This window comes from Pecten maximus, chromosome 6, assembly GCF_902652985.1.
Source record: "Pecten maximus chromosome 6, xPecMax1.1, whole genome shotgun sequence".
Classification (NCBI taxonomy): Eukaryota; Metazoa; Mollusca; class Bivalvia; order Pectinida; family Pectinidae; genus Pecten; species Pecten maximus.
The window spans coordinates 32,732,987-32,877,165 of NC_047020.1; the positions used below are offsets into that span (position 1 = coordinate 32,732,987).

General features: G+C 34.2%; 5 protein-coding genes across 7 annotated transcripts; 3 read left to right on the forward strand and 2 right to left on the reverse strand.

The window, feature by feature from the left end:
- Nucleotides 1-17,118: 17,118 nt before the first annotated feature.
- On the forward strand, nucleotides 17,119-43,874 carry LOC117329564. The gene is given in 4 exon segments (XM_033887561.1): nucleotides 17,119-17,187; nucleotides 27,224-27,325; nucleotides 38,751-41,297; nucleotides 41,299-43,874. Coding segments are annotated over 2 exon segments (3,084 nt in total). The 5' UTR covers nucleotides 17,119-17,187; nucleotides 27,224-27,325; nucleotides 38,751-38,780; the 3' UTR covers nucleotides 41,866-43,874.
- An 8,930-nt stretch (nucleotides 43,875-52,804) lies between these two features.
- Nucleotides 52,805-90,293, reverse strand: LOC117330146 (serine/threonine-protein kinase Nek1-like). Its single transcript, XM_033888365.1, is given in 41 exon segments — nucleotides 52,805-57,987; nucleotides 60,612-60,629; nucleotides 61,621-61,753; nucleotides 62,304-62,440; nucleotides 62,900-63,312; nucleotides 64,653-64,720; nucleotides 65,483-65,602; nucleotides 66,167-66,233; nucleotides 66,887-67,037; nucleotides 67,651-67,890; nucleotides 68,672-68,806; nucleotides 69,478-69,648; nucleotides 71,437-71,596; nucleotides 72,255-72,306; nucleotides 72,817-73,094; nucleotides 75,220-75,270; nucleotides 75,468-75,542; nucleotides 76,179-76,304; nucleotides 76,742-76,847; nucleotides 77,112-77,182; nucleotides 77,184-77,257; nucleotides 77,633-77,747; nucleotides 78,518-78,577; nucleotides 79,107-79,181; nucleotides 79,336-79,380; nucleotides 80,022-80,087; nucleotides 80,982-81,120; nucleotides 81,723-81,828; nucleotides 82,269-82,362; nucleotides 82,977-83,052; nucleotides 83,289-83,369; nucleotides 83,698-83,741; nucleotides 84,055-84,109; nucleotides 84,673-84,759; nucleotides 85,075-85,142; nucleotides 86,206-86,289; nucleotides 86,520-86,575; nucleotides 86,951-86,992; nucleotides 88,238-88,298; nucleotides 88,711-88,746; nucleotides 89,888-90,293. Coding segments are annotated over 41 exon segments (4,161 nt in total). The 5' UTR covers nucleotides 90,005-90,293; the 3' UTR covers nucleotides 52,805-57,979.
- Nucleotides 90,294-90,510: 217 nt separating this feature from the next.
- Nucleotides 90,511-94,470, forward strand: LOC117329567 (NADH dehydrogenase [ubiquinone] 1 alpha subcomplex subunit 2-like). The gene is made up of 3 exons (XM_033887565.1): nucleotides 90,511-90,617; nucleotides 93,549-93,655; nucleotides 94,245-94,470. Exons 1-3 carry the CDS (start codon nucleotides 90,526-90,528, stop codon nucleotides 94,334-94,336), a joined length of 291 nt encoding a protein of 96 aa, XP_033743456.1. The 5' UTR covers nucleotides 90,511-90,525; the 3' UTR covers nucleotides 94,337-94,470.
- A 605-nt stretch (nucleotides 94,471-95,075) lies between these two features.
- LOC117329566 (exocyst complex component 1-like) lies at nucleotides 95,076-119,875 on the reverse strand. 3 transcript variants are annotated; one of them, XM_033887562.1, is made up of 25 exons: nucleotides 119,767-119,875; nucleotides 116,267-116,400; nucleotides 115,218-115,354; nucleotides 114,849-114,944; nucleotides 113,993-114,056; nucleotides 113,132-113,328; nucleotides 112,418-112,543; nucleotides 111,799-111,900; nucleotides 111,115-111,247; nucleotides 110,462-110,571; nucleotides 109,937-110,086; nucleotides 109,687-109,795; nucleotides 109,285-109,457; nucleotides 108,531-108,638; nucleotides 107,932-107,990; nucleotides 106,429-106,488; nucleotides 102,076-102,180; nucleotides 101,368-101,494; nucleotides 100,898-100,981; nucleotides 100,235-100,391; nucleotides 99,799-99,819; nucleotides 98,655-98,779; nucleotides 98,301-98,423; nucleotides 97,407-97,478; nucleotides 95,076-97,112 (listed from the first exon to the last, which is right to left on the reverse strand). In XM_033887562.1, the coding sequence occupies exons 2-25, from the start codon at nucleotides 116,388-116,390 to the stop codon at nucleotides 96,960-96,962; spliced, it is 2,715 nt and encodes a 904-aa protein (XP_033743453.1). In that variant the 5' UTR covers nucleotides 116,391-116,400; nucleotides 119,767-119,875; the 3' UTR covers nucleotides 95,076-96,959. The 3 variants fall into 3 exon arrangements, with proteins under 3 accessions (XP_033743453.1, XP_033743454.1, XP_033743455.1); XM_033887563.1 differs by lacking the exon at nucleotides 106,429-106,488; XM_033887564.1 differs by lacking the exons at nucleotides 95,076-97,112; nucleotides 97,407-97,478; nucleotides 98,301-98,423 and having other exon boundaries at nucleotides 98,719-98,820.
- A 3,562-nt stretch (nucleotides 119,876-123,437) lies between these two features.
- On the forward strand, nucleotides 123,438-136,414 carry LOC117329568 (START domain-containing protein 10-like). The gene is made up of 6 exons (XM_033887567.1): nucleotides 123,438-123,664; nucleotides 128,068-128,215; nucleotides 131,682-131,785; nucleotides 131,913-132,030; nucleotides 132,987-133,039; nucleotides 135,226-136,414. Exons 1-6 carry the CDS (start codon nucleotides 123,509-123,511, stop codon nucleotides 135,433-135,435), a joined length of 789 nt encoding a protein of 262 aa, XP_033743458.1. The 5' UTR covers nucleotides 123,438-123,508; the 3' UTR covers nucleotides 135,436-136,414.
- The last annotated feature ends 7,765 nt before the right edge of the window (nucleotides 136,415-144,179 follow it).

The window sequence follows — 144,179 nt, forward strand, 5'->3', positions numbered from 1 at the left end:
GTATTGTGTGATATACTAGACTACATTGTATAGTGTGGTATACTAGACTACATTGTATAGTGTGGTATACTAGACTACATTGTATAGTGTGGTATACTAGACTACATTGTACAGTGTGGTATACTAGACTACATTGTACAGTGTGGTATACTTGACTACATTGTACAGTGTGGTATACTAGACTACATTGTATAGTGTGGTATACTAGACTACATTGTATAGTGTGGTATACTAGACTACATTGTACAGTGTGGTATACTAGACTACCTTGTATAGTGTGGTATACTAGACTACCTTGTATATTGTGGTATACTAGACTACATTGTACAGTGTGGTATACTATACTACATTGTACAGTGTGGTATACTTGACTACATTGTACAGTGTGGTATACTAGACTACATTGTATAGTGTGGTATACTAGACTACATTGTATAGTGTGGTATACTAGACTACATTGTACAGTGTGGTATACTAGACTACACTGTACAGTGTGGTATACTAGACTACATTTTATAGTGTGTTATACTAGACTACATTGTATAGTGTGGTATACTAGACTACATTGTATAGTGTGGTATACTAGACTACATTGTAGAGTGTGGTATACTAGACTACATTGTATAGTGTGGTATACTAGACTACATTGTGTAGTGTGGTATACTAGACTACATTGTGTAGTGTGGTATAGTAGACTACATTGTATAGTGTGGTATACTAGACTACACTGTATAGTGTGATATACTAGACTACACTGTATAGTGTGATATACTAGACTACATTGTGTAGTGTGATATACTAGACTACATTGTGTAGTGTGATATACTAGACTACATTGTATAGTGTGGTATACTAGACTACATTGTATAGTGTGATATACTAGACTACATTGTGTAGTGTGGTATAGTAGACTACATTGTATAGTGTGGTATACTAGACTACATTGTATAGTGTGGTATACTAGACTACACTGTATAGTGTGATATACTAGACTACATTGTATAGTGTGGTATACTAGACTACATTGTATAGTGTGGTATACTAGACTACATTGTATAGTGTGGTATACTATATATAATACATGCATCACGTAGCACGAGTGATATACTGTGTAATACTGTAATAGTATCATTTTAGGACTGTACCGTAAGACGGGTACCAACGTGCTAACTGAGTGAATGTATTGTTATGTATCACACCAACGTAATAGCATTGTAAAATGTAATACAGTAACTGTATATCACTTTAGGATGATTGTTTTAATTTGAACAGTGTATGGATATTGGCTATGTATAGTGAAATGTCGCGTCTACCGTTGTACGAGGAGTTGAGGAGTGTAGAAGATGGAGATGTGTGCTTTACTGTCAATCCTATCATTGTATTATAGTATTTCATATTGACCTCTTGTCGCGCACAATATAAAGTGCGCCTGAGTGAAATAAATAAATTGAAATAAATTGAAAAATTGAAAATTGCTGTCGCCCCACGGGTAGTCTAAGGTGAGATTTGCAGATTAGTATTAGCTGGATTTGTATCCGTGAATTTATCTTATTTATCTATTTATTTGTTTATTTATTTATTTTAAATTCCATCTGTCAAGTTACTGAACCGCTTTTAAAAAGTAAAGTATGAAATGAAATACTGAAGTTCATCCAACTAGTTATAAAAGACGTAATACAAGTGTTTCTATCGAAATTTTCTCAAAAATACTGACACATGATCAAACAACTCCGCCTAGATGCATTATATACCGTCAAATCCCAGCTGGTCTCCAGAGTTTCTTAGGACAACTATGTGAGAGTTGTCTCCCTTCTATCATTTAAATTAAATAAAGAAATCAACAAATAATGATAATTAAACGTCCTAAAATAACCACTTATCAGATTGAAAGTTTCGTACAAAATAAGGCGGGGCGAGATAGAATTTTCACCAGGATGCAATTCTTACATAATAATTTATTAAAAATTTGATAATAAAATAACAAACGTTTGTAGGATGGTACCTTATAGTGTAATCTATTAACCTCTGGGTATTGTATAAAATAAACAACAGGCTATTGTTGTTTTCAATCAATCATTATTGCTCTTCGTCGGAGCCGTTTCATATTTAATTTAATGATCCTTTTTGTTTTATTTTCCAGGGATATTAAATCAGTCTTATCTACAGAACATCAGTCTTTATCTACTTCAGTACTCGTAATGGAACATAGTCATGCTGTGGCTGGTCTATAACTAATTCTATATTATCCTCTGAACAACTATTGAAACACGGAAATGGGTGCAGACAATATAATGTTTATAGCGTCTTTTGATATGAATAGATTAGGTTTGTTTTCGAGAACATACACAAGCTGTTGGGCATTCGAAATAATATTAAATGTGGGAGTCTGTACCAGGAACAGATAGTCGAAGCGTACCTTAAACCATTGATTTGGCAAAAGATATAGTTTTTGCCGAAAACATTAATAAAAACAGCATTAGATTTTTTGGCTGTAATAAAAATCTTTTTTTTTCACAAACCAATTTCTAAGATGTGATGATAACAGACGACTTGCTTTTGCGAAATTACTTTCAGTAATGCCAAATTGAATTGGTTTCTGTGTTTCCGGGCGGTACGGCGTTGAAACAGGTAAAGACAATATGGGCGAACTTTGTTTCCCAGTGTAAGATCACACGACATCGCCTGTGGAAGTCTGTACGTTCTAATAGATGTAAATTTGTGATCTTCTCTCAGCAGTGACCACGGAATACGTCCATAAATAGCCCATCTTGTTGACATAATTTGCATTTTAATTATTTCCTCCCACGCTTTAAATTAGAAATAAGATTTATATGCTCACATTCACCTTGCTATAAATTATTTGACCGAAAACAACACTCATCGCGTTTGGTTTAATGTCATATCCTCTAACGTAATTCCGCTCACAAGACGGACGCTAAAGATCTGTTTAAGGAAAAAGGAAATGTCAACATAAATACATGCTCAAGAGCGCTATTAGCACACGTGCTGGTATGCAACAGTACAATGTTTTATGGAAAATATATATTTTGAATTAAATATGAAATTCAATAAGACCTTTTGAAAAGATTATGATTAGGTTCCATTTAAATGTTCAACCCAACCTATCACAAATACATAACTTTCAATAGAGTATAGGTTGAAATATTTTGCAGATCTGAAAGGTCTTCAAGTGATATTCATAATTAATATTAATGATAATAACACGAACAACACGACATCTATATTAGAATAACGACGGAACAACGTCTATATTAGAATAACGACTTAACACCATCTATGTTAGAATAACGACTGAACATCGTCTTTATTGTAATAATGCATGACCAAACTGTAAAACAAACTATATTGGCGGACGATTTATTTTCTCAATGTGCGCTTGTTATATCGCCGATAAATAGTCCGAAAACGAAATTGTGAAAATAATCGCCACGAGAGAAAATGTATTAGTTGGCATTTTTTGAATCAGGCCATTTTATATACACTGTATATTGAAGAAATAGCTGTTCAGTATGTACCAAAGTATATAATAATCTTGGTTGAATAACACCTATATTAGAATCTTGACTGAGCAAGATATATAAGAATCAGCTGTGAACATCATTCGTATTAAGATATGTATTGAAAATAAATGCAGTATGACCGCAATTAATTTCATAAAAAACTATCCGTTTGCAAACTTGGGTCGCCTGTCAATGTAAAAGAGACATCTTTTCGATATTCCTGAAGCAACAGGGAGAAAGATCTTCAGACAAAAATCGTCCCGTTTTATTGAGAATCAATCTAGACCTGACGTGCTCTTTGAAAGTCTCAATACACATAGAAAATTCCTATATATACCTTGCTGTAGTAATGTTGGAATAAAAACCTTAAAACGGTTACGTCTATAATGTATTTTATTTGAATGACGTATTACAATACGTATGAGACAAAATATAATTGAACAATCAGCAATAAAATTATGTGAATGCCAAATAAAAAATCTTGAAATTTGATCACAAGACCTTAAAAATGATTGAATAATAAGGAGGAAGCATTTAAGTTTTGATATTTGTGTCTTCAAAAGAAGTTTGTTGGTGACATTTGTAGTATTCTCCACCTTTACTTTGTAGATGTCGGAGGGGAGCAGTATTGGAGACTTGTAGTTGACAACTGTGGCTCAGGTGCGTTGTATAGTTTTAATAAAGGGCAGATGAAACGATTTATCACCTGCCGGCTACGTTTGACAAGCTGCCATGCCTATGTTAGTGTATTAACATCGTATGCGTTACGCATTAAAACCTTTTATTTACATGGATGTATAAGTGTGTATCGGACAGATAGTTTTCAAATTTAAACACATAGAAATTAGTGTTAATTGCAGAAGGTCAGTGATTTAACTATCAAGCCTACGGATGGAGATATGAATCAAGCTATGGAGGCTGGATGAATACTTTGAATGGACCTGTTTAAAAGTTGGAAACGTCAGAGGAAATTGTTCCATCTGTGGTGTCTTGAGGGTATGATTTAATTACAATGCCTGTGTTCGGACATTACGCAATTCGCAAAGTTGCATTAATATATATAGGAAATAATTGATGTTCTTCCGGCAGTTGCAGCAATATTGGCAAGTGATACGATTATTCTGTTACAGAGGCCATCCACAAGTGTGCACAGAGACAACCATGGTCATGCTGAACTGGAAATAATGATCATTAAATGTCTGCATGGACAACCAATATACAGAGCGGAAAACGGTGTCCATTTGAAAGTGTCCATTAAAGGCAATTGCTAAAAAGTAAGCAATTATAGTGTACAAATAAAGGTACTAAGGTGGAAAGAAGGAAGATTAAACGATGACCGTTGACATGATGGTAAAGCTGAATTGTTGACCTTGACTATTGGAAGTGCGACTTGACAGCAATTACTATGTCGGTCATGGAACAGTGACCACAGCTTTGGCCCGACAATAAAGTGTCTTGATGTTAAATATTAACTATCTAAAATGCGTTTAGGAGTCTGAACACGACGCAGTGACCATCGCTATCCAGAAATGGTGTCTACTAGTCACGGTACGAAAAGTGACGATCGGTTCACGCTCTACTTGAACTAAGAGTTGAGAGGGTTACCATACGTATACGGGTCAGTGTTGATGACACACGTGTTACCCTATTTAACAGGAATTAGTCTAAAGACAGGTAAGTTTAATTGATATCATTTTCTGTGTATTTGTCAACATGTTCACGGTCAGCTTAGGATATAAACACATCATGGTATACTGAGGCTGTGGAATGAGTTACCTAGCCAATCCTCAATTATGTGGAATGTGATATATACTTTTACTATTTAATTATTTGGTTAACTGGGTTTGGATTTATGCTTTGATTTACCAAATCCTCAATTATATGGAATGTGATATAAACTTTTGCTATTCGATTATTTGCTTAAATGGGATGGGATATATATTTTGATTATCCAAATCCCCAGTTACATGGAATGTGATATATACTCTTGCTATTCAAATATTTGATTAAATGGGATGGGATATATATACATATATATTTATTGACAAAATCCTCAGTTATATGGAGTATGCTATACTTTTACTATTGGTGAGATGGAATGAAACATCCATTAGCTATACAAGCTATACTCAAATAGCGATGTGACCTATATCACCTGCCGCAGTATTAAAATCTGCAGTTATATTGGACGTGATATATATTTGTGTTTCCATTTTTTGTGAAACATGATATGGTATAATTTACCTGTTACGCTCTTTACGTATATGGAAAGTGATATATTTCAGTTTACATGAAAATGAATGTGGAACACTTTTACAATTGATATCTCCAATTACAAGATTTTTCAAGATTTTTATTGATACACTAAGACACATGAAGATGTGTAAGATGAGGACATTTGTGACAAACAATAGAAATAACATTAGATGTACACTATAGTATACTTTTATCCCTCATGTTCAGTTAAAGGGGTCAGCTGATGCCTTTTACTATTCCTGTTTTAAGCGAAATGGGTCGCTGTACATTTTTTTTACTATTGGTATCTTCAATTATATTGGATGTAGCATTATCTTCAAATATTTTACTATTCAAACTTAAAGTGAATTGGGATATAGCGCACATTGACTAATGTATGATAACGTACCTTGTAATAAGACACTATGAACTGCCACCTTTATTCTTTTTTTTTATTAGGTTACAAGTAATTTGTTGTTGTTTTCCAAACATGTTGCAGTACGATAAAATACAATTTAAATCCATGTAACACAAAACTGATTTTTTTCAATCCTTCTATTACACAGGTAGCCATTAAAGGTGACAGAAATCTTCTCGGTTGTTATTTCGAGGCAAAAAGTCGTCATCAAGAACGACTTTTTGTCTCGAATTACAATTTTACTCTCTGTAAATACGGCCTTTTATTCAATTTAATATATATATTTTTTTTTATTTTTTTTTTTTTTCCATTTTTGTTGTAATTTTGATTTTCTTTCTCGTAATAACGACACCAAAGAATCTAAGGGAGTCTTGTTTTCGTTCTCGTAATAACAACACCGAAGAATCAAAGGCGATCTTGTTGAGTAATCGGCTTCCGAAGACAGGGTTTGACATTCTTTATATTCTATTAAAGGAATGGTGTTGTAAAGAAACACATTTCACACCAAACAAAGCAGTAAAACAAAGACAAACAATGGAATCAATCCCATATTACCTTTGTAATGTATAACTACATAGCCTGTCCCCTGTCTGACCTCGCCAGTATCAAAATAAGATACTCAGCATAACTCGGGTATCTATTTAATTTACCTTTGATACTTGAAGTCCACTTTACTAGATTAGACACCCGTTATGATTTTGACAAGCCAAACAGAAACTTGTAACACCTACAGAGTATTAAAGGAAGTCTGGGTGATAGACGAGATCGAGAGGGGATGAAGGCTTAAATTGGGGTCATCGGGTCACGATGATAAGCTATATGTTACACGAGGTGGTTTGTACCGTGAAAAGAAGATATTTCATTGGTCAAACAAATGGAGATGGTATGTACCGTGAAAAGAAAATATTTCATTGGTCAAACAAATATATAACATTAATAACAGTTACTTATATGCTTCTTTTAAATAAGTGATACATATTGCTGAATATCAACTTCCAAGTAGAGACTTGTGAACGAATTTATCAAAATTAAAAACTGTTACTTTTATACTTTATTTTTTTTTATTTATGACAAATATTATGAACACAAACCACATTTTTATTTATGTGTCATTTTAATATTTCGTTGTTCTTTTTTATCGTCGAAAAGAGCCAAATAAGAACGCCTTGAAAACGCCGACTTTTGAAGTGCTGCATGTTTTTATTATATGGCTTTGCTTTATTTAAACAATCAAAGAGTAGCCTGCAATATTGACATTTCCTACCAATGGATAGAAAGAGTAGGTGAAATTAAGGTAAACGTAATTGTTAAGGAAACATTCTCTATTAAAATATAGATTTTATTTGTGTGCTTGTGTGTTTTTATTCATGTGGTTATGGATTTTTAAACACCGACACGAAACACATTCATCACTGTTTTAAGTTCCCGTGGATAGTATATCACAAGTGTGATGATTGATGTGATTGTTATTATGTTGTGAATTTAGTGACATTTTTTGTTATCCTAAACAACACGCCACTCCAACGACATTCCAGATGTGGAGTAGTATCATGGTGCTATTTGTTGATTTCCCCGCGTCTGTTGGTATTACGTTATAATGAACGCCGTGACCTTGACATTTATCTAAAAAAAAAGCTAAAACAAAAACAAAAAACCGTCGTTGAACGATTCAATTAAATTTGGTTTGGTAAGAATTTAGAAACAAGGAAACATAAAATCAAGGAAAACACCCATCAAGTCCAATAAATACCAAGTTTCGAAATCAGTTGTTTTGGAAACCATTTTTGGCCTACAATGTTAGGATGGTCCTATTAAAGTTTGAAAATGCGCTCGATCGACCAAAACAACAAATTGATATACCGACTAGTAAACAAATTTGCAATTCTAAAATCAAGAAAGTGGGAATAACATATGAACACAGCATAGATGTACGTTGGTACCGTTTAAGATATACAAAAATGATAAGAACATGTGTTTCGGAAGGGCAATCGTCTTCTGCTTCATCGACAACACCTGGCAGAGAAAACTAGGCCAAGATCACACGTAGGTCACATCAAGGTCAAATCCAGGTAATGCCATTTCCTCAAACTGATAATCAGGGTAATAGCAATTGAACAACCAGGCATGTCAACGAGTATCGAACATTTCTACTTTCATATCACACATTGGAATATAATGTTTCAAATGAGATCATGATTTCGACCATAACACTTTTCTACGGTCTTTATCAACCTTCATTTCTGGATATTCTCTGTTTGAATTTTTTTTCGTAAACAAATTAATTATATAATTATAACAACAAAGGTCTTGTGAAACATAACCTTTTTACATCATTACCATTGATGATTAATCTAAGCGTTCACACATTGTCCGTAACCTCTAACACCCATCGGTAAGATACACCTGCACTTTGTCACATCGTACGTACAAATACGTTAAGAGGATATATTTAATATGTCAATCCAATATCATTACTGTCACTCGAAAAATGTTATCTTAAGATTCTTGCATAATATTGTTCAAAATACTGTTTTGAAGTGCCAATTCTATTTGACGTTTTTTTAATTCAACGCTGGTTAAATGTAAATGACAATACAACAATGACAATTGCTTGCGACTCAAAAAGAAATAAGCATATGTGCATATGTTCATATAGCAATAAACTATCAATTTAATTCATAAGGCATTATTGTCTATTCATAGCTACTTAAATCTGTATTATCCGTGGTTAAAAACATACTTTTAGATGCCGTATCACACTACATTTGTCACTTTTTTGTGCATATGTCGACGAAATATAAATATGTAAGTATGCCTTGAACATTCAGCTTACTACAGTATCACTGCCCTGCAGGTAGGGCGTAAGAATTGTAACTACTGGCCAATGGCATGATTGTAAAAGGCGACTATTACTGTATAAATTGGAATCTAAACAAAATGTTTTCTTCCTAATATCTCCCTCGACACTGCTTCACTTTGGCCTTTATTTTTAGCGTTCACCCCTGTCGGAAAGGCCATTGAATTTGTCCTCTGACCGAGACTACCAAGGTCTATAATAATGACAGTTGCGCCATTTTGATTGGGTGTGCTGCTGAATGTCTTAGCTAGTATGCTTCAGTGAGATAGCACAATAAAGTGTATAACATACCACAGCCTCCCAAATCACACAAACATATTCACATACGTATGCATCTCGCACACAGGGGAGGCCGTACTAAAATGACCTAAGCTATTGCTAAGATGTTAAATAATCCCAAACCAAACCAAACTACGGCAATACCTTTTTTCGTTCCAAGATGAGGATTTTATAAATGACAAACGATATAAATACCTTAAATACAAATTGACAGTTGGATACGGTAGAACCAAAAATAATTTAACTGGATCATACAGCTGTTTCGTCCTTCTAGGACTCGTCAGTCATACTAGGGATAACATACACCTGTTCAGTCCTTCAAGAATTGGTCAGTAATGCGTAAGGCCTAAAGTGTCGAAAGTTTGAAGGCGATTTGAAAAAACTCAAAACAAGTCGTAAGAAATGTCAAAATCTGGTAGGAGAAGTGTAATGATTCCATGATTCAACATATTTCTAACGTTGTAATGTTCGATTTCAAAAGAACGTCAAGAACACGTGTATATTCTATACCGTTTCAGTATTCAAATGAATAAAAAAAGTGACATACAAGCTACGGCAAATGAAGAGTACACGAAGACACCGAGCAGTATATACTGAACTATCATTTGATTCATCACTGCTACGTCGACGATGATGCTACAAAATCAATGGTATTCTATTGACAATGGTCCCTCAGTTTACCGTACCTCATGAAAAAGTGACTGACAGGGCTCATCACCAAAGGCTATAAATAGTAACACTGGCGGGAATCCATTTATCATTTCGGGGGGTTAGGTGTCGCACGCTTTCTCTGTACCTGTTAACACCTGATGTCTTATTACATGTTCTTTGTACTAATTTGTAGTCTGTTGTCAATGAGTTTATAGTTATTTCTATGTTAACACATGTCTGTAGTACTAATGTATAGTGTATGTATCGTCAATGGATTTCAGCTAGTTAATGAATTCTAATGAGTAGTAGTCCTAAAGGGCTGAACGACATGTATGGTGTCCCTAGCATCACTACGGAATCATGTCTCCATTGTACAAACATGTTATCATTAACGAAATAATGTTTTCTCTATTATTCAATTGTCAAATACAAAATGTAAGGAAACAGATTAATGAAGCATTAAAAAGCAAATTACAATTTTTTCTATCCTTCATTATATTTTTTATTGTCGTTGCTGAAAACAGATTTTCACAAAAAGGATCAGTTTTGTTGTTGTTAGGTAATACTTAAATACCTACAGGTCGGAAGTAATTTTCTGTAGGTATGCTATTGACATTAATTCAAACATGAAACGTAATGTTACGGGGTTGTTAAACCCCTGTAAAAAGAAACATGCCACATGTCACTATTGTAAATAATACAATCAAATGTGCACGGTGTTATTTAAACACATATATCATATGATTGATTATACATATACGCATATTTACAATTGTACATGTATGTTGGTTGTTTATATGGTTTTGCGATATGCGTCATCTCAATTTTCCAAAGTATTAAACATTTATGTAAAAGAACCATAATACATTTTTAAGATTTGCAATAAATCAATTAATCAATAATTAAGCCATAAAAGTCTATCCGTCATATCCAAAACATGTTGTATATCTCGTTATGACATCACACAAACTGCAAACATAGACAAGCGAATAGGTGGCTTTGACTTCACTGATAAAAACACATTATGTTTGATTTTTATAGCGATTTTTAATGAAACAATATATCATATTTATGACTAGCAACTAAAATTGTACGCTATCTGGAAAATGAATCATTATGATAGCTGTTAAACGATATGAGGACTCTAAAAGTCCTGCGTGGGAGTAAATCAGAGCTAGCATTTTATGATATACTTTAAAAAATGTTTTATTTCAAATAATAGTACGCGGATAAACTCAATTTCCCTATCCACTTCAGTTGACCAGTATGCTATATTTTATAAATAGTTGGAAATGCAGAATTACAATCACATATCACTAGTAAGATGTAAAAGAAAACAAAATTGAACATCGTGGAATAAATGAAATCATATATTACTCCAATGCAATCTACTCCTTATGGGCTTTGATTTCCAACAATCCATTCATAGTGCCACATCACTTGTTCTTGTATCAAAGATGTACCCTAAAATAACCAAAGTAGACCATGTTATAATTCAGGTCACAACCAAGTCCTAGCGTCAATTTTAATCGGCCACACACATCCTTGCACTACTGACTGAAAAGAGGAATTTATATTCAAGACGGAACAATAGTATTGAGTCACTTACTTGGACGGAATGAACAATTGCAATTACTATGGCAATCTGATTTAGTAGTTTCCATTTGAAATGAATTAAACATGTTGGTCACTAAACGTCGGAATACTGGTGTAAGAAATTTGACTGTTCAATTTTCTGGCCTCTGGCGTAATACACGAATGCCTCATTGTATCACAATACAAATATGTATCATAAATATAGTGATTTATGTTAAACTTGTGGTTAGATAGAAGCTATATTTAAAGTGTCCATTAGATCATTAATGAATCATATGATTTATGTATCAACAGGTTCGCACTCCTACTGTCGATTTGCCGTTCAATTGTCTTTATTCCCCTGCTTTTGTCGGTATTTTCTTTGAGGCTTGTTCCATCGATAATGTATTGTTCTCACACAAGTCCTGATAACAAACAATTCATCTTTTATATTTCTTTTATTCATATTTGATAGACTAATTCATCATTGCACTAGATTGAGTATACCAGGCATAGTTTTACGTACAGGTACAACCGTAATGTGCCATTGATTATATGCTCTGACACGCAAATATAATATGTCAATGTCAGGGGTCTTAAATATATTGTATGCAATAAGTTGCAATGGTGTTTTCGGTGAATATTCTGTCTAGAATGCAACTTAGTGACATCAATCTTAATGAATTGATCTTCATGTGATTTACACCTTCAATGTGTAATCATCCATAATTTAGAATGTGTTATGTATGAATTACTTTTCATGACGGGGAGATGATGATAGGCGCCACAATTGGTTCCGATATACTTACAGACCACATTAGTGATGTTTTGTTCTTCTCGCGTTTCATTGTTTACTTCCGTTTTCTTTTGGTAACTTCACAGAGTTTTTCTTTGTTTCCTTTTATTTCAGGGTTTCCTGTATTCTGGTGCTGTCTTCAGTTTTATTTGGCGTCTCCTTATTTCAAATTATATTTGTTCAGTTCCTATTGTCTTTCTTTTGATTGTTTTGGCGTCTCCTTAGTTACTGTTGTCTTTTTTTTTTTTTTTTGCGTCTCTTCTGTTCCTCTTGTCATTTGGCGTTTCCATATTTGCTGCGAATGGCACTATTTTCATTTTATGTAAACGCAACCGTTATCATGTAGGGTTATTTAAGCAATGAAATGCATTTTGAAACTTATTGTTGCAATACTACACATTGTTGCACACCACCATGTATGTCCAAATGTGTATCCTTGTTTTCATTATGAAGCACCCACTTATATTGCATCTTCGTTAATGGTTTCAGTTTATTTTACCTTAAACTATTTTGTAATATTCTAGTGTTCTGATGTTGCTATTTGGAATGCATAAATGTTAATCAAAAAGTCTTTCGGGAGTTTTCGGCAAACTTATTTTAACATAAAACATTGAATATTCTCCATGAGAATGAGCACTATACTAAACATAGTGACACATTGAGAAGTTTTCTTATTCTAAAAGCATTTCTGTTTGAACCGTCGTTTTGTTGTGCATTGGGTGCTAATCTATTTCAAGCGCTGATGCCTTTTAGAAGCAGTTTTACAACAGAAAAATATATGTATGTTTATTGGAGCCAGGCAGCGAACTTCTATATATTTTGTCACTACACTAGATCTCAATTTGAAAACATAACACTATCTGAACTTATATTTAAGCTAGCGTTGTCGATGAGCCAGAAGACGCTTATTCCTCTGGAACGTCTATATTACGGATTCATTCATACCTCCGAATGTTTTTGTCTATGATTTCATTCATGAACACGAGACCTCCATTGAGTGATAGCTGAGACATGAATGTATTAAATAAGTGTTTGCATAAAACTTAACTGACAGACGATGAATTGTCGAACAAACATGAACGAAGTTGAATAGATCTTCTCAAACTCATCAATAATAGTGTTTTGTTGTTCTGAATGATGCCATAATGAATGCGTGCGGAGTTGCCGTATGGGATGTTCAATAACGAAGGGATGATGTGGGTGTGATGGCATGTCAAAACTATTCAAGGACCTTTGTACTGGTGTATCATAACTGTTTAAATAAATAATACCTTGACATAAAACGATATGAATTAAACCAGGGTACACCTAGTCTATCTTTGTTCCTAATTCATGTGTGTATTGTGAATTTGTTGACTTACGGGTTTCTTTTACAATATCTATCAAGATATGGTCTAAATGTAAATTGCAGAGTCTGCATGAAATTATCAACTTTATAATTAACTATACGAATCTACTTGAAATCATATTCACAGACAGATTTAATTGACCTGTTTATGCACTAACGATAGTTTAACTATCGTTGAGATTATTTACAATGATAGTATAAGGGGTATTCAGGCTACTTAAAATCACCCCCTGTATTTCAGGCTCAATAGATTACAACAATATTGCCATGCACCTGCACCGAAAATCGCGTTATATCGGTCAATACCACAGGGAGGTTCTTAACTAGTAGCGCCATGTCTCTCTCTCTTATGTAATTCAACGAAAGGTCCCGTTAATGCCATAAACCCATCAACGTGATATTTTCTGTCTTTAACAAACATCCGTTAGCTGTTTCAACTGCAATATATTGTTAGAAATCCTCCAATTTGTAATTGTTATGTCATGACCCGAGGGTGTTTTATTTCGACCCCATTTTCTGCCATAAATATTCTTTTTGTTCAGTCTGCGGTAATAAAATTTGTGAAGAACAAAATAAACATTTGTGAATATGCAATGCAAAGTTTTCTGTATCCTATTGACAAGTCCTCATGTATGGGGGTCATACCGTCTATAGCTCAAAGGTTGATCTCTTTTGCTAACACTGCATTTTTATTCGGCGACATATATGTATATTCAGTGTGTGGTATCTGATCAGCGGAGCCGACGAAGGCAGTGTTAAATTGAAATCACGCCAGAGTTTGCAAATATTGATATTTCTTTTTTAAAGCTAAGGGATATTTTTTTATATAATTAATTTGTTTAGATATCGTTTACGTTTTGTCTTAGCTTTCATCTTATCGTATCAGATTCTTTAATCTGTGGTAGCTATCTAAAGGCTATGGTGAAAGTGTTAGAGACCTGGGTAAACCAGTCTATTACTACCAAGTAAAGGAAAACTAAAATCGCGTCAATGGCTGAAAATTAAAAACCATTTACCCATATACATCCGATCCGAAACTTCACTCCTTCATCTAAAGGCATAATTCCCATCTCCTTTCTCGGACTGTTATAATCAACATCACCATTATTCTCATTATTTTCTCATAACTTATAAAATGACATTATTCAAAAGCCGGATAAGATATAAAAATATCTTTCTTTTTCATTTTTTAATATGGAATGTATCTTTCGTTGTAAATCCAAGCTTATAATTGCCAGTACACATTATCTTGTACTCAAAACCTTTTACTATTGATAAGCGAGGATTATGAACGTGGATGAATCTCTTTCTGTGGTATAAAATACGCATGTTAATTTACACCAAAGTACTCTTCATTATTATATCTTAATGCTATGTTACAAATATTTAAGGAAGGTGTTCTAATATAGATGAATGTTTGATACATATTTAGACAATTATAGGTAATTTTCTGTTAAGTAACTTTAGATGAATTGTCCTTGTCAGCTGGAGTAACCTCGGCACTGTTCTGTCGTTTTTTGTCTCCACAGGAACATCCGCCACATCCGGAAACTAGGTCCCCGTATCCGCCATTTTGTTATATAGATAACAAAATCTTACCGGCATGAGATTGCACTTATAAGTTAAGAATTGTTTTATCTTATCATAACGGCTTGTAAATGCTGACTGTTGACATTAATACCAACCTCCAAATATTTTACGAAGGGAATTGTCGTGCATTATCTATATAGCAATATTTAAAGAGAAAATGTCGGAAGCATCTTGTTAGTCATTCATAAATCTCAAAACTGAAAAAAAAAAAAAAAAAAAAAATCACAAATGTCAATTGTCACCTTTGCATGCTGGGCACTCGAGGGTCTGCTGTCAGTAGACTGGATTATCTGCCGTAGTTTTCCTACTCTCCGCTAGGCTTCGTGTCGACAACAAAACCGTATTCATGAGCGCAGCTTAGCGGAGAGGAATGGTACTAAGGCAGGTAATCCAGTCTATGCTGTCAGAAGTCAAATACTATCATATATATTCAACCAAACTAAAACACAATGTTAAGATGACTGTTCCATCGAAAAGATCAAGTTATCCGTACTCAACAAATTATGTAAGTTAAAATCTAATTAGAAACTAAATGAATAAGGAAACATAAACACAGTTCTTGCATTGCTAGTGCAGAACTGTTATGATTGCTTGTTCTCTGTCATTTATGTAGATCATCTATGTTATATCACACCTATCCCATGTCCTGTTTGTTTTGTCTTCGTGTAGAAATTGTTTACTGAGTATTCTTTGTTCAAAAGATTTAAAGGAGTTAGCTACTTATGATTTATACAAAAATTACTATCCTGAAATGATTTTGGTAAACAATTTCTAAAGTATTCACCACTAATGTCCTGGCCTTGTGCAGTTTTCATAATTGGGTAAGATTAAGTCGTCAGGGCAAAAAAGAAAGTCACATGGTTATATACTAACGGACAGATCAATATCTACTTATCGACATCTGGCGTGAAGAATACATGAATTAGTTAATGGATAAGTAATGAATATATGAATCAAAAACCAATTAAACAGTGAATCAGTGATTTAGTAAGCGAGTTAGTCGATGTAATATTGAAAGAATGAATAGATAAAATATTAATTATATTTAACGTTATCATTGTGGAAGTTCAGCCTGTTTTATCAACAAAGCAAACAACACTCAATTTGGCGTAATAATGATTACAAATATCACACAAAAGTATGAGTAGATGTGAATGCAAACTAGCCAACACTAGTTTTACATAGTTTATATACCGACAGTGGTCAATCATAAGTAAACTAAAGTGTTCTCTTTTACAAACAGTTTTCAGTCTTAACAATGGTGATTGCTATCTTCCCCGCAAACGCGACGACAACAAGACATGGCCAAAGTCTTGCTCATTCACCATACTTAACGCGTGTGTTCGTGCTCGAATATTTCATCTGAAAACCATTACTTCTTGTATAAAGAAAGTATTTTGAATCTTATATAAACATTTTGTAATGAAATAATTAACAAACGTGCGCATATAGGCATACGAACTTAATCAATTTTGCTCTTGTATATATATATAAAATGTAAACAGAAGAAAATGTATGTTCAACTGGCGAGACTGTTGCAAAACATATTGCTACCAATTTTTCAACACTCAACTCTCATCATTTCATCGACATTCATCAATTATCTATCACACATCTTCTGTATGCCTGAGCGTGGTACAATCACGAGTACAAAGGACTTCATGAACTCCCGTTGAGAACTATAGAGGAAATGAAAATAATGTGATTTCAGGCATAACATATCTACATTGCTCAGAATATAAATAGGTAAATTATCGATCGTCAAGGTGATCACAGTAAGAGTTACCGCGCCCCTATATCAGAGGAATGCACACCTCTGATACACACAAAGCCAGTGTCAACTGACAGGTGTGCTAGTGAACATCATTGCCCAGTAATCACTCATTACAATAGGATCTGGGCCAGGTGCTACTGAATGTGAGTGTTTCTTTTCCTAAATTTTCTTATAACAGCTTTTCTAAAAGTGTTGGGACATTTTCTTCTAGAAGTTGGACACGAAAGTTTTGTGTTGATATGGATCTTTGTTTCTTTTTATTTATGGATCGTCAAGTTGTTAAGGTTTACCAAATTAGGATGACTTTGTGATATGTATTTATTTAAGGTGTTAATTTTACTCGTGTTGTACTAAACACTTTGTATAATGGATTGTAACACATAAGGTAAGTTCTTTTAAAGTAAAACTGTTTTATGATTTCGAAACATCAAATAAAATATTAATATGTATTCAGCATGGACATGAATACAATTTGCTATAAATAAAATTCAATATGGACATTTCATTAGTATACATGTCTTAGGCTTTTATTAGATTAAGCATAATGTACAGGGCGTTGCTCTCTCCCACCACCCACACATTTTTTTCACCCCACACCCCTTACAGGCCAATATCCATCCCCGCAATTTTATAAATGAGTTTACCCACGCTTTTAATACTGTACTGATAAGCTACGACATGTCGTCTTCAACTTGAAGTCCTAATCTTCATCTGCACCGGAGAGGTATGTCTTTTTGAACGGGCATAATTCGACCTGTTTTAAAGCGGGGATAAGGGCAGCGATATTGGATGTATGTTTAAAGTGATTTACATTTGTGATAAATTAGGGGTAAGCTGTGTACATTGTGATATAAGGTATTATACTGTACTAGTGGGAACATGGTGACACGAAATTGATTTTGGAGGATGAAGGTGGAATGACCTGTCGGAATGTACAAACAAGATCAACAGACGTGACGGGTATCTCGTAAGGAACAGTTTAACATTGAAGCATGCTTTTAAAGGTCTGCGAAACTAGAAGTTAAGACATTTGATCCCAGGGAAAAAGGTATGATAAGTTTGATATATCAACACTGACCTTCGGCATCCTAAATGTTTGTTTTTGTTTTGTTTTTTTTTCCTTTAAATTATTTGGTAAATGTTAAGTTCAGGAAAACGTAGTTCTTGGAGGTTTGATAATTCTTTATGGCTCCTCGATTTTTGTTTTGTGCAATATTAATTACTTTTTAACGTTATTCTTGTGTATTTACAATGTTTTATTTTTCTACTTTTTGTTGTAGAAATGAAACATTTATCTTTGTTCGTTGATGATGTGATTTAGTTTGTCCTTGTTTGTTAACAAAATGCTATATTATGTCGAAGTATGTTGACAATGCCATATATTTGTCCTTGCTTGTTAACAAAGGGCTATATTTTGTCGATGCTGACATTACCATATATTTGTCCTTTTTTGTCGACAATTTTATATTTTGTCGATGTATGTTGACAATGTAATATATTTGTCCTTGTTAGTCGACAATGTGATATTTTGTCGGTGTATGTTGACAATACAATGTATTTGTCCTTGTTTATCGACAATGTGATATTTTGTCGATGCAAGTTGACAATATAATATATTTGTCTTCTTTTTTGATTAGCTGATTTTTGTTGTGATATCTATTGTTACGTGATAGCTTTTTCATGCGTATCTACAGTATTGTATATAAACCGTGTTTTTGACAGTATTTGGCAATTCTAGTGTAGATTGTCTTTATTTTTTCTTAATTTTTAACATTACCTGCATATGACCAAGTTTGACATGGCGTCTGTCCTGTCGTGGATAAAGCGCAAGCCACTTATCATTACGGAACGCCTGGAAATCAGGGAATCTTTTCAAGGATTTCTTTGTCTTTGTGTTCTGGTTATATTCGCTTACGGTTTCTTTATTCTTATTTTGACTGAAGATTTCGATTAAAAGAGGGGAAAATGAACAAAAATATAGATTGGCATGGTCGCACTTGAAAAATTCTGATGATAGATTTTATTCAAACCTACGTTCGTGTAAAATATATTGTATATGCATCAGGCATGTTTCTATCAGTATAAACAAATATCATTTTCAGTTAAGATAGCATCGCTAGATTTTCTATTTTAAACATGGAATTCAAACTGAAATGTCTCCAATAAGAATCTTATATGATGCTTTTTGTAATTCACCCCCTGTATTTATTTTACAGAAAATATCATAAATGTAATAGACTCTTACGTCTTTAAGTGAAAATGTTTTATAAGATTAAATATTTCAGCATGAATATAATATTTTTCTGGCGCCAGTTTGGCAGGAAAGAGTCATCTTTTGATAAACCACATATGTATAATTTACAAACAAGCCTTAAAACTTAAAGCTGTTATGAAAACTTCATGAATCAATTCATGCTCTGACATTTATAGCATTATGACTGTCTTGTGTAAATTTCGACGTCACGTAGTTAATTTACATAAATTACTAGTTTTCATTGAAACTAAATGCATCTCGCTCTAGAACAATATTTTATCCCTATAATATTTTCTAAGGGAACCCAAATATCTGTTTATGATTACACACCACCCTATCGAAATCCAAATACATCTGTCTGTGGGAATCCCAGTACATGTCGATCTATGGGAATCAAATTATATTTATTTGTCGGAATCCCAGTACATGTCGATCTATGGGAATCAAACGCTATTTATTTGTCGGAATCCCAGTACATGTCGATCTATATATGAATCAAAGGATATTTATTTGTCGGAATCCCAGTACATGTCGATCTATGGGAATCAAATGATATTTATTTGTCGGAATCCCAGTACATGTCGATCTATGGGAATCAAATACATATCTATCGGTTTGAATTCCAGTATATATCAATCTATGGGAATCTAAAAAAATACGTTTGTGGGAATCCCTTTAAATGTCGATTTATTGGAATCCAAATTATTATCTGTGTGGGAATCCTAGTACATATTGATATTTGATGATCTGTAGGTCAATATAAAAGACATTGAATTACTTGTCAATCTGTATTTCATGTTCGAGTCATTGTTTTAAAATGTATTTTATTGTCGCTACTTCAACTATGCATGCCATTTTTATTATCTAGAAAGTTTTATATTGCTTTGGTTGTTTGCTTAAATCAGTACACGGATACTATTCACAAAAGCTGTCCATTCGTCTGCGTATTGTATGATTTTCCAGTGTTCTGGAAGCGTCCCTTTATTTCATTCTGTAATAGAAGTATATACAGTATCCACTGTGAAATGAACGGTCCACAACATTTGCGTTCTCGACATTTTAGAAAGAACGTTATATGTTCATCGTATAAGATATGGGGATTTCTTTGACATATTATAGGCCCACATAGACACACGGGTTGGTACTGCTTATGTATACGTGTGTCATCATTTTGTGCTTATGACACAGTTAGGAGGGGAATGTCCATTGCCATCAACTTGTCCTTTTCCACCAAACGTTTCTCCATTGAATTTGTATCGTGGTACCTCGGAATATGTTGATCCTTACATATCCTTCTTAAAACAAGCATCCATATTGGTTAGTTAGGATATGTCAGCGCTCCATAACATGAGAACGTACTTGTTTGTAACCTCGCTTTTGATTGGCTAGAGATGTGTAGCAATCTCTCAGAGAAAAAAGTCCGACGTAACAAAACAGATCAGTCTATATTAGATGTTAGGAATAAAGTTTAAAGTTATTGCTTTAATTTTATTGGGGAAAAGAAATGCAAAAAGTGCTCTTTCATAAAATGTCATTCGAGTTAATAATTAAATGTTAGAACTAAACAAAAAGATATATTATCATATCATTCTATTGGTGAATCATTTAATGATGGGTTCAAATGAGTTGACACATTTCGTGAAGACTATTATAATGTGATGTTTTAAACATATTAGCATGAAATACCGATAAAAATTTCCTGTAATAAATAAACTGTATCCTGGTAGGTTGATCAATCACTCGTTAACTTACCATAATTTATCGCACAACACATATTCCTAAAGGCAGTAAGGAATATAATACTTGCATGCATTAATTTTAAATTCAACATATCAACACCTTTTGAGTCATCAATGTAATATTCGAAAGCAACTTCGTGTGTAGCAATATATATTATATATCACTTTTATGTGTATACAATAAAACTCGTTCAAAAAGGTACGTGATTATGACGACAGAATCCTGTCAATAAGGCCACCTATATATGACGAGAGCCTGTATATTAGGTCATCGATAGAAGACAAAAACCTCTCTATAATGCCACTTTATATGACAAAAACCTTTTTGTAAGGTCCCCTGTGTATGACAAAAATCTGTATATAAGGTCACCGATTATGACAAAAACCTGTCTGTAACACCTCGTGTATATATCAAAAACCTGTCTTTAATGTCACTTTATATGACAAAACCTGTCTATGAGGTTACCTGTATGTATATGACAAAAACTTGCATATAAGGTCACCTATGTATGACAAAAGTCTGTATATAAGGTCACCGATTATGACAAAAACCTGTCTGTAACACCTCATGTATATATCAAAAACCTGTCTTTAATGTCACTTTATATGACAAAACCTGTCTATGAGGTTACATGTATGTATATGACAAAAACTTGCCGTTAAGACCACAGGTATATATCAAAAACTTTTCTATTAGACCACGTATAAGTCCACTTCATATGACAAAAACCTGTATATAAGGCCACCTGTATGTAACAAAAACCTGTATATGGTCACTTGTATATGCCAAAATCATGTCTATAAGACCGAAAGAATATAACAAAAACCTCTCTTAAAGACCATCTGTTTGATTCCCAGTATTGCATAATTAATTGTTTATTCGCCTTTTTAAGGTCACTTGCTTATATTTGCCCCCTGAGTACATTGACTAGACATTTTCGACTTCACATAATTATATACAATGTAAAATTATAACTTTATCATATGTATACTTTATAGATATGTTTTATGTAAAACAAAAACGGTGTAATCGTTATACACTGAAATGTGTTAATGAACTTCAACTAAACAATCGGAGTATTTTGTGCTATTTAACGTCACGTTTCTAATTTGGGTTTGAGGACAGAGATTAAAATGAAGTCAATGATTATGTGACATCAACCGATATTAATTAGAAACCGTAATATATTTGTTACATGTTTCGTTTAAAATGAGAATATACATATGAAATAACATATAAAATAACTGGAAAAATAAAGAATAATTATGTAGTTTTTAGCCCACCATCATCAGATGGTGGGCTGTTCAAATCGCCCTGCGTCCGTGGTCCGTGGTCCGTCCGTCCCTCCGTCCGTCCGTCCGTCCGTCCGTCCGTCCCTCCGTCCGTAAACAATTTTTGTTATCGCTATTTCTCAGAAAGTACTGAAGGGATCTTTCTCAAATTTCATATGTAGGTTTCCTTTGGTGCCTAGTTATGCATATTGCGTTTTGAGACCAATCGGATAACAAAATGGCCGACAGGCAGCCATCTTGGATTTTGACAATTGAAGTTTGTTATCACTATTTCTGAGAAAGTACTGAAGGGATCTTTCTCAAATTTCATATGAAGGCTCCCCTTGGTGCCTAGTTATGCATATTGCGTTTTGAGACCAATCGGATAACAACATGGCCGACAGCCAGCCATCTTGGATTTTGACAATTGAAGTTTGTTATCGCTATTTCTGAGAAAGTACTGAAGGGATCTTTCTCAAATTTCACATGTAGGTTCCCCTTGGTGCCTAGTTATGCATATTGCGATTTGAGACCAATCAGAAAACAACATGGCCGACAGGCAGCCATCTTGGATTTTGACAATTGAAGTTTGTTATCACTATTTCTGAGAAAGTACTGAAGGGATCTTTCTGAAATTTCATATATAGGTTTCCCTTGGTGCCTAGTTATGCATATTGCGTTTTGAGACCAATCCGAAAACAACATGGCCGACAGGCAGCCATCTTGGATTTTGACAATTGAAGTTTGTTATCGCTATTTCTGAGAATGTACTGAATGGATCTTTCTCAAATTGCATATGTAAGTTTCCCTTGGTGCCTAGTTATGCATGTTGTGTTTTGAGACCAATCTGAAAACAACCTGGCCGACAGGCAGCCATCTTGGATTTTGACAATTGAAGTTTGTTATCACTATTTCTGAGAAAGTACTGAATGGATCTTTCTCAAATTTCATAGGTAGGTTTCCCTTGGTGCCTAGTTATGCATATTGCGTTTTGAGACCAATCAGAAAACAACATGGCCGACAGGCAGCCATCTTGGATTTTGACAATTGAAGTTTGTTATCGCTATTTCTGAGAAAGTACTGAATGGATCTTTCTCAAATTCCATATGGAGGTTCCCCTTGGTGCCTCGTTATGCTAATTGCATTTTGAGATCAATTGGAAAACAATATGGCCGACAGACCGCCATCTTTGATTTTGACAATTGAAGTTTGTTATCTCTATTTCTCAAACTACTGAATGGATCTTTCTCAAATTTCATAAGTAGGTTCCCCTTGGTCCCTTGTATTGCATTTTTGGACCAGTCTGTCCTGAAAACAACCTGGCAAACAAACAGCCATTATCGTTAAATCTCAAATTTCTTATATAGCTAGGATTCCCTTGTTTGAAAAGTACTGGAGGGATGTCTCAATTTGCACAGATTAGTAAAATGAAGGGAAAAGTAGAGAAAAGATCAATCTGACATGGAACCTATGAAGATCATTCAATGGTGGGCGCCAAGATCCCTCTGGGATCTCTTGTTATAACTTATCATCAATCATGTTTATAAGTGGCTTCGAAGGAATACAACACACTATTATATAATTTTACCGTGTGATTGTAACATATCGTTATATAAGCATTGTGTTATTCATTTTGATGACGACAACGATAACGACGACGATGACGAAATAACTAATTACCGATGATGAGGATAATTTGTCATTTTGATAAAGTTTTAAGTTTCACGTGGCTCAATACCTATCATACCACCACATACGTCAGTAAATCGTCACTAACAACAGTACGATATGTAATTATTAAGACAGAATATATCATTTATCATGATATATCTTAACGATTATTCATTCATTCGGATGCATAATGCATCGTGCATATTAATTGCCGTGCATCACGATGCATAGGTAGCCCGAGTTTCCTCTAACCCCTGGTGAACGCCTACACCAGACATGGTGTCAGGGCCAGAGGTGACTCGGGCTAGATACATAGGGTACTGAATATATCCCTTTATGTTAATGAAATCTTAGTGTTCATGTGTGAAATAATAACCCCCCCCCCTCCCTCCCCCCCCTCCCCCCCCCCCCCCCCCCCCCAAAGTACTTTTTCATAAATCTCCGTGTTTGATTTTATTTCGCCTTCCTTTAGTCGATTTTGAGTTTGAACTACGATTTCGTAATTTTGTCGGTATTTTTTGTTGTATATGATCATTGATTTGGTTCATGTACAAATCATCAAACGTCGTAAATGTAAGTAATTTACACATTTTGTACATGAACCATTTACACAACAGAAAGAAACTTTAAAAAGTATGAAAAAAATATATAAAATTCTATGCCGTAGCAGAGATGTATACTTACACTGAAATACTCGGGAAAGGTACAACAGGTGGGAAAGATACAACGTCATTTAAACAGGTGTTCTGATTGACATATATGTCTAAATATATTTTATATTATACTTCCACAAATTCCCGTTAGTAAACAATTCTTTGAATCTTGCAATATCTATCAGCAAAACACCTGGATGTTGAATTTTTCGGGATTTTGAAAAAAAGTATTGTTCTTGAAAACCATTTCAGTTCTGAAAAGACATTAATGTGGATGAATATGGAAAGTTTTTTTTTATCAAAGACAATATCCTAGGTTTTTCATTTTAGATCTTTTATTATATAGAGTATGCCATAATAATGCTAATAATTAGTATTACAGAGCGAAGATAAATCAAATGAAAAAGTAACCATTTTAAAGTGATACTCTTACCTTTTTTTATTATATGTGAACGCTCTGTTCAAAGGACCTTTTCGAACTTATGTATATGCAAAGTCTTTCATTAGATTGAATAGTTTAAAATAATACAATGACCGATGTATGGGTGTCATTTACTATTGCACTAATCCAAAGAACACAGCCTGGCCCTCCGCTGTGAGTTGCACGTTTATTAAAATGGAAATGAGGAAACACAAATGCACATTTAAATTACAATAAATGTTTAGTCATTCAATTGATGAATATTAAAGAACTGTTTAATCTATTTAAAATTTGCTAATCAATAGATTAAACGGTGAGGTGATGTGATGTGTAGCCGCATCCTCATGTGTGTGTATATTCAATCGGTGTCAAGTATACTTTTAGTATTAACCATACTTTTAGTATTAACCATACTTTTAGTATTAACCATACTTTAAGTATTAACCATACTTTAAGTATTAACCGTACTTTTAGTATTAACCATACTTTTAGTATTAACCATACTTTTAGTATTAACCATATTTTTAGTATTAACCATACTTTTAGTATTTATCATACTTTTAGTATTAACCATACTTTTAGTATTTACCATACTTTTAGTATTAACCATACTTTTAGTATTAACCATACTTTAAGTATTAACCATACTTTTAGTATTAACCATACTTTAAGTATTAACCATACTTTTAGTATTAACCATACTTTTAGTATTAACCATACTTTAAGTATTAACCATACTTTTAGTATTAACCATACTTTAAGTATTAACCATACTTTTAGTATTTACCATACTTTTAGTATTAACCATACTTTTAGTATTAACCATACTTTAAGTATTAACCATACTTTTAGTATTAACCATACTTTAAGTATTAACCATACTTTTAGTATTAACCATACTTTAAGTATTAACCATACTTTTAGTATTTACCATACTTTTAGTATTAACCATACTTTTAGTATTAACCATACTTTAAGTATTAACCATACTTTTAGTATTTATCATACTTTTAGTATTAACCATACTTTTAGTATTAACCATACTTTTAGTATTTACCATACTTTAAGTGTTAACCTCCCATGTTGTAGATTTACCCGGCTTTTAGGTATACATCTAGTATTAAGTGACTGCACTTTGACGTTAAAGACCCCCGTGAGGTGTAGAATAAACCGCACATCGGCGTTAGAAACCTCCCGTGTGGTGTAGAATAAACCGCACATCTGCGTTAAAAACCTCCCGTGTGGTGTAGAATAAACCGCACATCGGCGTTAGAAACCTCACGTATGGTGAAGATTAAACCGTACATTGGCGTTAGAAACCTCACGTATGGTGAAGATTAAACCGCACATTGGCGTTAAAGACCTCCCGTATGGTGAAGATTAAACCGTACATTGGCGTTAAAGACATCCCGTATGGTGAAGATTAAACCGCACATTGGCGTTGGAGACCTCGCGTATGGTGAAGATTAAACCGCACATTGGCGTTAGAAACCTCACGTATGATGTAGATTAAACCGCACATTGGCGTTAGAAACCTCACGTATGATGTAGATTAAACCGTACATTGGCGTTAAAGACCTCCCGTATGGTGAAGATTAAACCGTACATTGGCGTTAAAGACATCCCGTATGGTGAAGATTAAACCGCACATTGGCGTTAGAGACCTCCCGTATGGGGTAGATTGAACCACACAATGACGTTAGAGACCTCCCGCTTCTAGGCATTAAGTTGCCACACTTTGACGTTTTAACCGGCTTTAAGTTTGTCTTCTAGTATTAAGCGGCCGCGTGTTGGGGGTTAGAAAACCTTCTGTGTTGTAAAGATTTAACCAGCTTTCAAGTATACTTCTAGTATCATGAGGCTGTACATTGACGTAACAAAACCTGCCATATAAATAGGTGTATGTGAGTGAAGCTCTCTCCAATGATAATATATGTGCAACCAAAAACCAATATCACTGCATACAAGATACACACTAGACCTACGTTCATTTCTTTGTGAACTTTAATCCTGACTTTTAATATTCCTTTTTATCATTCTATAATAATCCTTACAAGGTGAGGAGTCGCGCTACTTACTGTATTCCATGCTATTATTGCACTTCTTAGAGAGGATTTGTTCCGCCAATATTATTATTCATGGGATTATTTTGGAATCTTATTCATTTAGGTTGTCGTTATTGAGAGAAGTAGGATAAGATGCCCCCAGTCACCGCCAACACCAAGGAGGTCCATCCGGGGACTTTATTCTCCATCAACACGTCTCGACAGTGTAAGTTAATTTGTTAAGGTGTGAGAACTTCACTTCACTGGGGAACTTCAAGCCGTCAGTATTTGAATACTTATTGTTGGCTCATTCACCACAAACCATCTATTATAAACCATTTTTATTTTATATCGGGAACAATTTTTATTATCAATTGTTGTGTTCATACAGAATTGTGTTATCATTTGTTGTGTTCATACAGAATTCGTATTAACGGTTGTTTTGTTCATACATAATTTTGTTATCATGTGTTGTGTTCATACAGAATTCGTGTTAACACTTGTTGCTTTCATACAGAATTCGTGTTAACACTTGTTGCGTACCTACAGAATCCGTGTTATCATTGGTTGTTATAAGTAGTTTTAAAATCTTTCGAAAGACATGTATTCAAGACCTTACAGAGGGACTGTTACTGTTGACGATTGCTAGGTATGATTTTAACAATTGAACGTCTGTATCCTCTCTAATAACCAAACTTTAGCCAAAATTGACCAGCGTCGAATTAGTGTGAAATCTTTCCAACAGTTCTTTATGTAAGTAGGATAAACAATTCAAGTATCTTGCTGCTTCAGAGTTAAACAAAAACTGCTCCCGACGCCGGGAATCGGGAGTCCATTGTACGCTTGTTAGTACATCGTGTCCAACTGCTGTGAAATGATCTAGATGTCACGGCTCACCGGGAATGAGGAATTTATTTGGGTCATAATATAAATGTACAGTGTTACTGCTAACATTTAATCAAAGCATCATAATGTCATGAGATATGTTGTTATTTGTATATCTAGAATATATAAGTAATTATTCAGGATGAATGTAACGCACATGTTAAGCCCAGATTCTGTATGTTTAAGATTTGATCATATTTTTATTAGTATAGTAACCGCTTTTAGCCTAATTAGTCCACAAATCAAATATTGAGATTCATAACATGATATATCGACTCATTGTTTGTGCGTTTCAAGTGGAATGTTTATTTAAATTTCCATGTCGTATGCAATAAAATTAATATATAGCCTCTATTTTAGGTTATGTATTAATTTGTGACACCATGAGGTGTCGGTTTTATCATTGATAGTACTCTATTATAGCCTGTAAATGTCATTCTATGTAGGTATAGTATAAACTACTAACCGCAATCAATAAAGCAAATACTATTCATGTACAACATGATAAGTATACTATTTTTGTCAGTACCATTCTAACACTCACATCCAACCATGATAGCATTCTATAAGGAAACGCGGAAGCAATCCGTCGCTCATAAAAAACACACCTTTGATAACATTTATATACATTTTATGTCCTTACGTTGATCATTTACACATTAACTGTGTCACACGGTGTAGTCGAGGGAAGCTGTGGCAATACCGACATCTCTGATGGTCGGTATCCATACACATCACCCTGGACGAGGCGAGGGGTCAATGACACATCAGAGAAGAAGCTTTAAAAGCAATTTTGTTTTCTACCCGAAAAAGTTGAACAATTTCATGTAAGCTTAAACAAGAACTGATTATTTAAATTAAACAAAATCACATCATATCAGAATACTGAGAGAAATATGTTGATGCAAATCAAGAATGCATAGGTCTGAATGAACGAGTCATTTGCATAGAAAATGCTTTATCTAGTATATACTACTGTTTATCGAATTTAAGACATGTCACTCCAAACGTTTTACTGTTATTTCTTTCCATTGAACACTTTCAGAGAAGTAGTTTTACACGAAACCCTCGTTCTTGCTGTCACCGGAGTCTATAACGAATCAGAAAAGAATCTACCATCGACGCCATTTTGGTTTTGTCTGTATCTTATTACGGCATGTTCATACTGACCCTGATCTCTTTAATCCTTCATTCTTTCGATTATCTCCAATTTGTATAAATTAATGTTTTGTATAAACGCTTCCGATGTCTCTTCGGCTCCATTCCTATTAACGTATTTCCTTTTTGTCTCTGCTGGTGTTTCTCGAATTCAGATTTGTCGTATAGACCATGTTAGTGCCTCCCCAACTCAGATTTGTCCTATAGACCATGTTGGTACCCCCATCTACTCAAATTTTTCGTATAGACCATGTTGGTGCCCCTCTACTCAGATTTGTCGTATAGACCATGTTAGTGCCTCCCCAACTCAGATTGTTTGTATAGACCATGTTGGTACCCCATCTACTCAGATTTGTCGTATAGACCATGTTGGTGCTCCCTCTGTCAGATTTGTCGTATAGACCATGTTGGTGCCCCAATCTACTCAGTTTTTCATATATACCATGTTGGTACCCCCATCTACTCAGATTTTTCGTATAGACCATGTTGGTACCCCCATCTACTCAGATTTTTCGTATAGACCATGTTGGTGTCCCCTCTGTCAGATTTGTCGTATAGACCATGTTGGTGCCCCCATCTACTCAGATTTGTCGTATAGACCATGTTGGTGCCCCCATCTACTCAGATTTGTCGTATAGACCATGTTGGTGCCCCCATCTACTCAGATTTGTCGTATAGACCATGTTGGTACCACCATCTACTCAGATTTTTCGTAAAGACCATGTTGGTACCCTTTCTGTCAGATTTGTCGTATATACCATGTTGGTGCCCCCTCTGTCAGATTTGTCGTATAGACCATGTTGGTACCCCCATCTACTCAGATTTGTCCTATAGACCATGTTGGTACCCTTTCTGTCAGATTTGTCGTATATACCATGTTGGTACCCTTTCTGTCAGATTTCTCGTATATACCATGTTGGTGCCCCCTCTGTCAGATTTGTCCTATAGACCATGTTGGTGCCCCCTCTGTCAGATTTTTCGTATAGACCATGTTGGTGCCCCCATCTACTCAGATTTTTCGTATAGACCATGTTGGTGCCCCCATCTACTCAGATTTGTCCTATAGACCATGTTGGTTCCTCCCCAACTCAGATTTGTCCTATAGACCATGTTGGTGCCCCATCTACTCAGATTTGTCCTATAGACCATGTTGGTTCCTCCCCAACTCAGATTTGTCCTATAGACCATGTTGGTACCCCATCTACTCAGATTTGTCGTATAGACCATGTTGGTGCCCCCATCTACTCAGATTTGTCCTATAGACAATGTTGGTTCCTCCCCAACTCAGATTTGTCCTATAGACCATGTTGGTACCCCATCTACTCAGATTTGTCGTATAGACCATGTTGGTGCCCCCATCTACTCAGATTTGTCCTATAGACCATGTTGGTGCCCCCTCTGTCAGATTTTTTGTATAGACCATGTTGGTGCCCCCATCTACTCAGATTTTTCGTATAGACCATGTTGGTGCCCCCATCTACTCAGATTTTTCGTATAGACCATGTTGGTGCCTCCTCTACTCAGATTTTTCGTATAGACCATGTTGGTACCCCCTCTGTCAGATTTGTCGTATAGACCATGTTGATGCCCTCTCTGTCAGATTTGTCGTATAGACCATGTTGGTGCCTCCCCCACTCAGATTTGTCGTACAGACCATGTTGGTACCCCCTCTGTCAGATTTGTCCTATAGACCATGTTGGTGCCCCCTCTGTCAGATTTGTCGTATAGACCATGTTGGTGCCCCCTCTGTCAGATTTTTCGTATAGACCATGTTGGTGCCCCCATCTACTCAGATTTTTCGTATAGACCATGTTGGTGCTCCCTCTGTCAGATTTGTCGTATAGACCATGTTGGTGCCCCCTCTGTCAGATTTTTCGTATAGACCATGTTGGTGCCCCCATCTACTCAGATTTTTCGTATAGACCATGTTGGTACCACCATCTACTAAGATTTTTCGTATAGACCATGTTGGTGCCCCCATCTACTCAGATTTTTCGTATGGACCATGTTGGTGCCTCCCTCTGTCAGATTTGTCGTATAGACCATGTTGGTGCCCCCATCTACTCAGATTTGTCGTATAGACCATGTTGGTTCCTCCCCAACTCAGATTTGTCGTATAGACCATGTTGGTACCCCCATCTACTCAGATTTGTCGTACAGACCATGTTGGTGCCCCCTCTGTCAGATTTTTCGTATAGACCATGTTGGTGCCCCCTCTGTCAGATTTGTCGTATAGACCATGTTGGTGCCCCCTCTGTCAGATTTTTCGTATAGACCATGTTGGTGCCCCCATCTACTCAGATTTGTCGTATAGACCATGTTGGTGCCCCCATCTACTCAGATTTTTCGTATAGACCATGTTGGTGCCACCATCTACTCAGAATTTTCGTATAGACCATGTTGGTGCCTCCCCAACACAGATTTTTCGTATAGACCATGTTGGTGCCTCCCCAACTCAGATTTGTCGTATAGACCATGTTGGTACCCCCATCTACTCAGATTTGTCGTACAGACCATGTTGGTGCCCTCTCTGTCAGATTTGTCGTATAGACCATGTTGGTGCCCCCTCTGTCAGATTTTTCGTATAGACCATGTCGGTGCCTCCCCATCTCAGATTTGTCCTATAGGCCATGTTGGTGCCCCCTCAGTCAGATCTGTTGTATATACCATGTTGGTGCCCCCATCTACTCAGATTTGTCCTATAGACCATGTTGGTGCCCCCTCAGTCAGATCTGTTGTATATACCATGTTGGTGCCCCCATCTACTCAGATTTGTCCTATAGACCATGTTGGTGCCCCCATCTACTCAGATTTGTCCTATATACCATGTTGGTGCCCCCATCTACTCAGATTTGTCCTATAGACCATGTTGGTGCCCCCATCTACTCAGATTTGTCCTATAGACCATGTTGGTGCCCCCTCTGTCAGATTTGTCGTATAGACCATGTTGGTGCCCCCTCTGTCAGATTTGTCGTATAGACCATGTTGGTGCCTCCTCTGTCAGATTTGTCGTATAGACCATGTTGGTGCCCCCTCTGTCAGATTTGTCGTATAGACCATGTTGGTGCCTCCTCTGTCAGATTTGTCGTATAGACCATGTTGGTGCCTCCTCTGTCAGATTTGTCGTATAGACCATGTTGGTGCCCCCATCTACTCAGATTTGTCCTATAGACCATGTTGGTGCCCCCATCTACTCAGATTTTTCGTATAGACCATGTTGGTGCCCCCTCTGTCAGATTTGTCGTATAGACCATGTTGGTGCCCCCTCTGTCAGATTTGTCGTATAGACCATGTTGGTGCCCCCTCTGTCAGATTTGTCCTATAGACCATGTTGGTGCCTCCCCAACTCAGATTTGTCCTATAGACCATGTTGGTGCCTCCCCAACTCAGATTTTTCGTATAGACCATGTTGGTGCCCCCATCTACTCAGATCTGTTGTATAGACCATGTTGGTGCCCCCATCTACTCAGATTTGTCCTATAGACCATGTTGGTGCCCCCTCTGTCAGATCTGTCGTATAGACCATGTTGGTGCCCCCTCTACTCAGATTTTTCGTATATACCATGTTGGTGCCCCCATCTACTCAGATCTGTTGTATATACCATGTTGGTGCCCCCTCTACTCAGATTTTTCGTATAGACCATGTTGGTGCCCCCTCTGTCAGATTTTTCGTATAGACCATGTTGGTGCCCCTCTACTCAGATCTGTTGTATATACCATGTTGGTGCCCCCTCTACTCAGATTTTTCGTATAGACCATGTTGGTGCCCCCTCTGTCAGATTTTTCGTATAGACCATGTTGGTGCCCCCTCTACTCAGATTTTTCGTATAGACCATGTTGGTGCCCCCTCTGTCAGATTTTTCGTATAGACCATGTTGGTGCCCCCTCTACTCAGATTTTTCGTATAGACCATGTTGGTGCCCCCTCTGTCAGATTTTTCGTATAGACCATGTTGGTGCCCCCTCTACTCAGATTTTTCGTATAGACCATGTTGGTGCCCCCTCTGTCAGATTTTTCGTATATACCATGTTGGTGCCCTCTCTGTCAGATTTGTCCTATAGACCATGATGATGCCTCCTCTGTCAGATTTTTCGTATAGACCATGTTGGTGCCCCCTCTACTCAGATTTTTCGTATAGACCATGTTGGTGCCCCCTCTGTCAGATTTGTCCTATAGACCATGTTGGTGCCCCCTCTGTCAGATTTGTCTTATAGACCATGTTGGTGCCCCCTCTGTCAGATTTGTCCTATAGACCATGTTGGTGCCCCCTCTGTCAGATTTGTCCTATAGACCATGTTGGTGCCCCCTCTGTCAGATTTGTCGTATAGACCATGTTGGTGCCTCCCCAACTCAGATTTGTCGTATAGACCATGTTGGTGCCCCCATCTACTCAGATTTGTCGTATAGACCAGGTTGGTGCCCCCCCCCCCCCCCCCCCCCAACTCCGATTGTTTGTATAGACCATGTTTGTGCCCCCCCCCCCCCCCCCCCAACTCAGATTTGTCCTATATACCATGTTGGTGCCTCCTCTACTCAGATTTTTCCTATAGACTCTATTATTGTCTCCCCATCCCATATTTTTCGTATTGACAAATGGTGTCTCCTCATTTCCTGATAACATTTTTCGTACCGATTCCCAATGTGTTTCCTAGTGCTCAGTACATTTGGTATTTACAGCGAGTTTTCAGTGGTTGTTGACACAAAGAATATATCTTTTCAAAGGAATAATGCTGCATTTAATATATTAAATACCATATGAAATCGGCCGTGTCATAAAAAGCTCTACTTTTGAAGTTTGTATAGTATATTTTAATATCATGGTTTTAATTTTTATATATTTTACTATTCAAGAGCTTAAAACGGTACACCCGTATGGCCAGGTGTTGATAAGTAGGAAATATAAATTGATCATAGTAACAAAAAGTCAGAATTACTACGGTCCTTGCATTTAATATGGTATGGTCTTGTTCATTACTTTTTTACTGGTGAACACTTACTATGGAATGTTGTTCTGTATCCTAAATATCCTGTGTCATGTCAGATTTGTAAATCGTTACATATTCCGTGTCATGTCAGATTTGTAAACCGGTAAATATTTCATTACTTATTCGTATTTTTGTATCTCATTCAACAGAGGTTATGTCAATGATGATCAATTAAACTAATGGTAAATGACCCTAGTTTAACTATACATAGTATCAGTGATGATATATAGTTCTCTAGTTCTGTCAAACTCGTCATAAAACCGTCAGCCCCTCACTCTAGATGTAAAGACTAGTCTGCAGCTCAAACATAACCAGGTCACACACGCCGGCCTTCTTTAGTTCAGATGTCGATGTCGCCATTGCTGGTGTTGTAATAATGACACTTGAAAAACTTGTGAAGGAAATTACTTTTGATATTGAATCGGATGTTCATCGCTACAGAAGCAGTTGTGTGCACTGTTTGTGAGTAGCCTGCTATCATAAACTTGTCATTTTATGCATTTTTTATTACTGGTTTTATAGTGTACATATTACATAAGATATTTAAAGATGACAGCCATGTTCACATATTACTACACATGACCTATGACCTATTTGTGATACTTTTTCACGGTTTACTCGCTCGTATGGTATGGGACCTTTTTTTTTTTTTTTTATCTGTGTGTCCAGTGATGTTTAACACCTACCACCGCCATCTTGTCTTTCTTCTATAACTCCATTTGTTAGGTTACATAGATGTTTTTGTAATTGCACCGAGCTTACATAAATAATGAAATACTTCCCTAAATGGATATACATGATGTAGTCACAATCCTGTTGTGTCAGAGGATAATCAAAGTAATTGATAACTAGGGGATATTGTACGGTATTCCGTTGAAAACCATATATTATATTTCAAAAGAATTGTAGAAAAATACCATATACATTTCACGAACAAACCAATATCTCTCAGTCATGCTTCACAATTTATGACAACCATGATGTTTCGACTGTAATAGTCCAAGTGAAATTGACATGGTATTCAGTGGAAATATTTGTTTATTCGTTAAATATTAGGGTATAAACTCGGCATTATCACTGCATTGCAAAAATACTTTAGAACCTCAAAATAAGACTCACTTTAATTATGGCTTCAAGCACGGGGAAAAGACCACTTGATTTGATGATTTGATCCAACTGGACATATCTATTATAAACATATATACTATATAGACTATGCAACAGATTTTTAAGTTGGTTGAATATACAAGCGAGTATGATATACCTCAGATTGTGTACAATACTTTAGTACCGGTACGTAATGAGCTATTTTACAAAGAAAATAAACAATGGATGTTAAAACTTTATTTATTGCGAGTTATATGAGCTTATATTAATCTTGTTGGTCCGGGTGGAAGCACACGTGAGGTCTCTCTGTGGGAGGAAACCAGGGTAGCCGGAGAACCCATGGGGTCGGTCAGGTGAACACCCCCCCCCCCCCCCCCCCCTCTCTCCCCCCCCCCCCCCCCCCCCCTTCCTTTTCGGTAATTGCATATGCTTATATTACAGTGTGCGTCTATCTTGGTTTATGCAATGATGCATTGGTAATGTTCTGGGTTTGCTTTCGTAACATTTAAACACTAGTCAACAACTATCGATAGAACACGTGGGCAGTATACTGGAGTTTTCATATTCTAAACACATATAGGGCGGAACAAGCACACGTGTAGGGCAGTACTAAAGGTATTGTTTACATGAATGCAGAGTATGTATATGGAATTTACATTTGTGTTTATAAGTGGAGTCACGTTTGACGAATCATCTTGTCACGTGATTTATGTTGAACATTAACCCATAACATTAAAAAGTTGTATGTATTTAGTTAAGTGGTCAACAAGATATGTGCGGATTTAAAAGTATACAATTTTTTCTTTGAAGTCGCTGTCAAATAAAATTATGATTTAAACTGGGGTCAACAGTTTGAAAAGGGGGAAATGTTTCAGAATAATCAGGTCAATAAAAAAATGGAATTTCGTCGACTTCGTCTATTAAATGTTATTACTTGGAGTGAGGACTTGATACATTAGAGTGCAATGATTGACTTTAACCCCTCAAATCATGTAGGCTATAGTATCATTGCATTCAAGTTACATTTGACTGAGCAGGTAAAGAAATGTTATATTTACGTTCAAAAGGTAGAAACTTGAAATATGACTGTACCACCTGATCTGTATTTATTGCCTTTTTACATTTCTGACAATATTGTATACATATCTACTTTATGTGCCTAGTAACAGTGTATACAATGCCTTCATAGCTACTTTTATATTTATGCAACGAAGTCATGCAACTCGATCGTCTAAGGTAAAACGAGACAAACCATAAATTTACAACTATTTTCTAATAGTTTTGCTCTGCATGTCTTCAATTTGAGTTTATGTCTCATAATTCACGTTCCAAATTATTTTGTCAGCATGCAAAATTCTAAAATTCATCGTAAATCTACGAATTTATTTCATGATTATTTTTTAATTATAACAAATGTTCCTACAACACGAAAAGTGCCATTTCACCCCAATGTTCAAGAGTCAGAGTTTTCTCGACAAAGGAAGAAGTGTAACGTAAAATGTAAAATATTACAATATTATTGATGTTGATGAAAATGATTCTTTGTTGTTGGAATAAGATTTATTGTTGTCAGATCCTTTTGCACTATTTATATCTCGTTTTCATACCCCAGTCTTGAATGGCGTTCCATGCCACCAAGTGTGTCGTCTTGATCATTGGAGTGACCACCAGCTGGGATACCCCTGCTTCAAAATGGCACCTTCTGTTGTCAGGGCGACAAACCCAGTCAAAAATTGTATATTTGTATTCGTTATCCTTCTTGTAACGCTTACTTTCGACACGAGTTTCGTAGGGTGGTTTTGCTTTGGATTCGTGTTATTTTCCGTTTTTGTCTGGTCAAATGTGCATCCAAATGATAGATGATGTGGTGATTTCTCTCTGGTCAAGACATCAAAGTGTCTTTCTGACATACTTTGTATATTTCCATACCTTTTTATATACAATGTATATGAAATCGATACTTCTTTAAAAGATTCCAGTAACTTTTGTTAAAATTTTGTAACGCCGTCCTTTTTTGTTTTTATTTTTATTAATTTTTTTCAATCGCCGACGTTATTGAATTTCAAATTTCCTTAAAAGTACTTCCTACTTACATTTTGCACAGTGTTGCTTTTTACTAAGCGTTTTAATTCAAAAAGACAATCCTCCGGGTTCTGATTTATTTTAAATAACAACTACCTTTATGAAAATATAAGCATGAAAATTCATAGTTTGTCTATCGACTGAGTCGGGAGATTAAATTGAAAAGATGGTACAAAAGACAAACAAAATATTATCACCTTTTAAAACAAACTGAGAACTAGATAAAGTAGAGCCAATATGCAGTCGAACCAAACAGAACTAACTATATCAACTACATCTAGTCAATGATGTTAAGGGTTTAAAGCGATGATCACAGGGGACGACCAAATAAACGTATACACATTTTGTTTTGGATAATTCATAACCTAATACAAGGGATTGTTGTTTTTGCCATTTGATGATGAAATACATACATTTGAAATAAAATAATACAAGAAAAATCTCATTCATAATTTCTCGAAAAATACTTAAAAAGTTATGTGAAAACTACAAAGAAATTGAACCTTACGAAAAAGACAACCTTCAAAGTAATTCTAATACGGTATTCGATAATCATTCATTAACGAGCGTCTTTTCTATGTGTATATACCATGTTTTGCATAAAGCAATCTGTATCAAATATGTTGAGGACGTGTGCAAGTCTATACTTAAACATTGACAGCATTAACAAGGGATTGACAGATGACGTCACGTGATGAATGATATGTAATAATCACGGTAATTAACATTTCACATTGTCCCCATACATAACGAACATACATTGATTGTCTATCAGTAACTTTACCTCGACAATGTTTCACATTCCATACACATGTTTTCGCTAGTCACTGTCTGTCGTGTGGTTTCGTGATCATTGTTATAGATACTTAAATAATTGTATTGAACTAATGTATAATTTTTGTGGTAACATTGATCATATTTCATTTCCTCTTGTTATTCGACAAAATAAATGAACAGTTTTACTCATAACTCCGAAAGACAACTAATTGATCGAATAAATACGGTGAATGTTAATTCTATTCAGTTATGACAATAAACCATCGAAAATAAACCTCGCCCTAATAGTACCCATAGATAGTGTGATGTTACTGTATGGTAAATTAGCTTTCATTGTCATTTGCTTTATATAAATCCAGTTCATTTTAAGTGTATAATTTACCATGAGGAGGAGTTCAAATGCACACGACATTTTTGTAATTGTTTTATTTCAGATATATTTCAATAATACAACTTGGTGTTAAAGGGTAATGAAGTAATACAAAAGTTCTTGTAAGTGGATATTTAGTATGAGCATGGGGTACAAATTCACACGAAACTTGAGTAATTGAGTATTGTTTTCAAATAAATTTCAACAATATAATTATCTTGTTATATAGTTTTTATACCGTCACTTTAAATATACGTAAAAAAAATTTCTTACTTATCTCGTTTCAGACAGCTGTTGACATGTAGACCACATCAGCGATGACGTCATCTGTTTCTGTGTTGTTTTTGAAGGCGATTATTCTAGGTGTTCTATCAACCAGCCATGCTATTCCTCCAACGAAACAAGGAAGTCAGGAGAGCCATGCTACTAAATGTAGCATTAAGCCTATGGACGACACGTTCTCAAAATACATGGACGACGCCTGGGTCCAGTTAAACGAATTCCACTTCAGTATGGCCAATTATACTACAGACCCTTTGTATAAGGACTTGGGTATGAACTACAAGCCGTGGAGGTGGCATAGAACACGAACACAACATGGAAGGACTCTTCTTATGTTGTCATTCCACTACGATGTTCTCTCTATGACTATTCTCACTATCGGCGTGGAAGCCAACAACATCCAACTTGTCGACAGTCCCTTTGGCTGTTTCGGCAATTTGACCGGCGGAAAAAGAGTAGAAAAAATACGACAACTTATTTTGGACGACTTCAGTTCGGTAAAGAAAACTATGACAGAGCTTGAAAGTGAAACTCACTTACAGAATATTGTATATGTATGTAATGAAGTGGTGAAAAGAACTGGTCGGTATGCAGAGTTCGGCAACAGGTGTTGTCACCAAAACATTAACGGTGACACAGTTTGCACTGATCAGGTGGAGGACGCCTGGATAACTGTGCTCTACGTGTGTATAGCCCTCGTGAAAATCCTTGTCTTTTTCTTTAGTCCCCTTCTCTTACCAAGTTACATGTATAGCGCGTCCTACGTGGCCTCTGAGTACGTGGTTAAACTTAAGGATGAACTCAAAATGAAAATGTTTATCACCGAAAGCACCGAAACATCCATACGGTATAAGAAGCGACTTACAATTGAAGACATTTCTGAATGGAAGAAATTTCGAGAGAGCGTTGATGAGTGTCCCATGGATGAAATAGTACCTATTAAAATTCCGGAATTACGTGTGAAAGTGAAGGGAAAGAGAATAATCCCGGAGAACGAGCCTCCGACTGGACTCTTACGAACAATTTATGATAATCTGATTCGTTGCAAGATAAAAGCACTTGACCCGTTTCGGGAGTGTTGTGACAGAAGTGTGTACGCGTCACTAGAACCTCAGATCGCACATAAGTGCACGTGGCATATGTTTGTGCAGATGACAGTGAAGATTCTTTTGTTGTTTCTAGTCCCGATCCCCTACTATGTACGAGTGTACATCTACTACCAATTCGAACAAGGAGAAATGATCCGAAGAAGCTTGATTGCAAAAGAGCTTAACTTGCACATGGGATTTAATTTCTATCGAGGAAATATTATTCAGTTTTTGACACCAACACATGGAATATTTATTGCTACTTATGTGTTTTACTTTTCTGCGGGGTTTATCATAGGATTTTCGGATGAAATCACAAGAGAAAAACTAAAATCCATTGCTCGTGGGTCTCTTCAGGATATGCTAAACGTGCAAAGAACGAGTGTACTGCAAGTAATTTTACGCATCGGTCTTTGGCCTTTCCGTAAGTGTGGTCTACTTGCCATAATTCTTTGTCCAATTTACGCCAGTTTCACGGCGCCATTTTGTTTGATGATTTTTGCATTATACTGCATACCTACCATTTACCTATCCTACAGACTATTGTACCACTCGCGAAAGAAAATATCATACCGAGACGACACAAAGGATGCCATAAAGCCTCTCACTAAAACTAAAAAACACGTTAAGAGGATTCAACAAAAATTATCCAAAATTGACAACAGTGTGCATCGTCGGCAGTCAGCATTCACGGACGATGATCACGTGTTCCCCTGCACGTGGGGCTCGGGGCGTTTGATGATGATCAGGCGGTTATTTGTGCAGCTGATCGTTGGTTTGTTCTGCCTGTCTTGTCTCTACGCCATTGTCCTCCTGTTTGTGGAGGCTGTGGGACTGGTTGTCGAGGTGTTAGCATTCACTATGATGGGAATAATTGTGAACGCCGGAAGTACGCTTCGCTATGTATCTATGGCTCTCTTGGTCATAGTCTATATGCATGACTGTTACAATAACGTGTATGAGAGTTATCTCACATTCAACAAGACAGTGATAGAGGATGTTATGGACAGAGTCGAAGACTTAAAGAAAGTAGCAAGCTTGCCTTCAAGTATGCAAGAAAACGCTGCGTTCCAAGTCCAACCGCCAGAGACCCTTGATGAAATCACAACCATTCTCTCCTTCGAGAAAAAAGATCCAGCTTGGAGAATCGGTCATTTGTTGTTGTTTCTCGATTCGTATGATACACCGAGAATTCCATTGCGTCTGTTTAAGAAGCTTTGTGAGGTGCGTATCCATGGAGCACCTGGTCCCGTGTACATTAATCTCCTACGCGCCACAGGCAAGTTCCTTATCATTGTTATTTTTCTCTTCTTTGTCATGATCGTTGTTATGGCTTTTGGGAATGTTCATCAAATATCGTCCACAAATCAGACGTTGGCAACACTTGCTGGGGGGTTCGTTCCGATGCTCTTGAAAAACGTACTACCGCGTAAATCAGTTAAGCTCAATTTAAAAACATTAAGCTTTTAAAGGTCAAATCGATGAAATTATCAGCGAGTTCAAACAAAACTGGCCTCTCTGTGATCTTATCTTCGAAAATGATGTACCGTCAGAAGCCGACGGTAGTGAAATGCGATCGGAGACAAACAGTTTAGATGAAGGCAATTCAGGGAATGCCAAAAAGGCAAGCCAGAGCCTTGAAACTATTTTAGAGGATAAAGAGGAGACGACTGAAAATGGCGGCACAAAAAACGAGAAAAACGACAAACCAAAAGAGCACAGCATTGACGCATATATCAAAGAAAAGAAAGTCCCTGAAAACAGCAACAAACCATTTGACATCATGGGTTATTTTGATAAACCTACGAGTAACGGTGTTCCGCTAGGTCCACAAACCGCTAGACTGCTTCCAAGATACTCGGTAGTGGATGATAATTATGTGGATCTTTTTATAGATATGAGTGTAGCGGAAACCACTACCCCATGGCAGAGGTCATTTGAGTCTATTCCTTCGGTGTCGATGTTACCGGAAGGAGAATCGGATGAACTACACAATCACATTCCGGAAATTAAAATCGACTCATATTATTGAGTAAAACGTGAATTTGTTAGAATGAACGGTGAAAATTTGAAAGAATTATTTGATTTTGGTTCCTCGTACATGCTTATAATTGAGTCTTAATATTTATCGTGTTTTGACTTTCTGTAGTGATTCACTAAACAGTTAAATAATTTGTTTGCTGTTTGTATCGCCCCGTTAACAGTCACGGCCATTGTGACGCGATTTTCCCTTGTAGTAGCTGGTGGCTACAACACTAAGCAACATAAAGGAATATCGTCGCCCTCTATCAAGATCAATAAAGTTAGAGTTTCTTGTCCAAGGATACAACCACAACTGCATAGGACGGTATGTGAATACCAGCTTCAATGAGGAACACAAACCTCCTTCAGAGGAGGGTCGAACAATCTCCTCGGATCTACACTTGAGGTCAAAATGCTCTACAGACAGAGCCTAAACAGATGCCTCATTACTTTGTATTTCCATATTGTACATATATGACGAATATGAAATCCATAGTTATCGTTTGTTCATCACTGATAATTAGCCTTGATATACCGACCTATAGATGTTTAATGCAATATTGTTAAATAGCGTACATATTGTGTAGATAGATGATAACGTGATTTTTTATCTGATTTACTTTAGTGGTAGATGAACAAAATGATTTAGGGTAAGTAAGGCGCAACATCATGACGATATTATCAGAACAAAGTAATTTCCATCATTTCATAAATTCATGTATAATATATATTTCTATATATATTTTTGATATTTTTTTCAATAATATAGCTAAGTAAAATTTATTTGAATTACTAAGATATGATGATTATAATAGTAATATATTATTAGTTGCATTTGGTTACTGAACGAAGTGCTACATTTTGAGTTTAAATATTGCAGAGTATATGTAAGGATTGGTATAACGGAAGCGTTTGTCATTTATAAATGCATGTAATAATTTCCATCTGACTTAAATATACCTTCAACGGGTGATTGTTTGGCTACTGTAAATCACTTAGATTTCACGAATACTTTATTTCTTCGGACATATTCGCGAATGCTGACCTAGAAATGACTTTGAATTCAAGAATGATGAGCTATTATAATCATGGACTCGCAAGACTCCTTTATCGTCTAATAATCACGAAAGATTTGAATTCGCGATTGACTCTCACCACGTATTAACGCGAAAATAAATCAACGCGAAATATAAGTGATTTACAGTAAATACCCGATACAATTTTTCATTTACTCGGTTTATCGCTCCGTGAACAATCAGTCGTTTTGAGGCGGAATCTCTCTGTAGTAGTTGGTGACAACTTCACTGAACAACAAAAGGAAGGTCCATTCCATGTCATCCAGAGCAATTACAGGGTAAAGTGTCTAACAAACAAACCAGATTCATAAAATATGCAGACATCATACTGAAAAAGAAATATTAACATATATAACGAAGTTTCTTTCTTTTTTGGCTCCACTGTATCTAACTGGAATTGTCTTGAAATATGTTTATATCATGTATCTATATCATATACAGTCCTTTAATGACATATTTGAAAAATTGTATTCATCCATCGAGAGCCTTGTCTCAGTGTGCTTACCCTAACTTATAAGCCGTTGGGATTTAAAATGTTATAGACGAGTAATATGTGAACATTCCGTCAGAAAATGGCCTTTTCATCCTATAGATCAAATGAGGAATTTGTTGGGTGTTGGGTGAGAGTGAAAGTATTGACGAGGATGAAAAAGAAGGTTTGGTGTAATTAAGATTGTTCCATCTGGTTGATAGAAGACCAACTAAAATAGAAGTAAATTTTTTCAATATTTGTTGATTAACTTCATTTATAGCCATGCTCTCCCGGTGTGTGTTCTGTTTTGTATCATTTACGTTTAATCCAATCCATATCGGTATGTTCATGCGTTCCTTCTGCTTGCTATAAAATGTTGTTCTTTGTTATGAAGGCAGATATGTTGCGACCATTGCTTAACTGTAAATACTGCATTGAAGAGTGTTGTGTAATAAAAATATATTTTCTCTTTGTGTATCTATTTTCATATTTTACCGAATTTCATATGGAATATTGATGCTTGTGATTATCAATTTTTGCATTATTATCTGATTTTGGCTTAACCTCCTCGCAACAGCTGGGATCATATGATGACAGTTCTTGTGTGGAAGCAAATGCAAAAAGAAAAGATGGATTAGAAAGAAAATTAATAGGGAATAAAAGGTAATATTATCATGTTGCAGTAGGAGCAGTGGATAGTTTTTGGTTCCTTTTGTCTCCCCGGCAAAGATTACAACCTCTGATTCACATTAGTCGCCCATTACCTTCGCATGCAGTGAGATTCAATATATTATTTTCTTTAATACCTTCTTGTCAAAAACTGCATATGTCAGCTTTTATTAGGAGCAGTGTGTGTTATACAACGCCAAACTTTGGTCTCGTTTGTATAAGGGATGCCACAGCAACGACATATCGGGTACAAAGGATACATAAGAAGGTTTCGTCTTCTAAACGTGTTGTAGGTATAATAAAACATTCGAGTGGGAAATAGTGTAAAATAAAACTTACACAATCGAGAAAGAAATTGGTGTAAAATAAAACCTACACATTCCAGAGGGAAATTGGTGTATAATAAAACTTACACAATCGAGAAGGAAATTGGTGTATAATAAAACTTACACATTCGAGGGAAATTGGTGTATAATAAAACTTATACATTCGAGAGGGAAATTGGTGTATAATAAAACTTATACATTCGAGGGAAATTGGTGTAAAATAAAACATACACATTCGAGGGAAATTGGTGTATAATAAAACTTACACATTCGAGAGGGAAATTGGTGTAAAATAAAACTTATACATTCGAGAGGGAAATTGGTGTATAATAAAACTTACACATTCGAGAAGGAAATTGGTGTATAATAAAACTTACACATTCGAGAAGGAAATTGGTGTATAATAAAACTTATACAATCGAGAAGGAAATTGGTGTATAATAAAACTTACACAATCGAGAAGGAAATTGGTGTATAATAAAACTTACACATTCGAGAAAGAAATCGATTTATAATAAAACTGAAACATTCGAGAGGGAAATCGATTTATAATAAAACTTAAACGTTCGAGAGGGAAATCGATTTATAATGAAACTAAAACATTCGAGAGAGAAATCAATTTGTAATAAAACTTAAACATTCGAGAGGGAAATCCATTTATAATAAAACTAAAACATTCGAGAGGGAAATTGGTGTCTTTTTTAAACCAACATTTCAGTCTGTTACTGAAACAGGGGCAGTAGTGAATTAAAGATGTCATGTTGTTTGTTTTTGTGGTATTGAATGGGTATACAAATTTAAACAAATGACATAACGGGAAAGTTATATATATATATTTAGATACTTTCGTTTGTTTTTTGTATTGTGTTTTCGCGTCTATCAACAGCTAAATTAAAAACAACTTTGATATGACATAATACAGACATGCGAGCCTACAACGACCGCGTGCATTTTATCAAACAGAAATGTCTTAAAACATCATTAAATTATATAGCAATTTACATCCGCTGATATAACCCATATTGCGACCGTCAATCATAATTGAAATTAAAATAATTATAGACTAATTGAATTCAGTTAATTATTTTTTTTATCTACTAATGTGAGAACTTGCCAATAAAAGTCAAACTTTCAAACCGAATTCACAATAATGATATCATATATTAACAGTTGGTCAATGAATCAGAAGGAAAAAGAATTGCGTAATCACTTTTCCCAGTTAATTTAAACATTAAAGAATGGCGCCATTAAAGTCATAAGATCTACGATATTTATGAAAAAGTATTTGTTCACTTTTCAGGGAAAAGACTTACAACGTCAGTACATGAATTTAAGAAATTGTTTATTGTTTTGTTTTCATTGTCTTAATTGTAAATAAGGAGATATTGACAATCGTTGTCCACCATATCATTATCGTACCGATAATAATAATAATAATCCACCTATTTTCAACATATGAAAATACATTTCGCGCGCAATATTCCAGGAAAAGACCGTTTTATACGTTTTTTTTTATTTCCATATTTTATAGGTATATCAATTTTAGTACAAGAGATGTGTCACCGTTATTAATATGGTCTGTAATATATATTTTGTTTCCTTCCTCCTTAATCTTTTCCTGTCATATTAAAATAACAATTATGGGGAGAATAGATTCAAATTGAACGTGTTCCTATAAGAAGAAAGTGAATTTCATGGCAGTCTGTTCTCGGATCCTCCTTTGTCATACGTCCCTGTCACGGTGATGGATGGGCGCTATTTAACAGCGATAATAAGTAAACACCTCTCCCCTTCACTACACATTCACCTCAATCTATATAAGCCATAGGTGGGTGTTATACTTCAAAGGCGAACAGTTTGATAAGCTTGCAGCGTACAACAAAAACATAATTTCTTGTCTCTGCATGACCTTCCTCATCTATTATAAAAGTCGTCTAGTCATTTAATGTTATAAACTCAAACTCTGAATGACGACGCTGAAATATTAAATATTTTTCAAATACACACTCACCTGCGTTGTATATACATATTATATTACTTTATTCCTGTAGAAAAAATAAGATATTACACTTACTGTGCTTTTATAAATCAATCTTATAGTTTGATCATTTCTTAAATCAGGGAATATGCGTATTATCTTTTCTCACGAAACGCCACGCTTTTGCATTCACAGATCAAAAGGTGAATTTAAACGACTATTTATTATAAAGGTACAATATATATAACCAAAATGCTGATATAACGAAATATCAAAATTGTAAACATTCAGTATATAAATCATTTGTAAAATAAAGATAGCTATCTAGCCACTCATAGCTTTCGGGTACTCTGTAAATTTGTGTTATAAAGCTGATCATACATGTCGACTACACTATCCCGTTTGATGTGTGTGGACTTAAGATTAACTGGTACTTGTAGAGGACAAGCATTTTGTCGATCTTGGACAGGGTATTAATACATTAGGGCTAAATTAAACCCATTGGACAGCTTGTAGATAAATGCTCCGTGTAAAATCCTCCCAATGTTATAAAGCTAGATTTCGGGGGGAATTTAGAATTAGCTTCAAGAACACTAAAACCTTATCTCATCGACAACGTTAGTATGTAGGGACAGTGTGATTTATATGTTTGAAATAACAGATTCCATTTGTAAAGATTTTTACATTCAAAATGAAATTAATCTTAATCTTTTATCAAACATGGCCCCTTAGTATAACTGGAGTTACTCATTAATTGTAAAAAATAAATTCAACCTAAGCTAATTCATCACTCATATTTATACGACTATATAATAATATTTACTCAGTGAACCAAGCCGGCCTCCTCCTTCTAAAATTATAGGTAATACGGGTCAACATAGAATACTGTAAAATATTTGTTTTGGCGTACTCAAGTTTTCTCGCATAATTGAATTTAAACAGATTAGTGAGATGATGAATTGACACACCCACAAATGTATGTTGTAGACTACAAGATATGATAATTAGCGTAGTCATGGATTAGCGGAATGTAAACAGCGCGAAAAGTGCAAAAATAGTAATTACCTCTAAAATAAGGACATTGGGTATCGCTAAAGCAATACATGTCCCCTACCGGCTCCAGCTAAAAACAGTAACAGTGACATATTGACATCGACTCAGAAACTCTGAAACTCGAACTTGACCGAAGTGTTATGGTGTTTTATGGTCCTTTGTGTGAAGTTTGATCAAAATATCTCAAGGAATAAAGCCGCAATAGCACTGACAAACTTCTCAGCTGATAACTTATCCACCAATTTACATGAAATTTGGTCAAGACATTCAGCTCACAAAAATACACACTGAGGTAAAGAGTTCAAGGTCAAACGTCAAAGTCATTAGGTCGAATTTCGCATATTTTACTGATTAACATTTCGTTATGAAATGATAACACAAAATTCAGGTCAATGTCACCGGGTCAGAGGTTAGGATCAATCTTATATTTTGTCACTGATGAACATTTTGTTACGCCATTTTAAGGCAAAGATGGTCAGTATCTAAAAGGAGTCACCTGACTAAAGGTCAAGGTCACTGAATAAAAGGTCAAGGTCAAATTTTCTTTCTTTTCACCGAATTAACAATTTATTGTGACATTATGAAGCTAAATTCGTTGGAATCAAAAAAGGATCAATTTGCCTAAGGTCAAGGTCAGTTGGTCAAAGATCAATTTTACAATGAACATAGTATACAATTTGTACAATTTACAAAGCTATATATTAAACACATCTACAACTTATCATGATCATATTATACACGTGTACAACTTATAGTGATTATATTGTACACATGTAAAACATATAGTGAATATATTCTACACATGTAAAACATATAGTGAATATATTATACACGTGTACAATTTATAGTGATTATATCATACACGTGTACAAATTATAGTGAATATATCATACACGTGTGCAATTTATAGTGATTATATTATACACGTGTACAACTTATAGTGATTATATTATACACGTGTACAACTTATAATGATTATATTATACACTTGTACAACTAATAGTGATTATATTATACACGTGTACAACTTATAGTGGTTATATTATACACGTGTACAACTTATAGTGATTATATTATACACGTGTACAACTTATAGTGATTATATTATACACGTGTACAACTTATAATGATTATATTATACACGTGTACAACTAATAGTGATTATATTATACACGTGTACAACTTATAGTGATTATATTATACACGTGTACAATCTATAGTGATTATATCATACACGTGTACAACTTAAAGTGATTATATTATACACGTGTTCAACTTATAGTGATTATATTATACACGTGTACAATTTATAGTGATTATATTATACACGTGTACAACTTATAGTGATTATATTATACACATGTACAACTTATAATGATTATATTATACACATGTACAACTTTGTAGTTATATCATAAATCTCTACAACTTTAAACAAATGCTATATGCAGTAATTCTACAATTAAACATGCGGAGTGTATTATTTGTACAGTCTGATATGAAACCCACCAGGGATGTAAATGACCTCTGAGTGACCCTTCGTGGAGTGAATCCATTCCGATTCCTATAAATCATATAATAAATCAAAACAGAGAACAGTTATCGAGTTTAGTGAAGCTTCACCATCATTTGTAATGACGCATGTCCGTCAATTTCCAAAATATGACCCTCAAATGTTAGACGATTTAAATATCAACAAATAAAAACTTATTTAAAACATTAAAGTGGTTCTTTCATTAATTAAACACATAAACGTCAATATCAAATTTAACATCTTAGAAATAAACCATGTCTGAATTCACGTAATCATATTAAATCATACGCACTGTATGGCATACAGGTAATTCAAATGCGCGTGTGCTTTCGTCACTCGTAATGATGAAGACATTGTTTAGTGACAGAAAAGAAATGAAATTTAAATGAAGACAATGTTTAGCGTCAGAAAAGGATTGAAAATTAAAATGAACTTCCTTACAACAAGGAAACGCAATCGAAAATAATTGAAATTTATTTTAATGACATCTGATTTATGCATACTTAAAAAGCAGACAATGCATATTCAGATGCACACTGTGCAATAAAGCACGATTTCTGAATAAGTAAAACCCTAATCTTAAGTGCCACACAAGGAAACATATCCAAAAAAGAGAAAGAGAAAAAGAAAAAAAAAGAAAAAAAAGTTTGGTTGAAGTGAAAAGTACCCTTCTCTCATATCTATCAGATTAAATATCAGTAAGAATAAATAAAAGTTAAGGTTTTTAAACGTGAAACCACCCAGTACACCTATCACTGATAACCAATATCTGACTGTATGAAGTACCAGCACTATTGCGATTCGTGCCAACACCTACCAGTTGCGGAGCTGCACACAGCTGTGAGAATATGTATCGAGGTAACTGACAGCAGGTTTTGTTCTCGTCTTATAGATTTTACTTCAAATTTATTGTGTTGATCTCGTCTCCAGGTTTATATGAACAACGTTGCTATTTTCATGAACTAAAAACTTATCATATCAGGAGTAATATATGTAGATAATCATTATCATTTAATATGCAGATAACCATTGTCAATTAATATGTTGATAATCGTTATCATTTGATATGAAGATAATAATTACCATTCAATATATAGATACAATGTAATCATCACCATTCAATATGTAGATAATCATTAGCATTTTATATGTCGATAATCATTCTCATTTAATACTGTGCTTTGTACGTAGATAAATAATACCATTCAATATGTTGATATTATTATCATCTAATATGTAGAAAATATTTACCATTCAATATGTAGATAATCATTATCATTCAATATGAAGATAATCATTATCATTCAATATGAAGATAATTATTACCATTCAATATGTAGATAATTATTTCTATTCAATATGTAGATAAACATTACCATTAAATATCTTGATAAGCCTTACCATTTAATACGTAATCATTGCTATTCAATAATGCAACTGGAAATCTTGAACTGAACCGTAATATAGAAAGATATAACAAGTCCTATGTAAAATGGCATTAGAAATGTCCATAACACGATATTTCATACATTAGGAAACTTACTCACTCTTGACACAAAAAAAAGTTTTATATATCATTTAACAGTTATGAGAAGTAATATGTTTTTTTCGTCAGACAGATCTAGATACGTTTGCATTTTAATAAAGAATTTCATTAGGAAGCGATTAACTCCATAACGTTTCGATATTCTAAAACAGCATAAGTCAAACTTCTTTTCGTAACAATCAACGCATACCAAGCTTTGAACTTTCTAAAAGCTGCCTATCTGTGTCACAATATATGAGGAAGCATAGCCACATTTTCATTTCTACCAATATATACAAAAATGTATATATATATATTTCTAATTTTTTTTTTTTAATTTTAGATCTACATACTTCCTTTGTTTGATGTTGTTTCGATGTATGCCCACGTTTACTCACCATTCTCTGTCCCTACAGACCTTTGCAGTGTTGACAGACCGTTAACAATTGAATAAATAGTAAACTAATCTCCAGAATCTCTAGATCTCTCTTTCTTCCTGTCATTCTTCTTTGCTGTTCTTTTTTTTATAATCATTATAAGTCATGATACTGTATCGCTATCCCAATCTTTGTAATATACATTTGTAAGGGCTTGTATAAGTTGTTTAAATAGTGTGCCCAATATAATTGTATCTAAGCAATAAAAAAACATTTAACTCAAATTAAATAAGCGCGAGATGTATACAATTACATTAAAGGCGAAATGCCAGGGCATGCAGGCCGGACTGATGGCGAGCGGGCGATGTTGATTGGATAAAAATTAAATCGTACATCTTCCCTAGTTGTGCATTGTCAGGAACTTGTGAGGTAAGTATGTCTATCACTGAAACATATTTGTTTTATGCTAATTAGTATGATATATTTAATACTCTTAAATGTCTCACTCAGCTGTATACAATTGTCTGTTTGTGATGCACTATCAAAGGTCATATGCATACATTAACACGATAACTGTTTAAATTTATCAGATTAATTCAAACACTGCCACATTCTAATTTGTGAAGAAATAATTAACCACCAATTGCCGGGATATTCTGAGAAAAAAAGGTGCGATAAAATTGAAAACCTCATGCATATTTGTGTAACAACTTCCTGGTTTTATATTTGTACATCAAAATAATTTGTTAAAAGGACATTTTAAAAAATTATCCGGAAAGATCCATGAATTATTTATTGAAATAGACACATAAATAACAATTGGTGTAAAGCAGACACAGACAGAGTGACAGTTAATACAAACAAGCGATGTCATATATTATTTTCTTAAGTAAACATATATTATCAGCGAGAATTACAGTTGATTTTTATATTCCTAGATCGTTTGGTGTTAGGAGTATGGCTCGCTAGTCTGATACACTGATAACAGTATTATTTAAATACAGTCACGGCACTATTGCTTTAGACAGTCCTTTCCAGATATATATATCATATACGATAAGTATATTCCATGTATAAATTAATTAAGAATTCACCCAAACTATGAATTTGCGTTTCTATTGTATACATATGTACCAGTGTTTCCACGGTATTCAACCTATAATCATATATAGTTAGTATACTGTGAACGTACATCTTTTAGTGGTACCTAATCTTGGTGGCATGATTTTCCAAGATCATTGGACTATCAATGTGAACCGTTTGTATATCGAGTTTATTTATGAAGAAAACGTGTAATAAAGCCTTATAAATTCATTTTCAGATTTATACGTTCGGCGTAAGCTATAAATAACAGATTTATTGGCAGTGTCGAAAGGAGACTGCAGACTCATCTACATCAGGCTTATTGTTACCATAACCAACTTCGAAAGATTACTACTAATCTGTATGGAAAGCAGCTGGATTTCCATTTCTTGATAGCAGTATCCTTGCTTACCTAACCTTTGGTAAAAATTTACTTCTCATATGAACAAAACAACTAACAGATTCTCTTGTGTTCTTTTCTTCTGAGCTTAAATTAAGTGCCTCATTCTTAATAATTTTTCAATGGAGAAAAGAACAAGAATTTCTTAATATTTTGGTATACCTGTATACTACCAAAACCTCCAAACTAAATATAAATAATTTCTAATGTTTTCATTTTTTAGAACACATTTATTTCGGTTAGGAGACCACTTAATGAAGCAAACAAATCACTTCTGACAGGATGGCAGACTCTCAAATGATATTGTTATGATGTCAACAGTTAACACACCTAGGAAACAATCGGGCCAATTGACACTTTGAAAATAACAACTGGGAATGGTAAATTTAACACCAATTTAGATCGGCTGGGGTATTTCGGCATCGAGTATTTGATTAAAGAAAACCAACAACACAGCTGTGATCATTCAGTTTATTGAAAATGGTCATTAACATTGAATGAGAAGTTCCTCGTACATATTTATGGTGATGTAAACTATTACAACACACCAAATAGCATTGTGCCACTACAGGTGCTACCTGGGTAGATAATTAAAAAGTTCATTCAATGACTCCTGAAAACCAGATGAGCACTGTAGCTTAAAAATCGCCATCAGGTACATAATGTACATGTATACATATTTTGATCAGATCAGGAATTATTTTGGAAAAAAACCCCAACAATATTTGAAAATAAAACCATGGCCTTTTAAAGCAAGTTATACAGAAACAAATGTGTAATACTGGTCCCATTGCCATTAGAAACAGACTTCAAAACTTGTGTTTGATAGAATTATATTTTGTTAATTTTATTTCGATCAAAACATCTTTCTATCCTGACCCAATTTTTGCTCTAATAAGCAACGAGTGAAATGTGAATTTTCTTACCATGCAAGAATGATCAAGGTTAGATCAACATGCATACAAATTTAAAATAATATTGAATGAAAATATGATTGTTTTATGAATTGAAGAGATATAACCAATAAAGAGAACATGACCTTACTCCGACACAAAACCAACCTGATGGACGGAAGTGAAAATAAATAAATTTCTGTTAAGTTAGGAACTAGAGATTAGACAACTTTATATTTTATGATAGAGTGCGCCCTATATAAAACATGGATTTTGGTGTACACAATATCTGCACCATCTTTGTTTATTATAAACAACCAAAAACTGTTGATTTCAGACTCTATCAGTCAATGATAATCGGCAAAACACGAAAACTTTTCAAACAAAATGGGAATAATAATAAGCATAACAGGTGGGCTTATTAAAAAAATGTTTTACATATAGGCCACAATCAATCTTAAAATACAAAAATGATTTGCAAAATCAGAACTGTGTCGACTTTCTGGAGGAGTTTCCAATCTGTTAAATGTCATCGGAGCCACAAAATCACATCTAGACGCTCAAGATGTATATCACACTTCAACGTTTTATAACAACTATGTAGAATGACAGAATGTAGCATTTCACAACCTTCCAAACAAAAAAGAAGAAAAAAAAAAAAAAAACTATTCACATCACAATCATATAAGAGGTACTGCCTGACTAGCGAGTGAAAGCACCTACTGTTGTTTGTAGTTTTATAGTGAAACCTGTCTATACTGACATTCTGAGGGAGTTATATAGTGAAACCTGTCTATACTGATACCATGAGGGAGTTTTATTGTGAAACCTACCTATACTGACAACATGAGCAAGTTATATAGTGAAACCTGTCTATACTATGATGAAACTTCCAATATAACAATACCCTGAGGGAGTCATATAGTGAAACCTGCCTATACCGACACTCTGAGGAATTGAGTTACAATTTTGGTATTTTTGCTTGAAGTCAGATGGCAGTAAAGTCCAGTTTCATTTTACATACATAACTCTTTTTAACTATCAGTAATGTACACCATAGCGGCAAAACTTTAAAAGCATTCAAAAGTGTCAGGGTCTACAGAACTTTGAAGCACCAGACCCCAGTATCACAAAATTTCTTAGTATTTAAGAAGGATTTTAATGAAGAAAATTCTATTTCAACACAAGTCCTTTTTCTTTATCGCTGTACATACTTTTCAGGCTCAGTTTTGTCGACTCAAAATAAACATGTTTATAGTTTAATCTTTAATGAGGAGTCTAGCTTTCAAGAAAATAACAATTTGAGGAGAAAGAACTGTCTCAAAGTTACGAAATTTTGTGAAACTAGGTGAAATAGATTATATACTACAATCTGCAAGGCAATAAGATACAACACAGTTTTAGAGAAGCAAAGTAAAAACTTTTAAATGATCAATGTTGATGTTGTGATGAATTGCTTGTCATGGCATAAGTACCATATAGGAGGCTGCTACCATTTACAGCACTTTTTCCGCAAATGCATAGTTTTGTTTTAGATAAGAAACATCTCATTTCTTTTTTTTTTTTAAATAAGACAATGTTCCAAAGCTCCTTGAAACTGCAGATAAAGAAATGCAGTCTTACAAATCGTGTGATTGCTGCTGAATAAGTCCGATCAGGACTATGGATGGACGGAACATAAAATCGACAAAAACGTGTAAATTAAATAGTAAATAAACATAAAACAAGGTGAAAAAATACAACAATGTATATACATTCTGTTGATAGATCAAGAAAGAATACTTCATTTGTACGGGACGGAAAACAAAATAATCATTGTGTATTTATACAGGAAATAACAACTGCTAAAAGTATCATAACAACTAATTGCTTGATCTAAGGTTTTGTTAACCTCACTATTCAACATATATTTAAACATATCTGGGTATTTAGAAGTCAATGTGCCACTGTATTTAAATTCGACAAATAGAAACGTGATTTCTTTTTGTACATGTATGTCTTGTAAGAATTATTAAATGAATGTAAGAACGTATTTCATGAATACAACATGCATAATTCTAATGATATAATTATGTTGAAGTTTTATAAGCATTTAAATCTATATGATCACATCAGATAATGTCTTTTCGCTCATCAGTCTTGCATTGTGATATCGTAAATTTTTCAATCATTTCCCAACAAACAGCTACATACATTAATCCTAGTACCACAACACAAAAAACTATGTTACAATTTATACTTTGATATATATATATTGTATACACACACTTCAACCGTAACAATCAGTCTAAATACAAATAATGCTCACCACACACATCAGCAACATATATTGAATGAAAGGCATTATAAATTCATTTGTCAAGTAGATACAATATTTGAATGGAATGTGTTCCTGACAAATTTTAAACAACATTTATAGTAATACTTAGTGAAAGACAATTTTACAGTCGTGGTTTCTAAAACTACAAGTACTTTGTATATCTGTTTTCAGTTTACATTGTACTTATATATTACTTACACCCTGTGAAAACAATACATTTACATATACAAGTACAGGTAATGGTTTTATTTACTGTCACAGATTAAAACAAAACTTAGAAGTTGAAATGTTGACATTTCTCATTATCATATTTTTCAATTACATTGTTAACCATATGCAATATAATAGTTTAATGAATTATCTATATTACAACACAGGGACTTGACAAAATTTCCCACACTATTGGTCCATATATATATATGTGTGTATTAAGGATGATGGGTTGGGACTTCGTGCCAGGTCCCTGCGAAATTACATATAAATGATCTTGGTCACCGAATTGCACTAAGACAGTGACCAAACTGGCAATGTTACACAAAACATATGTGTATGGCATTCTCTAGATGTCAGATTCACAGAATCTAAACTCAGTATGTACACTCTGACAGATGATGACATCAAATCAACACTTGTTTTTTTTTTTTTACATTAACACATACTCCATATCAAGCTGAAGTCATTAAATTGTTAAAAATTAATTATGATTTATAATTTGGAACTATGTGTTGAAGACTTGCAGCTGTTTGCCAGTCGATGATAACCACCTGCTTGTAACTGATATTAAGTAGAAGTAATTCAACTAGACAACCAGCTTTATAGTAGCCTAGCAAGCAGTATACAATATCCACTGCAAATCTGATCAACTTTACCATTCACAATGACCATAGCTTTGAGTTCCAAGAGCCCCATGTTCGATGCACTTATCATTTCTTCACATTACATTTCTTCACATTTATTTCTTCACATATCATTTCTTTACATTTCATTTCTTCATATTTCATTTGATCTTCACATTTCTTCACAAATCATTTCTTTACATCTCATTTGATCTTCACATTTTTTCACATATCATTTCTTCATACAAAAAATGACTGTGCTACCAGTTGTGGACAATACAACTAGACTTGTACAAAAAACTGTTATGCAAGCCTAAGCATGCAAATCTCTGGTCTCAGTTCTAAATATCAAAGGAGGCAGAGAAAGGTCAGTCTAACAGGCTTTACTTTGGTGTAGCACCTTGTAATCTTCAAAGATAAGATATCTTCCAATCTTCAAGATTTTTATTGTTGCCATGATATAGAAGATATGTATATAACAGGACCCTTGGATTTTGAAGGTGCAATGATCATTGTCTAACAACATTTATCACATTCACTGTATATATCAGTAGAAGGTAACCTCTCCTTTGAAAATTACTCACTATTATCATACCACTTACACATGTCGACCAGATCCAATTTTTGTCAGATTTTGTTACTAATAGACACTGCCATGTAGTCATCTTATGTATGAATTTGGTCTTAATCAGGACATTTAAATGATATAGCCATAACTTCCCTTCAGTGTCTGTCAATTCTGAAGAACAGATTTTTTTTTCTTTTAATTTTGCATCACGTAGACTATTCTAAATAGAGATTATAGCACAGTAATTACAGTGAAATCAGATTTTCCAAAAGATAATTAGGTCCTTTTTCAACATATCATTATTTCAAGCATTGCACTCTTGTCTTTGTACTTATTGAATCACTATTAAAGTTGGAGGCAGACAAAGCTAAGTCAGTCGAACAAGAAAACTCCAGGTATACATCTGAGGTGATTATTTTATTCCATTACAGGGTGTTTTGCCATCGTCATGGAAACTGAGATTACAGGCTGTCCTGTCCTTTTGTGGATGTCACTAGCTACTACAAGGAGATTCCACTTCAAAACAAACATGGCTGTTCACAAGGCAATAAAGCCAGTAAACAAACAAACAAACCATGATTGTTAAATTGTTTTTTGTACTAATTAATGATGGTAAAGACACTTGGCTTGTTATATAGTCTCCAATCTCCTTAAAACACAATAAGTTTTCTAATATTTCTGTTGCTTTTACGCACAAAACATCTGAAAAGTTCTACCGTCCAAAAACTCAATTTCAAAAGGCACGTCGCAATAGGTATGACTTCTAAAGGCTGCATTAGAACAGCTCACTTAAAAACATTTAAATTAAATGTCTTTAAAAAGAAAAAAATATTAAATATTCATAAGTTTTCTATTGAAAACTTCAGCAGTAAATGTTTACACAATGTTTACACAATGTCAAAGCTCTGTCCAGTTCCCAATTGTCAATTTCTGTATCCATCAAATGTACAGAATCTGAACATGTTTAAGGATTCATCCAGCAGAGGTCCGCTTTCTCATGGTCCCGTTCTTCATTTAATTATCTGTAAAAATAATGAATTCCTTATTATTGTTAAACTATTATTTCAGTTGACTAACTTAGATATTACTCTTACAAGGATATCACTGTTAGGTGAACTATCCCCTGTGTAAATATGGACACGTGACACCACTAACGGGTACTTAATCATCAATATCATAAATGCAGTATTTTCAGGCTTTAGCCATAAAAGTCAAATCTGCATTACTAATAAATCATTACAGAAGTTTTGTTTCTTTCTTAATGAAAGAATATGTCAATATCATTATGCTAATTGGTATTATCTTTAACGAGATAAAAACAATGTCATGTAGTGAATCTGATGTCATATTGACATTTTTGAAGTCAAAACTAAATTATCTGGTAAGCTACAATGTGTATAATATGTAAACACTTTGTATCAATTATGTAAACTATGGTTGGATATTAGATGATGTTTGGATCACAAAACAAAAACACACTGCTATTCATAGGCTGATAATCATGTAGTTTAAAACTCCTGGCATTTCAGTAAAATGACCATATATCACATACTGAAATAACGTTTCCTGATAACTGCTATACAGTCTTGTTTCCAATTAAAGTGATTTCTACAACTACTGCCTTTAATAGGAACATGATATTTTTTGTCTAATTCAAACTTGCCTTTGGTTGGCAGATATTAATGAATAACAGTTTATATGTGGAATCTGATCAATAAGGTGGTGTTTTAATCAGTGAAAATGTACTGTAAAAACATCATAGAAAATTAACCATTTCACAACACAAGTACAATAAGCTTTTGACTGCAGCTGACTGTCAGAGCGATTACTGAATTCACAAATTGGTATTTTGTGTCTCCCAAAGTCAAACTCCCAAAGTCAAACTAGACTCTGCTAAAACAACCCCCCCACCCCAATGTTAATTAGTTGAAATCTGGAAAAATTGGAAATTCTACAGAAAATAAAAAACTATTGTGCTGGTTGAGACTAGAACAAGGGTACTGATGGAAACATAGAATCTAATATAAGTCTGTGATAGAAAGGACGACTAGTAGATCAATGTTTACTTACAGAGGAGATGCTTGGACCACTAGGATTACGTACTTACTAACATAGAAGGTGACCTATCTGTTGAAAGAGTGGTTTTGGGAGATAGGGAAACAGATTCGATGACATGAGGACTTAAATGATATTTAGCTTTGATAATTTTAGAATCTTACATTCATTTAAAGTTATATAGTATTAATTACCTTAAGAATAATTCACATTAAAGAAAATTTGACTGTAAATCACAGTCATGAAGAACGTTTCAAAAGAATTGGTTAAAAGAGTAAGCAGCATTATTCTAGAGATAAACTTTACCTGAAGTTACAAATAAAATAGCGTAATCCTGAAGAATATCATCATAACGAATCATAAAATGTAAGTGAAAACTTAAGCTATCATGGTATATATGTATGAAGTTGATTGAGAGAGTATAGCAGCATTTCTCTGGACAAATTTAATCCACAGATGGAGAGACCAGTGAACTCCATGATCACATTTACTGCTATATACTTCCTATCTTCATTGACACAATATCTTAAAGACACTAACGTCTTATATTTATTTTGTAATTTGTGACACAAGTTCAAGTTGTTTTAAGTTGACACAAATGAAAAGTTTCAAGTGACACAATTAAACCATTGTGAATGTGACATCAGTGCTAGTCTATGCAGATCATTAAATCAGTCTCATTGTCTGGATTCTACACTACAAGAAATGCTGTCATAAAGGAAGAAAGTTAAGTGCAGTTTACAACAATAGATATTGAAGAAGTCTACCTGTAATCCTAGTAAATGGCCATGGCTATCATTGCACTGTAAGAACTAGCAGCACCCATCACTAGCTACAACATCCCTACTGATGATGTACATATCGGATGGAATACTCTCTGATACAGAAGATCTGAGTTATAATACTGTCAGGACAAAACGAAGATGACATCAAACGTTCTATTTTGGTTGTCAATGTGTACTAATTTTGATATGATCCGTTATCATGTGCTTGGGCTGTTACAAAGAGTATCACATTTATCAGTCTGAGAGGTACTGTTTATCAACAAGTGGAAACACAGACAATACAAAATCAACAGTTGTAAGCTTCTGGTGTATTAAATGAAAGAACACTTCAAATCATCTATGACAACACTTCTGGTGTTAGGTGATAGATCTGTTACAGTAGATGATGGAGGGTGACAATAGTTCCAGCATTATCAATTATTCCTAACACTTTAATTTCATTCTTTCCCTATAAGTAATTCTTACCTACCACTTACACAGGGCTTTTCATTCTTTCCCTATAAGTTATCCTCGCCTACAACTTACAAAGGAATTTTTGTTCTTTTCTTACAACTAATTCCATTTTTGTATCAATAATCTTTCAATAAACTTCTCATATTTAAAATATTTTACTAATTCTTGATTCCAAGCGAGAAAGTGATACCTTTCCTTGGTGGACAAAATGGAATGCTGGGAAGAAAAGTGAATGCTACTGTTTGTTTTGGGGTTTGACTGAAGACTGTAAGAATATTATGTTGATGTGAAGGCACAACAATGTGAAGCCACAAGAACAAAGAGTTACGTCATACCCAGTAACACTCACTCACCGTTCTGGGATCTCTGTTCTGAAAGTTGTCGTCATTGTAAATATAAAACAATTGTTTAGAGGTATGTATTGATTTGTAATCTAGACTACTGGTTTTAAACTTGTTAAGAAAGTATTGATTTCATATATTACAAAAAGGTCTGAATTGTATACAAAGAGCAATTTAATTGTAAACTTAATGTGAAGGGAATGTGCTCACCAAGATATACCCCCCCCCCCCCCCTCCATTCATCAGTAAATTAAAATACCGCTACATGTATATTTAACTACACGCATATCATAATATTGTTTTCAAAAGAGGAAATTAAAATTATAATCTTTGACACTTCATTCTTGTCAAGTGACCACCCATATCTGATCAGGTAAACATTGAATCTGTCAAGAGAAATATTTTAATTAAAACAAGCTTTAAATTTATATTTTAATTTAGGTGAAGTACGACCTTTGGCTTTTTAGCCCTGAACAATAACCACCAAAATTACATATGGTACAATAGATCTCGACGGTACTTTGGGGTCGATATAAACTTAATCTGTTTTGGGCTTCATGAGATAACTTCACTTGATTTACAAAAGTTTTGTGCTGCCAACAAAAACATGGATACAAAGTTAACCTGATGTCTAAATTAAAGTTCTGTGCTATGGACATAAGTACAAACAAAGTGATAATTATACACTCTTTCTTTACTAGGTGATGGTATAACAACTGATTTAGTAACTATGTAGAGAGCAAAACTAAAATGGATTTTGTATGTATATTTTATATATTGAATTGATTATAAATAAAAATACATGTAATTTAAAAGATTCTAAATAATTTTAGGACAAAATTTGATAAGAAAATCATACAACAAGTTACAGTCATATATTCAGGCTTTGGTAAACATGCAGGAAAATTTAAGGAGTACGTTTAATAGTTCTAACCATGGAAATTTGTTCTAGCTTTATTTTATGTTTAAATGTCTATGGTTCACTAGACAGATCACAGATCAAAGACAGGTATTTCCCTACCTTCTGTGAAGGCCGAGTCGGCCATGACGAGTTGGAATATTTTAGGGTAGAGGTGCTCCTTTTCTTTACCCAGCATCTTTGTCACAATGGCAACACCATCCTCCATGTTCTCATCCTCGTCTTCCTGCAGAGCCTGAAACATACCAATTATACTGTGTAAAGTCACTGATTAAAACAATACACCTTAGTGTGTTTTGTTGTTGGGTTTATCCCTCCATGATCAGCCGTGGTCATTTTAAGGTGGGGTCTCCTTGAAGTAGTTGGTGACTACCTCACTTAACAACATATGGGTGGCTCGCCATATGCCATCCAGAGCAATTAGGGCAAAGTGTCTTGCCCATGGACACAACTGTGTCGTTGCAGACTGGTCTGTTTCTCAGCTTCTCGAGAAACACAAACTGCTACAGGAAGCATCAAATCATACCCCTCAAATCTTCACCTGAGATACATTGCCAATGCTCTAACCAACTGTCAGCTATTGCAGCCCCTCACACAATAGTTAAGATTGATCTACTAAAGCCTCTTATTAATTGGTAAAATGATATACATAGACTGCATGGGGTTACTAAAAATGACAGGAAAATGGTTTTCTTTGAAAGGACAATTTGAACATGACATTCAGTAACTAGCTAGATCTACTTTAAATATCATTTAAAATATAAAATGTGCTTTTTAGTATTTACCTGTACTGTTTTATAAACTTTGAGGAACATATCACAGCCTAACTGGTTTTCTAGCTCGGCTCTAGATTCCTCTAGTCTGCTGAACAGGTCAAAGTCCTCGTCATCATCTCCGAACTGTGTGTCTGCATCACTCTCGTCTGTAACAAATTAAAACTGTGATTACAACAGACTCATACATCTATAATACCATATTCCTGCATAAAGTTTCTCAGAAGATACACTAGATTTAGTATATCAATTTTATAATAATGATACGATATACAGGAATAACAGACTCTGAAATGGACAGGTGTTCTATGAAGTTAAAATTTCTATTTCATTAACTTAATTTGCTCTCCGAGTATATTGTCTCTCGCACATATTTATTATTTTTTGATGTCAATGATATGTAAGTTTGTATATTGTGTATGTGTATGATACTGATGAGTCGGAAGACTCAAAGTTAAGAACTTGAACTTGAGCTGACTGAATTAAATAGGTCATTTTCACATTACCTAACTATGTGACTGAAATGGATCTGTGTCATTTGACACTCCTTACTACCTACATGATGGAAACAGATCCAATTTATCCTCTGATAATTCCTCACTACCCACCTGACTGAAACAGATCTAATTTATCATCTGAAATATCATCATCCTCTTCATTCTCTTCTGAGTCTTCCTCTCCTTCATTGTTCTCTTCTTGGTTCTCTAAATCATCATCATTATCATTGTTTTCCTCCTCTTCATCTCCATCGCTCAGTTTCTCTGCCAATTTCCTCTGATACTCGTCAGCATCGTCATTATCACTTTCATCACTGACATGTAACTCTTTCTTGTCATCTATATTTTCCTCTGTCACTTCGTCGTCCTCCTCCTCCTCCTCGTTGATCTTATTGTCATGGTTACTGGCCATACTTAGGCGACTGGTACTGTGTTGAGAGTCCTCGTCCGTACTACACTCACGTATCAGTAGACTCTGCATAGTCTCCCGTACACTGAGGAGTTCCTCATACTCATCGTCATCTCTGTCCAAACAAACAAGAGAACATTCTGTTATGTTTTCTTACTAAATTTTATATCTCAAATGTAATATCTGTTGACTTAACCCTATCAACCCTAAGGAACTTAAGTGGACTCTGCCATTCATTCATCATTTGAAGTCCAATATGGTCAGTAGGGGTGAAAGGGTTAATAAGTAACCATTTCCATGACAAACAATTTTTAAGTAAAAACTCTTCGTCTGTTATGATAAAGAAATCTCCATAACTATGACAGTATATATCTGTATATTAAATATTTTTGAAAAAATATGTTCACGCTTTTCATTCATCTCTTTGATGCTACAGATAACCAAAGTATGTTTTTGTCACTTAATATATTCTTAACTATATACGCTTAAAAACATTGAAAATGTAAGCCCTGGCAGTAAGCCCATCCCTATCTACTACAGTTCACATCAACAAAAACTAATTTGCTGCCCTTTAATAAACCTGACCCCTGCTTTAAGCCAGATACTGTGTATTGGTAAATGGGCTTTTTGAAGGATAACCACATGTTTCCCCAATAGATACTGTGTGTTGGCCCCTGGGCTTACTGCAGGATGTTCTGTCAATATATACTGTGTGTTGGTCCCTGGGCTTATTGCAGGATATTCTGTCAATAGATACTGTGTGTTGGCCCCTGGGCTTATTGCAGTATGTTCTGTCAATAGATATTGTGTGTTGACCCCTTGGCTTATTTCAGGATATTCTGTCAATAGATACTGTGTGTTGAACCCTAGGCTTATTGCAGGATATTCTGTCAATAGATACTGTGTGTTGGCCCCTTGGCTTATTGAAGGATGTTCTGTCAATAGATATTGTTTGTTGGCCCCTGGGCTTATTGCAGGGTGTTCTGTCAATATATACTGTGTGTTGGTCCCTGGGCGTATTGCAGGATATTCTGTCAATAGATATTGTTTGTTGGCCCATGGGCTTATTGCAGGATGTTCTGTCAATAGATACTGTGCGTTGGCCCCTGGGCTTATTTCAGGATATTCTGTCAATAGATATTGTTTGTTGGCCCCTGGGCTTATTGCAGGATGTTCTGTCAATATATACTGTGTGTTGGCCCCTGGGCTTATTGCAGGATATTCTGTCAATAGATACTGTGTGTTGGCCCCTTGGCTTATTGAAGGATGTTCTGTCAATATATACTGTGTGTTGGCCCCTGGGCTTATTGCAGGATATTCTGTCAATAGATACTGTGTGTTGGCCCCTTGGCTTATTGAAGGATGTTCTGTCAATATATACTGTGTGTTGGCCCCTGGGCTTATTGCAGGATAACTACAGTTGTTGATATGTTCTGTCAATGGATGAAATCTTACACAATGTTGATATCCTCTTCCTCTAGGTCAAGCTCTACGTTGTCCAAAAGTCCAACTTGTGGTTCAACCTGCCAAAAAATTATATAAATACTATTCTATCTAGTTTGACAAACAGGTATTATCTTGATAATATCTTCAACTTTACAGTTAATTTGAGTTTTAGATTGGGATTAAGGTTCAATAATCCTCACGAAATATTCAGTATGTGATAATTTGGGAGTCCAGACTTGAGATCAAGGTTCAATAATCCTCACGAAATATTCAGTATGTGATAATTTAGGAGTCCAGGCATTCCTTTAAATTTACAAAACCTATGATCAGATGTTTCCAGAATTTCTGCATACAACAAGGCTGATGAACATACATTTATAAATGTATCTAAATTTCAGGAAATGTGACAAAATTTATTATATTAATTACTAGATACTTTTTTGTGTATTTTCAGATCTGTCTGTTTTGTCAACCCATCGGTACGGATACATGTACACTCAATAATCATCACAGAATATTCTGGTGATACTTGGGACTAAAAATTGGGTGACACAAGAGTGCCCTCTGGCAGACAATTAGGGCCTGTTCATTTACGTGAATAAACTGGCTTGTCAGTTTGTAAATGTAGTAGTTCAAACATATATCTTGACGGACCTGCAAATATCAATACAGGCCTTGGAAGTCTTTGTCAAGGTTCGTCTGAAAACAATATAAAATCACCAGGACCGTCTAGATTTCATAAACAAACAACACCAGTCCAACTGGTCCAACCGTTTGGACTGCAAAAACGAAAACGACCCTTGTTGTTAGTATTGCAAAGGGAGACAACCCAACCATACCTGTTCTCGTTGTTTCTCCAGATCAAGGCTAACCCTCTGAGGATTATCAGCATTCTGTGATGATTGATCTAATGTCTTGAACAGTTTGGCCAAATCTGGCTCAGAGCAGGTGCGTAGCATCTGTAATTAGATAAAGAAATGTAATATTTATTGATTTTTCTTTGAAAACTCTGTTACCGTTGAGTAATATTGAACTCACGTTTTCTTTTATTCATCTAAACATATAATTCATATAAGATTCTATGGAAGTTTGTCTATCAATAAAAGTATCTTCAATGTTCTCAGTGCATGATACATTTTCTGTCTACCTATTGACTGTATGGTGTAGTTATTATTTAATTATAAATTGTCACAGACTACCAAATATGCAACTGATAACAGAATCTAAATTTCCATAATAATTTTTTAATAGTTCTCAGTTAATAATTGTATTTCTATGCCACACCTAAAGATGGAAATGAACAAGTCTAGTAATTAGAATAGATAATTATGTAGCAATGATTATTTTAAACAACTAATCAAAACACAAGCATTCCATACAAAAACAGTTGAATATCTGACGTTATATCTGGCTCTATTCATTGTGAGACTCTAAAAATGTCATTGAATTTTTTATGCAATGTCAAATAATAATGATCATTTATGTAGTACGGAATTGTAACACATTATGTATGTAAATCTTACGTGTGCATTTCCTATATCAAACTGGCCGCTCGTCAGGCCAAGTATCACACCCGAACTCCGCTTCTCACTGTAACGACAACAGTATCCATATCAAAATGCACGTCAGGAATGTATCTATAATATTCTCTATTCTTTTACATGATAAATAATTTCTCTATACCGATTCGTAAAGTAAATTGTTTTTATTAATGATCTGTATTAGTAAATATAGAACAAATAAATTTCTTCCAAGATATTTTTTCAGTGGCTTCTGCAAAATATTGGTTACAAGTTTGTTGAGAAAACAAAATGTAAAACTAAGAATTAATAATTCACAAGGAATATTGATTTTGAAAACAGTACCTGAAAATAACCAAACTAACTGATTTGCAAAAATTCCAGTTTTAAATTTCAAATGAATTTCATTTTTTTTCTTTTTTAAATTTTAAATTTTCATTGACAATTTCATAATGTCACAAGGGTTTCCACAAAAGCTCATTCACAAATATTTACCATTGTATGGTACTGCCACTATATAACCCTACCAATTCAGTTGCGAGTTCACCAGCTTATGAACTGCCAACTGAAATTTGAATTTGAAAATTTAAAAAAAAAATCGCGCGACAAATAAAAAATCGCAGATGGTAAATATAAGCACTGAACGGCTTTCAGTTGGCATTCATATTGACTATGAATGCCAACTGAAAGCCGTTCAATGCTTAAATAAACTGTAGGATTTACCTTGGTGATAGATTGCTTTTGCCCTTGGCCTCCTTGTCAGAAATTTGCGCCTTGGAGACTTCTTTTTCTTTGGCCTCATCTTTGTCCACCTTTTCAAATAGTTTACCCTCCCCGGACAGGTCAACTGCCTTGGGGGTCTGGTCAGCCTTGCCTGTAAGTCAAAGTTCAAGGTAAGCCAAAGCTCAACATATTAAGCCAAAGGTAGGTCACGATGAAGCATAAAAATTAAGATGGCTGATCATGTGACAGAAGTTTGAGCAGGTTTCACAATTTGAAATAAAGCAGAATTAATCTGGGAGTTTTACCACTTTGAAACCCGAACAAAACAGGAAATTAGCAGACATGCAGACGGTCCGTAAATAATGATAAAATATTTTCTTTGATGTCCACAATTCGTACAGAAATAAAATAAAGTGAAATAAAATGAGCAGATTGCATGCAGATTGTATTCAGGAGTGAAAATAACACTTTTCAAAGAGATATTATTTTCTTGTTTTTGATTTCAAACTCATTATTAATATTAAACTATATACAGTACCACTTGTTTTTATTAGAAATTTATTTTTTTATGCTAAAACATAACCTGAATGTATCAAAATTAATGTCCTTGTTTCTAAAATGAGAAAAATTCATTTTCAAATTGATACATTCAAAACACTTATCTGAAATAATAAAAAGAAATTTTCAATTCATTGAACACATTGATCACCTCAAATTTAATGAAGGTTTAAATAGAGAACTAGTATTCCATCCTAACCACCCACCAAAATTCATTGGCGAGTCAGGCTTTGCTAAAAGTACTGGTGTGGGCAGGGCATCCTGCTGTGGTTTAGGAGCGACTACAGGCTTTGGTGGGAAGTCCAGTTTGTTTGGGAGGGGAGGCTTAGCGGATGACAGAGCCTCCATTGTATCTTTGGTTTGATTGGAATCTTTATTCTGTGAAGCAGTGGTGTTGGATTCCTCAGAGATTGGTTGGGATATGTCAGGTCTCTTGAGGAACTTATCTGCAGAAAGTTGGAAAGTCCGTGCAAAAAGTACAAAAAAATTATTCAACTAAAAATTGAAATGAAAATGCTGATACAAATTAAAGAAACTATCTCTTTTGTGAAGCATGCAAACAATATCAAAGGAAAGTAAAGTGGTAGAAACTAGAGGATCTAACAGCAGCAGAAAGAGATTTTAATTTGTGAGAATTTTAATTAATTAATACATCTTATATTATTCAATATATTTAATTAATAATAATATAAAATTCAATATTATAAAACCTTCATCAAGTTGTCACTTGTAACATCATTACTTAGTTTTTTGATGTTTGTAGTAATCCCAAGAGTCATATAAACACACAGAACTCATACAAGATGCTTAGAAACAACATCTGTAAATAAAAGACTGCAGAAAGCCAGTGAAACATGTACATAAGTGTAATATAATCCCTACTTCCGCTTCATGGAACTAAAGCTAAATGCAAAATTTAACTAAATTTAAAACATGTCCTATATTTCCAATTTGTCTACACATGGAATCGAAGATATTTCATCCAACAATAATTTTCATGCAAAATCTCAGCATCTTCAATATAAATATCACTATCATGAGCGAATGACAATGAGCAAATAGCATTTTCTGTAAAATTTAATTCTTATCTGAAATTATGGATGAAGCACAGCACCATAAGCCACTAACAACTTTGTGGTGGGTACATAAAAATAAACAACACCAATTATAAATACACTGGGTACTTGTTATCGCTACTACACAACAAATGTATGACCAGCCACGAACCTTTGCTCTGCTTGGCCTCGTCAGCATCTCCTATAGTGATGGTGCCTTTGTTTATGACAGGTTTGGGAGAGAGTGTGATGGTGGACCCTTTGGCTGGTTTACCGTCCCCTTCCTCGGACGAGGGAACGCTGTCGTCTGTAACAGAGAGAATTATCAATAATGGTTATTAAGTATCACTAACATTCCTCCTGCATCAAACTATGATGTGAAAAAAAGAAAAGATGTTATGTGATGATGACTTTAACAGCTTAAATATATCTTGAAAATAATTATTATTAGTATTTCGTTTTAAATTAATTTCATCTGATTCACATTAATATACACAAAAAATGTATTGTTGGATGAATTCATAGCCTTGAAAACAATTAGATATCACAAAGAACTGGTTGTGTCGTAAAAGTGATCTTGAAGTTATAAAATGAGTTGTTAGACTAAGAATAATTTTCATTAATTTTATAAAGGACTAGTCTAGAAAATGTCTGCAGGACATATCTAATGCCCCAGACTTATATAACAATGCATCCCATGCAGAACGGGTCAAAGATGAAATTTGATCCTTTAACCTTGACTGATGACCACCACAATGTGAATTTGATTTTGCAGTAGAACTTGATATTATGATACTTATTAAATAATAATATTACGAACCAAGTTTGTTCAGGGGTTCTCAAGATACAAAATGTATATGTCGATGATTTGAAACAGGAAGTGACATGACAGGCCGCGAGGGATTGAAACAGACATGGGGAACACTTATGCTCCCTCATAAAAAGGCGCGGGCATCAGAAAATCTGTTTTGTTCATACCTGATTTATTGCTTTCTATGGTACCTTCCTTTATTGGAATTTCCTTTAAAGCGTTTAAAACTGTACTGCCCGGACGACCCCATTGTCGTCTAGAAACAGCTGCCGCTGCCTCGGCTGCTACTGCCGCATCTGTGGCTGGATGCTGTATAACCTTATCTTGTAAACTTGTAGCTGGAAAAGTCAGTTCATATTAAGCAACATTTAAATCTGAATACTGTAATTCTTAAAGATAACATCAGTTAGTTTTCTTTCAGTAACAGAAATTACCAATATTATAGTGTGAGTAAACACTTTTGTCACTATTTGTGTGGTAATTAAAGGCACAAATTCAGATGAGTTACTCAACCATAACTTATAACAAGAGGCCCAGGGGCCTTAACGGTCATCTGACTCTAAATTAAAACCCTTGTATTATTGTAGTATGCATTCTCTGTAGCAAGTATATAGTGGCACTGTTGGCCATAGTGGCCATCTTGGATATCTGACCGACCCAATAAATAATAACACTTGGTCTGGACCATCTAAGGATCATTTCTGGTAAGTTAGAGCTGAATCCCACCAGTGGAATTTGAGAAGAAGTTTGAAATAGGTGTTGTTCAGGAAAACCATGATTGCGCAATCATGTTACAAAATGGCCGCCATTGCTGCCATGCCAAAGTTTTTACAAGGCCGAAAAAATAGCAACACTTTGTTGGCACTCCTTCCTTAACATCCTCACCAATTTCAAGCTCAATGGCACCAGTGGAACTGGAGAAGAAGTTTAAAATGTGTTTTTTAAGATGGCGGATATGGCGGCCATCTTGCATTTCAGACCAATCTAAAAAATAACAACACTTGGTCGTGATCATCTCAGGAACATTTCAGGCAAGTTTCAGCCCAACAGCACTGGTGGAACTTGAGAAGAAGTTTAAAATGTGTTTTCAAAATGGCGGCTATGGGGGCCATCTTGGATTTCGGACCGACCCGAAAAATAATAACACTTCGTCGGGATCATATCAGGATCATTTCAGGCAAGTTTCAGCTCAATAGCACTGCTGGAACTTGGGAAGAAGTTTAAAATGTGTTGTTCAAGATGGCGCCTATGGCGGCCATCTTAGATTTCGGACCGACCCGAAAAATAACAACACTTGGTCGGGATCATCTCAGGATCATTTCTGGCAAGTTTCAGCCCAACAGCCCTGGTGGAACTTGAGAAGAAGTTTAAAATAAGTTTTTCAAGATGGCGGCTATGGCGGCCATCTTGGATTTCGGACGGACCCGAAAAATAACAACACTTGGTCGGGATCATATCAGGATCATTTCAGGCCAGTTTCAGCTCAAAAGCACTGGTGGAACTTGAGAAGAAGTTTAAAATGTGTTGTTCAAGATGGCGGCTATGGTGGCCATCTTGGATTTTGGACCGACCCGAAAAATAACAACACTTGGTCGGGATCATATCAGGATCATTTCAGGCAAGTTTTAGCCCAACAGCACTGGTGGAACTTGAGAAGAAGTTTAAAATGTGTTTTTCAAGATGGCGGCTATGGCGGCCATCTTGGATTTCGGACTGACCCGAAAAATAACAACACTTGGTCAGGACCATCTCAGGATCATTTCAGGCAAGTTTCAGCTTAATCCCACTGGTGGAACTTGAGAAGAAGATTGAAATGTGAAAAGTTTACGGACGGCGGACGGCGCACGGCGGACGACGACGGACGAAGCATGATGGCTATAGGTCATCCTGACCCTTCGGGTCAGATGACCTAAAAATCTGTAACTTCACAACTGATAATCAAAAACATTAAATATAAAGACATAATTATGTACCTACCTCTTCCTGTTAAAGAACTGTATTGAGTTTATCAGTACTTCTGAATCAGTAATGATAATTATTTCTCATAAGTTCGTACTAAAGACCCAATGATTGCAAATAACTATTTGTGTGGAAATTATACCAAGGAGTAATCATTTTCTACCCACCTTCCATCTGTGAGGCAGTCTGTTCTAAAGGCATTTCCTTGATTGATATTTGGTCACCGGCTCCATCTTGCCATCGAGATCGGGACGACTCCGGAGGATCTTGTACTTCCTCCTTGACAGCGATTTCTCCCTGAGCTCCCCATTTACCCCTTGGTGTAACCTAAGAATCAGAAAGGGAATATTTTTTTAACTATTTATAACAACCCCAATTCTATTGTTTACTGTCTGTAAACAATCACTTTCACAGAATTATTTTGATTAAGTCAGTGCCATCATGTCTAATGACCCTCCTTTACTAATTAAATTCACACAAAATACAATTTGAGATGAACTTTATCTATGGAAATGAAAATTTTAAATGTGAACACCAAAGAAATGAAAATCATCTTATAAAAACATTTTTTCCATTCATTACAATTTGAAATGTTTGAAGAACAAGGGAGAAGAAACAATAAATAACAGCTTGTTTGCTGTATCTAAAGCCAGTGTCTGTGTCTCTTTGTAGTAGCTGGTGGCTACCATGCTTAACAACATAAAGGAGACCTGCCAGAACATTATGGGTCAATGTCATGCCCAAAGACACAACTATGACAGTATATCATGGTTTATGATCTGAGCCTGCTGAGAGAAACAAACAGCCTCGAGCAGAGATTGAACCACACAGCTTGGATCTACATCTGAGGGTTCATTTATCTAAAGCTCTAGACTACCTGAGTTATTATGGCCCCTGAAATATCTTTGTATTGTCTTTTTGACACAGATCTGATGAAACCAAACAGAGCCTTGACATGAAAGTCTTTATTAATTCTCTAATTTACCTTCTCATTTAAACGACGAAGAATTTCTTCCTTCTGTTGTTTCAGGGGACTCCTAAAAGACAGAACAAATGACTGAGTCACGCTCAACATATATCATAGCAATAATTTAATCAATGAAGGTGGAACAGTCTTTGCTTATAAATTTCTAACCCATATTGTCCCTGAACAGTATTACTGTCAATAATTACCAGGATTAGGATGATAATGACCCTATTAACCCCATTAATTAAATTAATGCATCCTCCTCTAGTGTCTCTCCCTGAAGTTAAAAGCTGGTAGATTCCATTAACTTATGATCAGAGTTCCCTGTATGTCAATTAATTTTGCAGTTAATGTTGTTTGACATTTCAAAATTTGACACTTTTACCAAACGTTTGAGTAAAACGGGGTGCATTTTGTTTTGCAGAAATTATGAAACAGACAAATAATATTATCTATTGAATTTTTTTTCAATATATCATTTTTTTTGTGATTTAATTCTTTCCTCGAAAACATTGATAGAATAGAACCCCTCTAAAATAACCACCCTTGCAGTAACCTCCATTCCCTCGGTATTGCTTACTTGGAATCCACTGGTGGGGGGTCATCAACCACTACCCCTATGGCCTTCAGGGCTCCTGTCATGCCTACAGCTGGCGTTGGTACAGGTTTGGGTAGTTCCTTTGGCTCAACCCCAACAGCCCTCAGGGCTGCAGTCATCGCCACTGCAGGGGCCGGGCTCATCACTGGGCGTGGAGCTGGAACTGGTCGACTGGCTTTCTGTCTACCTTGATCAAACTTATCCCTGCGCTGCCTGTCCAATTGTTCCTTTAGATGTTTGGCCCTGTCATCTGCTTGTTGCTGAAATTAAACAAGAATAATGTAAAAACTTCTCTTCTTTCCTATTGTTTGCAATAAAAGGGCATGTGTATTTTTCATGGAAATTATGCAACAGAGAATTTTCTTATTCAATTTTATTTTCAGGTTATCAGTTTTTGCATTTTTCTTTACAGGTATTCTCCAAAATAATGATCCCCATAAAAATAACTAATTTAAAACATATTTTGAAATTAATTAATTATGATCCAATACATCACCCAACAAACAGTAATGTTACTAATGATGTAATGAGGAAAACTACCAAAAGTATGACGAAGGTGTATACTTCACATATACTTCACATATACTTCACAGGTATCTTAATCAAGACAGTCTGTATATTTTATTGTTTCATTGTATATTAATTGTTACAGTTACTGTACTAGTACGACGAGATTAATTAGTAAGAAGGCAATGACCTCACTTCTTGTGCTCATTTTAACTTCATGACACCATCTTAATTTCCAATAAAACTTTAATTACAAAGAGTTTACTCTGAAACTGTACAGTGAATTACACTTAAAATTTAAATTGGTGCAAAACGATTTTTTAACAGTATAACTACAACAGAAGATGACTAAATACAATTTCTTACTGACATAGCCAATGACATACAGTGACTTTTTTCTAATTTGACAGACTGTGTGACACAACAGATTAGACTTATCAACCTGTCTAATCTGACACCCTATGGGCATAATACAGTGGTCACCTTTATAATCCGACATCCTTTCAGGACACCTCAAACCAGTCATATTAATTGAACCATGACTGTTTTCAGTTCCACAAGGAGTCTCATTAGTCACCTGGATTGATAGTTTTCACAAGATATGAGGAGGACATGGTTGCTGGATTTTTAAACAATTCAGTCAGATTAGAGAGGTTTCAGTTTACATGATGTATTTATAATTGTGAATGATGAATCAATGTTAACCATAAACTAAAGGAATATATCCCATTGAAATAGATTTATCAATGAATATGAAATTTCCATGACAAAGATCAACTTCTTAGCTGTGTAAAGTACAAACAATGACCAATTTAGTAAGAAAAACTCCACAAAGATCGTATTTGGGAGGGGGCCCTAAACCAGTGGTTACCGTGTACTATATTCACTTATGTGATTATTCTAATTATGTATCTGACATATAATGTATGGAGAGATAGGAGAAAAATGTACCCAACACAATAACCTTACACAAATATATATCACTGTGCCAATTCTTTTTTATTATTATTATTAAGTTTAATATCCTATTAACAGCCAAGGTCATTTAAGGACATGCCAGGTTTTGGAGGTGGAGGAAAGCCGGAGTACCCACAGAAAAACCCCCGGCCTACAGTCAGTACCTGGCAACTGCCCCACGTAGGTTTCAAACTCGCAACCCAGAGGTGGAGGTATAGTGATGAAGTGTCGGGACACCTTAACCACCTGGCCATGCCCCCCCCCCCCAAAGTGTGACAATTCACAACACTTTTACATAACTAAGTGGTTTTAGACTGACCTTTGCATACTGAAAATCAATGAAGAAATGAAAGATTATAACTATAATTATAATTAATTATTATAATGGTAAGTTTTAGTGTACAAAATTAATTTAAATATTAAGCTTGGAGTATATCAATATGTTTTTCTTACTGCTTATATTCAGAATAATGTTCATGACTTAGAGTTTTACAGCTACTTCTTTAAAGTAACTACTATTATGGTTAAAATGTTTCATCTACATGTAATGTAAATACAAATCTTTTAGTGGAATAATTTGTATAGATAGTAATTGTATACAAATAACATCAACAGATACAAGATCAATTAAAAAACTATTTACTTCGACCTATACAGTATGATACAGGGTCAACTATGACTCTGACCTATAACACAGGGTCAATTATGACTTTGACCTAATATACAGGGTCAATTATGACTTCGACCTATGATACAGGATCAAATTTAACACTAACTTTGACCTATGACAGGGTCATATCTCCAATACTTTTTGTACTCTACATCGTCATATCATTACATATTTTGGGTGAATACAACATTCACAATGAAAAGGAAAACATTTTTATTTGTACATTTTGTACTTAGATATGCCAAACTTACTCTTAGTGCTTCGACCTTCTTCCTCCGAGCCTCAGCTTCTGCTTTAGCATCCTGACAATATCCAATAACAAATTTGGTTTTCATAACCAGTATATACAAAACCTAATATCGTTATGTACAACATATTTATAACAATAAGATAGAAACAACCATAAAAGTAAGACAGCAACCATACACACAAAACTAAAAACATGCAAAGTAAAAAAAAAAAGGACTTTAAAATTGAAAACACATTGATGTCAATATACCTGGGGCTTCCCTTGAATCTGTCTTCTCTCCTGGTAATTCTGCATCCTAATTTGTTTTAACTTCTCCAAGTACTCCTGTTATAAATGAGAATCCACATCATTTAAGTTCATCAATATGAAATAGTATATCATGTTGGTTAGTGTTACAAGAGTTTGTACTCTTACAACAGTAAATCCTTTTATATAGCAAGAGATTATCAATAATTAATTTGCAAATTAATTTGTGAATTTAAATATTTTGTGAAAATGAGATCTTCTAGTATTAACTTTAACTATTTAATTACGTAATATTATAAATTTGAGTCTAAAATATTAGGCATTCGAAGAGTTTACTCTGCTCTGAGAAAGAAAATGATTACCCACTAGCATCGAAATATACATCTAAGCGCTGTGTGCGTTTTAAGGAAGATGCTAATCTCACGTGAGGGATTTCACTTTTATGAAATCCTTTTCCATGCAACAATGAACATTTTAAACACTCATTCTCACTTGAATGAAATTGGCACATTTAAAAGATTTATATTTGGATATTGTTAAAAGGAAGAAGCAGTTTTATTCTGAAATTCTTTTTTCAAGCTGGACAAAACGAAATGAAAAACTGAGGAGGAAATACATCAGACACCCACATATATTGTGTAGAAAATTGATCAACAAAACTAATGAGTTCCATTTCAAGACAGTCACAGAATGTTGGAATTACAATACCAATACCTTTTCCTCTCTGTCTCTGGCACTGTCTAGAGCCTCCTCACTAGGTTCGTGTCTGCCTGGTGTAGGGGACTGGCGCGGTCTCTGGACAGCATACGGTGGTGCTGCTGCAGCAGCTGGGACAGCATTCTAAACAGTAATTTGTAAATATTTTTGTACAGCATAAGTAATTAGACTGAGCAAGTTCAAGAGAGTCATTACATAGACATAAAATTAATATTTACAAGAATTAATATTAACTACAATGATGATATGAACAATGTATAACCGGTTACATGTTCTCAGCAATGAAACAGAAATATTATATGTACATGTAATTGATGTACATGCAAAACCTGTATATAAAGGTCACTCTATGGGATGGAGGAAATGGTTTTCATACACAGGTGGCCTTTATACAGAGGTTAAAAATTAATACAGTGTTACATTGGAAACCAAAACAGGTGGTCTTTATTAACAGGATTTTTTTATACACAAGTAGCCTCTAGGGCAGCATTGACTTTAAATTAATTTTGAATATGTCAAGAGTAAATTTAATTCAAACTGACACAAAAATGTCTATTTACCCCAAATAAGTCAGCATTTCCACGATGTCTGTTCATGGCAGCTTCCCTCTTCCTCATCACAAATTCATCAACTATTCTTGCCCTTTCCTGTGCTGGAGTTACAGGTCTAGGGACACATATCAAAATCCAGTAAGAAGGATATAATTATCAAAAAAAAAAAAAATTATCCGAAACAAATTCCATTTGTTATTCTGATATGTATATTTAAATTATAAATATTGAAAGACAATTAAATCATGTTTGATTTGCCTTGTCAATATACAGTCATGTTTGACAAAATCTACATCCAGGAAAATTATCTACTGTTTAATAATATGAACAAGAGATCAGTTCTACAGTCATATGGTAAATACATCTATAGGATCACTACCTGTCACCACCCGCTCTGGGGTCGGGGTACATGGGTGGTGGCTCAGGGGTGCGGCCAGAGCTAGGACGCTTGCCAGTAGGGGATGGCCTGTTTAGGGGTGGCTTGGACAGGCTTGGGAGCTGCCATGTAGGCTGCAGCAGGCTGAGCTATAATACAGAATCAAACTGGACATTTATATGTGAGAAAACATACTTTATTTTAAATAGTTCAGATGATTAACAGACAAATTCAATTGAAAAAAATCAGTAAGGATAATGGAGCTAAATTTCCATGGTTGTGAATACAATATTTCTATATTAATTTGATGTTCTTAACAAGTGACATAATCTCAAACCGCGTAATATATGTATCATGTGTGACGGTGAGAAAAAATACCTCACTTGTCACATTTATAAAGAGCATGAAAAAACCTTCCCTTCTTCATTTTTTTTCGTAAAAATGTGACTGAGAAACGAGATATTAATTTTGTTTGGCCTAGTGTTACAATTATAATATCATGGACATAAGGTAAGAAGACTCACCTGGTCTCATGTTGTTTAGTTGTGCATCTCTGTTTTTCTGTATTTTATCAAGGTATGCATGGTAGCGTTCATAGTTCCCTCTATCTTTCTGAGCAATGTTCTGTGGAGGATCAGGCTGTAGTGAAGATAATTCTCATTTTGTGAGAAAACATTAAGATCTTCGACAGATACATGTAAACATCTTAAACATGGCCAAATGTTCAGAGGAAGTACCTTCAAATTCTGAAAACTTTTTTTTATATGAGCAACTATATGAAAATTGGTGAATTTTACATAAAATCAAATACCTTAATAATAGCAAATTCTTTTATTTTTTTATTTGTTGAAAATGATAGCTCCAAAGTTTTATTTTTATAATCTGAGTTCATACAAATGTTAAGATATTCAAATAACAGTAAATAACAGTTAATCATGAAGGATTTTAAACATCCAGTTATTTTTGACATTACAAATCTCAACTACAACAAATGAGAATTGTGTGTATATTTTGTTTTTTTATTTTGCTATAATTAATACTACATTCACTGAGGATTAAATATTCAGCTGAAGTGTGTGTTTTAAATCTGAATTTTTTCCAGGGGCCCTGTTACTTTATGTGAAAAAACCTTATCATTAATCTATAATTGTAACATTTCAGGTATAAATGTTGATTGACTTGCAGATGTTACAGTAATACAGGCCTTGAATGTCTTTGTCAATGCTCGCCCAAAAGCAACATAAAGTCACAAGGTCCGTCATTATTTCATACATGAACAACCCTGGCCCAAACCATCTGTACAGCAATAAATGGTAATGGACCAGATTAAGCTAACCCTAGAGGTAAGATTCACTTCTGTATGGCAAAAAACATTCTAAATATACAGAACTAGCATCGCCCAGACTTACCAGGGGCCGCGGCTGTTTTGGTGGTTCTCTAGCATCATGTCTATCACTGGGGATTTTCTTCTGAAATAAAAGAAATACTTCCATATCATAATCTTAAATATTGAAGGAATGTTAAAACAAACCACACATCATACTTCTGAATATTTGGTTTCACTGAATGATTGTCCCAAAAGTAAAACATTTTTTATGTTAAATTTGGTATCTTTTGATTAGTGATTCTTATCATAATCATGGAAGTTCCACCATTTTTACCATCAAGAAACTTTCCAATAACTTAATGTCTTAATGTTAAATATTTTAGCACAAAATTCTACTCTACTCTACTCTACAAATGGTTATAAATTCTAGTGATTACAGAACTATTCCAGGTAATATCGGACACAGGAACTTTTCTGAAATCTTGTATGTCCCCACTCACACTTTCATGGAAATGGAGCTAAATTAAAATTAACAAAGTTCAAAACATATCAAATCTTAGGAAAAGGAATTATCATCTTCCAAAGTGGACAGACAGATGGATGAAGGTCAACACTATTTATCATGACCTCATCGTGACAGGAGCATGAAAATGATATTTTATAAAGCTTACAGCCCCCTCGTCAGAATCTAATGAATTCATCATGTTCTTCCAGTTATCTTCTCTTGCTCTATTGATTCTTGCCAGCTGTAAGTAAAGCCATCAAGAAAAATGTTCAAACATTCCGAACAGAACAAATACATGATGTATTAATTCTTCATTTTTCTTTCATCTATATCTGTTAAAATGTTAGGTTTTAAAATCTCATATATCAATTTTAGAAAGACAATAGGAGATCTACCTTTTGTTTCTCCACTAATTCCCTGTGTTTCTTCTCAGCAGCAGCCTGTAAGTGTTAACAGATTTCAGGTTATCAACATTCCACTAAACCTCACCTTAATCCAAACTTAGGTATTCAAAAGATTAATTAAGGGCCATCTTTTTAAAAACTGAGGCACACAAGCAAATTGTAGTATGCATCAGTCGCAAATTCAAAAAGAGGTATTCACAAACTTAAGGTGCAGGCAGACTGACAGACAAATGGAGTTTTACTGAAACTCTCCCATACCATAGAAGCCTTAGGGACTAATGATGTAAACAGTAAATAAACACACTAAAACTTGTCTAAAACCAAAAACAACTGGTATTGGTATTCTCAAGACTGAATAAAAGGAACTGCATTCCATTTACATAGCATTGTCAGACAGCCAAAGTTGAGTCGACTCAAATGGTAGAGTAGAGTCTCACGGGTTTCTGACAAAGTTTACACAGAAGTAGAGCAAAACCTGCATTTCTTGTTTATATACAGATTTAAGTTTAAGTTAGACTTTATCCAAACTAAGTTATAGACAGAAGTTAAATATCAAGTAAGTATTATGCAATTAGATAGTAAAATTCACAAGGAGCAATTAACAAAAACATTGATTTTATGAATTCTTGTGAATATGCATTATTTAGTTCATTCTTAATTCACAATTTAAAACCTACCTTGTTTTCTTCCATTCTCCTTTTCTTTTCTTTCAAAATCATGTCTTCCTTTTTCTTTTTTAAATCCTAAGAAAACATATAAGCAGTAATTACTCAGACAATTGATCAAGATTTTCATGTTTTACAAAATTAATATAATTTCAAAGCTGCAAGAGAAAATGAATCTCCAGTGCATCAGTCAAGAGATATGGTTTATATATAGATTCTCTGTGTTATGGTAAATTACTGACACATACTGTTAGGTTTAATCCATTAGAGCTTTGGGATGAAACTTATCGGCCGAAGAGGTAATGTGAAGCTTCGTTCATGGATATGTACCAAAGTTAAACAACATCGAGCTCGAGACAGTGGAGTCAAACCTTGGGTGGGTGACCTCTCAAATGAACCCCAGTGCATGTTACATTTAAGCAGATTGGGAGGAAGACTGGTCTCAAAGAACATTTCTATCCTCCATCAGCATTGAGCTTATATCAGGATTGTAACCTACCTCCATGTGTAATAACCGAACTACAGATAGATAATAATATTCTGAATTGATACAGGGCATCAAGGGATTTGATAGATATAATGTAATGTCCGAGGCAGAAAGCTGTTATGGGTTAACATTTTTATCTTTTTAGCAAAACGCGAGACAAGCATTATATACAGAGAGTAAGTCTTATTTGTTGATTGTGCAAACATATTCAACCTAAATTATGACTGCAGCATCCAGACTTGCCAGGTCATTTCGTAGCAGCCTCCTTAACTTCAGAACAATTTGGATTCCAGTTTTGTCCACATTGGTGTTTATGAAAGCCTCACAAGACCTTGGAACATACACAAACTGGAATTGCATGAAGCATTTGCAACACTTTAAGGCAAATATCATATTAAAGACCCCTACCAAAGCAGGATGTTCAAATAATGTCAAACATTGTGAAAGAGTCAATTTTTTAAATAGATCACGATACTAGAACGTACTAAGTAACCTCTGTCCCCGGGGTATCCTCTCACCTGGCTGGCACTGCCTGGACGTCCAGCACTTCCTGGACGTCCAGCACTCCCTGGACGACCTGCACTCCCTGCACTGCCTGGACGTTTCTTTACATCCACAGAACCCCTAATGTAATACAATTTAAGTATAAATCTTTTCACTTCATTATAATTATACATTGCATATAATTTCAAAAATCCTTACGATAGAATTATTTTCACATTTTTTTAAATGAAATATTTGTCTTTTGAAACTATTAGATTCAGTCTAAAAAAATATTTCAGACTAATTGTTACACAAAGAAAAAAAAGTTCACAAAAAGTTTTGAAGAATTGTTACTTTATAAAAAAAATTTATGTTTAGCGCTAGTGTTCTGTTATGAAATACATGTAATCAAGTCATAAATATCATAAGACACGCGCTAAGTAACACTACAGTGAAATCATGAATAGGTGCTGTTATGAACTTGTCTTGGCAGTGAAAAATATGACATCTTAAAAAGGGAAATAACTTGATTTAAGAATTTTTACTTTTTTTCTCAAAACAGAACCTTATACTCAGACTTAAATTGATATATTATGTAATTAATTATTAAATTATTAAACTTGTTTTATATACATGTATTCCATATTCTCTATGTCCCGTTTATATTTGCAATGATGGACAAGTTTCAAAACTGGAAAAAATTATGATTACTTGGTATATATAATGCATAAACTCAAACTGACCTGTTTTCCTTCGACTTCCTTGGACCACCTACAGGAGCCCCGTACACACTAGCAGGATTATAGCGAGCCGGAGGCTGAACAGCTGCTGGTTTTCTCACACCTGCAGCTGATCAGTCACACAAAAGGTTATATCAATCAACACTTCATTTGACAGCATACAATCAAAAAATTAACTAGAATTCAAAGCAATGAGTTCTTTTTTCTGAAATACCTTTAAATCATATTTACCTACTCATAGAATATGTACCAATAAAAATATTTAGCACTCCTGAAAACAGTTCTAAGTATTTTATTAAAGATAAAAAAATATTTCATAAATATAAAAAATGAAACATTTTTAGATTAAATGACTTGAGCCCATGTCTACATGGATTTCTATATTTCTTTATTCATTTTTTTTTTCATTTTGTAATTCAAATACATTCATTTTCAAAATTTAAATGCATGCATATTACATAATTAAGAACATGTGAATCATAATTTTATGAAATTTAGATTTTTTTTAATTCTAAAAAAAAAAAATGGGTTTAAGAGGAACATACTAACCAGAAGGGGGTCTGGATGAGGAAGGTGGGGGAGGTAACTTCCTTGCTATCTTTTTACCATGCATCACAGTATGACTAAACTCATCTTGGATTTGCTGTAAATAAATAAAACAATTACTTATTCGGGATCAACAAAATGACAGGACATAGTAGAGAAAACAGGTATAAATATCACCAGTCTTCTCTGGAAGATTAGTGAATGATTCTTAGGCTCCAGAACCAGGCAATACTGAGGTTAGGTAATACTCACAGGTATGACAACACGTCTGCATGGTTCAGGAGTGAGGTTTAGACCTCTTGTGGAAGAAAGTTCCAATCAGGGGAGATAACTCCCCATTTTCACTACAGTATTATTGTCTCTTAATGTCAGGTTCTCTCTTAAGGAAACACCAAAAAAAATTCTCACTAGAATTTGCTATGATAAATGTTGACAAGGAAGGAAGGAAGGAAGGAAGGAAGGAAGGAAGGAAGGAAGGATTCTATAGGGCACCTGTATCTAGGAGTGGGGTCCATACCAATGCTCAAACTATAAACTTATAATAAAACAATGTTCAGACAAAGGTGACAAAGTCACCTCTATGTACAGACATGTACATTCATAAGACTAGTGTTCTTTCTATATCAAATAATTAAAACTAAATTAAAATCTGTCTGATGAACGAATGAAATAAGTCAATACTTACATCAGAAGAAATAAGTCAATACTTACATCTTCTGAAAGAAATTTGCCCACTCTCTTTGTTATAAAGTTTGTTTTCAATATAGAGTTGACTGAAGGTCTGTCCCTGAAGAACAAAATATCCAATGAGTAATGATCAAATAAGTATATACCACATAACATATACAGACTTTCTCAGCAATACAGCATATCAAGGTTGATCATTAATCTATTTCTTGACAAATTTACCAGGATATTCCCATACAGGTCAGTACTGGGAATATCTGAACCTATATTATGTTATTTACAATGTAGCAAATTCAATTATCATAATAATTATAATTGTAATGTAGGAAATCATACTTCGGGGTTCGTTTGAAGAGCTTTGCTATCAATCCCCGAAGTTCATAGCTGTACTTTGGTGGGATAGGCGGGTAAGAACCTCTGTTAAAAAATAATTCAGTCAAAAACATGAAATTAACTTCTCTCTAATGATGAACAAAGAGTTAAAAATCCAGCCAGTTGTTTTGTAAGAGCGTTCTTGAAAATAAATCTTAAACTACAATTTGAAATAAAATTTTGGATTGCAAAGTTAATGAAATTATGTATCCGTAATTTTCATTAAGAATTAAAATGATTATCTAAACACAAGAAAATTTAAGATTAAGTTATTATATAATAGAGCTTTAAGATATGCTATCATTATTAGAAATTAATTGATTTAAAATTATGTTTATTTATTTCATATAAAGGTAAACCAACTGTTACATACCTGATTATCTTCAATACTAAATTTTTCATATTTCCAGCTTCATACTGTAAGAAATAAAGCAGGTTTCAAAATAAAAACTTCACATAAAACAATATATATTTCTTCACTGATACCACCTTCTGTTTAAAAACTTTTTGCGGACTTATTCAGAAATACTTATAATAGCCCAACTGAACAAATGAATCAATTGCAATGAACCTTGTAAAAACATATTAATAATATACAGTATAGTATTGATATCAGGAAGACATTTACATTTTCTTTATTTGGAAGATATTTTGAACAAATTTTGCCCAGTTGTTAATTATTAATTTTCAGATAAATTATGCATGAAAATTAAATTTGTTTCCTACTTACAGCATGTTTTAGTGTTGTCATCTCATAAAGGACACAGCCTAACGACCATATATCACTGAAAAAGTGAAAAACACAAAGTTAAACAATGTTGAAAAGGGCACAGGATATCAACCAAATACCATTAAAATAAAGTATGCATATCACTATACAATGTACAGCCAGCATTTCAACTGACAGGTTTTTACTGCCTACATTTATTATGTATATTATCTAAACTATTTCAAGAAAGACAACTGGGGCCTGTTCTGGTTTGTTGGCATTAATGATTATTTCAGGCATATATCTTGACAAACCTGCAAATGTTAATACAGACCTTGAAAGTCTTTGTCAAGGTTTATCGTTAGGTCTGTCTTTTTTCATAAACAAACAACTTTGGTCAAACCAGTCAAACCGTTCGGACCACAATAAACGAAAACAGCTCTGGATATGATGTCATTTTTTCTTTAAAATAATTATGACGGTCACAGTAATTTGCACCAAATGTTGTGTAAAGGTGCGAGACCGACTGGATGAGATAGTAACACACAGCCTTAGGTTGTGCATGAGAATTCTCTCATCTCATGAATGAGAAAATTATTTTTGTTAGAAAATAGGGTTAGTAAATATATTACTGGGTACCTTTTGTTGTTGTAGGGACGGTTTTCACAGATCTCAGGAGATAAGTAATAGGGTGTCCCTATACAGGTCCTCGCTAACTCTACAGTACTGGGGGAAAAAAACACATGGAATTACAGTTAGTCATGGTAAAACATATACATTGATTAGAAATTATCTTTATTGGAAAGATATAATTACTAAAAATATATTTGATATTGAATATTCTTTAATTTATAGAATTTTTTTTTCTAAATGAATTTAAAAGAATTGATTCGGGAGTCAACAAAGATACTTAATTATTGTAATAGGTGTGAAATACATTTTTAATATATTTAATTAACTGACTAGCTATAGTCTACTATTCGTGCACATGTTTTGCCTTTTATATAAATGATAATTTTACAATGAGTTACTAGTATTTACCTGTTCAAAACTTTTGCAATTCCGAAATCACCTAATTTGATACTCCCATCAGCTGTTAAAAATATATTCTGGAACAAAGAAAGAAAGCTTCTTTAAACTTTCTAGTAGCATCACATTAGTCTGAGTAAAATTATGCATGCCAGATTCAGATCAATTTTATCATTTTTCTTTGTGTACTTTTGATCTTGTATCTGATGGAAAATAGAAACCATATGCATACAAGAGGCCTATGGGCCTTAATGGTCAGCTGAATACAGATATGTTGATGAAGATAGCTTTTGTTTGCTATTAAAACTTAAACAAAAATATCATCTAATGTGTCTAAAAACAATAGCCCTTCCAACTAAGAAGACTATCTGATTTAATCATATCTTGGTATTGAGAAGAAAATTTTGAAACTTCAGTCGATTTGATCCATTTTACACCCTATAGTAAAATTCATCCCTCCCCAGGGGAAAATATGCGACCAAAGGGTCATAAAATTCAGAGCTTTGGTAAAGCACCTAATAAAAGACCCTTCCATCTATGAAGAGTATTTGAATCTGGGAACTGAAAAGAAGATTTTTGAAATTTAGTCAATTTGACCCAGTCTAGCCCACCCTTCAGGCCTCTAGTATGTGGTTTGGGGAATGTATGATTCATAATTTTGTTTGAACTTTGATCATGGAATTCGAAGGTTTCTGCAAAATTTAATTGAAACTGGTTCAGGATTAAGTCCAAAATGTCTCAGGTGACCTAATAAATGTTGTGGCATCTCAAGAAACTTGAGATAATTTTGTTTCTGCCATCTGAACATATCTCAAATGGATCATATTTATACCCAAAATAAACTAGGATGGAATAACTTTAAATTTGGAAATTATGATAATGTTGAAATATGATATGGGTAAAAACTCTTCATATGACTGTCTCAATTTCTATATACATTTGTTAATACACTTGCAATTAAAATGAAGCTTTTTTATTTTTCCATTACTGATATTTCAATTTGAAATTGAGACACAAGTTAAGTTAATCAATTGATATATACATTGTAATCATTTAATATATATTCATATATTTCAAGCATTTGTCATGATCTCTTTTTTGTGTTTATGGCATTATTTTAGATTTATCTATGTATATACAAACCTGTGATTTGATGTCACGATGAAGGATTTTCCTATCATGTATATGTTTAATGGCGAGACACATCTGTACAAACATATCCAGCACCTACATAACAAAGGAAAGAAATCAACATTTAACTCCGGCGGTAAACAGTAAGTAAACAATGACAAAGCAAACTTTAGAAAGAAATGATAAAAAAATTGATACACATGATAAGTCAGAAAAAGTAAAGATTATTTTATTTGTCCTCTCCATGATCCACTCACATGATGGGGGCTGGCAATAATATGTAAAATATATTCCTGGTATAGACAGTTTACAACATCAGAATTTACCTGATCTTCTGGTATAAGAATCCCTCTCTGAGCATTGATTTTGGAATAAAGGTCACCTGAAAAACATAATTATTATAGCATCATGTTACATTCCACACAAGCCAATCATCAGCCTTTATTATTTCCTTTTTTTGTATAATTGGTATAAATATTTTTGCTTTTACACGTAATTGAAAAAGAACCTTTTATTAGAAATACGAAAAGTCACTGGACTTCTCTCTGTCAGGACCATATATCTACTGGTACCTTATATCAATTAATTCCTAATGAAACGCCAGGAATAAGGAAACTGATATCACTGCTGTTGGAATGGGTTCAAAGGAATTTCAGAGAAATTTATTGAATTCTCTGTAGCATGATTTTGTATAAGGTTGCAAAACAATGAGGACATTACAAGTTATCTGATCAACAGACAAGGCCTAGGTACATACCCTTCTCACAGAAGTCCATGACGATGTAGAGTAATCCTCGCTCTGAAATTGTGACAAAAACATTTTGATTATGCATGGAAAGATGTATAAAGCAAATAGTGACTATACCGATTAGTAACTACCTCACTTAACAGCATACGGGAGGCCTGTCAGCTTCCAGAGAAACACAAACTGACACAGGTAGGGAGTGTCCAACCCTGCACCTCCCCTCTTCACCTTTATCACCTAAGGTTATGTGGCTGGCGCTAGTGCTCTAACCGACTGAGCGATCTTGCCACCCTCATGTACAAAACAATTTTGCAAGATGCATCAAAAATGTAATCTTGGCATAATGGAAGGTTCTTTGGGGTTTTTACTGAGGGCTTTTAGGGGCCAATAATGAGCCCCATTCCAATTGAAATTGTCATATTTCAGCCAAATTCCCAAATTTTGAAGTTTACTCAAAAAAATGTCCTTTCCAATTCATCTATTTGGTCCCCAAATGCAGCAAATAACCCCATCCCCATATCAAAGAAAAAATGCTAACCATATAGCAGTACACTGGCTATTTAAACAAACAAAACTACATTCTTGGAGTAATAGATATATTTCATGACAGGGAAAAAAATAAAATGATTTTTATCTACCTTATTTCATTTAGATTAAACAAAAAACATATTTGTTTTAAATGAACCCTCTGGGCCTAACAATCAAATATCTGGTGATTCATATACATCTATGTAACCCAGTAACACAAGATAGAGTTCTAGGTACCCACATAATTTTTTTGCCAGTACAATTACTCATCTGTAGCTAGTTATATGAGACCTTTGCAATTGCATAAGCCTGGGTATTTCCCTACTGAAACTACGGTCAAATGTGATAGATCTTTGAAGCAAGGCTCAATGAAAACCATTGATGTATTTAGCTGACATTATGTACATAAAAAAATCAATGGATTATAAATTATCAACCATAAGAGCTGATAAAAGATATTTCTCCTTTCAAGAGTACAATATGTCTTTGAACAGACATTTATTATATAATCATTGAAGAATTAACTGATAGTTTATTACAAGGATTTAATTTTGAAAATCAACATCCAGGTTGTAAATTCTAAAAGCAATTACCTGTACCAAACAATAGATAATAAACATTCTTCTTATCGGAATATCTGTATTTTATTATGTTTTTTTATCCTGATAAGATTTATGATAATCTGAGACAAGGGACTACTTCTAACTGTGCTCCCTCTGGTACCTGTTTTCAGATCAGCTATATATACATACAACACATTTGAATATTTACCTTCAAAAGATTCCCGATAGGCAACAATATTGGGATGATGAAGCTGTGCCAATACAGCAACCTAAAGGAATCAAAATGAAATTTTGAAATATGAATCAGATGAAATTGTGCCAAATATGACTGAATAACAGATATATATTGATGATTGAATGTAAAAGTTGATCAACAGACACTGTAATTACATAAATACATTACTCAAAGTTTAACCTAGTCCAATATTTCAAAATTATAATATTTTATTATGATACAAATATGGAGCTATATATTTATTTTACACCAATGTAATTTTTTACTAAAGAGTTTGTCATAGACCTGCATTTAATAGTTTTATTTCAATCATGTTTTCAATTTTACTTACTTGCATTCAGAATACGCTAATCTTTTTAATCATTACAAATAGTTATACATTTTTTTGTACAATGTAAGTTTATGTTTAACAGATGCATGTATGTAAAAAAAAACTATCTAAATACCTCTTTTCTTGCCTCTTCTCTTTCCTTTGAATTCATCTGTAAAAAATATCTCTAGGTTATTACAGTTTATAATTCTATCATAATTTATAACCTGTGCTTGTGAAGAGTAAAACATGTTATTATGTATACATATTGCTTAATATATATATAATACATATATAAGCTATATACATTTACAAAGAATTGCATATGATGTAGATAAAATCATTATCTGTGAGAATTCTAAACTATATATTTTCTTTAATCACTAATCCATAAACTACTAATATAAATTATAAATATTAATTTTATAGAATTGTAATTTTTTTTATTGTTAATTAGAAGTTGCAACAATTTTTCTATCTTCCTTAAACAGGCAGGCAAACAGAGAGCAAGCTGGTTAGGAAAAACAAATGACATCAAATGGGCCTCCAAAAATCTCTGCATACCAGTGTGCAGGTAGATGTATATAATCCCCATCACAGTGCTTGTTATCATGCAAACTTTATTACCAAATCTCCTTCATACTAGTGTATTAGCCAACATATATAATTTTGGCATATAGTTTTGCATTGCAAAATGTATACCATAACATAAGAAGAGTTTATGTGTCATGTTTCAGAGACTTGCAAGTTGTATCTGCCAACTTCGAATTCTTTGGATAATAGATCTAGAGTGGGGGATATTGGACATATTATATTTGAGATTAGGCTCAGGAAAGATATCTAAGAACATCTTATTGACAAACTAATATTACCATAAAACAGCATATTTTAATATAAACTGTTCATCCTGTTGATTTAAAAAAAAAAGTATTAACATGGCTAATTGAATAAAGACGAAAAGAGCCAGATTGTGTGACTTAATATTGTATATAGTAATACTATCTCAAGACGGAGCTGAGGAATAATATCACAACAGAGATCCAGGTTTGATTCCTGTTGGAGCACTTGACAGGAGAGTGTTTTTTCCTGTTCTTTCACATGCAGATGATTATATACATACATGTACAATGAATGGTGCCCAACTTATATTAAAATCCTATAGTGGTGGTAGTGAACAAAATCGTGTCTCCCTCCGAATCGAACAGGATTGGAAAGTGGATGGTTGATAAATGTAAAATATTTATGCTATATAGTCTAGTAAGCAAGACAAAGGCAAACCAAATGGTTAAAAGACACGAAATATCAAAAATTACCTTTGCAATATTAATCTCCTTGATGACCATTTGCTTGTTGATCTGCTTTTGTCGTACAAGAATCGCCTTACCAAAGGCACCCTCGCCTATCTGTCTTACTTTAACGTATTTATCCATATTGATGTTGCGTCAATGTACTAATGAACTGCTGTAGAAGTTTTTAACACAAAAAATTGCCATTGGCATTGAGGAACCAAAACGTGAAAATAAAATTAAATATTAGATCTAGACCAAGATATTGTGCATTTCCCAATTATGTACTTAAACGTGGAAATGAGATACAAATGTTTAGGCCTATATGATGCGTTAAAGTGTCGACACCATTCCAATTTAGTGTCAAGTTACTTTCTATAAGAAATGAAAAAAAATCCCAAAGAAAAGTGGAATGCCTTTCCGGATGTGTACGTCGGCCATGTTTGGTTTCAAAGTTGATATAAATTCAGGAACTCAAAACAAAACCGAAAAGGTAACATCGTGAAAATAAAATAAAGACAAAAGAAATATAATTTTATAAAAAAATGATTTCGTTGTTAAACAAAATCATTTTAGTGTAGAAATATTGATGAAAATAATAACAGTCGAATGATTTATTCTATAACATTCCGTTTGTTTTTATCAGGAATCTCATTTTTTTCAAAATGGCGTCTAAAGTGGTTCCGTCGTTCGGTCGACATCTGAAAGAATTGAGAATACACTTATGTCAGACTTCAAAGACTAGCCAAGGTGTCAGGTAAACAACTGGACATCAGGTCTGATTTAATCCTCAACAAAGACCAGTTATAGAATTCAGTGTAACTCACTGGTCTTGTATGACCTTCACTGCCCCCCCCCCCCCCCCCCCCCCCCCCAACTACATCGATATATTCATACTAGATCTAATTACCTAAAATTAGACATACCAATGTGCTACGATATTACGGTGGTTATCGTTGGGATATTGCCTGGACCAGCCAACTGTAAATCAAATTATATAACCATTGCAACATTTTGTTTTAATTATTAGGCCTATTTAAATACAGTACAAGAACTTATATTAATGACTTTTCCATACTGTATCAGTAAACATCACTGTGCACGTGAATGTGTTGATGTTGAGAGTTTTTATCTTTTGAGTACACCACTACTCGTGAAATAATTCCTGATATAATTTATGCATCCTCTCAAATGAGGGAAGATATATATATTCAATTCTGATTCACAGGTACTTGAGGTAAGAAATTATATATTGTATATATATATTATATAGCCTCGTATTACTATATAAAATGGGGCTATATAGTATATATATACAATATATAATTTCTTACCCCAATTGCAAGTACCTGTGTTCTGATTCTGTCTTGTAATAGACTCCTTCAACTGGTTTTAGATAATGCTGTGTATATACAGTCAAACTTCAATGTTTCGAAGTTCAAGGGACTAACAGAAAAACTTCGAAACAGCGGGACTTCAAATTATTCATGGTTGACAATAGTCCGAATTTTCTGACGGTCTTACTATGTAGATAATCGCCACAAGGCAGCTTGAAAGGCGATATTAACATCAGAACCCTTCGGATTAAGTTGACAATAGATCAATGTTTTCTTGATTTTGACCATATCTGTTAATGTTATATGTCCTCGGTGTCTTCGTGTTTATCGTCGCCTATCAGGCTCACATCGAAATGTTTAGTTAATTTACCCCAAACCCAATAAAATAAAAATACTTTTCATCAATTATACCTTAGCATTTTTTAATTAAACAAACTATGTATATGTTACAAAGCACTTATATCCCAACTTATAGATAAAGCAAAAGTACAATGCACACTTACGTTAATGTTTATCTGCTAAATTAAGGCATATGTGTTTACGTTATGTGCATATAAAATATGGAATGCCGATCAGTTGGAGAATCCATGCTTGAATGACAAATAACTGATTTACATGGATATTTATGTATCAGTTTGAAACTTGACACTTTGAATATGAGTGAAGACATCGATAATTGTTTGTGTTTAAAATTGATCCGCTTTTGTTTTACTGTTCCGTAAAATTTACTCACCAACCGCTGATTTCAATGGCGGCGGAGATCATCAAAGACGAGTACCGGTATGGTTTACCGGCGTGACTAAATGCCATGGCTTCTAAATATACCATTTATCTATCAATTTAGTCTGATTATTAATTAGCCCCATGATCTGGAGTGACAACGCACGCTATCGTTATCCCTATTGTCAGTCAGGGCATTTTTGGGAGGGGTACAGTACGTGTGAACTCTTGCCGCGGGGGTTACGAAAAACACCTGTCCAGTGGCATGGTCAGTACATGCTCAGGTAAACTTTTTGTTTGAATCACGATATGTCAATTACCTATAATATCATAGCTAACGGGCCATGAAAAAAGTTTGATACATCAAAAACTTCGATTTACAAAAATTTGAATCATACATAGGTTCGTTAGTAGCGTTATATAGTGAGGAAATTCGGGACCAAGCAAAAAGTTTCATACAGCGAGAAATTTGAATCAACGAAGTTCAAATCATCGAGGTTTGACTGTATATAGATGGTGCAAGACAGCTAAAAGATGGTAAAAGTAGGATAAAGAATTAACAACCTCTGAATGCACCTGTATTTGCATTGCAACTCAAGTGTCACAATGTCTTTTTGGAGTTCATCAATCTTGCTGAAGACAACACTGCCATTTTTTGGTCTTAAGCTTGTGGCTTGCTATTCTGTCAAACATGTACCATGTTGACTGATGCTTGTATTTAAGGACAGCAATCAAAATATTAATGCATTTTAGAGTTATAAATTTTAATCAAAGGCTGATAATTATATAAATAGTGCCAGAGTAATTCACTCTGTGGCATTGCTACACTAGAGCATATGGGGTCGCTTCATATACATGTACCAGATTATCTAAAGGCTGTGTATATATTAAAGAATATTTGTAATAGGGCAGCTAAAGACATCCCTTCAGATGATGCAGTAGTGTATTTTGTTGATTTTTAGTAATTTCATAAGCTAAATCAAATCACTATTTTTCAGAAATCTGAAGGGTCAAAATATGTCTGATAGAAATACACTTATACCTTGAAACCCAAGAGTCAAATCTCAGATTTGGGAGTGGAAAACATATTTACAAGGATCTTGACTGAACTTGATGCCCTGATAGGTGTGTTGATGTGACAGATGACCCTTGTAAAATGCTTGTTGATTCTCCTACACTTTCACATTGTTATCTGGGAGAATTGGAATTCATCAGTTAGTTATAATTTGGTAGAGGAACAAACTAGTAAACCAAAGAGGTCATGGGTTCAAACCCAGAGACATTTGAAAACAGTAGTCTTAATTTGATGCATTAATGTGTGTTCCCAGCTTTCAAACTTAAATCTCAGCGTTTTGGTGTTTTCATTACTCATTTACTGACTTCATTATTGGTTCCAAGGATAACATGTAAATTAAAGCAGTAACTGTTACATGTTCTGAATGACCTCACATGACCTCATTTTTTCTGATTATTATTTGATCAGATACTACCTCCTTGTCTGTCCCGAACAGGGATATGTGCAGCATTAAAGTGCATCATACGATATATAACAATACATTGTGCCACTAGGTGGTAAAATAAATACACTATTAATTGCTATAAGTAATGCTTATATTTTTCATACTTTACAGGGAATTCATTGAAAATGGATATGTACCACTGAAGACTGCTAATCCAAAATTTCCAATTCTGATCCGGGAATGTAGTGGAGTACAACCTAGGCTATATGCTCGTTATGGTAAGACTGATGAACCAGGTATAAAATTTAATGTAGTTGGGGTGGTTAATATTTATCCTGTAATGAGCCCAGGGGCCAACTCAGTTGTTTTTTAATCAATTAAAAAGTATAGTGGTGGGCTTATTGAAGGACAGCATTTTTTCACACAGCAGCACATGTGAACTTATAACCAGCCAATGGCTTACTGCTTGATGAATATTGTAATTCAATGTTCATGACTCATTTGTTTCTCCCTAGCTCTAAATTGCTACATACTGAAATTGATCACACTAGAAAGTAATACTAGACTACTAGTGTATAAAATCATTTTATGGGAGAACCTGTCAAAGTATAGGTTGGATTCAGTCCATATATACTTTATAATGGAAGTCAAATCTTCAATCTCAAGGGTGACACTCTGCTATCGAACAGAGCCTTAAATCATGTAGGTACAATTCTTTTGTCATGTATACTATAAAATGGCATCGGAGGCTTTGAAAAAATTCAATCAAAATGTGAGTAAAACCCCAAATCTCAAGTTATGCTCATTAATATCATGATACTATTAGTGCACATATATTTATAAATACATTCTTTTGTTTACTTACAGAGTATGGTCAAGAAGTGAGCAAACCTTTGTCAGACCTAAACAGCACTCAAGTGATGGATGCTATAAAGACAGTTTCTCAAAAAACAGTATGAGGCTGAGTTGTGTGTATGAGGTGGTCACTTGAGTGGTCTGCCTGAGTAAAAGACTTTTTGTAAATTTAATGTATAAGATGGAATAGCTACATATTTTGCCTGTTTTGATGTAATAAAATTGTAATTGTGAAGACTGATATTTTGCTGATTATGTTGAATTTAAATGTGTAATATCATCAGCAATCCGTGCTCAGAATGCCCAATCACTATATATATAATAGCTAGCTGCACAGTACTTCTGTGCAATACAACTGATGTGATTGGAAAATGTCTGAAAAAGAACAGAAATATGAAAAAAATATACAAAGAAAATGGTCAAGGCTTTATTCTATTTGTTAAACCATCCACTCTCCAGACAGATCCAACTGCACCCCCTTCTCGCTCCAGAAGGGATCCACCCCCACACACTTCTCGCTCCAGTGGAGATCCAACCCCACTCCCTTCTCGCTCCAGAAGGGATCCAACCCCACTCCCTTCCCGCTCCAGAAGGGATCCAACTACACCCTTCTTGATCCAGAAGGAATCCTTCTTATTTCAGGACTTCTTTTTTTAAAAATTAGAACTTCACACTGTAATGTTATGATAGTAAAATAACTTTTAAATATTAAGTAAATACATTCAGATATGTGTTAAAATGTACTTGTAAGTAATGACTATTTTAAAATGGTGTCACGGACATATAATTACATCATAGATATTGCTAATAACATAATTGCTAATTAACATAATAAAGTCCAAAGTGAGTCAATAAAATGTTTATTCACATGGAAAACAACACATGAATCAAATCATACATCATAACTATATAAATAATAACTAAGCATTGTATCAAATGAAATATTGCACTTCAGATATCGCCCTAGCTCTAAAATAAACAAGGACTAAATACAATATATGCACCAAACCTGTCTACCAACCAAACTTGTTTACTAAAGTTTTGGTAGTTAAAAGCCACATCACTAAATTTACGCTCCAGATAGTGATAACTCTTTTGTATATTACTGAAAGATATATCAACTTATCACAGGGGCTTGACACAAATTTCAAACCCACAGTCAATATAACAGTATCAATACTATAATTATACAAATAAATACGGTCCATGGGTTAGAAAATTTTGCCAAATTCCTGTGATGAGTAGGAGAAAGAAAACAAAAGCCTAACATTCATTAAAATGTAAGACAGTTTTATTATACTTAAGGTACAGTTGTATGCAGATCATAAGATGTTTCTACAGAATTTACAGGCAACAACAGGCATTAACAATCATGTAAACTTAGGCCACTGAAGCTATTTTTTCCACTAAATTAAAAAAAAAATATAAAATAAATGAATATTTATGATTTCATGATCTGGTAGTTTGTTACGATCAGCAGTATTGCATTTTGAACACAATATTTTGTTCACAAGCAATAGTATTGTGTTTGACATGTACAATGGTTTCTTCTATGTTCTTTCCATACCATCAGAACTGCTCTTAAAAATCAAAACGACATTAAATTCTGTTCTTTAAATACAAGTTGAATGATTATCTTTTCCACACCCTGATTAGGCTCAACTGTATAACATGAAATGTTCGTAACTGCGTACTCTTTTTTCACAGTTTAGATATTTCAAATTATTTTGTGCATGCAAACTTTTGTGGTTAGCCCATGCAACAATGATATTTAACAAGTAATACATACAACAATATCTGTTGTATTTACATTCATGGTTTCATAGCAACAATGAAACGCAAAGTTTATACATGACGAATGTTTCATGATAAACAGTACCCTAACTTTCTATCAATGGGGAAACAATGCATGTCAGGAACAATGTCCTCTAGTTTCTATAAACTGACCAAGTTTTACAATGGCTGAGCTGATAGGCTGTCAAACTTTAAAACTCTATATGACTGATAGGCTGTCTATGTGGCTGATAGCCTGTCAAACTTTAAACTCAATGTGGCAAGTCCTGCAGTTGAACACGGAACAGCTATTTAATCTTGAAGTCTCGGAAGTACTGAGTTAAACAAATTCTAACACTGTGGCTATGCATGGAAAGTTTGGTAATTCTCAACGGACAAAGTCAGTGTTAAATTGTCGGAAATGCAACATATTAAGATGTGATATATGTGACTGGGTGATATCACAAAATGTTGGTATTGTAAAATATCAACAGCAAAATGTTGTTTCAATTATCACTTTACAATGTCATACCTTAGGACGTCATATTAACTACACTGTGCAAATTGCAAGGTTTATTCTATGTGTGACTTGGCAATGTCAGAAAAAAAATCATAATAAATTATTCTTCAAACAACTGTACTGCAAATGTCATTAAAACCAAGCTCCATTCTGAATGTGACTGGGCAGTATCAGAAAAGTATTGTAGGACGTCGGTGACAAATTCCAACATTATTCCTAATACGACAGGACCATATCATATACACTGTACTGGTACCGTAATATGTATTTAATACAAAAGCCCAACACTATTCTTAATGTGACTGGGCAGTATCAGAAAAGTGTTGTAGGGCGTCAGCGACAAATTCCAACATTATTCCCAAAATGACAGGACCATATCATATACACTGTTCTGGTACCGTAATATGTATTAATACCAAAGCCCAACACTACTCTTAATGTGACTGGGCAATGTCTGAGAAGTACTGTAGGACGTCACCAACACTAAACTCCAGTGATATGCCAGAATCTGGGTAACACTTGTTGATGAGATCCTCGTGAGATGTACACTGTCGGAGAAACACGTCCTGCATGGCTAGCCAGGTTACCTGAAATACAAGATACACAAATGTCAAACAGGCTGAAGATAAATAATCGAGCTCGAGATCTCGAAATGGATTCACAATCAAACTGCATTACATTGTGGAATATAACATATAAACTTTGACCCAAGGTAAAGGATGTACAGGACACAATAAATAACCTTTGTTAGTATATTTGCTTGACAACAATACATATTATTACCAGGAGAGGGCTTATTGTGTCAGAGATATTTACAAGAAAACTACATACATGAAAGACAACACTAAATTTTGATAAGAATAGTCTCCTTGACAACCTACCTGCAGTAGGTTTTCTTCCTCGCACAACTGTTTCTCAACCTTTTTGTATAAATGTTCAAGACTCTTTTTCACCTGAATAAGAATACATCGATTATTTTAAAATTTCTGGTATAAATTAGACTTAACTTAAACTTAATTTAATACATTTGTATCTCTTTTAATCAAAACTCTAGGAATAAGACTAAGTGCCCATAAATATTACAAAGTAATTCAGCAGAAAATCAACTAACAAGTATATGACTTCAAAGAACAGTAAATGAATCTGTGTATATCATATATGTATTAATTCAATTTCTCAAATACTTCAGTCTTCAAACTTACAAAATAAGTAACTTAAAAGACTCATTTGACACACACACAAAGATCAACAACAGCAGGTCACACATTGATGCTATTCACCAAGGTCACATACTTGTGCTAAAGTCACACACTGGCTTCACACTCCAAGGTCATACACTAGCTCCAACCATCAAGGTCAAACATTGGCTCCACACACCGAGGTCCCACTCTGACACCATACACCAAGGTCACACACTGACACCACAAAAAGGTCACACACTGACACCACACACCAAGGTCACACACTGACACCACACACCAAGGTCACACACTGACACCACACACCAAGGTCACACACTGACACCACACAAAAAGGTCACACACTGACACCACACACCAAGGTCACACACTGACATCACATATAAAGGTTACGCACTGACATCACATATAAAGGTCACGCACTGACATCACATATAAAGGTTACGCACTGACATCACATATAAAGGTTACGCACTGACACCACACCAAGGTCACACACTGGCACCACACACCAAGGTCAGATGCTGATTCTACTCATTGACCCCTTAGTCTGACATCATAATGATGTTCTCTTACCTCTTTGCCGGGGTACTCTTTGATGACCTTGCGTAACTCCTGTTTACTGAAGGCAAGCTGGTACCCCACCTCCTCAGGTTTCACTCCTGATGCCACTCTATTTTGTACACCATCAAAGAACACCTACAACAAAATCATTGCGAGGAAACATCTTCAACAAAATAGAAAAGCTTAACCCAGACCTCAAGTACTTATTAACATATTAAGTTTCTTTATCCATATCTCTCCAGTAAACACATAACTGAAGTTTCTGTAAGCATTTCCCCCCTTTTAACCCCTATCCCATTACTTATAAATTATCTGAAGTTTCTCTAAGTATTTATCTCACCTTTAATCGCCATCTCCAGTACTTACATGAAGTTTTTCCATGGGTCTCCCAAGCAGATGAGTTGTATACTGGTACAAATTGTCCTGGTATGTCTGTTTGGCCTCTTTCCTGTCATTCTCCAGACAGGGTATCTTCAGAGCGGAAAGAACAGCTACAAATATAGACGAGGGATCTTTAGAGCGGACACAACAGCTACAAATATAGACGTAGGATCTTTAGAGCAGACAGAATGACTACAATTATAGATGTGGGATATTTTTTAAAAGACCCAATTCACAGATGTGTAAGTTATTCATATTTCCCAGAGAAGTCATCAAAATTCACAATATCTTTTCATTTAGTGTTTTACTGAGAGGCCATAACATTTTACAACCTAATTTACCAATTTTCCTCCTAATTATACAATTTTGCTCCACAATAAATTCCTGATTTCCACCTGTTGGTTGCTTTCACAATAATGCCAGGAAAAACACCACATTGATTTTAACATCAAGACAAGAGGTCCATGGGCCTAAACCGTCACCTGAGTTTTGATATATTTTAGCACATTTTGCCCTTGTGACCTTGAATGAAGGTCAAAGTCATCCATTTGAACCAACTTGGCAGCCCTTCATCACAGCATGCTACAGACCTAACATTGGGTCTCATGGCATTTTGGTTATCAAGAAGAAGTCATTTAAAGATTTTAGTATATTTGACCCCTGTGACAATGAATCAAGGTCAAGGTAATCCATTTGAACAAACTTGGTAGCCCTTCATCCCAGCATGCTACAGACTGAATATTGGGTCTTTGAGCCTTTTGGTTATCAAGAAAATGTTAAAAGATTTTAGCAAATTTGACCACTGTGACCTTGAATGAAAGTCAAGGTCATCCATTTGAACACACTTGGTAGCCCTTCATCCCAGCATGCTGCAGACCCAATATCAGGTCTCTGGGCCTGTTGGTAATTGAGAAGAAGTTGAAAATGTAAATTGTTTACAACAGGCGTTGCACAATGCCACACAAAAGGCGATCGCAATAGGTCAACTGAGAATTTGTCTCAGGTGACCTAAAAATCATAAGAAATCATAAAAAAAATAAATTATGAGTATATAATTATGGTCCAGTTTTGACTGCTTAATAAATGGATTGTTATATGATATGCTTTTATGACTGACTGTCATACTTACAAAACATGTGATGGAAATTTTCTGAAAAATAAGATATTAATTCATATTTAATTAGCAACAAACCTGGTGATCAGTTAACATTATCTTATTGATTTTGTATGTGTTAATATCAAGGATTTAACATCAGGCTAAGTCTATACAAGTCTCTCCAAATTACTCGTATACCAAGTTACAGAGCAGTATTCGGCAATAAGTATCCAGCTTTACTGGAATAACATGGTAATAATCATTAATATTACAATATTTAATTGCAGATGTTATAATAATAACTTGCCTAATAATTAATCATCAAAGCTATGTTTAGCAATCATAGTAAAACAATGAAACCTTACTTGACCTTCTCAACTTTTCAAAACAAATGTCTCTGGGTTATTTTAGGATAAATACGATACAAGAAATGTTATGCGAGTATTTCCCTGGACTCTGTGGTACATACCCATCATGACCACCTCCCGAGGAGTTTTAGGATGCTCTGAAGCAATCCTTGCGATCTGTTCAAATATAACTGCTACAAGTGTGACATAGGACTTGTCCAGATGGGCATGGCGATTCTCTGTTCCACGAAAAATACTCTCAGCCTGGTTAGCAAAGTCCTAAACACAAAAACATTAAATTATGGAAAAAACATATAAACAAATTCATTTTATATATACAGCAGGGCGCATGATAATTAAATTTAAATCACTGCCTCTGCTAGGGATCAAACTCAGGACCTCTGGCTTACTAGTCTTGCACTCAATCGATCCAGCTAAAGAGAAGATCTCTCTAGCCGAGCAGTATATTGCGGCTAGTATTTACCAGGGTTACATATATCAACAATGACCCTTCTGTAAACAATGTGAATGACATTTACATTGCAAATATTAAATAATTATCTATATGCTTACATATTTTTCAATGTAATTGTTCATAGATAATTTTTTTTTGTATTCACTTTTTGAGACTAAATTTTTTTAAAAATCTTATTTTGATTGAAGGCTGAGACTGTCTCATGATTTAAGTGTGCACACAATAACAAAGACATAGTTACAACTAGGATATCTCTGATTGTGTTTTATTCTATTTAACATCAAAATAAATGAACCAGTTCCTGTAATACCTCAAATGTGTGGACAAAACTGATGATGCCACATTTGGTTTTCTTGGCCACGCGGCACTCCTGGATGGCACGAATCTGGTTTTGCTGAAAGAGAATGTCAACACATAAAATGCGTACCGGATGTAAGTTTATGTTGTCAAAGTTAATGATCTGATTCAGAAAGTGAAAATGCAATATTTTTCAACCATGAAATAGTCATTTTACTTGTGTCATATTATAAAACAAATCACAAGTCAGGATAATATGTATAACAGAGAAACTTTCCTTCCAGCAACATTTCTTCACTAATCAGGAATTCTAGTTCCAGAATTTTTACTAATAAATGAAGTGTTACTTTCAATTGAAGGGAACTTTTAGTGTGCTTGTTGCCTCCAATGAATCAACATAAACAGACACAAGTTAAAAAAAATCTTTAAAAAAAAAATCTATTTTCAACACAAGATAAAATCTGACAAAAACATTTGACTTACTATGAATCTATCGAAGTTGCGTTTGATCTTGACAAGACAGCTAGCAAATGTGACACTGAGGAAAGAGCCTGTATTCTGGGCTTTGTTGACATGCTGACTCATCCGCACTAACATGTACATGGAATTACTGAAAGGGAGAAAAACACTCCAATTACCGTGGTAACTCATATTTTTTTTCTATAAAATAACTTTTTACAATAAATAATATTTTTTCTAGATTTTCATGTACCTCCCGGACAGTAGCGTTAAATGATTCTGAGGTTTGCTGCAAAGAGATTCAATTTCCTCATCTTTTCTAAATTTGGGCAAAATTTTAAAACATTGCACACATACAATCATTCTATAAGGTTGATAGTTGAAATGTATTTTTCTATCCGATAATTTCCATCAAATGGAAGCTACATGTACTGACCTCAACATATCAACAGAACATTGATTTGTATTTCATTGTTTACATCACAACATCAGTTGTGTTTTTTTAATAAAAAATAAACAATCATTTATATCTCACAATATATCCACACCACCCTTGTCAATGGCTATTCAGCAAAAATGTTTATAAATGCAACTTCTGAATCATTATCCTGCAGTAAGTTCACACCAAACTTTGAGTGAAGTTTATGAATTGGCCTCTGGACTTATCAACTAGCTTATAGGCTAAATAGAGTAATACACAGATTATATTTTATAAGTAATGCATGTACTTACAATCCATCAATCCTATCTGAGTAAGAGAAGAAATCATCAAGGTTGGTTTCAAGACAGGGGAAGAGGTCCCTCATCATGCCTCGCACTTCCTCATTGATGTGACGCCTACAACAGTCAGAAAATAATCAGAACTAGTCTAGCTTCATCTTCCATAGACTATGGTAGCTGGTGGTTACTGGCCATACTTCCTTTACTAGTATATATATAGATCTATCTGGTTATCTAGATACAAGTACCATATTGTTCCTCAAATAAAGCCCTCTCCTCCTGCGATAAAAAGAGGCCTGGAGTTGGGAAGGGGGCTTATTTGCAGGCACCACTCGTAATTGTCTTCAGTTTCTGATATTCTACAGGGAGCGTACTTTGAGTGTGAGAGAGGTGATTATTTGTGGATAAATACGGTACTACAAATATACATAGAATTTGTACAGATAATTTGCACTATAATTATTTAAAACGCATACAACAAACATCTTGAAAATGAAGTGATAACTACTGTGACAGTATATGCCTTGTAATTTTCAATGACAAGAAAATTAAACATAAATTCATACATGCCGACCCTCACTATTTTAGACGGAGACTCAATTGTTTACCCGAACTTTTGATGTACATTTTTGTATTATAAAAATTAAATTCTCGTTTTATAAGTGATTTAAAATATTCGATCAATCCACTAGGAATGGCAAATTAAAAGATAACGTTTATTCAAAGTAAAAGTTTAAGGTGTATCAATTTAATTTTCTTATACTTGCATCATTGAACATATTCACAATCCCCAACATAGAAGTTCAGATAGGTGTAGGTTGGCAAATATAAAAAGGTTTGGAAATTAAGACAGAAATATTGAAGTGGATTGAATTAATAATGTGACAGCACCTTATGAGAAGAAGTTTTATGGTAATAAGTGCCAGTATCGCTGCTATTTAACAACATGTTCTTTTAGTCTGACTCAATACTCAACACAACGGTAAAAAGTTTTTTGGGACAATGTCAGAGAACATTAAATTTTACACTTAAAGCTTAGCATTGAAAGGTAAAAATATCTAAAAGAAAAATTCAAGGAATATAGTTAGTATGAAACTGATTTAATTGAAACAATGCTTTAAGTCTCGTTGAACTTCGACTTTGATGGAGGAAAGCAAAAGTGATCAACCTTGTTAAAAATTGTTTAGGATACATAGATTTTAAGGCCATCATTACAAATTACTAGTACATAGCACAAAGTGAAACTTGTTGTAACACAATTATATGAAAATGTTACAATAACAAAAATAAACTTTTTTTTTATGTAATCACATTAAAATGCATGGATCATAGACCAACAACAGGAAAATTTTAACATCACAAACAATATTAAACAGTCTCCATTTAGCACAAAACTGTACTGAATTATCTTCTGGAAGAAATTAATACATGTACAATAGTTATGGCAGCCATTAACACATACAAAATGTATCTACAATATATCTGTATGGTGTCATACCCATGCAAACCCAACTATGATATAAATAGTCTTTCTAGTAGCTATAAATGTGCTTCTTAAACTTAGTCTACATCCCAGCCAGTGGCTATAAATAGAATAAGACTTACATAAAATAACTGACCTTCCGGACTTACACAGATAAACTCTACCCCTCTATTTGACTCCATGAAAACAAGCTTGAGCCAACACCTGGTAACTAAATGCATATGTCAACTCAGAATTGAACGTTTCTTTTGTCCTAAATAAATGTACATATATGGAGACTAAAAACGACAATTAACGGCTCAATCAAGAACACTTGTATCATATATAATCACAAACAATATATCTCGAAATGTTTCTTGAAACTACAAAAAAATATCACAATCAGAAAGTTAATGAAACAAACTAAACAGCAAACCAGTTTACACACCAAACAATATTCAGTATCAAATTAATTTCACATGAACAAAATTGGATCAAAACAAATTAAAAGTTATGTTTGTTACCAATTCAATTACCTGTATGAAATTATATTATCATTACTACATGCCCAATTATAATGTGTGCCAGCCCATGTTAAAAAAGTTAAGTTTGTTATAAATTCAATCACCTAAATTGTATTTATTACAATTACATAGTTATCCAATAATAATGTGTGGCAGCCCATGAACTTGATGTTTTGTATTTTTTTGTTTTGAATTATTTTGTTTCAAATTGGTAAATTGTGGACATTCTGATGGACAAACAGATAAGTACAAACTGATAGTCCCTTTCAGCATTATCAAAATAGGGAATTATATAGGACACTGTATCAATATAGAATATGGTAATATCCATGATGAAGTAAATTAGATATTGTACAAATTTATATGTAAGGTACTGGGTAAGTACTGAGGTAAGTACTTAGGTAAAACTGCATCATGTACTTGGAACAAGAGGCACATTAGGCCTGTGTCATTTTCATGAATTTCTATAAACTTACACAAGTGAAATAAAAAAAGTTGTAGAAATAGCATAACTTCATGCCAAAGACCTTTGTTCAGAACAATAATATAAATCCTTATGTATAAAAAAAACAAGCAAATGTTCTAAAATATCAAAGGATTTTTGAAAATGTACCAACCAGTCAATCAAATGCTACAGGGGCAATCTTGGACTTTGAAACAACCATAAAACTCAGCGTAAGATAACATAAATGATAATTCAAACTGGAACAAAGCTAATGATTATGTTAAGACTCTCAGCTTCCACTATTAAAATTTCTGTAAGGAAATCATTAAAGGGGCACAACTCCCTGGAAAATAAATGAAATGAAGGATAAATGCAAGCACACATCTATATGATTTATAAAGTGTAAGATTCATCAAAATAGTGTAAGGAGTGTTATTTTGGACAACTTCTGTCTACAAAAGACAGATCAACAGAAACACTGATTCCAGTACACCGTATCCTTATGTCTTTGCAGGGAGAATCAACTCTATTTATTTTGCAAAAATCTGAATGGTCTCCCATAGCAAAAACCTTTTAAAGATAAAAGGAACTCACCTTTGGGCCTGAGGAAATAATTATAGCTGACCTTTTGGTTAGGGGAGATAATCAGATTTAAGATAAACATTAAGGCTGTTTTTGTTTTTGTGGTCCAAACGGTAAGACCACTTGGACCATTGTTGTTCATTTATGAAATAAAGAAGGACCTGGTGATTTTATGTTGTTTTCAGACGAGCCTTGACAAAGACGTCCCAGGCCTGTATTAACATTTGCAGGTCCGTCAAGATATATGTTTGAAATATTACATTTAAAAACTGACGAACAAGTTTGTCCGCATAAACGAACAGGCCCTTAGTGAGCCTTTGAGACAAGGGAGATAATTACATTTAAGCACATTGTCATGAAGCTTACCATTGGTTCAGATGAGATGATCACATTTGAGATAAATTCTTAGCGTGCCTCTAAGTAAGGGGAGATAATTGTATAAGTACATACATGTAGCTTACCTTTAGGTCAGGGGGTTAATCAGATTCAAGTGCATGTATATGAGGGAAGGTAAAAGAGGCAAATGTAAATTATCAAGGAATATTTAGCATCTAAAGTATGTGTCATTATATACTACAAATTGGATTATGTGAATGGGTGTATCTAGGTTAATATGTGGGCTGCAGTTGAAGGTATGGCAAGTACATTATTTTATGGGAGCAGTTTCACACAAGACATCAAACTTAATATTGGGTAATGAGAAAAAATATGGCTGCAACGTAATTCAAGGGAACACAATTATCACGTGAATTATAAGAAACCTCATTCAACCATGGACTACAATGAATATACATCAGTGCCATTAACATGCACAGTTATACATTTCAACCCTGTGGCATTCATAAAACCAAACAACAGGACATAAAATAAGTAGACAACAGAGATATGATCGGTATAAGGTGTGAGGGGACCAGGCAGAGACACACAGTATTTTAGAGTAGAGTAAGTTCATAGTGAAAGACATCATAGAGAGATTCAGAAGGAAAAGTTTAGAGAATTAGCTTTTTTAATGAAAACTGTTATTATATAAAACTGCAGGTTAATCACAGAAAGACAGTGTCTGTTTTGTCTATTCTATTTAAAATCTTCTAAAGGCTAGAAAGCACTTAAAAATTATTGCATCACCTTCTCCTCCCCTTTAACTATAATGAACTTTCCCAAATTGTACATTATAATATACAAGCTGGGAAAGTTCATTACAGCTGATAGGGGGGGAGAAGGTACCAAAATTGTTATTTGCACAGTGGCTCTGCCTGAAGGGTACGACGTATGAGTGTGGAAGATGCAGAGGCGATACCTGGTGGCCGCAGTGCTGGTCAAAGCCTTTCGTCTCACACAAATAACACACTTACATTTGACTTGATACACGTCTTTGAAAAAGACCCTCCCCTAAATTTTCCATATAGTAATTCCTACAAGGAGTGAAAGCCATTTACACATTTTAAAATAAAGAGTTCATTGTAAACAACAATATCTTAAGTCTTGCATTTTTTAAGTCGTGAAATTTTTAGACATATCATCGGACAAAATATGTTACTGCTTGTTTATTCTTAACAATTAATTATAAACTTATAGACCAAGATGGACCCACTTACATTAAATTTGTTACAGACCCAGATGAACTGAATCTACATTGAATATGTGATAGATCCTGATGAAGTAGACATTTTAATTAAACATAAACATGTGACAGAATCAGATGAAGTAATTTTTCTTTAAACATGTGGTACACCCAGATGAAGCCATTTCGATTAAACATGTCATAGACCCAGATGAACTCAATTTACATTGAACATGTAATAGATCCTGATGAAGAAGACATTTTGATTAAACATGTGATAGAATCAGATGAAGTAATTTTTCATTAAAAATGTGATTAACCAAGATGAAGTCATTTTTCATTAAAAATGTGATTAACCAAGATGAAGTCATTTTGATTAAACATGTGATAGACCCAGATGAAGTAGACATTTTAATAAAACATGTGATAGAATCAAATGAAGTCATTTTTCACTAAACATGTGATACACCCAGATGAAGCCATTTCGATTAAACATGTCATAGACCCAGATGAAGTCATTTACATTAAACATGACAGATAGACTCAGATAAATTCATTTAAATCAAACATGTGATAGACCCAGATGAAGTCATTTACATTCAACAAGTAATAAACCCAGATGAAGTCATTTAAATCAAACATGTGATAGACCCAGATAAATTCATTTAAATCAAACATGTGATAGACCAGATGAAGTCATTTTCATTCAACAAGTGATAGACCCAGATGACATCTAGTCATGCAGAAAGTAATGTGTCTTCAGAGTTTTATACCATGCATAAATTCAGTGTTTAAGAAATTTTAACTGTAAATACTTCATTCAATTTGAGTAGCTCAAAAGATAAAATGGAATAAGATACTTCAAAATACAATATGCAGTGAGCATATCTGCTATCTACAACATAGCCTCAAACAATCTCAACTATCTAAATCTATCATACATCTTATAGAGAATAGTTTTGAAGCAAAAGACATGATGTTGAACATATCAGTTAGCTAAAACAATGTCATACAAAATAATTATTTTGTTCTATGTCATCATGTAACAGATATTATTGTACCATAAATTGCTCCAATAATTAATTGTTAATACAAAATGTACGATCAATATCTGTTACTAGAAAGGGAATAACTCCCTCCCACTTTTCTTTCAAAGTTACTGTTACACAAGAATGATTATATTATACAAATGTAGTGAGAGTTAAATCATACAGTGAGAAAGTTTAGATAATATATATCTGTAGTGAAAGTCAATATTAACTTGGTGTAAAACTACTGATACTCATTAACTTACTCGACAGACTGTACAGGTTTTCTGGGCTGCCAAATGTCTCCACTGTCCCCATCTTCTTCCTGTAGTGATCACACAAAATCAGATAAGTACAGAAACACAAAATGTTTTTGTAACATAAACACCATCCTAATAATTCCATGCGGTATTAAGACTGGAATCTCAACTGACAGGTAGGAATATTAAACACAAGGATTTGCCTAGATGCTCCCAACATAGAAGAATTTCCTCTTCGTCTCTCCTGAAGGGACAGGAGAGTGAGGAATTGATGTTTTTTTCCAAGGGCAATGTATCACTTGAAGAACGAAGGGAAGTAACTCTGTACATGGTAGGTACTGTAACCAATTATATTACGTTGAACTATATCCCAAGTGGTAGTAAAAAAAATTCAGTAGCCATTGGGAAAACAGTACAGTGTTGTTGCCCCAGGAAAATGTGACAGAATGCAGATGATTCTCCCAGGCAGTACCAGAGGGGACAATGTTGGTGTTTACAATATCCCTAGGAATGTGAGTGTATTGTAAAAAAAAATGTATATGTACATGCATTAATGCCAGAAGTTAGTTAATTTCTAGCTGTTAATTAAACAAACCAGCACCTACCTCCTTTTCCCCCTTCTGTGACTCAGCCACTAAGTGAAAGAATCGGACACAAAAGTCTTGTTCAGCCAGGCAGAATGGTTCCAGTTCACTAAACACTTTGTCAAGCACCTAAACAGTTTAATATCGAGGATAAATCATCTTAATATTGGCTAGATAATCAATAGAAACAATCAATAGCTACATTTATTTTCTACTTATGGGTATGTCCAAGTTTCTAACAATTTTTGACAGCTTGGTTTCTTCAAAATGTTATTGCTTCAGTCCTCAATTATGACTTCATTTATCTATAAATTTTAAGGCTGATCTTTCCTGAATTCATCACTATGTCAACGGCTAGGGTCATTTTGTGAGTCTCGAAGCAGCTGTTAGATGAATACTGAACAACAACAGGAGGACAGTCACATGGTATCCAAGTAATTCAGGTAAAGGACACTGCTACCACTGTACAGGACAGTGTGTGATATCAGCTTCCTATTAAACCTCCCCAGGAAGGGATCAAACCATACAATTCACGCGGTCCCCTTTTAAGGTTGCGTTAGTTTGATACTTTCCCAATCGTACTAAACCACAGACCAGCTATAGGTGTTAAATATTTTCACTGATCCACACATATTCTGACAGATATTTCAAAAGTACATAATTTGCACCTATAATTTTTTACCATGCTGAATAAATTATACTCTTTTTAGATTATGCTCTTTACATAACCAAGTATGATAAATACTAATTAATTATTCATTAATTAATGATTTACCTGATCAAACAAATGTCTCATAGCCAGATCAGAGTCAGAGCCATGCATGGACAGGGATGCTGAATCCACACTCTGCATGGACCCAGATCGTCCACGTGCATCGTGGATTTTCCCCTGGAGACTCGTGGAAGAGCCTGACAACTTTGATGCACTCTGTCCTGCCAGTCCTACTCCTAGTCATACAGAAACAATGGTTATTTAATGTGTAATTTACATATTACTGACTGTATACACAGTTTGTATATTGAGACCATGATAATTAGAAACAACCAAAATACAACATTTTCAATATACAACCATAATGGATCTACCCCTAGGTCTGCCCCACCATCCCACCATAATGGATCTACCCCTAGGTCTGCCCACTCCAACCTACAGTAGAAATGTCTGTATATAAATCACCTAGTTTGTTCTTGTCAGTCTTTGCCCCTGTCCCGAGTCTCTGTTTAGCACACTCAATAAAGTCTTGTGTTTCCTTCGTGTAGAGTCGGCTCAGACTGGTGGTGTATACCTACAACAGAAATACATCATTTTACACATCAATACATTTTGCTCTGGTTTTCGTACCAAATGGACCAAAATCTTAATATAAGAGAATGTCAATCCTAAGGTGTTGACCATTCTCTATGGCTAGAATACATGCAGCTCTGACCTGTGAAAGCTCCTTAAAACTCTTGGGATCTGCATTTTTCAGCCAGAACATGAGATCTGCATATGGTGTAAGGTCCCGATGACTGGAATGGTGCTGTGGAATCTTGAAGTCTACAGTCTGTCTGCTGAGGGTCTCACCCATCTCATTACCCTACAAAACCAGGTAACTATACAGGTAAATAGTGGAAAATTCTATATCCAAGGTTAAAAAGGTTTTTTTTCATTGGTTGCAATTTTTGTGTTTTTACTAAAATTTGGAATGGGCTACAATAGCTCAATTGATTAGAATTCTGGCAACGTAACCTCATTGTGAAGATCAGAGGTGAGTGGTTTTATGCTCCCCACCTGTGTCGGTTTGTGTTTCTTGATAAAACATTTATTATATAAATATACGGGATGTGGGAGGTCCCATATCCGTGTTAAAAGTTCAGTGTGATTCTGTGTTAGTTATTGTATAAAGTTAATTGAATACAATGACTTCTATAAGGCAGCCTACATGTTTTGAGAGTGAAATGACAGAATTTACCTGATGGATAAATAAGTTGTTGAGATGATGTGCCAAACGCTTCGCGAAGCTGGCGGAGAATTTACTGTAACGTTTCTGCTGCTCTTCTACAGCTGACATCTTCCTAAGAGCTTGAACCAAAAATAAGTTTCAACATAATCTTACCATATTTATCCTTTAATAAGATCCAACAAATAAACTAAGTGGTGGGCTTATTGCATGAAAATGAAATAACATTTCAGAAACAGTTTCACTGAACTGCATTAGGTTGGGCTTATTACCAAGCATTCATGAAACAATTGTATGCTTTAGAGTGAAAATTTGATTGTTAGTTTCATCCTTAACAAGTGATTAAAGGGATACATGAAATTTAATATTAATAGTGGTAGATCTGTTTGAGGACTCCATGATATCTCATTCAATTTCACAGGAAAGAGGTTATCAAAAGGAAAATTACACAGTACTTCAATTATTATTTACAAAAGCTCATTAAAATCAAACATTGCAGCCACAAAATTACGTATTTGTCAAGGCCACGAAATAGTAAAAATGCTTGCAATGTTTCATTGAATTTCATATCTTACTTTAGAAATAACTGTGAAACAATCTCGCTTTTGACACAACTTCATCATGAATTCGCCATTATCATCAATCTACCCAGACCACATAGATACCTGGGTGAATCTGGACGGCCATACAGTTCTGGAGGGCGTTGGCCGCGGCTGTACATTCATAGATCCCTCCCGGAGTGGATAGGTCCCCGTCGCTCAGGGCCTTCAGGTGTCGAGTATCCAGGTCAAGTTGACTCTGTACTCGATAAAAGTGAACAGCATTATTATATATACAGTATAGGATACTATATTATAGTATAACTTCATTAATATTAACAAAGGTATTAAGAAAAAATTAAATCTGAAATTAATTTTCTTTTCAGACAAACAAATTTCAATTTGTGAAATGAACACTTGATGTCATTTATTTGTATGGTTTCTCGGTTGTTCGGGTGGCACAGTGGTAACACACTTGCCTTTCACCTAGGTGGTCAGGGTTTGATTCCCCAATCAGACGTGAAAAGGTATGTGGTCATCTGCCTGACCGTGTGGGTTTTCCCAGGGTACTTTGGTTTCCTCCCACAGTAAGACCCCTGGCACGCTTCCATCCGGGCCAACAAGCGTAATTAATATAAGCTGATATAACTTGTTTCGCAATTGATGTAAAATAAATAAAGTTTACATTTATTTATATGTTGGAGCTGTTTCAACATTGCTGTAGTCTGTTTAAATATGTCTAAAAATTTTGGTTCATCAATAGAATAGAATGTTTACAGTTACCATGTATGGTTAAAACACATTACTGACCACTAGGCTGTCGAGTTCCTCCAGTAAATGTTGATGGTTCTTATTTCTGGTGTTTATCAACGAGTCTTTGTCTCTCATCATCTCCATCTGATCCTTCACATTCTGTCAATAAAGGTACCATTCCTGTATATTATACTGTGATTATAACACTGAGCAGTCTTTAGACTAATTAACGATGTGTTCTCATATATCTTTGATTTTTTTTCTGCCACAACAGCAAAATATTTAATGATAATGAAATATCACATGATTGTTTTAATCCAGTCAGCTTTCTAATATACAGATTGTACATCAAAAAGGCATCTTTGTGTGGGTAAGAATTAAACCCAATAGAAGAGTCTTTTCATTTTATTACTTACTTTATGCTACAACTTACTTTACAAATTTAGTATTTAGTCATGGATGAAAGTGTCAGAATCTCAAAATACTGAAATACCTGTTTTTGCAAAAAAATAACATTAACATATATGGGAGAACATATTTCCAAAATACTGAATTCAGTATTTATACTGAAAGCTTTCATCCATGGAAACTTGTCTTTATTTTTTAATAATCAACCATGAATATTTCAAGAAAGTGAGCTCTAGAATTTGGAAATTTTTCCTTTTGTAACATTTACCTGTAGTATTTTATCATAAGAGTCCAGTCGTTCCTCAATCTTCTCCGCCTGATTGATGCCATCATCTAACAAACGCATTAGGTTCAGGACTTGGTCCTCAGATCCCATGATAGAATGGATGTTGGCCTGCACATTAAAGATATCAAAAATCAAGAGAAAAATAATGACACTTCAACGATATGTTTAAGAATTTTTCTAACTCATTTAGGATGGGAACTCTTTTGTCTCATGTTGGAATGAAAGCTGGTGAAATGGGAAGAAAATTTTCAGGAATAAACTGTAAATGTTGAGACATTTGTAAGTCTATAAGGGTCTGCTTGGATAATCCCCCATGAACACTAATAAGGGTCATTTACATCATTAAGTAGAGTCACTTTGTAGTAGCCGGTGGCTACCTAACTGAACATCATACATACAGAGATCTGTCGCATGCTACCCGGAGCAATTTGGGTAAATTGTCTTGCTCAAAGACCAACCATGACAACATAGCATGCGCATGATTTCCGATCTCTGTTTGTGGAGAAGAGCAAACTGCCCCGAGAAATGATCAAACCACACACCTCAGATATCCATCAGAGACCGCCAAAGCCTATACTACACACTAATATATAGATACAACTTCAGTTAACAGTACAGATGTACCCATCCTCTCTTTCCATATCCTATACAGTTTCCCACTCTTTAACAACACGTTCAGTTTTCTCTTTTGCTTACCCCATCTAGTACTGACAGCTGCTTGGAAAGTTGTTCAGCGAAGGACTCAGCATTACTGATGGCAGCCTGTGACTCAGACATAAGGAGAGCGAGGTCAGATTCTTCCTTCCCTGTCAGGGCCTGGTAGTCTTCCTCCAGTACCGCCATATCATCCCCGGTCTGAGGAGTATGGCCTGCACCTAAGGGCTTGCTCACCTCTGAAATACATAGAAATATCAAATAATAGTACACATAAGTATATATTTCATATTTGTACGCATAGAAATTTTTTTTTCGTGATAATCTCACCTCCCCTTCTCACAAACGGTTTTTGTTTTTTTCTGGGTCCCACAATAAAAATGTAAATAATTTTATATCCACAAATATTATCTGCTATATATTAAACTGTGTTCCTTTCCCCAAAATCAAATGATAACCATTTCATCCTGGATTGTGATACATCTATAAAGTACCATAGATTGCACAAAAGTCTCATCGGTGAACAAAACCTATAAATATTAATTTAATTCTGCTGTAGTACTATTACTGTAAATTGGGATAGTTTGGCTGCGGTTTAAATTTGGCACCTGACATGAAAGCACCCAAATTTAACTCACCAATTATATTATAACGACACTGGTATCAAAATGCTGAAATTCTGGACGCGCTGTTATCTGGCTTGATAATTAGTTAAAGGTAATATTGCTTTATTTTCGGGAAAACAAACACAGGATCAATGGAAAATATGATAACAAATGCAACCACCCAGGATTTATGAAAAAAAACACCAAATTTTGCCAACACAAAAATATTCCAATTTACAGTACATGTATATAATAGAAAATGTTGACAATTCCTTTAATTAAAAAGAAAATATCCTACCTTCCAATAACTGTTTGGGTACATTGATAAAATCAGGCTTTTGTATAAGACATCTTTGGCTCAGCTGCAAATTAAACAAAGGAAAGTCATGGATAAATAGGTCTTACATTGATAACATACAAGCTGCAATTTTCATTTATTCAATATAATTTAAACCTGTCCAGAAGATTCTACCTCTATCCAAAAATATGAACCAATATGATAATATTCACAGTACAGGTATAATCAAACCCTCCTAACTCACAACCCCAGGGATTTATCAAAGGCTAGTCCTAGACAGTTAGTTAAGGTATGGATCATAATTGTGTGAGCATAAGTACTGCTAACACTGTAATAAGTAATGTTACTTAAAGTGTGTTCTCAATCTATTCAAAATACTTCTGAAGAAATCTCCTTCTGACGCAGCCACAGTTTCAATCTCTGTTGGATTTCTGAGACAGGGAACCTAATATAAATATATAGCGTAAAGAATTTATTTATCTTATCTAAATATTTTTAGATGTTCCTATCAAACCTCAGTGAGTTCTTTGGTAGGTAATTATGTATAAGCCATACCATTTATCATTAGAAAAAAAATAGCCCATATACACTTGGATAGTCCTTATGGAGGTCTAATGAAAAATGCTAAAGAAAACACACAAACTCTAAGTATAAAACTTTATTAGAGATTGCTCAAATATAAAGAAACCCTTCTTTAATACCAAGACAAACATTTACATCCAACAGAAGCAATAATATAACCGAAATTAAAAAAAAAGGTTTTAGATTTTAAAGTGAAATATGTGATGGTACACTTCATGATGAAAGTTTAAAAAAGTAGAAAATAAGACAGACTTTTAAAAAGTAAAGTACTTACTTTCCATAGACAAGAAATGAAGGCTTCCTTGTCAGTCACACTACTAGCTACCCATTTGTAGATCTTCTCAAAATGGAGGTCAAACTCAGCGGTTTCCTGTGAAATATAAGAAAGGGTCTAATAACAACAGTCTGCATGGCTGCACAGTTGCGTTATAAGTAAATTTTCTTCAATTAAACCACAATAATTTGATGTGAGCAGGAGTTTTATATATACATAATTGTGTCCGTGTAGCACAGATCTGAAGTGCTCATTGAACCACTTATAGCCTTTTTCAAAATTCTGATTCTGACTTTGCTATAGCTTATTTCAACTTTCACACAACGTTGAGAATTGAGTACTATACTTTCTGTTTGATATATAACTGACCTTGTTTGAACTTTTGCCATCAACGACTTTGAGCTCTCGTAGTAACCAGGTAGTTTTTTTCTTGTAGGACTCCCCCTTGTCAGCCTTCTTAACCTGGCATACTCTAGCCTGGACTGGGCTCTCGTGGTCATTATTTACTGTTGTTAAAACATAAACATTGATTTAGATTGTCCGAGCTCATTAAAACAAATCAGACCTGATTATCATTGAGCCAAATCTGAAAATAAATTGACCATCAAAATTTCAATAGCTGATGCAGGCATGCAGAGATAAAATTTTCAGACAATTTGTTTTGTCATTACATTAGAATGAGGCCACAATGTGTTTTTTTTATGTTCCTGATTTCAAAAATCTGACCAGCCAGCATGATAAAAAATAAAAACAAAAATAAAAAACACAAGATATTTTCCTGTATTATAGCTGTGCTACATTTTAAACATGCATGTAATTGGGAAGAAAACATAATTAAAACATAATTGTTTAAATATGGTTGTTTTAGTGCTCTGGTCAAAAAGTGATTCCTATGGGTGCATTCTGATTTTGTTAATTTTACTGATATATTCTGAGGAAAATATAACAGTTAGTGTTTGTTTTTCATGAAACTGACCCAAAACCTAATGGCATGTGGATGCAAAACAAAAAAAAACTACTGTGGCCTTATCATAATCCAATTTCTAATAAAAAATATTCCAAAATTTTAATTTTTGGTCAACCATTATTACTATATCTATGTTACCTTGTTTGTCTGCAAAATGTTACTCTTACAGGTTAAAAATTATTCTATATTTTGTAGTAGATTGGAATTAGATTTTGGCACCTAAAACAATGTAATGATTTATATGTGATTTTTTTTTTTAATTTGATGTGATACCTAATTTTAAGCCTGTTTTTGATAAATCAATACTGAATATATGACATTCATATGAGATGAATATACATAATAAATATGTAATCTTCATTTATATAATCTAGGCAATATATCACACATTTCAAGTCAATAATCACCAGTTAATGTAATCACATACTGTAACAAATAGTTGATAACTTACGAGCTGCACACAGAAAACTTGTTTTCTTCTTCCGTCCAACTTTAGTGACATGGACAAATCCAATGAGGCGTTCATCATGAGGTAAAAAGACATCACGATGTAAAGTGTGCTTAATGGCAGTCATCTTGATTTAACTGTAAATGTTAAACACTAGTGTACTATAATTTGACACAAGACAGTGCATTTACAAATGATACAGATATATTTCATACCCGGCTAGATTTTTGGGTAGCTAATTATGTTTGCCTTTTGCAGCTTTATATTAATAACCACAAAATATTTAAAATTTCATTGGTAATGTAATATCAATTTCCAATTAACAGCCAAAGCAGGTAGGTAAAGTAAAGGTGTACATTGAATATTCATGCAGTACATACAGTGTTGAGAGGAAATGCACAGGTGTGATAGGCATCTCCTATTGCATATACCGTATGCCTGTACTATCACTGAATTCAATTTTGAATTTTGCTATAAGTCTGTTCAGTCTCTGTATGTTAATATGGTATATACACATAAATATATTATTATAATAAATAATGAAGACTTCTTTATTTGTTTCAGCCATGATTGCTAATTTGTGCTGAAGAATGCAGTCAAATGTGGCTTTGAGACCACTCTCCCCAAAAACATGGGTTTGAGTTGGAGACAAACAGACAGAAGTCTCAGCAGGAGAATGGTGTCTGGTGGGTTGTCTCCCCATTGATTGCACACTGTATATATATCTAAAACTTTGAGAGCCCACTGGTCAGCTGATTTATGATATTATTGTACGGACTGCGGCAATCTCATTATCTGCACATCAATGCCATCTCATCCTCTAACACTGTTGGAGTAGGCAACATCTGTTACCTAATTTGTGTTGCAGTAAAAAGTTCATCATCCTTTACATCGTAATGTGGTTCTTTTAGTTGCATACATATTCTGAATATGATAACAAGGACATCCAGTTGGTCATTGATTTTTACCAAATTCAGAAGTCAAATAATTATTTCTCAGAAATCTGAAGGGTCAAAACATAGGTCAAATTAGCTTTCAAGAGTAAGATATGATATCATAGAGTCAAAAACATACTCTCATGGGTCTACTTGAAAGCCCTAGCCTGTGATCATAATGTGGTGATATACAGAAATGATCTATTGATTCATTAACATGAATAATCGTACACCTATGTATATCAATATATAGAGGATATTCAATGGATTGTCATTTAATATAGAATATTATTTCACAAGTATAGCAGATTTTGTTTTTATATTTTCATGAGTGGATGGCACAAGTAAAAATGTTTTTGAAATCTGCCATATGAGTGAAATATATTTGATATTGAAAGGCAAACCATTGAATTATCTTTTTGTTACATTTCGAATGAGGTCTTAAAATGCTTTCATTAAAATCTTTACCTGCCTACTGGAGAGTGTCTCTGCCAATCCGTTGAAATGACAACAGATTGACAAGCCTTAGATATTTTCAATTTTACATCAGGAAAGTGGTTCCTGCGAAACCTGATATTTTCACTGCAAAATCGGATAATTTCACTGCATTTGCTCTAATACAGTGGAACTTCGTTAACTCGAACTCGGATAACTCGAATACCCCGCTTAACTCGAAGTACCTCGCCGGTCCCGGCCGAATTCTCTCTTTATCTTAGTAAAATAAACTCGGATAATTCGAATTCGGATAACTCGAAAAACTCGGATAATACGAAGTAAAAATTTGGTCCCAACAATAAAAATCCTACTTGAAATGTTTGAATAACTCGAAGTATAATTTTCGTCGATCGGTGGCAAACGCCGATATTTTTTAAGAGCTAAATTCCGGTTGTAATACTGAACATATCGGCACTACTAACCTACATGCTATTATAAGTGTTTCATAAATTCATAAAAGAAATTGTCGGTTGAATCTTATAACAACAAGTCTTGGTGATAAAAAGTACTGCTTTACTTACATCAGGTAATTTCCCAAGGCGGTCGCCGATATCAGTACACACGATAGTCAACAACTCATCTACCCGTTCGCTCAAGCGGAACTAATCTCTGACACACCGGTAGATCTACCCGGCTGATGTTTTTACAGGTGTAGAAATGACACAGTCACCGGCGCCTATTAAATCTTTAAACTGCTGAAACAATAGCGTAATTACTGCCGAGGTGTTCAGAGTACAACTGTAACGGTCAGTGCTGTCTATTAAATCGGATAAAACGCCAACTCAGTTACAGTAACATTTTATACGCACATGCGCAGCCCAACTTCCGGTGCTAATACACATGGAAATGGCGTGGTTTTCAATAAAAAGTAAGTAGCCGATCAAACAGTATTTTATATATGTCCAATAAAAGGTAATGGTTCTGTTACGTTTTGTATGCAATCTGTGTTAAACTTAAACGGTTATTTGTTTTGACATTAATAACTTGTGATTTTGTCGAATTCCGTTTTATCGTTTACCTTTTGCAAACATGACTTGCACATCAGATCGTTATTGAAGTGACTAAGTGAAAGAAACTTTATCGTGACTGTATATCGGCAAAACTACACCAAATTACAAGTGACATAACGAAACATTACATATATATTAACATGTATTGACCAGTCTTCACACTAAACTGATGAGCGACAGAGCGAAGTTATAATGATTATATAATGTTGACAAATATTGACCAATCTTTTCACCAAAAATGATAACTCGCTTAATTCGAACACTCGGATAACTCGAAGTTTTTTCGTGGTCCCGTCGACTTCGAGTTAACGAAGTTCCACTGTATAAGTTTTACACGTTTTTATCAATTTTCTATATTTCACATACAAAAAAAAATGAAATACTAGCTTCGTATATCAAGATTATATATTGGGTGTACTATGCGGTTTTTCGTTTTTACGGCCAAAACGAACAGACCAGTTGGACCACAGGTCCTAGCTATAGCCTCGTCTGTCAATACATCCAATATATATATATATATATAATCATATATTGGATGTATTGACAGACGAGGCTAGGACCTGTTGTTGGACCGGTGTTGTTCGTTTATGAAATAAAGATGGACCTAGCTGGTGATTTTATATTGTTTTCAGACGAGCCTTGACAAAGACTCCCAAGGCCTGAAGGCCCGTCAAGATATATGTTAAAAATTTTACATTTAAAAACTGACGAACAGGTTTGTCAAATCCGCGGACAAACTGGTTCTTCACTTTTTCAATGAAATATTTCAAACATATCTTGACGGACCTGCGGATTTTATACAGGCATTAGAAGTCCTTTTCAAGGCTCGTCTGAAAACAATATAAAATCACCAGGTCCATCTTTATTTCACAACGCCGGTCCAATTGGAGCAACCGTTTGTACCGCAAAACGAAAACGGCTCTGTGGTCTATATAAATTAGGAGTAAGGCCGAGGGAGTTCTGAGATGTGACAAATTTGATTACAGCCACCGCCTACTTCGATGGCTGGTCGGATGATTTGATATGCATATATATTTATGAGCAACATAAGTACATAACATACCTCCGCGATCTATTTATTTTCAGATCGGTATCAGGAAACGACGCACATAATAAATAAATAACATTAAAATCTAACCATCCACCCGAGATCTGTCACCGGAAGTTTACAACGCCTCGTTCTGAAAAAGGAAGTAGCCGGTTCCCTAAACTTCCGGTTTCTAAACGTTGATTGTTAAGGATCCTTGTCCTGTAGTTAAGCCTAAAGATCGTGACACGGAATAGATAACTAAATTAATTACTTAAATAATACTAATCAATATTAAGGAGAGAAAAACATAATGCTTGTCTCGTGGACACTTTCGATGACTTTTAATCAGGGTCGGGATGGAGGGGTGACGGAGCAAATGTTGGTGTTATGCCATGCGTCCCTTTATCGGGTTCGTACCTGGGCTAAACGGTTGGATCAGTTGGACCGATGTTGTTCGGTTTATGAAATGAAGACGGACCTTGTGATTTTATATTGTTTTCATACGAGCCTTGACAAAGACTCACAAGGCTTGTACTTACATTTACAGGTCCGTCAAGATATATGTTTGAAATATTACATTTATAAACTGACGAACCGGTCCGCATAAACGAACAGGCCCCAGTCGCACCGGTACACATCCGCTATTCTTATAATGGAACGCGCTGTATCAGCAAAGCGATCTCAATTTTTTTCTTCTAAATCTGGGAAAGCAGTACAGAATATATTTAACGGAGCCCCCGATAATACGTATACAACTCGAGCCGTTTGAGTTTTTACTGCCCAAACAGTTGGACCAGATTTGTTCGTTTATGAAATATATAAGGACAGACTTTGTGATTTTATGCTGGTTTCATACGAGTCTTGACAAAGACTTTCAAAGCAGCCTGTATAATATCTAGATCCGTCAAGATATATGCCTGAAACATTAAATTAAAAAATAAATGAATCGGTTTGTATGGATACACGAACAGGCTTCTTCTTTATGTGATAAAAAAATCCGTAATTTTAAAAACATCTATATTTTGGTGAAACTAAAATGCCCTCAAAAATAAAATTCTTAATTGGGTAAAGCATATCAACTTATATAGGATTATCTATGTAACCTTGTGGCAGTTTTCATCTTTAATTTGAAATAATCGCTTTTTTAAATGCATGTTTGCTCCAAAAAATCTACATATTGAGAAAATTAGCATGGAAAAGCATAGAAAATGGTGGCGCAAAGATCACTAACGTAAATTTTCATGACAATCGGTTCATTAGTACATGACCGTGTCGTATCCTTTTAATAACGGTTCGAAAAGATATATAATTTAAGCTATCGGTTTGGTGTTCGCGTTAACGTCTCTGTTCAAGGAGTATTGTCGATCATGTATATCATAAAATTTGATGAGATATTTCCATACTTTATGAAATATCTCATATGTTACATTATTTTGTTTTGTATATCTTGTATATATGTAAGAAATGCAACATAACTCACGCATATAAGTCTACACAACTGTTGTGAACACAGAAATGTATACCACATATGAAAATATACTCGGTGGACTCGAGTACAATGCAAGTCCGGCCTTCTAATAACTGTTACGCATGAGTATCACTTATCACAAGGAAACAGACAACTTGATATTAACTGGGTTTAGACAAAATACGGGTGTCTGGGATATCTCAACTTGTACTAAGATAGAAATCTAACTGTTATTCGATGTTTTACTCTTATCTAATTCTCTTGTCAATATCCGAGAAAGTATGTTCTTCTTCCCTGTCCGCTGTGATTATTGGGACACTAGTCAACATAATGGTACCTATACATGACCCCAAGGTTTCTTTCAGTTACAAGAAAATATACAATTTGTATTCAATTGATAAATATCAAATTGTGTAAAGAAGTAGATCAATTTGTCAGCAATGTATGGTGGCTAATTTCTGCCATTTCGTTGTTTCATTTTGTCGCTTCGACAGAACGATAATCTTCGTATATTATAAATCCTATATATCTAATCATCGTTAATTCCTAACGAAATAACGAAAAGACCCCATAACTCAACGGGAAATAACGAAAACGCGAAGTCGCTAATTTGCAAGAGGAATTGATCCGCCCTGCATATCATCGTATTTTCGCCGCCACAAATTGATAATTATCGTCATGTCGCCCAGCTAATTATCATCATGTCGCCCCGCTAATCACCGTCTTTTCGTTGCGACATGGCGATCATTTTTGTCTTTTCGCTCTGCTAATTTTCGCCTTGTTGCCTCGCTTATTATCGTCTTTTGGCCCCGACGAAACGATAATCATCGTTATGTCGTCCCACTGAAATTAAAAAGAAGAAAGATGAATACATTGAAGTTTTGAATTGATTTTAAAGCTTCACAAAAAGAATTTACATATGTTAAGCATTAAGTGTATGCCGTATTGACAGAAAGCTTTGGGATTTATTTTGTGTATCTAAATATAAAAACCATTAAAAAAGAGTTGTATGTAGATTTAGAATGTAAAAGACACCCCCCCCCCCCCCCCCCCCCCGAACATGTTTTTACTTCCAAATTAAAATTATTATTATTATTTCAATAAGTATGCCAGGTGTATTTTTATTGCTTACATTTCGCAATCGAGCTTTTCAGTGTGGCTCGACGTTCCCTACCCTTGTTGACCCGTGTTGGTAGTGTTTCTCGGGAAGCTGAGAAATGGGCCATTCTGTGCTGGCGTCTCATTGGGCAGGAAACCTTACCATAACTGCCCTGGATGACATGTGACGGGTCTACCGTATCTTCTTCAGTGATGTAAAGTCACCAACTACTACAAGGAGCTAGACGTCGCCTCAAACTGACCCTTGCTGTTCATAGGCCGAAACGCCCTCTAAACAAACACATTTCAGTACAGTTAGGCTTGTGAGTCTGTCTGTACCATTTTGCTACCTGATAATAAATGTATGAGTTATTCAAATCAGTTTAGAAAGTCTGTGTATAAGTTATAAAGGAGGAAATCTTGACAGATTCGCAACATAACGTGACTGGTAAACTGCATATCAATTAGTAAAAGATATCGTAAAAGTTTTTGAACGTATTAAATGATAAATTAATAGAATTTTAACATTGAAAAAATATAAAGCATACATATAATTTATAGCAATGACGTTTAAACGATCATTTCTATATTCAGATATTGCTACCCATATGACATAATTTGATATTTCAGATAGATCTAATGGAAAATGAGCAATGATAATGCAGCAATTGAGATTCACGTGCGCCATAATAAACAACTAACATCGCCTACTCAGCTAACTGTTTATAGTTCGTATAGAACTTTCTAAGTTTCAATCGATATTTCAACATAATAAGTTAACAAATCTTAATATATCATCGCAATATAGATTCCTTTATATTTTAGTATTACAGTACTCTCAGTACTTTGATTAATAAGTATTTGCGTTTCGTTTATTATATTTTTGAAAATTGAGTAAATTGTATTAACAATTATCAGTGTCGTAAACCTAACCTGCAGAATTTAATATAAAAAAATAAATATGTCAGAAATCATATTCATAAACATATTTGTAATAAATTAGGTACAACCACACTGATGTTATGCTTCATTCAGATGATATATAAAATGGGATATTAGCATTTAGCTCTACTTTTAATTTACGATAAATAGCTTCGACCTACTTCCGGCTTCAAGTGACAAGTCACCGTGTGGCGGTTTTGAAGGAAGGTTGTTTACTTTGCATTGAAAACCGCAACAACATCACACAGTCAACACATACGATTCAATATGCAGGTCGGGGAAGTGAGAGTTGCAGAAGATGCTGATTTTAAAAGACTTAAGACTTTGTGTGACGAAAAAGATGGCTGGAAACAAGAATACAACAAAAATAACACGTGTGTATGGACTAAAAATAATGACGTATCGGACTTCAAGATTATAAAGGTAATCTTCATTTTTGTAGTCCTAAATTGATTTAACACTACAGTAACCTTAAATGTAATATTGACATAACATAAAACGTGAACACTTGAAGGGATTTGTTAGATATCTATTAATATTTTTCGTCTATGTATTTTATCATTTTATTTATTAAGTTGTTTCAGTTGTGTGACGTGTTTGAGCACCGTCGATATATATGTCTACCGGAGTATTGCTATGGAACTACATCCATTGTAACCGACCCCCACACCACCATCATCACACACAAACACCTACACACATTTCTAGATTCAGTTTATCTGTTATCTCGCGATTGGGACCTTTCTGTGCACAGGTGTTTTGGTTACAATTTGATAGACCATGCCACCTGTTTCTCATGCTATTGATTACAATATTATCCTTGATACAGAATAAATACAGGTGAGAGTATCAGCACATGATTTTTACTGCAAAACAGATTATGCTCTTGCCCTAAGGCAAAAAAAACTTTTTTGGGGGGTTCCAGTCTGACCCTTCTCCTTACCCTGGACACTAACCAACCATGTATCAGGCTGGATATTACAGCTGATCCTAGCTAGAGTCTAGTTATTATAAAAGGCATTGGTCATGAATTATTTAAACACAATGCACACAACCAGCATTGCCACTGCTTATAACAAAACATTACAGAAGTTTTATTGAACATTAAGACATTCTTGATGGTAACTTTACATGGACTGAGAGTATGAAAATTGAATTTTACATGACTTCAAAATTATGGTCATCACTACATTGCTCTAAGGAATCCAGCCTGTCTGGGTGATTTAGACTCTGAATATGATGTTTTATGACTTTCTTTTTTTTTGCTGCTTCGGGATAATAAAATATTAGATAATTATTTGAATGTCGGTAATCCTTTTGGAAAGGGGCTTCTGCTCTTCCAATCAGTAGTGAAAGCTTAGAGTTATAAATACTGATTTTATTGTATCTTTCTTTATGCCCTGAAATTAAGGGTGGAATTAAAGCAGTTTCAAAAAGAAGTTCAGTTGCTAAAGGTCACTTTCATTGGTGGCAGAACAAAAAAATAGCCAGAGACCTTTAGCTAGCTGAAGTAATATCAGCAGGTGCTCTAGATCTACGAACATAAAGTTCATAGTGTACGACTGTACGTGGGTACAAAAAACTGATTTGGGACTGGGAAATAATGTCCACAGTGTGGGTACAGAAAGCTGGTCTGGGACTGGGAAATAATGTTCAGTGTGGGTACAGGAAGCTGGTCTGGGACTGGGAAATAATGTTCACAGTACTAGTGTGGGTACAGGAAGCTGGTCTGGGACTGGGAAATAATGTTCAGTGTGGGTACAGGAAGCTGGTCTGGGACTGGGAAATAATGTTCACAGTACTAGTGTGGGTACAGGAAGCTGGTCTGGGACTGGGAAATAATGTTCACAGTGTGGGTACAGAAAGCTGGTCTGGGACTGGGAAATAATGTTCACAGTGTGGGTACAGAAAGCTGGTCTGGGACTGGGAAATAATGTTCACAGTGTGGGTACAGAAAGCTGGTCTGGGACTGGGAAATAATGTTCACTGTGCGGGTACAGGAAGCTGGTCTGGGACTGGGAAATAATGTTCACAGTACTAGTGTGGGTACAGGAAGCTGGTCTGGGACTGGGAAATAATGTTCACAGTACTAGTGTGGGTACAGGAAGCTGGTCTGGGACTGGGAAATAATGTCCACTAGTGTGGGTACAGAAAGCTGGTCTGGGACTGGGAAATAATGTTCAGTGTGGGTACAGGAAGCTGGTCTGGGACTGGGAAATAATGTTCAGTGTGGGTACAGGAAGCTGGTCTGGGACTGGGAAATAATGTTCACAGTACTAGTGAGGGTACAGGAAGCTGGTCTGGGACTGGGAAATAATGTTCAGTGTGGGTACAGGAAGCTGGTAATCTGGAACTAGGCACATTGTACAATTTCAACCAAATCTGTACAGTATCAAGTATAATGAGTGTCTCCATTTCTTCTTTATCATTATGATATTCCTGCAATTGAACTTTTTACATCATAATACATTTTCCCCACTGCATTATGGGATTGTGGAGCCTTAAGGGAGCAGCCATCATTTGCATGGTTTGATCTCCTCCTCCCGACGATTTAGATAAGACATTAAATCAATTTATAGTAATTACACATTTTTTCAGAACCTAAAGCTAGGGTTACATGGAATTAATATTTAATTTCATCAATTTAAGTTTCTATTTGATTTTTTAAAAATATATGTATATGAACATTTTGAAGGAAGTTTTACTTAAAAAAAGGAAGTATTTTGTCAGATTTAATTATGGTCTAAAATTGGTTGTCTCTCCCAAATAGGAAGCAGACTACTATAGGGATTAGTTAGTTGTGTCAGTCATATTGGTAATCTGTTGTCATTGTAGAGTCGATGATCTGCTATAATTGGTTTTTGATAAATGATCATATTGATATGGTAATGTACACAATGCAAAGCAAATTAGCACACAATTGCATATAGAGACTATTTATTTTGTTCTTCATAACTGCAATATATTGTGTTTTTCATCAATACATTTTAAAAAAAATTAAAAGAATGTATGCATTCACAATCAATATTAAATGATAAATTGTCTTGAAATTATTGATAAAAATATATCTCACAAAAAAAAGAACTGTTTAAGGGAAGTCAATACAGCTATTGTAGGGCTTTGTTTAGCTCCATTAATCATAAAATATATGGTTATAATATTCTGACAACAGATTGTACTGGACCTGATGATATTTTTTGCCTGTCTATAGAGAAATACATCTCATGATCAGGTGTACATTTATAGATATATTTTATATCCTTATTCACGTATATTAAATGTGCTTTATCTACATATACCAGCACCGAGTATAAAATACACTATATATATCCTCTTACAAAAGTACCATAATGTCAGTCCTTACTTTGAATCTCTGATGTCAATACTGTTGTAGTAGTAACCAGTAAAATGATGTGGTATTTGAATTTAATGTCAATGTATTTATTGTAGATTAAAACAGCAATTTGTCTACACATGGCTATACAGACAAATAGGGAGACTATTTGTCTATAGCCATGTGTACAAGTTGTGGCTTCTATATATAAGGCCAAAGGAAAAAAAAGTCTTGTTTCATGAACATTACATGTTTCCAAAATATAGTTAAATTTAGGCAGATTATAATTTTGTTTAAGGGATATTTTTGTAATGTTAATTTTATTTGATTGATAGAGAAAGAAGCAGAATATTGGCTTTAACGGGGCTTTAGTTTTAAAAATTGTAATACTCAGGTAAAACTTGATAAGGCTGGGTATCATTATTTGATTAAACAGGAAACAATATTTTTGTTATGCTATTCCAATCTCATGGAGCTCACAAGCTCCAGCAATCTACAGGGATTGATTCCAGCAGTTACGTGATTAGTCCCCCAATGGGAAGTAATGGCTATGCATTTTGTCCGTCCATGGCATCTTTCCGTCCGTCCTCTTATCTTGTCCAGACTCTAACTCTTACAGTACGTCTTGTCACTGGAATTTCATTCTTAGGAGGACATATAGGTTCACCTGTGTGGGGTGTCAATGTCATGTTCCAAACGTAGGTCATGATCACTCTGACCTATATTTTGACCTCTGACTTATACCTACATCAAAGAATAACTTTTTCTGTTCTCTTTTTACTTCTTATCATTGGAACAGCATACTCATGGGTACACCAAGGTGAGGTGGTGTGTCATGTATCAAAAGTAGGTCAATGTGACTGTTTTTGTCTACTTGGTGAAAGTTTTATTTGGAAGTCATGGTAATGATTTATTGTGTAAATATACTTTTCATATTGATTATAAAATATAATTGAAATTGGTTGGTGGGGGGTGGGAGGTATATAGTGTTACCCATGTCTGTCCTGTATATTCATTCCCGATGAAATGTAACTTGTTAATTTATAATCTCAGGAACTGCTGATGTGATTCTCACCAAACTGTGTTCCGAGGTGTCAAGTGGGAGTGGGGGGCATTTATGTCTGACATATTTCTAGTTTTTTAATTGAAATTGATGGAAAGTCCAGGAAAAATCTTGGTATTTAATGACTTCTTGTCTATTCTACAGTACATATATTATTATATTTAGTTTAATTAAGCATGAATTCAGCTTTGGCTGTTATTGTGGTCAGTCTCGAGCTCCATGTGACTGAAACTTGAATAAGTCTTAAGTCAAAGTTGCTTGATGTTTGTCCAACACCATAAGCTCCATTTTTGAATGAATATACAATGTACTACTAATTGTACCTTATATGGCAGTATTAGCTATCTAGACAGGGCTCACTTACACAGAGTCAGATCAATCACATTGTTACTATTTACAATATATGATTCTAAATTTGTGATGTTTTAGGTACGAACGTTATTCACAGACGTAAAAGCAGAGGTCCTGTACGATGTATTACACGACCCACACTACAGGAAGACATGGGATATGTCCATGCTGGAAGGTTACGAAATTTGTGCACTCAACCCAAACAATGATATAGGATACTATGCAAGTAAGTGACCATATGTTTTATTATCAGCCTCAGTATCATATCACATCAATAACAGGAAGTAAATGATGTAATCGTAATGTTGGGTGTCTATCACAGAGATAGATGACCCCTGACCTACCCAGAGATGTATTAAGACAAAATAAAACACTATTATGCAAGAATATGTTTAATTATAGCTCACCAGACAAGAGTACAATTTTCCATTTGTGTTACATATACCCAATAGTCATTGTAGATTTTTTTTATCTATCTAGATTGAATAAATAAATTTTAGTTTGAAGGTTTGTGGACTTGCAACTTCCTGCTGTAAGTAAACTATAGTGTTTGGTTTGATGAGAATAACAGTTACTAATATAACATGTGCAGTGTTTAAAACCTCTGTATGTTTCAACATTCCTTGTTTATAATGTGTGTCTAGTCCCCTTCAATATATCCTGTGATAAGCCCCTCCAACCTTCACATATATGACTCCAATTATAGGGGTACTGGTGTGTTGGGCATATTCTAGGAAAATAGGAAAATGAAATGTAATATGTGAGCATTTTCACTGAACAGCAATGGATTAGCCCGGGTTTCCTCTGGCCCTACAACTCCTGGCATGGTGTCAGAGCCAGAGGAAACTTAGCTAAGCAATAGTTATGTGTAAGGTTAGTCTTGGGTCATTATATTATTAGCTTGCAGCCTTCACAATGGTTTACTCCTGAGATGAATGTTTTAATTTGAATCCATGGACCTGTATTACTGAAAAAAGCTAACAATATATATATCCAACCTTAACTTTCAACTTTAATAATGAGTCGATGTTCAGTCTGGATCACCAGCAGATCTACAGATTTGGTACTGGAGTTGAGATATTTTGAAGAATTTTTCATGAAATCTGTCTATTGTACCCAAGTCTGAATCTAAATTCATGAAATCTTTATTTTTGAAGGGTTTGTGAGTTTGAATTATGGTTTTGTTATTATGTTGGTGTTCTTGTTGTTTCTGATGGATCGCTCTTTATAAATAAGTAAAATTTTAATTTTTTAATTACCTAGATACTTAAGTTATTATCAGAGATTCGTTGAGTTTCAATTAAATTGAAAGATTTTCATAAAACTTAATTAGCTAGACAGGTATGTATACTTCAGTAACAGCTTTCTACTTAATGCATGATCTCTTAATTAGATAAATTCAAATTTATGCAGATTAATTTATACATTTGTACATGCATGTTTAAGGAAACTACACTGATATGATGATTCATAGAATGTGTTTTGACGATTTCAAATTAAGGGTGTTTTGGATGATGATGATGAAACTTAATCCTAGAATATCCTTTGTCATATACAATGCCCGGCCAAATTTGGCAGGTACATGTATTCAATTAGTTGCCGAAATGTACAGAGCTGTAATCAATATGTACTACAACTGTTACAGTATCGTATATATATTGCATTTCATTCCCTGGTCCTGTATCCAATTAATCATCAGCTGGCACAAAGGTGATACATAGTCCGTTATCCATATATCTAATAATACATGTAAATTTACCAGAACACTTTCACCAACATTTAGGTGGCAGAATATTGTATGTATGGAGCTGTGTATATTGTATATCATATCCACAGAGGCTCTTAAAAAAGTGAGTCATATTACGAATATGGAATTTATTAAACAAAGTCAGTAATTTGATATGTCACAAGTCTAAATGCTTTTTGGCATATCAAATTATTAAATAAGTTTAATTAAGTTCCATACATTATAGCCACAAGTTTCTGTTTATCGCATAAATCGTTTAAAGGCAATACACATGTTTATTGATTTCTGTGTGAATCAAGTGAATTTCGACAGTGTGTTTTTCTTTACAGACACAATTGTGTAGTGTCATATATATAGTTATTATTGAGATGTCATAAAATATTTCTGATGTCACAATAGAGTTATATTTCACATATTTACTACATAGCTGCAATGCGTGTTAGAATGGGCAAGTGATATGATAATTCATAGTATATGGGTACAGCTCATTTACATTGGTGTTATAACCTGGATAATGTTTCATAATATTAAACCCATGCATAGTTTGATTATGGACTGGTTCAGTCATGTTATATTTTACTAGAAATGCCAACAAAGCATTTCATTGTACTGAAATAAGAACCTTCTACTTTCAAAGTCTCTCTAAAGAATTATTTTTTTAAATTCAAGATATTCTCCAATAACAGTTAGTGATAATATAATACTTCATTTTGCTTTGTGTGTTTCAACGTAATTTACAAATAAATGAAAATAAATTCAGCTACGTGCTTCAACTTACAAGTAATCCATTTTTTAAAAACTACATGCCTTATCTAACAGATAAACCGTTTGATTTTAAGAATCAGTTAACATTCAGTGGAATCATCATAACAGCTGTTCCATGAATAATAATTATGGTACAATGTTTACACCATGATGCTTTCATGAAAGTAACTCAACTTACATTTAAACTGAACAGAAATATGCAGTGCTTTCCATGAAAGTAAAAAACAATACTAAAGATTCTCTTTTAATCAATTAGATTTCTATAAAATGTTAATTTAATTTGTGTAAAATTCCGCTAGGTTAATTACTTGAGGCTTTTATTGGGCATCTAATTACGTTATCCCTGCAGATGTTCTAAATTTAAACATGCTGCTACAAGATCTGCTGAGAGCAGGATGTACTTGATCAATTATTGATACCAATTTTGTCTTCTCTGGTTCCTGCTTATAACTTGTGTACTGCCATTGGCAGGTATAAATTCCTTGTAAACCATTCAGGATCGGTATCCTAAGGGCTTTTACTATTGACTGCATCATATTGCGGAAGATAAATTACTTTTTTTCAAACGTCTATATTTAGTACCAGTTGTTGGCCCCAGGGCTGGAACTAGATTGTCTTAAGAAAAAAAAAATTGTGAAAAATGTTTGCAGTGGGAACATGATCACTGTTTGATGTCAGATTAAGATTTTTGGAACAGAATGAATAAAAAAATAAATAAATGCAGAATTCAAAGAGATTTCTAAAATAAAAAATGAATGCAGAATTCAAAGAGATTACTAAATGGTTGTTCCTCCCACAGCATGGGGTCTAGCTATATATATAGTGATCCTTCAGAAATTAGCTAGATATATTAGCTATCACACAACATTGGCCATTTGTGATGTACATGTATATAATTATGGTTCTTGAGATAAAGTCATATAACACATACAATATCACTTATAATTGTAGTAATATTATATAGATGGAAATTTGTGAGAATACATTATTTTTTTTAAACATGTAATTTGTTTGGTATGCCCTGATCATTTTATATATGTAATTATATAATATTTAATATGTTAGTCCACCATGTCCAGGAAGTCCTTTCCATGGCATCCTGAAAATGCTACTTTTTCCTTTTGTTTTTCTGATCTTTGATCTTGAATTATATTTGACATATTTTGTTTGTTTCTTTCAGTGAAATGTCCTTCTCCTCTGAAAAACAGAGATTTTGTAACTCAGCGCTCCTGGCTTGACCTAGGGTCAGAGTTTTGTATCCTCAATCATTCTGTAAACCATGCAGTAAGTATGTTAATAGAATTAATTGTATCCTCAGTCATGCTTCAAGTTTTACCAAAAATTCAAGAAATGCGATATTTCCCAAAAGATTATGACCATCTTTGTACAAGAGGTACAATTGTATTTTCAGAGTGTTCCTGCCAGGAAGGGATTTATCAGGGGTGTGTCCTACATAACTGGCTTTCTGATACGCAAGATGGACACCTACACCTGCCAGTTTAATTACGTGTCACATTCTGACCCAAAAGGTCAGTACCTGTACATATCTCCTACTGACCAACTGACCAACACTTTGTAGTGATAATGACACTGTATCTACCGCCTGTATCAGCTGACTCATCACTCCTAGCTTATTGAGTGTATAATGTTAACTATTAATTGTTTAGCCATCGACTACTGACCTTATCAGGGACAAGTCCTGTTTATTTTACATTATATAATACTGTACATTGAGCTATGGACATGTATACTGTATCACATACCCGTCTTGCTATCCACTTTATGGCAGTTTGATGGTATGTACATATTGACCCTGACTGAAACCTAGTGGGTTATTAGAGGGGGGAGGGGGGCGGAGGACGGGGGGCAAAATACATGTTGACCAAAATTTACTTTATAAAAACAAACAATGGGCCTGTTGTTGCCTATCTGACTAGTGTAATAAAACATGGATTGTTTTTCATTGGCTTAATACTACCGGTCAAAGATCTATTGTATTTACCATCCTATTCATAATAGGAACAATGACGTTTCATCATAAATTGAAAATAGCTGGCACAACAAAACAAGTGCCTCTGTTTGATTTTGTCCTCCCCGAAGCTTGCATGAAATAAAATCTTTTGACACTCGTTCCATAAAATTTCATATGAATTGAGTTCTCATTTAAGATCCAATATTGAACCTGTTAGGCCCATGTGGCCAACAAACCAACTTTGACTCAGTTAGATGGATGGGCTTATCGTGGGATGATGAAGTAACATTCTGCTACAGATATTGGTGGAGATATAGTTACCAAATTATTGATGTTTTATCAAATCCTGGTTCATTTAGATTTGATATAAGATATTGGGTTAGGAAATCTTTTGAGTTTGAGATTAATTTCACATTTAGGTAGCATACACCCTTAAATAGGGGATAGTTTATGTCATTCAGTATCATACTTTGACCTGTTTTAGTAAAGTACTTTACTTTTTTCATCTTATAGGAAAGTTGCCTGTGTGGGCAGTGAATAAGGCTACCCAGATCATGGCTCCAAAGGTATGAACAGATGTACGAAGTGCACACTATATATAACACCACATTTACTAGTCAGGGAGAACATATTTATACTCTTAGACTGAAACTAATCATAATTGTGTCAACCCCTGTCAGTTTGTGTTTTTTGCGAAACTGAGAAACAGGCCGGTCTGTGCTGTCATGGTTGTGTCCTTGGACAAGGCACTTTAATTTACCCTAATTGCTCTGGATGGCATGTGACATGTCTCCCACCTCAAAATGACCTTGGCTGTTCATGTGGGATAAACCCAGCAAACAAACAGAACAATAAACAAAAAACAAACAAAAATCAAACATGATTTAAAAGTGCATTTTCTGAACTGACCTAAAAGGATCAGTCAACTGAAAAGACTTTACTAACCTAAAATGTCTGAAAGGATTTATGCTGAAAAGTATGCGAGGAATCTAGATATCTTTTTAACACACAAAATTCATAAAAATTAATTCATGATTCAAGTCGGGTAATTGATAGAAAAAAGTTCAAAATTCAAACAGTTTATAGTAGAATCAAATTTTGGGAACTTACCTGGCCAACAACAGTACAGGAAAAGTGTTTAACAATAATAAAGTCATCCTTTAAATATGGGGACCCCCAGGGGTTTAATATAACGAACAGTGAAGGCCTTTAAATATGGGGACATCCAGGGGTTTAATGTAACAAACTGTAACTAAGGCCTTTAAATATGGGGACCCCCAGGGGTTTAATATAACGAACTGTGACTAAGGCCTTTAAATATGGGGACCCCCAGGGGTTTAATAAAACGAACAGTGACTAAGGCCTTTAAATATGGGGACATCCAGGGGTTTAATATAACGAACTGTGACTAAGGCCTTTAAATATGGGGACCCCCAGGGGTTTAGTACATAGGGAACTGTTACTAAGGCCTTTAAATATGGGGATCCCAAGGGGTTTGATATAAGGAACTGTGACTAAGGCCTTTAAATATGGGGACCCCCAGGGGTTTAGTACATAGGGAACTGTTACTAAGGCCTTTAAATATGGGGATCCCAAGGGGTTTGATATAAGGAACTGTTACTAAGGCCTTTAAATATGGGGACATCCAAGGGTTTAGTACATAGGGAACTGTTACTAAGGCCTTTAAATATGGGGACCCCCAGGGGTTTTGTGTTCACCTAGTACTATATTAAGTCATATTTGTCAAGGCTACAGTATTCTCATCTAAATTTTGGTTGAACATGAATTTTAAAGAATAACAGATGCTATTTTGATATTTTTGAAGGAAAGGATGACTAGTCATTTCATATTACGTATATAAATACATATTTACCAAATAAAAACAAAGAAACGTATTTGTCATATTTTCCAAACTGCACTATATGAACTCACATCAAAAATAGAAATGTTTCTACATTTAAACAGAAGCAAATGAAAATAAAGTTACGAGATATGTTTGAAAAATGATCATTTTACAGGTAGGATAACAGGTACTACTCAATGAATCATGACACTGCTATTAATCCAGTAATGGTTAGATGTCCTCATCTCACGCCTGTATCAACACAAGTGTGATCAATACTTGTCTCCCTCAGCATTTCCACTGCTATCTGATAGCAGCAGGGGATTTATCTGTTGGGTGTGACACCTGTTCAACAAATAGAATAAATTATAAATGTTAGGGACATGAACGATCTGGAATAAATCAGAGTTCCTGGAACTTGTGGTTTTTGTGGAATATTAGTTTACAAAAAAATATGTAAACTTGAACACAATTGTGATGAAGTATAAATGCTTGAGGTTGAGGAATCAGTTGTTCGTTAGTTATTGTTCTAGGAAATGAGGTTTCATGGTATACACTCATCGTCAGAGTGCAATTAACTGTGAGTATTTGACGATGGTAAAAACTATACTTTACTGTATCATTTGGTTATTTATAGTGCTTCAACCAAGTCATGTGCTTCAACAATTTTGTACTACTGCAACAATCAAAGTTATTTCTCTGAAAAAAATACACAAATACTCAAAAACAATAATAATTATCTGTAAAATGCATCAACACTCAACAGATAGGCTACAACTGATAAATTGAACACTGAGTGTAGACTTCTAGATGTAGTTTGTGTTAAAATGCTTTGACATGTATTTGAAGGATTTTTCACAACTTTTGAAAATCTTGTATTTTCTCTTGTTTTGTTTTTTGTTTAAACAGGTGATGAGTAGGATCTACAAAGCATGTAAAAACTACGAAGCTTGGAAAAGCATGAACAATCCACGAATGAAACCCTGGCTATATCCTGAGCAAATGACCTTGCCAAGACTTGACATGACTCAGATTAAACCTGCTTCAGAGTTCACCTCCACAGAGTCCATAGATGAAAGTTTTATTAAAGAAGATGAGATAAACGAGGATGATGTATGAGGATTGTGGAATGATAGATGAGCCTATTTATTGTACATAGCTGGATCTGTAAATTAATTGAGGTTGTCATAGGAACATAAGGTTGTCATGGTAACACATTGTCGTCATGGTAACATATGTCATGGTAACACATTGTCGTCATGGTAACTCATGTTATCATGGTAGCACATTGTCGTCATGGTAACTCATGTTATCATGGTAGCATGTTGTTGTCATGGTAAAACCAGGTTGTCATGGTTACTGATTATTGTCATAGTATCACAAAGTTCTCATGGTAGCTCATTGTTGTCATGGTAACAGAAGGTTGTCAGGGTTACACATCATCTCATTTTGAGTGGTAGAAAGTGTGTCATCATTTAGTATCAGTTATTATTAGTGTAGAAATGTTACAAGTCTGTTAATTTTATCATCTTGTTTTAAATGTAAACCTGAGATAAACATTTTAGTGTTTGAATTTGTAAAAATTATTACACAATAAGTCATTGTTTGCTTTAAATCAATTTGAAGATATCTTCATGGAAAATCAAATCTAATATGCATATCTGTATGTGGAAGTCAGTCTTCAGTGATGCGTCTACGTTGTAGGTTTCTCCCAGTTTTACATAATTATGTAAAGCAAAATAATAGAACAGATATATATTTATCATACATTTTATTAGGGGGCATCAAGTTCAGGGAATGAATTAATTCGTCTTAATCTTAAATAAGACATCTTAATAGGAAGAGATTAATTGTCATTTCAGTCAATGGAAAAGTATTTATAGCCAAAACAAATTAACTGAAATCACCTCATAGATACTAATGATCATTGATTAAGCTCAATATGAAGCATCTTGATTCAGATTTCTTCTTTTTCGAAATTTGTTCTTCCATATTTTGTACAATATTATGTATTTGATATGTATTTTCTTGTATTCACGTAGTATCCAATGGACCTACATTGTATATGTTCGATAAATATACATTGTACATACATTGTCATGTACATTGTATTACCGGCACATACATGTACATACATTGTGTTACCGGTACATACATGTACATACATTGTATTATGGTACATACATGTACATACATTGTATTACCGGTACATACATGTACATACATTGTATTACGGTACATACATGTCCATACATTGTATTACGGTACATACATGTACATACATTGTATTACGGTACATACATGTCCATACATTGTATTACGGTACATACATGTACATACATTGTATTACCGGTACATGTACATACATTGTATTACCGGCACATACATGTACATACATTATATTACCAGTACATACATGTACATACATTATATTACCAGTACATGTACATACATTATATTACCAGTACATACATGTACATACATTGTATTACCGGTACATACATGTACATACATTGTATTACGGCACATACATGTACATACATTATATTACCAGTACATACATGTACATACATTATATTACCAGTACATGTACATACATTATATTACCAGTACATACATGTACATACATTGTATTACCAGTACATACATGTACATACATTGTATTACCAGTACATACATGTACATACATTATATTACCAGTACATACATTTACATACATTGTATTACCAGTACATACATGTACATACATTGTATTACCAGTACATACATGTACATACATTGTATTACCAGTACATACATGTACATACATTGTATTACCAGTACATACATGTACATACATTATATTACCAGTACATACATGTACATACATTGTATTACCGGTACATACATGTACATACATTATATTACCAGTACATACATTGTATTACCAGTACATACATGTACATACATTGTATTACCAGTACATACATGTACAATCATGGAACACAACAAAATCAAAGACATAAATAATATTACTGGATGAGGTCACAAACACCACAAATATGGAAGACAGGAGAGATTAACTAACTTTAATGGTAGATAACCTGTTAAAATATAACAAAGACAATGTTTTAAAATGCAATATAAAATGCTATTTATAAATTGTAGATAATCATCAGCATAGAACAGACATAGCTACGTAGACATATAATGAATAATTAGGGGTGGATGTAGGGGTAGATCGATGTTTGTGGGGAATTAAAGTTAGAAGTTGTTAGTATAAATCATTGCTGGGTTGGTAACATGGCTTTCGTATCACAGCTAGGTGTTAAAATGGCTTTCCTATTTCATTTTTGGTTTTGCTTCTGGTAAAAGGCTGGTTCATTACTTTAGTTTTTCCCACAGCGGAATTTGCAGTGATAGAGAAAAATATATTAAGTGATTAAGTACATTATAAACCTTTCCTTGTACAAGTGAAAATATTTTTTTTATCAATTTATTAAATTTTCTCCAAAATGTTATATGAAAATACAATTATCTATTGTTTTTCATGAAGGAATGAAAATTTAGCTTTTTTGAAAAAATGTCCTACTGAGCTTCACAACAATATATAGAAATTTAGAAATTATTTAAGCACTTGATGATAAATTTTGGTAATCAGTTTGATTAATTTGCATTGATAACTAGTTGATTTGCAATGTAAAGGCTTGTTAATCAAACTTTTGGGGAAGGTTAACCCCTAATACAAATCAACGGTGTTAGGTATACATTTGTATATCGATAAATTGTCGTAACTTTTGCATTAGTGCAAAATTAACTACGTATTCCAATACCTGGTGATGAATATTCATGATGGACCTCTATAACTGGTGCCGAGACCTAATTAGCAATACTATTTCAATTTCTTGTTCCTGGTAAAGGGGGTAAAGATTTTAAGTTTTCAAGGAATAAACATTTGTATCTGAGCTTAGGTGGACAAACTGGTTCATCTGTATTTAAATGTAATATTTCAGGCATATATCTTGACGGACCTGCAGATGTTAATGCAGGCCTTGAAAGTCTTTGTCAAGGCTTATCTGAAAACAACACAAAATAACTAGGCCCACGCTTATTTCATAAACAAACAACTCTAGTCCAACCAGTCCAACCGTTTGAACTGCGATAAAGGAAAATGACCCTGGACTCTAACGATGCTTCGCTTTCACAGGTATCTCGGGATTAACTATGTCATCTGTCAAGACAATCAAAAATGAAGCAGGGAGATTTTATACATCAAGAAAAAAAGTTGTAATAATGACTAAATTTTACACCACTATTATTTATAATGAATGACCATTATGGTATGATGTCTATATAATTTTAGCCCTAAAAGACTGGTTCGCTTGGTCTGATTACAGGTTATTGTCAAATTTTATTTTCAGTAAAACTGAACGTTGGTTTTCCTTTTATACTTTTGTATAAATTGAAAAAAAAATGATATCAATTGAGATTGATGATCGAGTTTTAATATGCATTTTTGTGAGTTAAATATTGTTTAGCCAATACTAATTTTGTATCATATCTCTCCTAACAGAATTAAAAATTCCATTGAATATATTAATTTACCGGTAATTTTTGAGATTATGTAATGTATTGTTTAATAGATTGAAAGTGTTAAGTTGAAAGTGAATTGAAATTCAAATCGGGAGATGATTACTTAATTTTTTGTAATTTTGAAAGGAAGTCTTGACAAGTGTATAAGAAGACATGACATGATTTGTCAAGGCCAAAGATGGACGTATCTGTGAGCTGACTGTGTCTGTGTGAACTGAACTTTGTATGTTTAACAGCAGTTTAACTGTTTGTATATATTAAGTATGTAGTCCTTTAAATAACTATATCGTGACGAAAAATACTGTATCTACAAAATGTATGATGAACATGACTGTCTTTAATCATAACGTGAAATTTACATATTCGTTCTTGTTTGTTTTCTTGCAGAAACAAATAGAAAATTTTATTTCTAAATCTGCATATGATTTTTGCCAGTAATTTGTTTAAACTTGCACAAGACCACCAAATGTAATGGACATTTTATTCAAATTTGGTAAAACAGTTATGAATTCTGTGACAGAAACAAATCAACATAAAAACTTTCTTTCCTTGAAGAGTTTTTTGACTGTTGCCATGTGTTACCATAGAAACAGTTAAACCATAATGTCAACTTAGCCAACTAGAAATGGCATGAACGTTTTGGTCTAGAAATGGCATGAACGTTTTGGTCTAGAAATGGCATAGAACATTGTGGTCGGTTTTTAGGTCATTATTGTATAGTCTTGTTTGTTTTCAGGTCAAAATCAGAAACAATTTCAGCTTATTTAAATTTCTTAGAAATAGGTTTCATTACAAATATTAGTTAGTATAATTACGATGAGCTTCCAATTTGTACAGATACCTGGTAGTTGATGTAGATTACAATTTTCAATGGAGTTGTACTATGCCATCATATTTGTATCAATTGTTTTGAAGTTAGAGGAGTATAAGAAATTCATCAGATATAATTTGACTATTGTCTCCATATATTGTATATTTTATTCATACAATGTCACATATTGTGTATACAATGTCATATATGGTATATTGTATTTATACAATGTCCTGTATTGTACAATGTATTTTGGCAATGTCACATAATGTATATTGTATTTATACAATGTCACATAATGTATATTGTATTTATATAATGTCACATAATGTATATTGTAATTACACAATGTCACATATAGTATATTGTATTTATACAATGTCCTGTATTGTACAATGTATTTTGGCAATGTCACATAATGTATATTGAACTTACACAATGTCACATATAGTATATTGTATTTAAACATTAGTATGTATAGTATATTGTAGTTATACAATGTCAAATATAGTATATTGTATTTATACAATGTCATATATAGTATATTGTATTTATACAATGTCACATATAGTATATTGTATTTATACAATGTCACATATTGTATATTGTATTTAAACATTATTATGTATTGTATATTGTATTTATACATGTCCTGTATGGTATATTTTTCCACTTTTGAATATTTTCACTGTATACATGTTATTAATTTGCATACAGTATTCAAACAAGAATAACTGAAAAACTGTTTAAATGATACAATTATATAGAATCAATTCTTAAAACATCTTGGTTGTTACCCCGAACGTTGGTGGCAGTGTGTAGGAAGGGGAGGTAATCTTCATAAAAGACAAGTCGATACCTGTTGAAATGGTTAAACCTGAAAGGCAGGAACATATGCAGATCATAGACTCATGAAATAATGGATATGCAGATATAGAGGTGTCCAGCCAAAGTTGTCCAAAACTAGATATCTATAATGAAGAATTTCTGTACAAAACAATGTCCATACCCACATACATTTTATGAAATAATTAGTCCCCTGCCGTTTGAAAAACGGGGTGACTATAGGTTTACCCTGTCTGTCTGTCACGCAATAGTTGTCCGGACAACTCCTCCTAAAGTACTACTCCGATCTTAACGAAACTTGGTATACATGATCAGTATAACATGTAGTTGTGCATCCCACATTTTTTTTTTTCGAAAAAACAATTTTTCAAAAAAAAAATGGGAAATGAATAGGTGCACGTCTAGCTCAGGCAGGGGACTTTGTATTGCTGTTGCAATACTATCCACCCTTGTTGAATATGGGTTTATAGTTTTATACAGGACAGGAATCTCTGATGTTTGTATTGTGAGATTAAGTTGTTACATTGCTAACATCAGGTACCATACAGAATATACATTTTTATTTTGGAATTGATTCCATGTAACCAGTTGGTTTTAGTTTTCCTAGACATTTGAGACAACTTATCACTAAGACACTAAAGGATGATTAACAAATGTCTTACGAAAATCAATTGTTCTTAAAAAAGAATATCTGTTCCATTAAAGATTTCTAGCATTTGACTTCTCAATGTAAAATGTCAGTGGGACTTTTTTTCACTAAAATTTTGGAAGGAAAACAAAAAAAGATTGATGCATTGTCAATAATAAAGTATCTGGTCATAGATAAATTTATCATTTTGGATAGATATCTTTGTATTTACCCACCTGTATCTTGAAACAGTAATAGTTTTGAGGATAATTTGATACATATCAATTGGACTCATAACTGAAATGCCTATGAGAAAGCCACACCTTCAAGTGAGAAATTAGAATCAAATATCTAACCGTCTTAGGCAATTGTGTCTACTAGATAGAACGCTGTGTCCAATGTTCAACTCCAACCAAATCAAGTTAAGTACAATTGTAACTCTACTGTATTACCCCTATTCACTCAAACAGACCTACTTAATTCATTCACCATAGTAATTTCTCTAACACTGCAGAATGCAGAATTTACTTAATACCAAAGTGACTCATACATTTCTTTTCCAGGATCATTACCATTTACAGTATTCAACCTAGTAAATACACCTGTCCCTATAAGCAATCCCCCCCCCCCCCCCCCCCCCCCCCACACACACACACACACTTTACAGGAAAGAAGACTGGTGCACTATTTTAAACATATACATGTAAAAAAACAAATTCCTTACCTCACTGATCTGCCAATATAATCTTTTGAGAATCAGTATTTTATCTTAAGACTCGAGAATTTTTAGCAATACAAACGTATGTAAGTAAGGAAATAAAAGTGATTTTTCTTTCCACCAAAATTTCACACAGAAATTTTTCGATGTGCTGGGTTTTATTAAGTACTCCTCTCATGTGTTTTTGTAAGTATACATTACATTTATTATTTCGAATGCCGTTGTGTGATTTCATGAATATTTATTTTCTTGTCATTTAATGACATTTGTTGTACTGTTATAATATTCCTGCTGATTGAGGTGATTGTTACCTGTTAATATTTTATCATTAATTCTATTGTTATTACCTGTCAGTTGTTTCCAAATTCATACCTAATAATCTGGCCTCGGTTTCATCAACATTCTTTAACTAAGAAAATTCTGTAACATTATTCCTAGCTAGGGCAGCTTTATAGAATTTAAGGAAATCTTCCTCAACTATGAATTCCCTCTTCAATCCAGTAATGCTTTCTTATGGAAATTTTTACATTGTAATTTAAAGAATTTCCTTAATTTAAATAACAGAAATTACATAAAGTGATAATCTGGTGCCAGATGTATTTGATGATTGAAAATTTGAAATTTAAAATGTGACATTATTTCATTAGGCCTGGAAATTTGAAATTGAACATATGACATTATGTCATTAGGCCTGAAAATTTTAATCGAGCATGTGACATTGTCATTAAGTCTGAAGATTTAAAATTGAGCATGTAACATTATGTCTTTAGCTGGATTTGCACTGAACACTCATCCATCTTTGCTTTGAAATTTGATAAGAAATCTGTGTGTCAGTATTAAAATACTGAATATGAAAATGTTTATGATAAAAACTTTATACACATCAGGTGTTTTCCAGGCTATTCCGGAATTGTAAATGCCCTGAAGTTAGGAAATCGATGTATGTGTTGAAATCCACTTTTTTTCTATTCCTGCAAGTATTTATTTTCAAATTATGGTGCTTCCATTCATTTCTTTATTCTAGCTTGTATCATTTGTACAATTATTATACTATTGCTTAGAACTTTGTCTTTCTATTTTAACATCTGTTGAAGTGGTTCTGTTTTATCATCCTGATTAAATGTTAATTGCAAGTTAAGATGTTGGAAAACGGAATCATTTCTGTTTTGGAAAAAAAATGATACTACTGTACATGTATATTGGCATTTAGATTTAACATCTTGATCTGTGATATTGCAGTATTTGATTTGATTTATTTGCTAAAGAATAATGCCATGCACTTATTCTAAATGTGTGTGTTTGTTTTTCTTATCAACTCACAGAAATTAGTATTGTGGGTTAATATATGTTAGTGAAAAATATTTCAGATTTTTTTCTATTTCAAAATGAATTGGCCTCTTATCAGAATGGTTTATATAATTAGTTGTCACACTGCTTAAAAATATCATGAAAAAATTGATATATCCTCCCCCTCCCTTATTTTAATGAAATTAACTCAACAGGGACCAGCTATTGATTTTAAGTATATTGTTCTTGGTTATTTTATACATGTATAATACTTCCATATTACGGTATATAGATTCAATTCTACAGAGAATATAGTCGCAACTACCATGAAAAATAATCCATTGTTCATTTTCAATGTCCAGGGAGTTTTGCTCAATATATAATAATATATACTGATAATTTATATTAACTTTCTTATTTTTCTTTTTATCTTATTTGTTTTCTTGTAATATTTCTATTGCTTTAATCATATAGTGCAATGTTAGAACTTTTTAAATCCTATATGTGTATCATATGTATAGTATTATATATAGATATATATCTTTAACATTCTCTTGATAAAATGTAGCCAAATTTTTGAAGTGAATATGTCCTGACTTGCTGTAAGCATTGTATAAGGCTACTTGGTGCAACATCATTGGAATCAGGTTTAAAAATTCACAATATATTTGATTATTCTGAGATTTAGTGGTGTTCTCTCTTCAATGTTATTCACCATTGAACAGTTGTTTTTTTTAGGACAAATTTCTTTATTTTTACACCTTCTGATGTGTGATAATTTCAGACGCTATAAAGTTGGTGAAAATGGCAAAAACACAAAACTTTTCAAACAAAAGTTGTTTTTAATGACCGAAATAGGTGCAGCTATTTGTCAAATATTCTAAAACCGAATTTTTGATGTTGTAAATAGGGCATACTTATGGTAAATTCAAAGTTATATTGCAAAATTGAGACTGGGAGCTTCCAATCTGTCCTTCCTTGGTATTTAATATCTGAAATGT

Excerpts from the sequence above, each read along its gene's own strand:
- LOC117329567 (XM_033887565.1), top strand. The coding sequence starts at position 90,526 with ATGGCGTCTAAAGTGGTTCCGTCGTTCGGTCGACATCTGAAAGAATTG. Across the intron at positions 90,618-93,548 it reads AAGACTAGCCAAGGTGTCAG|GGAATTCATTGAAAATGGAT; the intron begins GTAAACAACTGG and ends CATACTTTACAG. Across the intron at positions 93,656-94,244 it reads TAGGCTATATGCTCGTTATG|AGTATGGTCAAGAAGTGAGC; the intron begins GTAAGACTGATG and ends GTTTACTTACAG.
- LOC117329566 (XM_033887562.1), bottom strand. The coding sequence starts at position 116,390 with ATGACTGCCATTAAGCACACTTTACATCGTGATGTCTTTTTACCTCAT. Across the intron at positions 99,820-100,234 it reads TCGGGAGGTGGTCATGATGG|AAAATTTCCATCACATGTTT; the intron begins GTATGTACCACA and ends CTTATTTTTCAG. Across the intron at positions 98,780-99,798 it reads AAATTTCCATCACATGTTTT|CTGTTCTTTCCGCTCTGAAG; the intron begins GTAAGTATGACA and ends CTATATTTGTAG.
- LOC117329568 (XM_033887567.1), top strand. The coding sequence starts at position 123,509 with ATGCAGGTCGGGGAAGTGAGAGTTGCAGAAGATGCTGATTTTAAAAGA. Across the intron at positions 132,031-132,986 it reads GTCACATTCTGACCCAAAAG|GAAAGTTGCCTGTGTGGGCA; the intron begins GTCAGTACCTGT and ends TTCATCTTATAG. Across the intron at positions 133,040-135,225 it reads CCCAGATCATGGCTCCAAAG|GTGATGAGTAGGATCTACAA; the intron begins GTATGAACAGAT and ends TTGTTTAAACAG.